We start from the raw sequence: 144,179 nt of genomic DNA on the forward strand, positions 1-144,179 counted from the left end.
AGGAATTGAACCCAACTCTGCACCAAGCAGACCTAATAGACATCTACAGAACTCTCCACCCCAAACCAACAGAATATACATTCTTCTCAGCACCACATCACACTTATTCCAAAATTGACCACATAGTTGGAAGTAAAGCACTCCTCAGGAAATATAAAAGAACAGAAATTATAACAAACTGTCTCTCAGACCACAGTGCAATCAAACAAGAACTCAGGATTAAGAAACTCAATCAAAACTTCTCAACTAAACGGAAACTAAACAACCTGCTCCTGAATGACTACGGGGTACATAACGAAATGAAGGCAGAAATAAAGATGTTCTTTGAAACCAATGAGAACAAAGATACGTCATACCAGAATCTCTGGACACATTTAAAGCAGTGTGTAGAGGGAAATTTATAGCAATAAATGCCCACAAGAGAAAGCAGGAAAGATCTAAAATTGACATCCTAATATCACAACTAAAAGAACTAGAGAAGCAAGAGCAAACACATTCAAAAGCTAGCAGGAGACAAGAAATAACTAAGATCAGAGCGGAACTCAAGGAGACAGAGACACAAAAAACCCTCCAAAAAATCAATGAATCCAGAAGCTGGTTTTTTGAAAAGATTAACAAAATTGATAGACAGCTAGCAAGACTAATAAAGAAGAAAAAAGAGAAGAATCCAATAGATGCAATAAAAAATGATAAAGGGGATATCACCACTGACCCCACAGAAATACAAACTACCATCAGAGAATACTAAAAACACCTCTACATAAATAAGCTAGAAAACCTAGAATAAATGGATAAATTGCTGGACACATACATTCTCCCAAGACTAAACCAGGAAGAAGTTGAATCCCTGAATAGACCAATAACAGGCTCTGAAATGGAGGCAATAATTAATAGCCTACCAACCAAAAAAGTCCGGGACCAGAAAGATTCATAGCCGAATTCTACCAGAGGTACAAGGAGGAGCTGGTACCATTCCTTCTGAAACTATTCCAATCAATAGAAAAAGAGGGACTCCTCCTTAACTCATTTTATAAGGCCAACATCATCCTGATACCAAAGCCTGGCAGAGACACAACAAAAAAAAAGAATTTTAGACCAATATCCCTGATGAACATCCATGCAAAAATCCTCAATAAAATACTGGTAAACCAAATCCACAGCACTTCAAAAAGCTTATCCACCATGATCAAGTGGGCTTCATCCCTGGGATGCAAGACTGGTTCAACATACACAAATCAATAAACGTAATCCAGCATATAAACAGAACCAAAGACAAAAACCACATGATTATCTCAATAGATGCAGAAAAGGCCTTTGACAAAATTCAACAGCTCTTCATGCTAAAAACTTAATAAATTCCGAATTGATGGAACATATCTCCAAATAATAAGAGCTATTTATGACAAACCCACAGCCAATATCATATTGAATAGGCAAAAACTGGAAGCATTCCCCTTGAAAGCTAGCACAAGACAGGGATGCCCTCTTTCACCACTCCTATTCAACATAGTGTTGAACTTCTGGCCAGGGCAACCAGGCAAGAGAAAGAAATAAAGGGTATTCAATTAGGAAAAGAGGAAGTCAAATTGTCCCTGTTTGCAGATGACATGATTGTATATTTAGAAAACCTCATCATCTCAGCCCCAAATCTCCTTAAGCTGATAAGCAACTTCAGCAAAGTCTCAGGATACAAAATCAATTTGCAAAAATCACAAGCATTCTTATACACCAATGACAGACAAACAGAGAACCAAATCATAAGTGAACTCCCATTCACAATTGCTTCAAAGAGAATAAAATATCTAGGAATCCAACTTACAAGGGATGTGAAGGACCTCTTCAAGGAGAACTACAAACCACTGCTCAATGAAATAAAAGAGGACAGAAACAAATGGGAGACCATTCCATACATTCCATGCTCATGGATAGGAAGAATCAATATAGTGAAAATGGCCATACTGTGCAAGGTAATTTATAGATTCAATGCCATCCCCATTAAGCTACCAGTGACTTTCTTCACAGAATTGGAAAAAACTACTTTAAAGTTCATATGGAACCAAAAAAGAGCCCGCATTGCCAAGACAATCCTAAGTCAAAAGAACAAAGCTGGAGTCATCACGCTACCTGACTTCAAATTATACTACAAGGCTACAGTAACCAAAACAGCATGGTACTGGTACCAAAACAGAGCTATAGACCAATGGAACAGAACAGAGCCCTCAGAAATAATACCACACTTCTACAACTATCTGATCTTTGACAAACCTGACAAAAACAAGAAATGGAGAATGGATTCCCTATTTAATAAATGCTGCTGGGAAAAGTGGCTAGCCATAAGTAGAAAGCTGAAACTGTATCCTTTCCTTATATCTTATACAAAAATTAATTCAAGATGGATTAGAGACTTAAATGTTAGACCTAAAACCATAAAAACCCTAGAAGAAAACCTAGGCGATACCATTCAGGACACAAGCTTGGGCAAGGACTTCATGTCTGAAACAACAAAAGCAATGGCAACAAAAGCCAAAATTGACAAATCGGATCTAATTAGACTAAAGAGCTTCTGCACAGCAGAAGAAACTACCATCAGAATAAACAGGCAACCTACAGAAAGGGAGAAAATTTTTGCAATCTACTCATCTGACAAAGGGCTAATATCCAGAACCTACAAAGAACTCAAAGAAATTTACAAGAAAAAAAAAAAAAACAATGCCATCAAAAAGTGGGCAAAGGATATGAACAGACACTTCTGAAAAGAAGACATTTATGCAGTCAACAGACACATGAAAAAATGCTCACCATCACTAGCCATCAAAGAAATGCAAATCAAGATCACAATGAGATACTGTCTCACACCAGTTAGAAAGGTGATCATTAAAACGTCAGGAAACAACAGGTGCTGGAGAGGATGTGGAGAAATAGGAACACTTTTACACTGTTGGTGGGACTGTAAACTAGTTCAACCATAGTGGAAAACAGCATGGTGATTCCTTAAGGATCTAGAACTAGAAATACCATTAGAACCAGACATCCCATTACTGGCTATATCCCCAAAGGATTATAAATCATGCTGCTATAAAGACACATGCACACATATGTTTATTGCATCACTATTCACAACAGTACAGACTTGGAGCCAACCCAAATGTTCATCAACGATAGACTGGATTAAGAAAATGTGGCACATATACACCATGGAATACTATGCAGCCATAAAAGAGGATGAGTTCATGTCCTTTGTAGGGACATGGATGCAGCTGGAAACCATCATTCTCAGCAAACTACTGCAAGAACAGAAAACCAAACACCACATGTTCTCACTCATGGATGGGAACTGAACAATGAGAACACCTGGACACAGGAACGGGAATATCACACACCAGGGCCTGTTGTGGGGTTGGGGGAGGAGGGAAGGATAGCATTAGGAGATACACCTAATGTATATGACGAGTTAATGGGTGCAGCACACCAACATGGCACATGTATACATATGTAACAAACCTGCACTTTGTGCATGTATTCCCTAGAATATAAAGTATAATAAAATAAAATAATAAAATAAAAAATGTACGATGAAAATAAATGAAACGTAACACACAGCATGTGAGATAATGTTTTAATACATATCTAAAAATGCCTTAAAATTCAATAGAAATTAAAAAAAATCTTCTAAAACTTGACAAAAGGAAACAACAAAAATTATAGACTGGAAAAGCCTGGCTGACTGGAGTGATGTCCTGTCTCAAGAAAGAACAAACAAACACACAAACAAACAAAGGATTCTGAAAGCAGAGAATCAAACAGATATTTGTACACCATTCTTCCTTCTTCCTACTAGCACTCTTCATAGTAGGAAAAGGCAAAAACAACCCAAATGTGTCACGAATTGCTTCATCAGTTTTTTAGGATCTGAAATACTGCCTCAATTTTCAGTTACTCATTGTGGGGCGGACCTGCAGTTACCACATTTGGTCCAAAATTTTATGCTGATGAAGGTAGACCTGTCCTGCATTTTCAGAGGGACAGAATTCTGGTGTTTCTCCAGGTTCCTTGGCTTACCAGGAATGAAGATCCGGGAAGAATGTATGTGTGTATGTATGTATGTATGTACATAATTATTTCCTGTTTTTAAATTTAAAAAACATGGGATACATGTGCAGAACGTACAGGTTTGTTATATAGGTATCCTTTGCCATGGTGGTTTGTTGCACCTATTGACTCATCCTCTAAGTTCTCTTCCCTCACCCCCAGACCCCAGCGGGCCGTGTTGTGTGTTGTTCCCCTCACTGTGTCCTTGTTTTCTCAATGTTCCACTTTCACTTATTAGTGAAAACATGCGGTGTTTGATTTTTTTGTTACTGTGTTAGTTTGCTCAGTATGATGGCTTCATCCATGTGTCTGCAAAAGACATGATCTCATTCCTTTTTATGACTGCATAGTATTTTATGGTGTAAATGTACCACATATTCTTTATCCAGTCTAGCACTGAAGGGCATCTGGGTTGGTTTAATGTCTTTGCTATTGTATATAGTGCTGCAATAAACATACATGTGCATGTGTCTTTATAGTGGAATGATTTATATTCCTTTGGGTATATAGCCAGTAATGGGATTACTGGGTCAAATGGTGTTTCTGGTTCTAGATCCTTGAGGAATCACCATACTGTCTTCCACAATGGTTGAACTAATTTACAGTTTCCCCAACAGTGTAAAAGCGTTCCTCTTTCTTCTCAGCCTCACCAGCATCTATTGTTTCTTAACTTTTTAATAATCACCATTCTGATGGGTGTGAGATGGTATCTCATGGTAGTTTTGATTTTCACTTCTCGGATGATCAGTATTGTTGAGCTTATAAAAAATACATTTGTTGGTTAGGTAAATGTCTTCTTTTGATAAGTTTCTGTTCATATCCTTTGCTCACTTTTGATGGGGTTGTTTGTTTTTTTGCTTGTAAATATGTTTAAGTTCCTTGTCAATTTTTGTTATTAGACCTTTGTCAGATGGGTAGGTTGCAATAATTTTCTCCCATCCTGTAGGTTGATTGCTCATGCTGATGATAGTTTCTTTGCTGTGCAGAAGGTCTTTAGTTCAATTAGATCCGATTTGTCAATTTTGGCTTTGGTTGCAATTGCTTTTGACATTTTTGTCATGAAGTCTTTGTCCTTGCCTGTGTCCTGAATGGTATTGCTTAGGTTTTCTTCTAGGGTTTTTATGGTTTTGGATTTTACATTTAAGTCTTTAATCCATCTTGAGTTAATTATTGTATAAGGTGTAAGGAAGGGGTCAAGTTTTGGTTTTCTGTATATGGCAAGCCAGTTTTCCCAGCATCATTTACTGAATAGGAGATCCTTTCTCCCTTGCTTGTTTTTGTCAGGTTTGTCAAAGATCAGGTGGACATAGATGTGTGGTGTTATTTCTGAAGTCTTTGTTCTACTCCATTGGTCTATATGTCTGTTTTGGCAGCAGTAGCCTGCTGTTTTGGTACCGTAGCCTTCTAGTACAGTTTGAAGTTAGTGTAATGCCTCCAGCTTTGTTATTTTTGTTTATGATTGTCTTGGCTATATGGGGTATTCTTTGATTCCATATGACATTTAAAATAGTTCTTTCTAATTCTGTGAAAAATGTCAACGGTATTTTGATGGGTATAGCATTGAATCTATAATGTTTGGGCAGTATGGCCATTTTCACAATATTGATTCTTCCTATTCATGAGGATGGAATGTTTTTCCATTCACCTGTGTCCTCTCTTATTACCTTGAGCAGTGGTTTGCAGTTGTCCTTGAAGAGGTCCTTCACATCCGTTGTACTCCTAGTTGTATTCCTAGGTATTTTACTCTATTTGTAGCAATTGTGAATGGGAGTTCATTCTTGATTTGGCTCTCTGCTTGAGTATTGTTGGTGTAATGGAATGCTTGTGATTTTTGCACAATGATTTTGTATCTTGAGACCTTGGTGAAGTTGCTTATCAGTTCAAGAAGTTTTTCAGTTGAGATGATGGGGTTTTCTAAATATGAAGTCATGTCATCTGCAAACAGAGACAAGTTGACTTTCTCTCTTCCTATTTGAATACCCTTTATTTCTTTCTATTGCCTGATTGCCCTGGCGAGAATTTCCAATACTATGTTGAATAGAAGTGGTTACAGAGGGCTTCCTTGTCTTGTACCAGTTTTCAAATGGAATGCTTCCAGCTTTTGCCTATTCTTTATGATATTGGCTGTATGAAATAGCTCTTATTATTTTAAGGTATGTTCCATCAAACCTAGTTTATTGAGAGTTTTTAACAGGAAGGGATGTTGAATTTTATCAGAGGCATTTTTGCGTGTATCAAAATAATTGTCTGGTGTTTGCCTTTGGTTCTGTTTATGTGATCAATTACATTTATTGATTTGTGTATGTTGAATCAGCCTTTCATCCCAAAGATGCAGCCCACTTGATCGTGGTGGATAAGCTTTTTGATGTGCTGCTGGATTCGGTTTGCCAGTATTTTATTGAGAATTTTTGCATCGATGTTCATCAGGGATAATGGCCTGAATTGAGCAGGGGTGTGTTTGTGTGTGTGTGTGTGTGTGTGTGTGTGTTTACCTCGGTTTGCCAGTAGGTTGATGTGTGTGTGTGTGTGTGTGAATGTGTGATAGAGGGCCAAAGTAGGGCAGAGGAGGCTCCCCGGCCTGCCATGACATTGAATGTTCTGAATTCAAGATGCTCTAATGGACTGTGTCAGTTGGCCTTCAGCCAGGAGGTGATGCTTGAAAAAGACTGGCAGCTGCGGTGGTAGTGGTGAGATTTGGACTTGCCTTATGTTACCCATGGTAGATACTCTGGTGTCTCAGGGAATGGGTAGAGCCAAAGGGCTTCTAAAAGTTTCTTCTGTTATTTGTGTTAATCTACCAGGGTAGGTGGTTGAGCAAAACCAGGTGGGAACTAGGTCAGGTAAAGTGATGCTCTGGCTCTCTACATGTGGGACAAGCAGTGGCTCCAGTGGGAATTGGAAGGCAGTTCTTGGGCCACTGGGGTAATTTTCCAGAGAGAAGTGAAGCTGCCTCTGCCTCTGTACAAGGAGAGTCCATATGAAGAATGGGGAGTAGCAGCTTGGCAGTAAGCCCCATCCAGCTCCCACACCCTTGGCAAGGCAGGTCTCACACCCACAGTGTTCCACTGGGAGTAGCTAGCTAAGTTTCAAGAAGTCTGAACTCAGAGCTCAAAGCTGACCCATACCATAAGCCTCTCGTATTGAGACAGCAACTGCAGCTTTCAGGCCACACCCCTCCTGATCCACCTGCTGAGCAGGGGCATCCAGCTCCTGTGCTTGTTGCTGCACACACGTCCCACTCACATCTCAGTTCTGGCCTGGGGAGTTTGTCCCCTCACAAGATTATATCAAACATTTCAGTTGGAAGGTTCTCTCAACCTGTGACCACCATTTGAGTTAGCTGGCAGACTTCTGGGAGGTCCTCCCTGAGGTAGAATCAGAAATGGCTTCCCTCCATCCTGCCAGAAACTGGGAACGTGCTGGAGACTCAAAGCACATCCCAATACCACTCCTCATATACTCGTCACTCTTCACTAAATCAACTCCAGCCCTGAGTAGGATTAAGGCCTTCCCCTATGGCCTAGATTGATAGGTTTCCCAATGGAAGTGTATATCTTACAGTCAGTTTATCCCCCTCTCACACCCTCGAAACCCAAAATTTTCTGCCTAGCTTATAGTGTAACCTGCATCCTGCTGCTTCTTTCAAATGGTCTGTGGCTTATTTCAGTTTTCCTGTTAAGTTCCTCTGTTGCTTCTTGAAAGAAAGTTCAGTGTGAATCTCTACACACCACTTTGTCTTTCCAAGTGCATGAGGCAGGCTAACAATGCCTTCAATCCACCATCTTGGAAAACAAAAATAACAGTTTTCTCATTTTTAAAGGTTTTGTTAAGATCTGTTAATGACTCACAAAGAAAACATATTGGGTATATTTGAAATTAGTATTTATTCATTCATGTTGATAAGTGAAAATACAAGATGGTTATCAAGATGGAAGTACTTAATATGTATATTTCAATATTCTTAGATGCAAAGAACTTCACTTTTGATGTATTTTTATTTTACGTCAGTTTCATTTCAACTTAGGTTTAAGGGGTTCTTGATAATCTGACATGATAAGTGGTGTTGGAATTGGCATTAAAATCCACCATGCTCTACAGCACTTCATCCTTCTTCGGCAGGCACCAATTTGATCTTCTACTACTTTGCAGACATCTCTTCTGCAAACACCAGACAAATTGAGACAATGACCTTCAGCAGCACCCAAACCACCTCTCACTGCAGGAAAGAAGATCCAGTGAGATCTACATAGTCCACAAATGGAATGTAAATCCATAAACACTCTTAAGTAAGAGAATAAATTTAGTATGAGCATTTTTACGTGGGAGCTTTTGAAATGGTTGCTGCTCACATGTCAGAGACACATGCAGATTAAGAAAGGTAGTAGTTCCGATCCTGGTTTGGCACAACAGTCACGGTCTTTTTGGTGGGGGAAAAGGGATGTGGGAGGGGATGGTACATCTTCATCTTTTCCTCTAAGTTTTCTCTCAGAAATGGCTGTTGCTTACCGCAGGGCAAAAATGCCAGTGTCTTCTGCCAGAGTGGGTTACTGAGGGCCATGGTGGTTCCACCTTGTGGCTGATACTGATAGTCCCTTTCTGCTTTTTTTCGTTCCTAGCCAAAAAAGATGTTTCTGCAGTCTCAGGTATGCTGATTTCAGCAGTTGTTTTTTCTATATGGCTATTCAGTTTTTTTTTTTTTTTCTTTCACTGTCTCTCTCTCTTTTTCTTTTCTTTTTTCTTTTTTTTTTTTTTTTGGCTTCACTGTGTTGCCATAGTTTCTTAAGTGGTCCCTTGAACCCTCCCAGTGCTATTTTGGTTTGCACATAGCTATCTATATATTTTTTCTTGGGGGAAGTATAGAGTTAAAGGCTGGTGTATCCTGCTCTTGCTCCCCCAAGTGATTTCATTCCCCCAAGCTAATATTTCAGGCATTCAATTTATCCGTGCTTTCATCTGTCCAAACGTAAGTGGAAATTACTTTTTCTCTCCACATTTAGATTTGCTCTGTCTACTTTAATTGCTAATAGTGTCTTAGTCATAGGATAGATTAGTTAGAAAAAAAGTATATTTTTGACATTATAAATGATCCTTTCAATTTGTGTCTAAAAGTGGAAAATATTAGAAAGCTTAACATTTATTATTGTGTCCAGACCAGTATTTCCTCCAGATGACCTTTATTACAACAAAGATAATTTAATGAAGATCTCTCTAATGGTAAAGCTGATGGCTTTGTGCTATTATAATATCCTTAAAATAAAGTGACAGTCTAGTGGAAAGACCAACTAAAGCAAGGGTTAGGAAAAAATCAGTTATTACCTTCATTTTGGTCTCACTCTGCATTAAGAGTTTTCATTGTGTCAAAGATTTATTATTCATTAAGTAACCAAATGTTCATTTAATAGTAAATGGATCCTATTAAAGATGATTTTTAAAATTATAATCACATTACTTTTATTCACATCTGTCTACTGATGCCATTCACAGATGAGAATGGTATAACGTTATTTTATTTTTTTCATTTTGCCACATCTTTATTTACTTAGGTTTATGCTGTATCAAACAATGTATGTGTGGGAGTAATGGGTGATTCAGGAATGCATGAGGGGGAGGTTTAAGCTCTTTAACTTCGAACAATTAAAATTAGCAACATAATATTGAAATACATGCATAACACTCAAGTGGTACTTTCAAAATAGTGTATATTTCCTCTGTTTATTTGTAGCTTTTAAACCCAGCTAGAAGTATTCTATTTCTTTTAGGCACCATAAGTCTGAAAGTCTGTAGTGAAAGCTACAAGTAGTAAATGATGCTAATTCATGTGCTCCCACCTGTGGAAGAATTGAATGTCTTAGATAAAAAAAGATGGTGCAATTGGTGTACCAAGTATCTTAGAATATAATTTGGTGGTGGCTTTTCTGTTTCTGTAGCAGAGTAACATATATAATATATCCAAGTCATCAAGTTATTTAAATATGCCTTTAAACAGGGAGAACTGAAAATAATACTGTGAATCCTGGTAAGCATTTAAAAATAATGAGGAGAATATTGCCTTTACAAAGTCAAAATTTGTCTGAATACAACCCATATAGCAATTTCATAGCAAAACATTTCCTTCAATCCTATTAAAGTCAGAAGGAAAAGAAGAATGTCCACTGTCAATGCTGTATTAATATTGTTCTAAAAGTTTTGAACAATGAAACATATTGTAAGAAGAGAAGTCAGAGGAGACTTGAGCCCATTGTTTTTCCTCTCCTTCTATACCTCCCAAAATACCATTGGAATGTTGTAACATTTTGAAGAATCTGTAGTAGTGTCCCAAATCATAGAATACTATGAATGCATCTGAATCTGAGATATCCCCAAAAGGTACAAACTAGGTGTGACTAGAATGAAAGAAAGATTTAGGCTTTTGGCCATGACTGCAAGTGAGCTGCTCTCAAGTGACTGCTGCTATAGAACAAATATATAGTAGAGGATCTCTTTGAAACACTTCTATCCCTGAAAAGGGTTAGGCAAGTTCTTAAAATATCTCCTCTTGCAAACACAAAAATAGTCTGTGAACTGGAGCTTGAGCAGTGGGCACTTTGTACTGGATAGCTGATGGAGGGGGGTGAGGGTTTCCCAGATCTTCTGGGAAGATCTGCTATGATCAGTAATGCTAATGATGGTACTACTGACTCTTGGGCCATCAGAAATTCCAGTTTGTTAATGCTGAAACTTCTATATTGAGTTAAAGCATTGTGTCAGCTTCACAGAGGAAGTCTGGATAATAGCATTCTCATTTCAGACCATAAAATGATGTCAGGTTAAGGATGAACAATGAGTTCAGTATTAAAAATGATCAGGTAAGCAAGAAACCATGAATAAAAGTTAATGAAATGAATAGCATATCTAGACCCTTTAAAACTAAATATATTGAAATCATCAATGTGGAGAAATAATTAAGCAGGTGTGTATCAATTGTTTAAAGAAACAATCTACTATTACAAAGATTTAAAAACAATAGTAAAACAATATAGATGATAGAAAAAATGGGCAGGTCTGGCTGGGCATGGTGGCTCATGCCTGTAATCCCAGCACTTTGGGAGGCCAAGATGGGTGGATCACGAGGTCAGGAGTTCAAGACCAGCATGCCCAAGATGGTGAAACCTTGTCTCTACTAAAAAATATATATATATAAATTAGCCGAGCATGGTGGCGGGTGCCTGTAGTCCCAGCTACTCAGGAGGCTGAGATAGAAGAATCGCTTGAACCCAGGAGGTGGAGGTTGCAGTGAGCCAAGATCGCACCACTGCACTCCAGCCTGGGCAACAGAGTGAGACTCCATCTCCAAAAAAAAAAAAAAAAAAAGGCAGGTCTGAAACAAAAAATAATTTAAAAATAATGCAGGTTATTAATGATATATTAGACACAGGTAAGAGGATAACCAGTGAAGAAAAAACTGTTTAAATGATATACCCAGAATGTAACATGGAAACACAAGGTCTAACATTTATTTAATTCAAATATGGGGGGAGAGAAGTGTAAAAGGATTCACCATTTCAAGAGATTCTCAGAAAGAAATTAAGAAAAGGTATAAATCCATTGATTCAAAGAATATATTTCTAACAGATGATATAAAAATCAACTCACTTTAGTTAAATTATAAAACATTAAAACCAAACACCAGACCATACAAACATTGAAAAAAGGATAATTTATAATGAAATAATATTTATCTGATTATTAAAGAAAGAAAGAAAGAGAAAGAAAGAAAGAAAAAAAGAAAGAAAGAAAGAAAGAAAGCAAGAAAGAAAGAAAGAAAGAAAGAAAGAAAGAAAGAAAGAAAGAAAGAAAGAAAGAAAAAAGCATTAGTGAGGGAGAGTGAGTGAGAGTGAGTGTGTTTGGGCCCCTACTGATGATGCTAAACTATCACAAGCCCACACTCAGCCTTTCAACATTTGCTGGAGATTCACTTGTTCACTCATTCACTAAAAATGAGTAAACTAGTATCAACAAATGTCGAGAGAAAATAACTGTTAATACAGAATTGGGTACTCAGTAATGCTGTCTTTCAAGATCAAAAATAACAATATGAAATTGACAGATAAAAATTAAAATTGTTCACTACCAAGAGATCTGCAGCAAATAAAATTTCAAAGGCTACATATCAGAAAGAAAGAATTTAACCCAAAAGCTGATACTAGAGTCAACTTGGAATTCCATAAATATCACTAAACTGATGATAATAGTAACACTTTCTGACACGTGGGGATTCTGAAAAGAAGTGAACTTTTACTTTTGTTTAGAATTTAGAAAGTTGTAGAAAAATGCTCTTGCCCTGACAAAGAGAATAAGCTGGATAATCTATAGATCATAGATTTCATTTTGAAACATAGAACTGAGGTCTCAAACAAAGCTAATTAACTTAAATTCAGAGTGATGAAGCCCTGCTGAAAAAAGAACGGATCCACAGATGCTTTGTGCCTAGCTGAGTTGCAGCAGCAGAAGCAGGAGGAAGCTGCCCTTGATGGAGATAACAAGGAAACAAGTGAATCTCCAGCAAATGTTGAAAGGCTGAGTGTGGGCTTGTGATAGTTTAGCATCATCAGTAGGGGCCCAAACACACGCACTCTCACTCACTCTCCCTCACTAATACTTTCTTTCTTTCTTTCTTTCTTTCTTTCTTTCTTTCTTTCTTTCTTTCTTTCTTTCTTTCTTTCTTTCTTTCTTTCTTTCTTTTTCTTTTTCTTTCTTTCTTTCTTTCTTTCTTTCTTTCTTTCTTTCTTTCCTTCCTTCTTTCTTTCCTTCTTTCTTTCTTTCTTTCCTTCCTTCCTTCCTTCCTTCCTTCCTTCCTTCCTTCCTTCCTTCCTTCCTTCCTTCCTTCCTTCCTTCCTTCCTTCCTTCCTTCTTTCTTTCTTTCTTTCTTTCTTTCTTTCTTTCTTTCTTTCTTTCTTTCTTTCTTTCTTTCTTTCTCTCTCCTTCTCCTTCCTTCCTTCCTTCCTTCCTCCCTCCTTCCCTCCCTCCCTCCCTCTCTTCCTTTCTCTCTCTCTCTCTCTCTCTCTCTCTCTCTCTCTCTCTCTCTCTCTTTCTTTCTTTGGAGTCTCACTCTGTCGCCCAGGCTGGAGTGCAATGGCGCGGTCTTGTCTCACTGCATTCTCCGCCTCCAGGGTTCAAGCGATTCTCCTGACTCAGCCTCCCAAGTAGCTGGGACTACAGGCGCATGCCACCATGCCCGGCTAATTTTTTGTATTTAGTAGAGACGGGGTTTGACCGTGTTAGCCACTGACCTCGTGATCTGCCCACCTCGGCCTCCCAAAGTGCTGGGATTACAAGCGTGAGCCACAGCGCCCGGCCCCACTAATGGTTTTTTCATGACCTATCTTGTGTGCTCCTGGGTAAGATCGGATGGAGAGCAGAACTACCAGATGCACTTTTGAGGGACAGCCATGTAGGAACTGCTGCAATTTGAGGTGAGAGCAAGGTAAAGGTCTTACTGTGAGAATCAGGTAAAATCCTCTGTTACTGGGGAGTGTGTGAAGGAGCTGAGACAATCCCCCTTCACTCTCTTTTCTCACAGGTGCATAAGCAGAGGGGCCTGATGAGGTCTGAAGGCAGGGCAGGGCAGGTAGATGAGAGAAGCAGATTCTCTGGTCTTTCTTTGAGTGTGAGGCAGCTACTGCCCAAGGCTGGGCAAGGGATGGGAGCCCTGAGAGATTCTTGAGGTGCAGAGATAGAGGCTTGCTGAGGATGAAAGTGTACAGGAGAGCTAAGAGAGGCTCCAGTGCTGACCATGGCATTCTGCAAGAAGAGAAAATCTGTATGTAGTGGTTTATGAGGGAAAATCATGAGTTCAATTTTGGATATCTATGACTTTTGAAATTCAGTGTCCAAGTAGATATACCAGTTATGCAGTTGGATAATTTATTATAAGCCTGCAGTTCAAAAGGAGGTCCAAAAGGAGAATTGAAAAGGATGAGACTTGCTGAGCCCCTCCAGAGTGTGTGGTGAGGGAGAAGAGAAGAGGATCAGGAACTGAGCTCCGAGCTCTCCAATAGGAAGTATGATGGGAAAAGATGAGGAAGAAACAAAGGAAGCCGAAGTGGTAGCTCCAGTGAGATAGGCTGAGAATCAAGTGAATGTGCTGTCCTGGAAACCAAGTGAAGAAAGTATACTATGAAGAAGGAAGTGATTATTTGTGTCAAATGCTGCTAATAGGCCAATTAAAGTTGTAGTGAAAAATGATCATTGGACCTAGCAATATGGAGATTATTGGTCACTTTGACAAAAGTGGTGTCAATAACATGATTGAAAAAAGGGGAGAGAGCCCGACTGGGATATATTTAAGAGACAATGAGAGGAGAGGAATTGAAGACAGAGAGTATGGACAACTCTTTTAAGATTTTTACTGAAAACTAGAGCAAAAAAATAGGATGACAGCTGGCATCAGAAGAAAAGCAAGGACATACTTAACAGCATATTTGTATGCTGATGGTAATAATTTACTAGCATAAAAAATGATGACACAGTCACAACTGATGACACATGATATAGTGAACTGCAACAGGAAAATCCCCAAGGTACACAGCAAAGAGGGAATATAACACACAAATACATTTTTTTAAAAATGATGTGAATCTCTGAAACATCTGTTTTGACATTAACTTTTCATTCCTGCAATAGTTATTTTAAGCATGTTCTCATTTGTCCAGTGTTGCCAGGTTATTATAAAGTATATTAGACTTTATGAAAAACATTTTTTAAATTACTAGTTTTTTCTCATTCGTTTCATTAATTTATATTTTGTATTTATAACTTTCCCTTTATCTTGTTTAGGTTTATTATGCTTTTTTTTTCCAAAAGCCCTCAAAATGCATGCTTAGACCATTAAATTTTAGCCGGTTTAGTATTGAAAGTGATGTTACCCATTTCTGTGTGGTTACCTGTAATATACCACGAGCGGCACTTCTTGGTGTCTTTACTTATTATTAATTCACTTGTCTGAAGTTCCTTTAACTCTCCTTTCTAGTCCTAAGTTTCACTTTGCAAATCATTTTTTATTCATAGCCACGTAAAATAGAATTTATTTTGAAAAGTCTCTCATATAATTTTCACTTATTCTAGGATTATAAGTTTTCTGTTTGTCTCTTTGAATAAAACTTTCAGATTTGTCAACACTTATTTAGCAGTAGCTCCTATTGATAGAATTCCATCCATCTCTTTTGACCTAGTGAGCAAATATAATAATAAATGCTGCTGAAATTAAATCCTGTCAGATCTAACTGCCTGCATATAAATTTCCAGGTCCCACAAAGGCATCTCATTGAGGTCACGTTCTGTTGTATCCTTACTTTGTATCTTGAGATGCCTTAGTGGGGCATGGAAATTGATATGTAGGCAGTTTGATCTGACAGGATTGAATTTCAGCAGCATCTATTATTATATCCACTCACTAGATCAAAAAACATGGATTGAATTATCAACAGGAGCTACTGCTAAATGAGTCTCTTTTCTATTTTTCCCTATTATAATCCTAGTGAAGCTGTAAATATTAGGTTCTTGAACCCACAGGACTGATTCTAGGATCTTGTCTAGCCAGGGATATAGCCTTCTAATCTGCAGAACCTTATAGTAATCAGCTACCAACTTACCTGGGGATAAAAGAATTGAAAAAAGAAGGAGAATAAGAAGAAGTAAATGGTGTCTCATGGCTGAAGGGCCAGCATCAATGTGGGTTGAGCCTGGAGTCTCTGGACATCGTGGGTCTGGGCCTTTTTGTGATGCTGTCTGAGTCTGTGATTTGTTCTTGGTTAGTAGAGACTAACGAAAAAAGAATAACTAAATCTCCCACAAGAAACTTCCAGGGACACACAAGTATATAAATGTGGTGATATCTCAATGGATGAGAAAGCAGGTGAATGCTATTTATTCCCAAAAGACTCAGGATGTCTTATTGTCACCTGCTTTCTTTATTATTTTCAACATGCACATGCAATAATCATTGCTCTTACTTTAAGTATAAAGTATTGTTTGCCAGGCAATATAGTAGGAACTGAAGTAAAATTGTTATACAAAAACTGTACGTAATTAATGGATATAGTTTGGCAAATTTGCACATATATATTACTCTTGTTACCACAACCAATATCCAGGTAATAATATACCCATCACCTCCAAATGTTTCCTACGTCCCTTTATTGTTGTTGTTGTTGTTGTCAGAACCCCTAAGATCGACCCTCTTAACAAATTGTTAAATACAAAATACCTCAGTAATAACTATAGGTACTATGTTTTAGAGCCTATCTCTGTAATTGACTCATTTTGCATAGCTTCAACCCTTGAACAATAACTCCCCGTATTGCTCTTTCCCACTCAATAAAATACCAAACTCTTTCAAAGCACATTATATATAATCCACTTTATGAAGCTTTTCCTAACTTTCTTTTGTCTGCCCCCCTTCAGTAAAGGGAACTACTAACATAACAATTACCTATTTTGGATTTTTGTGTCTCTTACATATATTCCTGCATGAACCCATTTAACACTTTATCTCCCATTATCTTAATATGAAGTAAAATAAAACTTGAAATGATTTTAAAAATGAAATCACAGAAGGGCTTTGTAAAAGTATGATGTACCATTGCTTATTTGTAAGAATTCAAGTGACATTAGGGGTTTTAAAACATCTTTTGTTTTGATTGGTTCTTTGCTTGTAATCCTTGTGTCTTGCATATTGTGGGCACAGGGTCTTTCCCAGCTATTTGCTTGGGGAAGATTAGTTAGAGTTACAATGAACACCAAAGGCTATCTTGTCTAGTAACTTACCTTCCAGATGAGGAAATGAGCTGAGGGAAAGGAAGAAACTTGCCCAAGATCACCCAGTGATCAAGTGAGGAAGGTGATAGGGACAGCACTAACGCTTGGTATTCTGGGCCTCATTCTATTTTCCACTCTTGCCCCTTCTCTGTTTCCTCCTCTCTTCCCCAGCCTTCTAAAGAAAACTTTGCAGTTCTGCTGCAATGTCTACCTAAGGACATCCTGAGGAGAACCCACTTTTCCTTAGACTGCTTTTTTAAGCACTGTCCTGCATTTTCTTCTTCAGTCTTGTTGCATCCCATTTTTGGCTATAAGTAATGCTTCTGCTGGGCTGTTCTATCCAATTAGTTTTTTTCTATTTTCATTGAGTGAAAATTAAAACAACAAAAAACATGAGTTTATCTAAATTTGGAAGTTTTAAAACTTGATTAAAATTTCCTGGGGATATGGATGTAAGACATAGATTTTAAAATATTTTTCATTTTCAAAATTAAAAATCAAACCCATATGTTTAGCCAGGGTGAATACTCGATAACTACTAATCAGATGGGTCTTCAGTAATGCCACAAGGTTATTACTCTTATAAATCAATTCCCTGGTGTTTCGTGCTACTGAGTTAATACAATTTGATACGGTATCACCCTTAACCAGGCTTTGAGGAGTCACACAAAGGAACAGCACAACAGAACCATAGGGGGGGATGTGTGGGGAAACCGAGATGTAAAACACAGCCTCGACTCTGACATTTACTCCACTGTTGGGAAAAGTACTTCAATTCCCAGGGCCTTAATATTTTCCTGTATAAAACAGGAAAAATAGAGCCATCTTTAAGGTTTTGTCAAATCTTGTTGCTGAGTGATTTTAGTGTCTGCAGCTATCCTCTCTGCTAATCACAACAAGGTTAACTAACTGTTCTTTTGTTTAAAGATATTTTTGCATTTGTTTACAAATACTTATTCTTCCTTTCACAAAAAAGGAAACATTTTAAAGATAATATACAAGATGTTCAGAGTCCCTTACATATCAACTCTTCACAATGTGGTAGAGTAGCTTAACCCCATTCCTAAGAGTATAGATTCAGATCAGCCTGTATGTAATTAACCCCCAAACCTATGTGGAGTGTGGGATAGATAATATATTTCAAACACATGAAAAGGCACACGCACATACACACACACAGACACGCACACACACACAGTATTACCAAGGCAGAGGTGCACATGAAAATATTGGATAGACAGCTCAAAACTCTTAGTATTAAAATAATCCTAATAATAACTTTCCTTCCAAAGTCACCACCGACAATCAGATCTCTTAAAGGTTGGTGCCTTAGGTTTGTGAACTTTGTGTAACTTTTGACTTTCTTATTTGGTTGTATGCTATTTATCTCATAGAAAGAAACTTCTTCTTCATCCTATGCCAGTGCTGTATTGTAGGGGCTTGTGGACGTTTTTCTGGTCTATAGCAATCCAGGTTACTGGCCTCTGGCTTCTTAGGAGCAAGCCCATCACATGCTTTTGTTCTTTGCTTGCTTCCTTGTAAGGGCCCGACATACAGTGGGTGCTAAACAAATGTTTGGTCAACTGAACTCATTTTCCACCTCCGTTCTCTTCCACTTCAATCTCTCCCTTTTACTTCTTCCAGATTAGTTTTCCTACAGCAAAATGGGAATTGTCCAAAAACTGTCCTTCATCTTTACAACTTGAAGGATTCATTACCCTAAGCAGTCCTTCGATATTGACTATCACAGACTAGATAAAAAGTCTGGGTTCACCAAGAATAGGCATGTGTGCCATTATATTTTCTGTTGAAAGCTTTGGAAAGTGTCTTTTAGCAAACAACATAAAGCATAGAGTTTGACCGTTCCTGACAATGTAAAAGGATCATCCACATTCTCACATGTCCATGGCTACTTTCCCACTCCTTCCCCAACCTTGAAATCCTGAATTCAAAAGAAAACATAAGAAGATATTATGTCTCATGTAAGGCAACAGGTTGCTTAATCTTTCTTGCCTATACACATTCAAGAGCTCCAGAAAAATTTCTGAGCTACTTAGGATGCCTGATCCTCTTCTTGGGTAAAAGGAATAAGTCCTACATGTAGTCACCAAAACCATGTCTGTTCAAGGGGCCTTATACCTGTGATTCATGATTGCATGCTAAATGTAGAAGGATATGCTGTGTTGCAGGGCCATGTCTGGTCATTGTTTAAGTTCTACTTTGGAGGACTAGTTATTGAGAAGGAAGAGGGAATGATAATGTTAGAAATTGGAATAAAACTTAAGGGGAAAAATCAAGTACAAGGGACCAACAGTACTGAGGGGCAATAGGTTGAAGATTTCTTCGATTATTGTAATATTTTCAAGGAGACCTCCATGAATCCTTCCTGGCTGACCCCAACATAGCTTTGGCATAGCCCTTATGCCAAATGTCTTAGGCTAACTAACTTTTCCTAAAGAAAATAGAGGAGTTATGGAGACCAATATTTAGTAGAATAATGCTTGATTATCTTGCTTTTGAGGTCTAGTAACTGCTAGTAAACTTGCCTAATTAATTCACATTAATTAATTAATTTATTTATTTATTTATTTATTTTTTGAGACGGAGTCTCACTCTGTCGCCCAGGCTGGAGTGCAGTGGACGGATCTCAGCTCACTGCAAGCTCCGCCTCCCCGGTTTACGCCATTCTCCTCCTCAGCCTCCCGAGTAGCTGGGACTACAGGTGCCTGCCACCTCGGCCGGCTAGTTTTTTGTATTTTTTAGTAGAGACGAGGTTTCACCGTGTTAGCCAGGATAGTCTCGATCTCCTGACCTCGTGATCCACCCGTCTCGGCCTACCAAAGTGCTGGGATTACAGGCTTGGGCCACCGCGCCCGGCCAATTCACATTTAGAGGAAGAGTAACGAGGGTTTCAAGCACTTGAAACACCACTGACTTCATTTCACGTGAGAGTTCTTATGGAGAGCTAATGAACTAGGAGGCTGCAGGTCTCTTGGCCAATAAGTTTTCTAGATTTCCTGGGACTCCCTTTTCTGGTCATAGGTGATTTTGCTTTTGCTTTGAGTATTATAGCACCATAAGGTGTCAGACACTCTCCTCTTACCAAGGCTTACCGAAAGTTTATCTTGTTATTTGGTAGAGTTTGGCCCGTTAAAAAGAGAGAGAAAGAGAGAACGATAAAGAGGAGGACAGCAATCCTCACTGCTGAAGGAAGAAGAAAGCTTGGCTTTATTTCCAGTAGGCAGAAAAAACTTCCCTCTGTAGCTCTCTAGCACCAGTGGAATGTCTTTGTTTGGATAATAAGTGTCCTTTCATACCTCATTAGGCATATTCACAGACAGAGATGTACTATGCACGCAAAATCACCTTCATGGGATGACTGAGAAAGTCCATGTTTTATTGGACACTAAGTTCGTTAGAACGATTTGGGTGCAGTTTTGATCAGAAAACCTTGTTAAATGGGAAAATAAGTTACAAATATTTTGGCAAAAGATTAAGGTTTATGAACAACCAACCATTTATATTAAGTTACAATTAATTAGGCCATGTTGAGAAACCATTTGGTTTAGTTAACGATTAAACATTTTGTTAGTGAACACTTCCCAGACTTTACTAGCCCTGCTAATCCCTGCTTTGCTCCTGGTCTGAACCCCCACAGTGCCTTGTTTATGGTACAGTGCCTACTGCTTGTATGCTAGATTAGTGAATGTATATTTGCCTCCTCTACTACTGTGTGAGCTTCTTGTTTGCCAGGACAGGGCTATATTCCTCAGAGCTGAGGAGAGAGTTGAATCATGTGGTCCTTTATTCTCAAATCCTCTTCAACAAGTGAAGCGAAACAGGACAGTGAAAGGCCACTGCACATGGAAGCAGGAGGTCTGGATTTGGGTTCTGAATCTCTAGATCTATTACTAACTGGAGGTATGGATAGAGTCAGGAAAATTTTCTTCCTTAAGTCTTGATAGCACCTATGTAGGTCCAGATCTGTTGGGATTCTCAATAATTACTGTGCATGGAATCAACTGAAAGTTATTTTGCAGTGCAGAATCTTAGCCCCATTCTATGAAATGTTTACTGTTTTATAAATTGATAAATAATTTTTATTAGACAATGTAAATTTCCTTACTTGCACCAACATACAAAAATATTGAATAATATTAGCAGCAGAATCTTTTAACAAAATAACTATGTATAGCTATTAAACCACTTTGTTTCACTGCTTTTTATTTTCTTTTATTTATCACCATTGTTTTATTTATAAACATTGTTTCTGCTCATAAGGAGTGTGTATTCTCTACATGTTTATAAAATTAATGCCTGAATGAAGTTGCTTAAACAAGGCAGAAGTTGATTTCTTTGTCACTTAAAATTAACCTGTAGTTACGCCATTCAGGGCTAGTACAGATACTTTCTAATGTCATTAGGGATGCAGGTCCCTTCCAGGTATCTGCTCTGCTATACTTTAGAAAATACCCTAGTTTGGCTGCTAAATTCCCACCTATTATTTCTGAATTCTAGACAGCAGAGAGAAAAAAAGGCGTGGGAGAAGGGCAAAGGAACATCTACCCTTCCTTTTTAAATTATTTAACCAACCCCCCTTAAAAACACCTTGTTGAGATACGAGTACATTAAAAAAGCTGTACCAATTTAATATGTACATCTCAGTGAGTTTGAGGATAAGGATACATTCTGAAAGCATCACTACTATCAAGATTGTAAACATAATCATCACCTCCTGAAGTTCTCCCTCCCATCCGAATTATTATTTCTATTAGTAAGAACAATTAACATAAAATTCACACTCCTATTATATTTTAAGTATGCAATACAGCATTCATAGCTATAAGCACTATGCTGTAGATTAAACCTCCTGAACTTATTTATGTTTGTATATCTAAAACTTTGTACTATAATCACACCTACTCATTTACCTGCACCACAGCTCCTGGCAACCTCCAGTCTACTCTCTGCTTCTGAGTTTATTTGAGATTTCAAATACAAGTGTAATCTACAATATTTGTCATTCAGTGTTTGGTTTATTTCACATGACTTCATGCCCTTCAGATTCATGGATGCTGTCACAAATGACAGGGTTTCATTATTATATAATACTGAATAATATTCCATTGTGCATACATATATATAAAACGTTAATTCATCCATCCGTGAATGAATAACATGTGTGTCTTCTTCATATATCTTGACTATTGTGAACAGTGCTAAAAAGAACATATGAGTACAGATATCCCTTTTACATACTGATTTCAATGACTTCATATATATATATATATATATATATATATATATATATATATAAAATAAGTGGGATTGCTGGAACAAAATGATATTTTTATTGTTAATTTTTTGAGAAACCTCCATACTATTTTCCAAGCTGGCCATACTAATTTACATTCCCACCACCAGTATACAAAGGTTCCCTTTTCTCCACATCCTTACCAACACTTGTTATCATCCATCTTTTTGATAATAGCTATTCTAACAGGTGTGAGGTGATATTTCATGGTAGTTTTCATTTGCATTCCTGTGATGACTAGAGAGGGTAAGAATTGTTTATATATATGTCGTCCATTTGTATCTCCTCTTTTGAGAAATTCCTACTCATATCTGTTTGTTCATTTTAGTTTTTTAATTCTAATTTTATACACAGAGGATACATGTGCAGGTTTGTTCCATGGATGTATTGTGTGACGCTGAGGTTTAGAGTATGAATGATCTCATCACACACATAGTGAACATAATACCCAATAGACAGCTTTTAAGGCCTTGTACTCAACCCTCCCTCCTCCCTCTAAGAATCTCCAGTGTCTATTGTTTCCATATAAGTGAGAGCTAAACAATGTATAACCCAATGTTTAGCTCTCACTTATAATGGAGAATATGTAGTATTTGGTTTTCTGTTCCTGCGCACAATACCACACTGGGCTAATTTTTGTATTTTTGGTAAAGACGGAGTAGCTTCAGCATGTTGGCCAGGCTGGTCTCAAAATCCTGAGCTCATGCGATCCACCCACCTCACAAAGTGCTGGCATAACAGGCATGAGCCACTGAACCTGGCTTTTCTAATTTTTTTTTAGCTTATATTAGGCTTGTCTGTTCTAGAATTTTGTACACATTTGTTTATATTATAGGACACTTTTTAGCTTAGCTTTCTCCACTCAGGGTGAGAAAGATTATATTGATCCAAGATGTTGATTAATAGAGTGGATTATCCCCCGTTATTGCCCAATATTGCTCTATAATATGCATATAATTTGTTTATCAATTTCCTCTCGATAGACATTAGAGTTGTTCCCAGGTTTTAGCTATTGTTAATAGAACTCAAGGACATATTCTTAAAATAAAAAATTTCAATCCAAAATGTCCTTTCCTTTTGACTCTCCAATATTGTGTCAGGGTTACATTTTTGTTGTCATGAAAATCCAATTACATTGAACAAGATGTGTTTCCAGAATCAAGGTTCAGTATATGTGTGGTCTAGCTGTGTCCCTAGAATGTAGCCCTTATTAGTTTTATTAAGCATTTTCCTATATAAATTGAAATCAAGTAGAAGATGCATTTTTCCACAGTAGGAGAAATAGAACAGTTTAAGACTTTGGAGAGATAGCAACTTGCTCCTTGCCTGTGCAACCCACCTCAAAAGATACAACTCTTCCAACTTTTGGTTTCTGGTGACTTGTCCAAACAATTAGATGTGAATTGACCTTATTCCCCCATAATACTACAAGTCGATCTTCTGCACCTGGCCAAATACAGTATAAAATTGATGGGCATACATTTCTTTTGTTTTCATGCTTTCTATTTAAACCTATTCTCTTTGGCTGGGCACTATGGCTCATGCTTATAATCCCAGCACTTTGAAAGGTCGAGGTGCATGGATCACTTGAGGCCAGGGGTTTGAGACCAGCCTGGCCAACATAATGAAAGCCGTCTTTCTGAAAAATACAAAAATTTTCTGGGCATGTTGGCACATGCTTGTAATCCCAGCTACTCAGGAGGCTGAGGCAGGAGAATCGCTTGAACCCAGGAGGCAGAGGTTGCAGTGAGCTGAGATCGCGCCTCTGCGTTCCATCCTGGGTGACAGAATTAACCTTCATCTCAGAAAAATAAAAAGCTAATCTATACTTTTCTTTTGTTCCATTATTAGAATGTAGGAGATAATAAGGCAAAACTATTGTGGGTGTGTGAATGTGTATCTGTAGCACCTAGAATAGTGCCTAGCCCATCACTTGTGTTGAAAATTGAGAGAACCTTCTTAATATAACTTTTCCACACTCTAGTTCTGAATTTAAAGACAGAAAAAGATAGGTTAGCAAATATAGGTATCAGTTATTTCTATTGACAGATCATTTGGAGAACATGTTTTTGGATGTGGGAGAATAAAGGTCCCTAGCTCTCCACCCCAGAAATAATTTTGCTGATACAAAAATCAGTCAGACATGGTGGCACATGCTTATAATCCCAGCTACTTAGGAGGGTGAGGTGGGAAAATCACTTGAACCCAGGAGGCAGAGATTGCAGTGAGCCAAGAGTGCCCCACTGCACTCCAGCCTAGGCAACAGAGAAAGACTCTGTCCAAAAAAAAAAAAAAGGTTGTTACTATATAGCAGATAATTTTATTGTCATCTCATTTAAAATTGAATAATACATTTGAGTCGAATTCTTATGCCTGCAGAGACATTTGCTCTGGCTTAAAATCACTGGCTCCAGGAGGAAACTCCACCAGAGGGCGTCGAAAGGATTTCATAGTCTCTAAGTTATCTTGGTAATTCTTCAAATAATTCCTGGCAATTCTGTTAGGTCTTGAACTTCACTTACTTCTTACATGTTTAATAAAAAGAAGTTCAAAACATTGCCATGGCTGTTGAATTCCCACAGGCTTGTCTTCCTTTTAAAATTCATTACATGGTTTGTACTCTTTTGCAAATATAATACATAAGTTTGGAGGTGGATGCTTGCAGCCATTAAGTTCAAAAGTACTGCTACATGGGCCGGGCATAGTGGCTCATACCTCTAATCCCAACCCTTTGGGAGGGCAAGTTGGACAGATCACAAGATCAGGAGATCGAGACCATCCTAGCCAACATGGTGAAACCCCATGTCTACTAAAAATACAAAAATTAGCTGAGTGTGGCGGTGCGCACCTGTAGTCCCAGCTACTTGGGAGGCTGAGGCAGGAGGATTTCTTGAACCAAGGAGGTGGAGGTTGCAGTGAGCTGAGATCACACTATTGCACCCCAGCCTGGTTACAGATCAAGATTCTGTCTCAAAAAAAAAAAAAAAAAAAAAAAAAAAAGTATTGCTACATGGACATCCATCACTCTGGCATCTCTGCCATAACAACTGAGTATCGAGAATGTCTGTTAGTTTCTTTAACTCCAGATTTGTGTTGTGTCCCTTGGTCTCCTGTCATACCATAAAGTGTATTATTTACAAAAAAGATAATTTATCTATAGTTATTTCCTCTCAGTATGCTACATCCTTTTAGAATTTAAACATAGTGTCTCCCAACCTGAAATTTGATTTTTGAAAAACCAGAAAAATGTTTTTGGACACCTTTTATTTCCAGCTGTTTTCATCTTCATCTCCTCTCCTGAACTCAAGTTGAGGGTGAAGTTCATTCGTCAAAATTTCTCCTCAACTCACAACAACCTCATCCCACTCCAATATGATTTTTGTCCCCATGAATTGTTGCACATAATTCTTGCTGGCAGTGGTAATGTCCTAATAAAAAAAATCATGAGATGGCATCAGACTTTACCTTATTTTCTAGCTCAGCAGAATTTGATTCCTGTCTGATAAGGAAACCATATTTTCCCTAGAAACTTTTCACTTTTGTCACAGGTTTGATTCCCAGGGAGCTGGATATAGATGAAGTTTAGTGTGCAGGATGTTTATTAGGAAGTAATGTCAGGATCCACATCTGTGGAAAGGATTGGAGGGAAGCCTTATGTGCAAAGGGACAAGTCTAATGACAATGCAGCCTGACTTTGTCAACTTCTTCTGTTCAGCTAAGAAGACCTCCCCTATTTGTCCCATTTGAATCAAATGGCAAAGCCTATGCATCCCTTGCCTCCATTAATAATTGTGTACTTGCCACTTGTGGAGGGTGAGACTTTGAAGCAGGTGGCTTTCTGTGGCTGAAGTAAACCTTAAATGTGCTGGCAACGTTTTCCAAAGAGACAGAGAATGGCATCTGCCATGTATGTTGCCCCTTTCCAAAGAGGAAGCAACAAGGGTAACGTCCTCCAATGGCTCTGTATGCAGATGGGTGGACAGTAATGTCTGTCCCTCCTGTGACCTAAGAAGAACAGAGGACAGACATGCAGCCAGGCAGTTAGAGGTGACACAGTGTTAGGAGAGAAACATCTGTCATAAGCAGTGCTTCTTTGAATCAGGTGTGACACAAGTCTTGCATCCCTTTCATGGACTCCATCCCCATTATCCTGCTATCCTACCTCATGAAGGTGAGTGGGGGCTGGATGGTGGGCAGTCCCAGGACGAGATACACTTTGCCTGCAGTGTTCCCACATGAGTTCCAAGGTAGCCCAGGTGGTCATCCATGAACTTTGTATTTTCCTTATGCTTCTTGTCTTTGCCTTTGAGGAACACGTTTCATTGGACTCTGAGTCCAAACAACTCATGTATCCCTATATCTTCCCATTGTCCTTCACTTAAGGGAATCTCTAATCTCTAATGCCTTTGTTTTATTTTTACTATCAATATTATAATAATTAACATTGTCGTTATTATCTTCGTTGTTGATTTTCAGTTATTTTTATTAATGGAGTTAATATGAATTATTCTTTTGTGGCTACTTACACCAAGATGAAGATAATTTATTAGTTCAGGAAGAATCTGCATTCTGAAGGTGAATAGAAGTTCACACTACAGATGGGCAGACACATGTCCTCCCAATTCCTGATGGACCTCCTAGTGCCTCCTAGACCTAAGGGGTCTCCTGCAATGCTCCAAGGTGCCACCAAGGCAGGAATCCCCTTGTGCATGCCTGAGAGCATCCAGGATGAAGTGAAGCTCTGGAAAAATGCACGAGTTTCCACATAATCCCCAAAAACCTTACAGGTGAACTGGATGCCACAGAAACAGGAGTGGTCATTGACACAACAAAGTCACCAAAATTGTTTTGAAGTCAATTAGGAAACCCAGGAATCACTCTTACTGCCATTAAGTGGAAGAACAGGAGCGTGTGAATGGCATCCCTGTCCTGCCTGAGACTCCACAGATATTTCTATGTGGCTTCAGGTACCAGGAATCTCCGTGATTTTCAGAAAGGCAGGGACAGCTTATGCCAGCCCATCCCTCTGCAGAATGTGCCCCAGCAGATCAGAGGCATGGAACCATCATGGACTGCACGAAGTCTCAAGGGCAGCTTTCCAGACTTGCCTGTGACTCTAGGTAAGTTCTGAGTCCACGTGGGTGCCGAGGAAATGTTAATGATGACCTGGAAAGATGGGACAAGCAGACACCACCCCTAAACAATCTGCAGGATTCCAACTTCAACAGGAAGCCAAAGACCAGCTCATGCCACACTAGTGCACCTTGAGAACCCCTGGATGCAATGCCGCTCTACAGAGAGTTCAACAAAGAAGTGGCTGGGAATTTTGCATTCTAGGCTGCATTTTACAGTGCTTCTGGACACGTGATCAGAAATTTAACACTGGCATATCTAACTCTGATATTTTTCACAAAATGGTTTTCTAAAATGAGGTAATATAGACAAAATATAATATAACCATATGTATTATATGCCAAAATATGCTTCACTGGCATCAAGTAGATTCACCTTGAAATACAATCTAGGACAACCTCCATCTTCAGAATATTTGCTTTTCCAGAGTGAAACTCTCCCACCTAAAAGCAACAACATCACAGGTTTTTGCCGCCAACAAACCGACAGAAAGCCAATACATTTATTCTACCACTGTGAAATGGACTGCGGTGCAACACATACGTGTGAAGCCCCACACGAGGCATCGCGGTGAACCAGATGGGGACTCGTGGTGCAAGCAACGCTCCCCATGTGTTAATGTGTGTGAGATTCACTTGGAGGAATTTGACTAGGTGCGTGTTGGTAGAGTGGGGTTGAGGTTCTCTTGCCCCTGTGGATGTTTAAGAAGTCACAGGTCCTGCGAAGACCTGCGGTGCCCTCAATCAACTCTGTTTCAGAGACATAATGACTTGGATTGCTGACAAGTCAAGAGATTTTCAAGCCCTTGGAAAATCAGTTACACACAAATACGGAATGAAAGTCAAAAGAGAGTACGTCATCTTTTTGAGAATTTTATTCACTTCAAAACAAATTAAACACACCTATTTCCAATGGCATTCCAGAGCCCAATTTTCCAGGCTGAGGAAACACCTGAAGAACGCTTTGCGCAGAACGCTTCACAGCGTCCAAAACACTGCTGTCAGGGCGGGGCACAGCTGAAGGCCTGCATCTCTCAGCGTTCTCTAACTGTTCCCTGAATCAGTCATCTGGAGAGCAAACACACAGTCATTCCCCAGTTTCCTACTGACATCACAGCTGAAGTCTGACTCCCGCGCGTCGCCGTCACCCAGTTTCTGAGGCAACGAATCATTGGCACAGAAGCTTCTGGTGGCGGGTTTCCGGAGAGCCCTGCAAACTACGATGTCCCTCACCAGAATTTGATGAAGCAGAGTCTCTGCATCTGGTCCCTGCCTGGCCTGGGCTACAACATCCACAGAAGCACCACAGCTGGGGAGCTTGGGAGTCACCACACACAGTCTGCTCTCTGCTCTGTGCTCCTCAGTCCCACAGACCCCTCCAAGTCAAGGGAGCTGGATGCAATGGAGCCCCGGCCACCTGTAGCCTCACTCCAGGTCAGAATCGCTGTCCTCTGAGGAGGAGGAAACCTGAAGGTCCTCATAGAGGACACTCAGCGGGACAGGAACACAGGGAGCCTCAGACTTCTCTGAGACATGAGGGCTGTGAGCGAGGAAGGCTCCCGGCTTCTCAGGAGAGGGAAACGAGGGAGCTGTCAGGAGGCTGGATCTCCACCATCCGTTTTCCAGTCTCCGGAAGAGCACTCTGAGAGGCTGGGCCACATCGTGGCTGGCCGCTGGGTGATGGGACATGGTGCAGGCCTGGGCAGTAGGCAGGCAAGTTCTGCTGTGCGGAGGCTGCCGGTCGCTGCTGGGCACCTGGGCGGTTGTCCCCCTGCTCATCTGGGGCGACGGACTTGGTCTGAGTTCGGTTGCAGCTGGCGGAGGTTGGAGAGTCTCCGGGGCCCCCAGCTCACCTCCCTGGATGGCATTTTCGGGCACCTGGAAGGGACCCATTCTCGGTTTCTTGGGGAAGTTCAGGCAAGCCTGAGTCGGAGCCTGGGCAGGTCTCTTGGCTCCTGGCCTGAAACTGAGATTGGAGCCGAGGCCCAGGCTGTGTGTGTCGGCTGGTGGACAGGGCTGTGAGGTCACCGCAGGACGTTTGTCTTGTGCCTGGGGGCTGATGACCCGGATCAGGCCGTGGGGCTTGGAGGCAGCCTGGGGAACCTCTCGGCGGCCACCCTGAGGTCTGCTGTGTGTCGGCTTCACCACGACGAGAGGCTCCGGGCACTGCTGCCTGACTCCAGGCTGAGGGATGTCGGCCATGGCCCCTGTCTGTCGTGCCTTTGGTCGGAGACTTGACGAGGAGCTCAGACTGGCTTTTCTGAGGGGAGACAGTGAAGCCAAGACGCATACCGTGTCAGACATTTTAGTAGCTGAGCCATCAGTGAGGGCAGGGGCCACGCGTGGCCTCTTATTGGTTGTGTGGAATGGCATTGGCCTGCTTGCAACCTGAAAGAAAGGAGACCACCCATGTTAGAAGTTCCTCGGCATGGAGCCAACATGGAAATCAACCACATCCAAAGACAAGGTGCACACAGCAGGAAATTCTTAATACGGTATGGACAGGTGGTCCTTGGAAGTAGGGACAGATCCTCAACGTGAGTGCTGATCGGGACAAGACCCATGAAAAATGCACTCTCCAGCTGTGATCTAAGAATACCATTTTTCTAAAGACTGTGTCTTGGGCATTCACTGGATCAAAGCGCCTCCACTCAGCCTTCCATGAAGTGGGACGGACTAATGCCCTTCTGAAGGCAGGTTGGTGGCTCAAGGGTTCCCAGGACGTCTTTTCTGAAAACATGCATGTTCCTGGGGTGAGCCTCCTCCGTGTTTGGGGCCCCTGAGGGACTAATTTCCTCAGGCCGCTAGGAAGATGTTGTTGGCAGGCTTGCCGTCATTGCACAGAAAGAAAGCAACAGCAAATACGGCACCTTCAGATGCCTTCACCTGGAATCAAATGGACCTGGAAGGATCGTGGAGTCCCTGACCCCAAGAAGGCAGGGAAGAGGGGTTCCCCGATCCCCTCACACACACGGGAACCTGAAAGTAAATCAACCAGGGTGACCTAGAGGAGAAAAAGACCAGGGACCCAGGGTGACACTCACCCTCAGATAATCACAAGATTCCATGGATTCTTTTCGATTTGGCGGCTGCTTCTCCGGAGATGTCCCGGAAAAGATCTGGAGGAGAGCCTTCCTCTGCGGGTCTTGTTGCCTGCAGAAGAGAAAAAGTTCAGGCCCTGCTCCCCGCTTCTCCCCATGAGACAGGGAGAACCCTGTCTGGGGCCCAGTCCCGTTCTGTGTTTTGTGATACATAAATGGAACTTTTGTGCCCTTTCCGCCTCTGCACCTTCCCTCATGTGCCAACCTTCCCATCCTGCCGGTGGCCCTCTAGGCTTCCCAAGTAAGGATTGTCGTTTGGATTCCGTTGCTTTTCCCCCTGTCATGGGGAACCTGCACAAAGCGCCCCCACCTGGCCCCCGTCCCTGAATCTCCCAGAGCCAAAGGAGCTCCTGGGTGGGGAACCCGGGAGGACACGGAGCTCTGGTCTCTTTCTCTGCAGCGTTCCTTCCCTGTCCTGGAGACGGAAAGGCACACGGTGTGCAGGTGCAGAGACACCGTGTCCTTAGGTGGCAGTACCCTAAGGATGGTGAAAACCCCTCCCACTGCTCACCTCGGTCTCTCTTCCTTCTCTCCCTTTTCCTTGTTCCAGGGCTCAGGGTTCCCTCGAACCTGAGGCTTCCATGGTTTCCGGTTTTCCTTCCCTTCCTTTCTCCCAAAGGTCTGGGGAACCAGGGCTCCGTTCCAGCACTTCATGGGGCACCTGGTACTTCTGGCCGTGTGCCCAAAGGCCCCGCAGTTTTTGCACTTGACCTGTGGGTGGAAAGGAAGTGATGTCAGTGAATGAGCTGAAGCCACAGGCAGTGATCCAATGTCAACATTGAGACGGACTGTGAATTCAGAACTGAGTGAGGATTCCAAAGAGGGGACACTGGCATGGGGGCCCTTAAGTGGAGGGAGGGTTTGGTTATGATGTTCCCTCCCAAAGCCCATGTGACGGAGGAACTCTCAAAGGAAGGACTCAGGATTCTAGCAGGGACGATTGTGAACTCGATGTCCGCAACACAGCCCAACCTGGCTACACAGGATTCTGAGTGGATAGGGAGGTTGTTCCCAAGAGTGTCTCAAGGGACCTGTCGGACCGGGGAGGAGGTCCCAAGCCAGGTCCACCTTGGATGGGAAAAGCAACCCGGGTGGTGCTGGCAGAATTCTTTGGAATCCAACCCAGTCTCTGAGGACCGTGTGACACTCGCCCCCTTCTCCCCCCTCAATACCCAAAAGATTCCAGGGCTAGACGTACCCTGGGATCTTCTTCATCGGGTGGGGGAGCCCTTGGCCCAACTGGGGCCCTCTGCTGCTTCTGGAGGGTCTGGGCTCTCACGAGTCTGTTTACCCCACTTTTGGGGTCACGACGTGCCATCATCTGCATCTCCTGGATGTTTTATGGCCGCCTTTTTCAGGGATTGATGGTTGGGTCACCTGAATCACACACAAACACACGCAAAGCGATGGTTAGGCACATTGGATATTCACACACCCACAAGAAACCCCCAGCTAATTCCATGACGGTGTGGTCATGAGGACACCTCACCACCCGTCGGTCAAATCTGTGGATCACAATGTGGTGTGTGCATCCTCAGATATTGTGTGTTCCTCTGCCGTGACCACCTGGTCCAAGAGTAAACCTGGCCTGCCACACGGCCCACGGCCTAGGTATGTGGAGTTGGAGTTGAGATTTCAATCCCAACCAAACAACTGATTCTGGAGACTGGACTTAGGTCTCTCACCATTCACTCCAGTAGAAGACACAGTGATTCTCTCTCCCCTGAGGGACAAAAGAATCGAAGCTACAGGGCATGGCCGATGTCACCCCTTGGCAAGTCTGCTTGAAGTCAGGGATAAGGGATGCTTCCTATCATAACTCGAATCGCTACCCTTGTCGTTTCATTTGGCAACTTCCAAACACAAATTCATCGAGAGAAGTTAACTCCCTCTCTACCACACTAGCACGTGATGGTCTTTCCCGCTCTGTCTTTTTGGCTTTAGCTCCAGCCCCTCTTTATTTATTTTTCTGGTATTTTACACACGCCATACGAATTCATCTAAACAAATGCTGAACAAGTGGCATATGAATTTCTTACAAGGCTAAAGGGCAAACCAACCCTTTCCCAAAGTTCTTTTTCCATTTACCCGCCAATTCAGCGTGCTGGAGTAAATTTCTTTTTGCATTTCCATCTGGCTCTTATCCCAGGCACGAAGATGGAAATGTTTTCTCGCTTTCTGTTCCAAGAATTACGGATAAGGAGAACACATCCTACCCCACCAGCGAGCCCCAGTGTGATCTGTTTCTTTCACTCTCCTTTGTCTCTTTTCCCCCAACCCCTCAGGGCTTACGTGAAACAAACAGTCGTTCAGGGAAACTAACCTGAAATTACAGGTCTACTTTCTTTCCTCGGCTGGTGCTCAGATGGACAGGTGCGCTGGCACTCAGATGGGCAGGTGCTGGAGCAGCCCTGCTGGAAGCGGTGCAGCCTTCAGGAAGCCGGAGGAAGGGGCGGAGAGGGACCTTTGCTTTCCAGGCTGCCTTTTATACTGCCTCTGGACCCCTGACGCGAAACGGACCCTAACCTAATCAACTTAATCCAATTACATGACCTGGAAAGGTCTATTTGCCCAGCCCATTCTAAGACGATGTTCACTAGGGACAGACATTCTAAAACCTACCTGTACAGCCGCAAGCTTTGAAGAATAGATGTTTCGCGTCAGGTATGTAGCACTGGTGCATGTACCCCTGTCTTGTTTTACATCTTTTTTTTTTTTTAAACAAGGTGCTAAAATAGGCACAGTGTAATTGGACCATTTTTACTCTATTTCAACGTAGGCCTCAGTGTCATCAAGGAGGTGCACCTTGACATGCAATCTCGGCCGTTATCCATCTTCAGAGCTTCTCCTTCTTCCCCACAGTAAGTGTGTCAGCAGAAAACCCTGACCACACCCTCACGTGCTTTCTCCTCCAGGAGGCCCTTGGAAACCACCGTGAATTGGACTGCACTGGGAAACCCACATGAAGAACGTCAACACCGCTTTGTCCTTCGCTGCCTGGCTCCTTTTTCAGCTCGTCCTGCGGCTCCAGGCATTATGCCTGAAGAGTCTCCAGGACACTGGTGGGGCTCTATTTCCTTGGGTCCCGTTGCCATTTCTCTGGATTTGCGAAGATCCAGCGGACTTTCTGCGGAACTCTCTTGTCGGGGAACTTGGGTGCCTCGTCCCCTCATTCTGCCCTTCGTCATCTGCACCTGCACAAGTTAGGGTCCAAGTTCCCTGGGCGGGAAGAGACAGGCAGGAGTCAGAATGCTGAACCAGCATACTGGGGGCATTTTCTCACGTGGTCCAAGTGACCCCATGGGCTTCTAGAGCTTTGGAACCAGTCGCGTCCCACTTGATACTACACCCGACTCTCAGTTGCTGAATCTTGTTGGCCCTCCGGCGATCTCCCGTTGGATGAGTTGCACCTGCTGAAACTCGATTCCCCCTGGATTTGCGCTTCATTAATTATTCATGATCAGGTGGGAACGCCTGCTTACATCCCCCTGTGTCTGTTCTCTGAGCTTTCCGGTCATATCGTTTGCTGCCACGCTCTTTGGTTCCTTTTGGTCATGCTCCTTCTGCTGTCAGAGGAGCAGAGAGTTGATCTTGTTGATTCTGGATACTGATACTTTCTAGGTGATCTGGATAATCAAGGTAACGACCCTCAACGGCGCCGGAAAGGGAGCAGCCATTTGCTGTCGCTCAGAAAATCCCACTCAGTTCCGAGGCCTCCTAGATGTGGAATCCTGGTCAGAGTTGTTCCCAGGTCAGAGAACGGAGATAGCCTGTGCATGGTGGGATATCTTTACCTAGAGCTTTCAGTGAATCTCGACCTCAGCTACACTTAGGATCGGGGGAGAAGCATGGAAAGGCCCGGTGCTCAGGCATCCGGAAAGAAGACGGGATGAATATTCTACCTCTGAAGTACATCCCAAATCTGGGAGTTTACTTCAGCTTTACTGGGTTCTACTTGGCGAATGAAAGTGTGCCTCGTTCATACGCACATCCGGAAACCACTTAATGGGGGCCGTAACAGTTTGAACCCCACACGTGGCATCGCGGTGAGCCAAATGGGGACTCGTGGTGCAAGCAACGCTCCCCACGTGTTAGCGTGCGTGAGATTCACTTGGCGGAATTTGTCTAGGTGCGTGTTGGTAGAGTGGGGCTGAGGTTCTCTTGCCCCTGTGGATGTTTAAGAAGTCACAGGTCCTGCGAAGACCTGCGGTCCCCTCAATCAACTCTGTTTCAGAGACATAATGACTTGGATTACTGACAAGTCAAGACATTTTCAAGCCCTTGGAAAATCAGTTACACACAAACACGGAATGAAAGTCAAAAGGGAATACGTCATCTTTTTGAGAATTTTATTCACTTCAAAACAAATTAAACACACCTATTTCCAACGGCATTCCAGAGCCCAATTTTCCAGGCTGAGGAAACACCTGAAGAACGCTTTGCGCAGAACGCTTCACAGCGTCCAAAACACTGCTGTCGGGGCGGGGCACAGCTGAAGGCCTGCATCTCTCAGGGTTCCCTAACTGTTCCCTGATTCAGTCATCTGGAGAGCAAACACACAGTCATTCCCCAGTTTCCTACTGACATCACAGCTGAAGTCTGACTCCCGCGCGTCGCCGTCACCCAGTTTCTGAGGCAACGAATCATTGGCACAGAAGCTTCTGGTGGCGGGTTTCCGGAGAGCCCTGCAAACTACGATGTCCCTCACCAGAATTCGATGAGGCAGAGTCTCTGCATCTGGTCCCTGCCTGGCCTGGGCTACAACATCCACAGAAGCACCACAGCTGGGGAGCTTGGGAGTCACCACACACAGTCTGCTCTCTGCTCTGTGCTCCTCAGTCCCGCATACTCCTCCAAGTCACGGGAGCTGGATGCAATGGAGCCCCGGCCTCCTGTAGCCTCACTCCAGGACAGAATCGCTGTCCTCTGAGGAGGAGGAAACCTGAAGGTCCTCATAGAGGACACTCAGTGGGACGGGAACACAGGGAGCCTCAGACTTCTCTGAGACATGAGGGCTGTGAGCGAGGAAGGCTCCCGGCTTCTCAGAAGAGGGAAACGAGGGAGCTGTCAGGCGGCTGGAGCTCCACCATCCGTTTTCTAGTCTCCGGAAGAGCATTCTGAGAGGCTGGGCCCCATCGTGGCTGGCCGCTGGGTGATGGGACATGGTGCAGGCCTGGGCAGTAGGCAGGCAAGTTCTGCTGTGCGGAGGCTGCCGGTCGCTGCTGGGCACCTGGGCGGTTGTCCCCCTGCTCATCTGGGGCGACGGACTTGGTCTGAGTTCGGTTGCAGCTGGCGGAGGTTGGAGAGTCTCCGGGGCCCCCAGCTCACCTCCCTGGATGGCATTTTCGGGCACCTGGAAGGGACCCATTCTCGGTTTCTTGGGGAAGTTCAGGCAAGCCTGAGTCGGAGCCTGGGCAGGTCTCTTGGCTCCTGGCCTGAAACTGAGATTGGAGCCGAGGCCCAGGCTGTGTGTGTCGGCTGGTGGACAGGGCTGTGAGGTCACCGCAGGACGTTTGTCTTGTGCCTGGGGGCTGATGACCCGGATCAGGCCGTGGGGCTTGGAGGCAGCCTGCGGAACTTCTCGACAGCCACCCTGAGGCCTGCTGTGTGTCGGCTTCACCATGACGAGAGGCTCTGGGCCCTGCTGCCTGACTCCAGGCTGAGGGATGTCGGCCACAGCCCCTGTCTGTCGTGCCTTTGGTTGGAGACTTGACGAGGAGCTCAGACTGGCTTTTCTGAGAGGAGATAGTGAAGCCAAGACGGATACGGTGTCAGACATTTTGGTAGTTGAGCCATCAGTGAGGGCAGGGTCCACGTGTGGCCTCTTATTGGCTGTGTTGACCGGCATTGGCCTGCTTACAACCTGAAAGAAAGGAGATCACACACGTTAGAAGTTCCTCGGCATGGAGCCAACATGGAAATCAACCACATCCAAAGACAAGGTGCACACAGCAGGAAATTCTTAATACGGTATGGACAGGCGGTCCTTGGAAATAGGGACAGATCCTCAACGTGAGTGCTGATCGGGAAAAGACCCATGAAAAATGCACTCTCCAGCTATGATCTAAGAACACCATTTTTCTAAAGACTGTATCTTTGGCATTCACTGGATCAAAGCGCCTCCACTCAGCCTTCCATGAAGTGGGACGGACTAATGCCCTTCTGAAGGCAGGTTGGTGGCTCAAGGGTTCCCAGGACTTCTTTTCTGAAAACATGCATGTTCCTGGGGTGAGCCTCCTCCATGTTTGGGGCCTCTGAGGGACTAATTTCCTCAGGCCGCTAGGAAGATGTTGTTGGCAGGCTTGCCATCATTGCACAGAAAGAAAGCAACAGGAAATGCGGCATCTTCAGATGCCTTCACCTGGAATGAAATGGACCTGGAAGGATCGTGGAGTCCCTGACCCCAAGAAGGCAGGGAAGAGGGGTTCCCCGATCCCCTCACACACACGGGAACCTGAAAGTAAATCAACCAGAGTGACCTAGTGGAGCAAAGAACAGGGACCCAGGGTGACACTCACCCTCAGATAAATCCAAGATTCCGTGGATGCTTTTCGATTTGGCAGCGCCTTCTCCGAAGGTTTCCAAGAAAAGGTCTTGGGAGCCTTCCTCTGCGGGTCTTGTTGCCTGCAGAAGAGAAAAAGTTCAGGCCATGCACCCGGTTTTCCCCAGGAGACAGACAGAATTCAGTCTCTGGCCCAGTCCTGTTCTGTGTTTTGTGATAAATAAATGGAACTCTTGTGCCCTTTCCACCTCTGCACCTTCTCTCATGTGCCAACCTTCTCATCCTCCCAGTGACCTTCTTGGCTTCCCAAGTAAGGACCAGTATTTGGATTCCGTTGTTTTTCCCCCTGTCATGGGGAACCTGCACGAAGCTTCCCCACCTGACATCGTCCTCCCCCAGCTCGATATCAGGAACAAGTCTGTTAATTATTATTATTATGAAATACAATAGAAATTAATAGTAATCATTGATAATAATAATCACAATAAAGATAGTAAAAATTAAAACTGGTTAAAAATGTTAATATTAGTAATAATTAATACAATATCACTATTAGTAATTAAATAATGATATCAGCAATTAATGTTACTTAAGTCAATACTAAGTGATGTTGGTTATAAAATAATGATTATTTTATGAACTACTAGCATTGCTAAATGACATTAATAGTAATAATTAATTTTAAACATGCATAATCATAGATTTAAAATAATTATCCATAATTAATAATGGTATCCTATTATTACTATCATTGATAATTGTTAAAATCAGTCATTGATGTTTAATAATTAATCATATTATTTCTCCTAATACTGCAGTGTGTATACAGCTACCTGTGATCGCAATAAGTGTACACTCACCCTGTGACACAGATCCTAATATCCAGTGTAGTAGAGTATGACATGACTCCCAACATAGCAATGAATAGATAGCCACCCGGTGAAATAGCTCCTAATGTTCATGGAAGATGCGTATGATATTACTCCCAATATCGCAGGGAGGGTACAGCTCTTCTGTGTTATGATTCCTAATATCCGGAGGGGGAGAGGATGACAATAATTCCAGTGTCACAGGCTGTGTTCACCGGCCCTGTGACATTGTTATTAATATCTTGTAAGGGAGAGGATATTACTCCCAATGTGGCAGGGGGTGTACATCCACCCTGTGATATTCTTCTTTATATTTCAAGGCCGAGAGGTTGATATTACTCCTAGTATTACAGACACTGTGCATCACCATGTTTTTAATCCCTGCGATATTGGGAGTAGTATCATCCTCTCCCCAGTGGAAGTTAGGAACAGTATCACTGGGGGTGTGTACACCCCCTGCGATATTGAAAGTAATATCATGCCCTCCCCTCCTGGATCATGGGAACAACATCACTGGGGGGTGTACACTTTCTGTGATATTGGGAGTAACATCATCTTCTGTGCCTTGGATTATTAAGGACAATATCATGGGGAGACATGTGTACATCTTCTGCAATATTGGGAATAATATTATCCTCTCTCCCCCTGCATATTAGGAAAGATATCACAGAGTGGGTGTTCACCTCCTGCGATATGGGGATTAAAACCATCTTCTCCCGTTCTGGATATCAGGAAGAGTATCACACGGGGGTGTACAGTGTCTGCGATACTGGGAGTAATATCAAACTCTCGGCCTTGGAATATTAAGAAGAATATCACAGGGTGGATGTACACCCCCTGCCATATTGGGAGTAATATCAGCCTCTCCTCTCCGTGGATATTAGGAACAATATCCCAGGCTGGGTGTACGCCTCCTGCTCTACGGGGAATAATATCATCCTCTCCCTTCCAGGATATAAATAACAATATCACAGGGCAGGTGAACACAGCCTGTGATACTGGAATTATTTTCATCCTCTCCCCTTCTGAATACTAGGAACCATATCACAGAAGAGCTGTACCCTCCCTGCGATATTGGGAGTAATATCATACCCTTCTTCCATGAATATTAAGAGCAATATCACTGGGTGGCTTTCCATTCATTGCTATGTTGGGAGTCATGTCATACTCTACCCCTTAGATATTAACATCAGTGGCACAGGGTGATTGCACACCTACTATGATATTAAAACTAAAATCATGCTCTCCATCCTTGGATATTAGGAACAACATCACAGGTAGGTGTATACCCCCTGCGGTATCAGGAGTAATAATATGATTAATTATTAAACATCTATGTTGATTTTAATAATTATCAATGACACAATTAATAGGATACCATTATTAATTATGGATAATTATTTTAAATATAAGATTATGCATGCTTGAAAATAATTAGTAATATTAATGTCATTTAACAATATTAGTACTTCTTAATATTAATTATTATTTTATTGCCAACATCACTTAGTATTGATTTAAGTAACATTAATTGCTGATATCATTATTTTATTGTTAATAGTGATATTGTGATTAATTATTATACTAATCGTTAACATTTTTTACCAGTATTAATTTATACTATCTTTATTGTGATTATTAGTATTGATGATTGCTGTTAATTTTTACTATATTTATTAATATTAATAATTAAGAGACTTGTTCCTGATATCCAGCTGGGAGAGGATGATATTACTCCCAATATCGAAGAAAGTGTACACCCCTCTATGATGTTATTCCTAATAGCCAGGGAATAGAGGATGACATTATTGAAACTATCGCAGTGGGTGTCCATCCCTTCGGTCATCTTTTTCCTTATATCCTGAGTGGGAAAGGATGATATGACTCCCAATATCGCAAGAAGTGTACAACCGCCTGTAATATAGTTCCTAACATCTAGGTGGGGAGAGGATAATAATACTGACCATATCGCACGAGTTGTAAAACCCCTTCAATATTTTGCCTACAATCCTGAGGGGAGAGGATGATATTACTCCCAATATCAAAGAAGGCGTACACCCCCCTGTGACACTATGCTCAATATCCACTTTGGGAGATGATGACATTACGCCCAATATCCCAGGGGATGTACACCTACGTTGGGATACTGTTCCTTATATCAAGAGGGGGAGAACATGCTATTGCTCCCAATAACGCAGGGGCTGGGGCTGTACACACCTCCTGTGTTATTGTTCTTAATATCCTAGGGAAGAGAGGATGATACTACATCCAATATTGCAAGGGGTGTACACCCACCCAATGATGTTGTTCTTAATGTACTCCACCTCCCACCACCAGGGATATCGTTCCTAATATCCAGGGGATGAGAGGATAACATTATGCCCAATATCGCAGGGGAGTGTACACACCCTCTGTGATGTTGTTTCTAGTATCCAAAGGTAGATACGATGATGTTACTAGCCATATTGCAGGGGGTGTACACCCTTTTGTGATATTGTTTTTGCCATTCAGTGTGGGAGAGGATAACATTAATCCCAATATCACAGAAGGCATACAGACCCCTGTTATGTCGTTCCTAATGTACAGGGGAAAGAGAATATTGCTCTCAACATTGCAGGACGTGTAACCACCCTGCCCCCCGTATATTATTCCTAATATGCAGCGAGGTGGAGGCTGAGAGTACTACCAATATCCCAGAAGGTGCACACACACCTGTAATATAGTTCCTAATATCTAGCGGGAAAGAGGCTGTTTTTACTTTCAATGTCGCAGTGGGTGTACACCGCCCCCAGTCCCGGGGTATCATTCCTAATATCCAGGCGGGAAGAAGATGATATGGCTGACAATATCGAAGGGGGTGGACACCTCTTCTCTGATATGGTTCCTGATATCCAGGGGGTGAGTGGATGACATTACTCCCAATAAAGTAGGAACCGTACAGCCACCCTGGGATTTTGTCCTTAATAACCACAGGGGAGAGGTGACATTACTACCAACATTGCAAGGGGTGTACACCCTCCTGTGATATTGTTTCTCATATCCAGGAAAGGAGAAGATGGTATTAGTACCAATATTGAAGGGATGGATACCCCCCATGGGATATTGTTCTAAAGTTACAGGTTGAAAGAGGATGAGATTCCATCCAATATAACAAGGGGTGTACACCCCGCCTGTGATATGAGTCGTAAAACCTAGAAGAAGAGAGAATGACATTGCTTCCAAAAACACACGGATTGTACACCCACCCTGTGATATTGTTCCTGTTATCTAAAGGAAGAGATGATGATACTACTCCCACTACCGGAGAAGATACACACCCCGCTGTGATATTGTTCCTCATGACTTGTGGGGGAGAGCATGATATTACTTCCAGTATGACAGTGGCTTGACACCCAGTCTCTGATACTGCTCCTAATTTCCAGTAGGTAAAGTATGATGTTCCTGCCAAGAGAGTAGTGGGTGTATAGCCACCCTGTGATATTTCTCTGAATATTCAGGGAAACACAGGACGACATTATCCCAAACCTCCCAAAAAGTGTACACCCATTGTGTGATATGGTTCCTAATATCCGGAGGTGCAGAGGATGGTATTCGTTCTCGTATCGCAGACTGTTTACACACAACCTGTGAAATTATTCGTAATATCCTGAACAAAAGAGACTGCTAATAATGGACACACATTGCAGAAGGGAGTAATTGGCTATTACGATCCACATCTCAGGGGGTGAGGCACTCCCCACGATATGGGGAGTAATAGCAACCCCCTCTCCCCGCTGGCTATTACGATCCACATCGCAGGGCAGTTCAGGACACCAGCCCGGCCCCAACCTTGACCGAGACAGTGGGTGTCATGGGACCACCTCAGGGTGGGTGGCAGCTCAGCACTAAGCTATCCTTGCTGCCAAAGACCAACTGCTCCTGCTAGTTTGAATCTGGCCACAGGGTCTCTGTTGGTGAGACAGGTGATCATGAGGCAGACACCCTGAAATCTAGACCAACAGAGCTCAACGCCCCATGAGAGGCACCATAGCACGCAGACTTTGCAGACATACTAGCGAAGGCCACAGCAGGCCCTGAGTGAGGAACAAGCTGACCAAAATCCTGGGGTTCTGCCACACAGCCCTTATACCAGGGACTGGAAACTGTTTCCCTAAAGGGCCAGGAGTCAGTATTTTCCGCTTTGCCAACTGATCTTTGCCTCAAGGATGCAACTCTGCCATGGCTGCACAACAGCAGCCTTCTGCAGGTGGCCTGTGAAGAGATGGGCATGACCGCACCCCCATCAAACTTTACTTATGGACATGGAAACTCCTCAGTGTCATGAATTGTTAGTATTTTATTTGTTCAACCATTTGGAACTGTAAAATCCATTCCTTATTCACGGGCGACAAGAGCAGGCGGGGACAGGCCGCCCCTTGCCAACCTCTGGAATGAGCTTAGAGAAGGAAATGACAGGCTGGGCCAGCACAGCCTCCTCACAGCAGATCCACTGCAGGAGGGTCCTTCGTAGCAACCACTTCTCATCCTTCATCTTGGCTTCAAGTGCAGTTCAGGTGGAGAAAGAGAGAACAGAACTGGCCTCAGCAACAAGAAGGAAGGAGATGCAGTGTCAAGCAGCCGTGTGGATCGATCACACTTAACATTCACACCAAGCGGAGCATAGGCAGGACCAGCCCAGCGGGGGGAGAAGTGGAGGCTCTCTGGGGTGGAGGCCCTCTGGGTGGGCAAGATTCTCTACCTAAAACTCAAATAGAAGATCTACACAGCAGTAGTTACAGAAAACACACACTAAGAAAAAGGCCAACATAAAAATAGGACACCAAGTTTGGCCAACCGTGTCTCACAAGCCAGTAGGTAAGAAAGCCCAGGAGGGCCCACCAGAGGAACTGGGGGTGGGTTCCTGCCTGCAGGGGTCCTGGGACACCCCATTCCAACAGATGAAGACCCAAGCTTTGGGGAGGAAGCTGTCAGAGTCACCCAGTGAGCTGTTCAGGGCTGGAGCCACAGAGCAGGTGAGGAGCCCTGTCCATGTCCCCATGTGCACTGAGAAGCTGGGGTGGGGCACACCCCCAGGGGTCGATGGAAACAGTGGACCACGGGCCCTCCTCCTGCCCAGAGGATATTCAGCTCCCAAGGGACCACCAAGGCTTGGAACCCAGGGACACACCACCAGACCCTCATACCCAGGCCTCCTGGACCAGGCAATATCCAGTACAGGCAGGCCGTATGGACTTGGGGCCAGGACAGGGGTGGATGGTCCTGCTAGGCAGGCCTCCTTCTCCCTCCCAGCTGGGCTGATTGCACTGTAGTTTTGTTCTGGTAACATATTGTTGCCCACTTTGGCCACACCAGTCCCCGGCTCCCTGGCTAGACTCAGTGCTGTCCAACCTACCTACACAGGCCCCACACACCCAGTGCCCACCAGGCTCTGTCAGCCAGGAGGACCCATGCTCATCCCCTGAAGTTTCCGTGGGAGCCTGCATCCCACAGGGACCCACAGCTCAGGGCCAACCTCCATAGGGGCCTCTTGGTTGTGGTGGCAGGGGTGAGGGGTAGTTGACCTCCAGCCCTCCCATCCTGGCCACTGTATGTTGTGGGAATCATTCAGTCCTGGGAGCTTCCTGGGGACCCCAGAAGGAAGAGAACAGGGTGGTCATGGCAGCCTCAGCCCCAGACTCTGGGCGAGAAGTTGATAACGACCAATTGAGAGCAACCACTGAATTCAATCCTCTTACAGATACACGAGAAGTTGGCGAAGAAATGAATGTCGACCATTCTATGGTCATCCAGCATTTGAAGCCAATTGGAAAGCTGAAAAATCTTGATAAGTGAGTGCCTCATGAGCTGAACAAATACTTTTAAAATCATCCTTTTGAAGTGTCATCTTCTCTTGTTCTATGAAACAACATTGAACCATTTCTTGTTCAGATTGTGACATGCCATGAAAAGTGGATTTCATACAACAGCCAGCTCACTGGTTGGACTGAGAAGAAGCTCCAAACCACTTCCCAAAGTCAAACTTGTACCAATAAAAGGTCATGGTCACTGTATGGTGGTCAGCTGCCGGTCTTCTGATCCACTACACTTTTTGAATCTGGTGAAATCATTACATCTGAGAAGTATGCCAAGTTAATCGATGAGATGCATGGAAAACTGCAGCACCTGGAGCTGGCACTGGTCAACATGAAGGGCCCAGTTCTCCACAACGCATGACCACATGTCATACAACCAGGGCTTCAAAAGTTGAATAAACTGGGCTATGAAGTTTTATCTCATCTGCCATATTCATCTGACCTCTCGCCAACCAACTACCACTTCTTCAAGCATCTTGACAACTTGTTGCGGGGAAAACACTTACACAACCAACAGGATGCAGAAAATGCTTTCCAAGAGTTTATCGAACCCTGAAAGCATGAAATAAATAAATTTATTTCTCATTGACAAAAATGTGTTCAATGTAATGGTTTCTCTCTCTTTTTTTTTTTTTTTTTAAAGACCGAGTCTCACTCTGTCGCCCAGGCCAGAGTGCAAAGGTGCAATCTCGGCTCACTGCCACCTCTGCCACCTGGGATCAAGAGATTCTCCTGCCTCAGCCTCTTGAGTAGCTGGGATTACAGGCACATGCTACTACACCTGGCTACTTTTTGTGTTTTTAGTAGAGACGGGATTTCACCACGTTGGTCAGGCTGGTCTCAAACTCCTGACCTCCTGATTCACCTGCCTCAGCCTCCCAAAGTGCTGGGATTACAGGCGTGAGCCACTGTGCCCAGTCCATTGTAATGGGTTCTATTTTGATTAATAAAGATGTGTTGCAGCCTAATTATAAAAATTTAAAATTCACGGTCCAAAACCACAATTACTTTGGCACCAACCTAATAATAGAAGAATTAAAAGAGGCCTTTATATTAGAGAGCCCATGGATGATAAAATCATAAAGAACATTACAATCTCCATAACTCACAAACTTGGTAACTTAGACCAACTGGATGAATTAAAAGACATAATCTATTAATATTAAAACATAGGAGAAATAGGTAATCTAAATATATTGATAACTATTTTAAAAATGGAATCGATACCTAATAACCTTACAGAAAACCTATAGATTCCAAAAATCTGACATTCTGTCATGTTATTCTAACTGGTGGGATTCGGGGATTTCCATTTTGATAACAACATAGGTGAGTCGCACACACTGACTTTTAGTGCTCATTGGTCAGGAAACCTATGTCCACCATAGGATACTGCAGAGTGATGCATTTTGGAGAATTTAGGCAAGATAATATGATTTTCAGATTTAAGGGAAGACAACCTATTTTATGTACAGTAAATCCTCATAATATCACAGGGGATACCATATTTAAACTTTGGAGTATTCCCAGGTATAATTCTTATTTGAGCCACATGTGAACTTCAGACACGGAGGCTGCCCAACTGTGTTGGCTTTTAACAGATGTGGAAGTTAATTCACAACCTATTTTGTGGAGGCATAAAATTCAATGAGCACTCATTTAGCATTTTATTTGAAATATTATTTTTGTAAACTTTGCATTTCCAATTAGGTAAAATTTTAAACCTGTTTCAGTTCTTATCCACTTTTTTTTCTTTCTTTTTTTTTTCTCCCTGAGATGGAGTCTTGCCCTGTCACCCAGGCTAGAGTGCAGTGGCATGGTCTTGACTCACTTGAACCTTTGCCTCCCAGGTTCAAGCAATTCTCCTGCCTCAGCCTCCCAAGTAGCTGGGATTACAGGTGCCCACCACCATGCTCAGCTAATTTTTGTATTTTAGTAGAGATGTGGCTTTCCCATGTTGGTCAGGCTGGTCTTGAACCCCTGATCTTGTGATCTGCCCAACTTGGCCTCCCAGAGTACCCGGAATACAGTCCTGAGCCACCGTGCCTGGCCTCTCCACTCTTTTTAGGCAGAGGGGAGCAAGGGTTGCTTTAAGTTAGGAGGGACTCCCGTATACCCAACCTATTTGTGTAAATTTCTTACTTCAGTGTTCTTCAAATCAGCATCACGACTGTTAAAGGCCTCCCGCATGGTAATAATTGTGCTACAGGGTTTTACAAATATGAAGCTTATGTTTGGCTGAATTAACCTCCTTGTTGTGGCACAAGGGTGGCATAGGTGTTTTCACCAATTATGAAGCGGGTTCGCTGTGCAATGGCTACCAACTTTTCTGAGTACAATGAGACCAAAGACATTCATACATAAATTCCATGAAGTGAATTTATTACTTACAAATAGCAGACAAAGGACAACAGAAGTCTAGGATTCAATAAGAACCACTACCACAAGATCAGGAAGGCTACCCAGAGCAGATGGATGGAATTTTGACATAAACACTTCACTTGCACTACAACTGAGGAACCCCAGAAAGCAGCCCACCTTGGGTTTTCTCCCACGATGTAGTTTGCTGGACACAAGTGTTAAAGGCCATTCTGTTTCAAGCCGTGACTCTAACAGAGCCTGGGCTGTTCTGACCAATGTCACCTGATTATCAGGATATTGCATTCCCAGCATATCATAGAGTTATCTTGAGAACTACCAGTAAGAAAGGGAGGAAAATGGCCCTGCACCCTTAAAACTGAAGGATCAGGATATTTGTTGTGACAGAAGCACAGACAGTAGCAACAGAGTGTTCTTGTGAGCCATCTACTAGTTCTCTTGAACGGAGTATAACAACTAACTGAGGCACCTAAGTGAGCCGAGACTGCACCATTGCACTACAGCCTGGGCAACAGAGTGAGACTCCATCTAAAAAAAAAGATAATAATGAAATAAAAAAAGTTAAACATACCTTCATATTAGAAAAACATTAAAATTCAACCATGAATCCAGCACATTATCAAATGAATAGACAAAAATTCTACCAACAAACTTAATATCATTATCTATGAAACTCAAGTACTACTGCTTAAAGAGCATTTACAGAACTCTCACCTCAAGCTTTCCCTGCAAAACAAGGTGAAATGCATACTCAAGACTCTTTAAGAATGAGCCACTGATAAAAACAAAATACTTGTAACTTGTGTAACATTTCCTACATTTTTTTCAAGCACTGCACCATAATTAATTTACATCAGGCTTTCCAAACTAGAAAAGCTTCACTTATAGAACTTCTTTCCCATGGGAGTTTTCACGTGACTTTTCAAGTAAATGTGAAAACTGAAAATATTGTTGCAGTTTCTAAACTATTAGAGTTTTAATCCTGTGTACGTTCTTGTATTTACAAGGTCCAGCCAGCTACAGTGTGCATTTTCATGTCCTTGAGTGGGTATGAGAGAAATGAAACATTCCCACATTCTGGACATTCATAGGGTTTTTCTCAGGAATCAGCTGATGTCTTCAAATGGAACTAACACAACTGAAGGCGTTACCACAAATTTAGATTCAAAAGGCTTTTCTCCACTCTGAGTCCTCCCAAATCTTCAAAAACAGGAAAATCTGAAGGCTTGACCACATTTCCTACATTCTTAAGGTTTCTGTGCAGTGTGAGCCTTTTCATGTTTATGAGGGAATGAGAAAGAGTAAATGTTTTACCACATTTCTAACATTCAAGGGGCTTTATTTATTTATTTATTTTCTTTAATTTTGAGATGAAGTATCACTCTGTCATCAGGCTGCAGCGCAGTGGCGCAATCTCGGCTCCCTGCAATCTCCGCCTCCTGGGTTCAAGCGATTGTCCTGCCTCAGCCTCCTGAGTAGCTGGGATTACAACCATATGCTACCACACCCAGCTAATCTTTGTATTTTTAATAGAGACGGGGTTTCACCATGTTGGCCAGGATGGTCTCGATCTCTTGACCTCGTGATCTGCATGCACAGGGCTTTCCCCCAACCCCCCCTGGCTCTTTATGTCCTTGAAAAAGAACTAAGACAACTGAAATGTGCCACCATGCCCAGTTTTATTTGTTTTTTTTTGTTTTGTTGTTGTTGTTGTTGTTGTTGTTTTGAGACGGAGTCTCGCTCTGTCGCCCAGGCTGGTGTGCAGTGGTGCGATCTCGGCTCACTGCAAGCTCCGCCTCCCAGATCCACACCCTTCTCCTGCCTCAGCCTCCCGTGTAGCTGGCATGAGCCAACGTGCCTGGCATTATTTTATTTTTTCTAGAGACAGGGTTTCACCATGTTGCCCAGGTTGTTTCACATTGTTTTAATCCGGGCTGGTTATGAACTCCTGGGCTCAAGCAATACACACACCTTGGCCTCCCAAAGTGCTGGAATTATATGCTGAGTCACTACACCCAGACTCTATATCATGACTTCTTTCATGGCGAGTAATGTGACTGGAACGAATGTAGCCTTTACCTCATCTCTTACATTCACAGGGTTTTTCTCCAGTATGAATTCTTTCGTGGAGGTGAAGGGAACTGAGATGACTGAAGGCTTGGTCACATTGTTTACATTCATAGGCTTTCTCTCCAGTATGAGTACTTCTATGGTTACAAAGGGAACTCAAACCACTAAAGGCTTTGCCACATTGTTTACATTCATAGGGTCTCTCTCCAGTATGAATGCTTCCATGGTCACGAAGGGAAGTGGAACAGCTGAAGGCTTTATCACATTTGGTACATGTATAGGGTCTTTCTCCAGTGGGAGTCCTTTCACGCATCTTAAAATAACAACAAGAAAATCTAAATGTTTTCCCACATTCCTTACATTCCTAGGGTTTCTCTCCAGTGTGAGTTCGTTCATGTATTACACAACAACCGGAAACAGTGAACGCTTTACCACACTGTTTACATTTATAGGGTTTTTCTCCTCTGTGAGTTCTCTGATGTCTTTCAAATAAATTGAGAAAATAAACCCTTTCCCACATATCGTACATTTATAACTGGATTTCCACTGTGCATTATCATGTGTCTTCTAACACCTGGAACAGAAACAAAGAGTTTCCCACATTGTTCACATTTATATTGCTTCTCTCCATATGGTTTGTATCCTGAGTGAGCCAGGATGTGCCTATTAAGGAGGGAATGATGTACAAAGACTTTTCCACAAACACTGCTTTCACATTGTTTTAATCCAGTAGAAATGTTCTCATTCAGATCAAGATTTGGAATTTGGCTGACAACTTGTCCATACTGTCTACCTTCTTTGCTTTCACACACATGTGGTACAGAACCACATGTTTGCTGTAAAAAAATGACAAGCACATATTAATTGGTTAGTTTAATAACTTTCTACTTATCAATAGATCTTGGCCTTACACTGTTACCAATACCAAGGAAAATGCATTATTATCATTAATTTTTTTTTGTGTGTGTGCCATGATTGAATTATTTGAAAGTAAATGGGTTACTACTGAAAACACAGCTACCACCTGCATGGCTATGACCAAATTAGTAACATTCATATACACAATTTTGTAGTGCTATTTTCAAGTAAGTTGTTTTCCAAACACTGACTGCTACACTGAAGTACATTACATTTTGGGTGAAATTTTTCTTAAAAAAAAAAATTTCGAGTGACTCTCATTTGTTTTGATTGCTTGTTTTTAAGTTCATGACAAGCTAAGATTCCTTCAGAGGACTTTATTTCCTCTTCTCAGTGCAAATTATCTTATATCTTTCCCAGGTTTTTCGAAGTGATCTTCAATATTCTGGTCTTTCCATTTGTTGCCTAAAATGCAGACCCACAAAATTATCATGAATTATTACAAACTACAGAAACATTACTAGATTTCATGTTCATTGTACACAGCGCCCATGCCTGATTTCTTCACCAAATCATTCCCTTGCCACATTCCAAATCACAAATAGCACTGATGATAGGGAAATACTTCTGTAATTAAGTGAAATGTGTTGTCATTCTCACCTACAGAAGCCAGGTTCCTGCAGGTTTCCTGCATCACTTCTCTGTAGAGATTCTTCTGAGAAGAATCTAGCAAAATCCATTCCTGCTGGGTAAAGTTCACAGCCACATCCTCAAAAGCCACGGAGTCCTAGAACATTCCACACATGTGGATAGAAGGATGGGTGAGACTGAGAGTACTGGGAATCTATACTCAATCCATAAGCTGTTTACATGATTCTAAAATTTCCAAGCATTTATTCTATGACTTAATTGTCGCCACTCTTACTCTGTTCACACATACTCCCTCCCACACAGCAGTTCTAATGCTAGAATTGAACTATTCAAAAAGGCAACAGCAAAGTAGAAACACCCATCTCATTAGAGAATCCAGGGAGTAAGATGTGCTGCTAGGAGTTACCTTTTAACTTCACTTTGTACATTTCTAATATCTGCCATAATAAAGTCCTACCTGATGTGCATAAGGGAGTTAATATTATCAGTCCTGAGACTACTTATTCTTAAAAACGCCTGCTCTCAAATTTCCATCTTTGTTTGTATTAGTAACTTACATTTTGAAAAGGATTCCACCAACCTAAGTAATAAGAATGACCCACTGCATCTAAATGGCTTATGCAATATATTTGCCAAAACTTTTTCTGCTAAAAGTCTATTATTTTGTGTCACTGCAGTGGTGCTTAGGGAACCAGACACCAAAACACAGTCTGAACACTAAGTGTTCAATGAGTTTCCCTGTAGACAATATTTTACACGTGCTGTCACTTGTTAACTGGGGAGCTGAGCCCACTCCATGTGACTACACCAAGACAGAGTAGGCTTACTAAATTCAATTGAGTAGTAAATAAAACCAATAATTGACATTTAACAATACTAATACAATAATTTTAAAAATTTCTATTGCACAATGTCAAGGCAACAAGGAATAAGAGGAAATATGACACATTTTTTTTAAATGATATTAATGTCACCACTTCTAGATGTTATTCCTATGAAATCACATAAATTCCCAAATCAGGTTTTTTTTTAGGCAAGAAAAACTACTTTTTCATACGTAGTAAAAATGGCAAATGTCTAATGATTTTTAGTCAGCTAAAAAAAGAGTGATGGCTTGTCTAACATACTTCTAAGATTTTCAAATGAAAATACTCAGAACAGCACAGTATTAGCAGAGAGATGAGCAAACAGACCAAGGGAAAAAAAAAGTCTTAATGACCCAGCATTTATATGGAAAGTTGATGAATGATAGAGTAGGCACTGTAGAATAGAAAAAGAAATCACATGCACTTTAAAATATGAGGCAAACCAGGCTGGCATCTACTTGGGAAAATACATTGCATTCTTCTCTATTCCATGATCCATAATCAACTTATATATTCAAATATGAAAGATAAAACCAGAACATTTTCAGAAGTCACAGGAAGATTTTTTTATGGAGGATTAGGCAGAATTTCTTTTATGTAAGAAAACAGTGATAAAGGAACAGACAAACTCAAACATATTAAAATTTAGGGAATAAAAAGAAAATAGAGTGGGCCGGGTGTACTGGCTCAGGCCTGTAATCCCACCACCTTGGGAGGCTGAGACGGGTGATCACCTGAGGTCAGGAGGTTGAGACCAGCCTGGCCAACATGGCAAAACTCCGCCTTTTTGCTGTTGTTTGTTTGTTTTTTGAGACGGAGTCTTGCATTGTCGCTTGGGCTGGGGTGCAATGGCAAGATCTTGGCTCACTGCAAACTTCATCTCCTGGGTTCAAGCAATTCTCTTGCCTCAGTCTCCCAAGTATCTGGGATGACAGGTGCCTGCCACCAGGCTCGGCTAATTTTTTTGTATTTGTGGTAAAGACAGTTTTTCACCATGTTGACCAGGCTGCTCTGGAACTCCTGACCTCGTGATCCGCCCACCTTGGCCTCCCAAAGGGCTGGGATTACAGGCATGAGCCAGTGTGCCAGGCCTAAAACACCATGTTTACTAAAAATACAAAAATTAGCTGGGTGTGGTGGTGGGTGCCTATAATCCCAGTAACTCGGGAGGCTGACACAGGAGAATCACTTGAACCCGGGAGGCAGAGGTGGCAGTAAGCAGAGATGGCGCCACTGCACTCCAGCCAGGCTACAGAGCAAGACAGTGTCTCCAAAAGGACAAAAAAAAAAAAAAAAAAAAAAAAAAGAAAACCAAAAAAAAAGCCCTCTGATATCCAGATAAGAGGATACAGATGTGTCCACTGTCATAAATTCTTCACCATGCTACAAGAGGGGAACTGACATTTTGGTGAATCTTTGTAAATCATCAATTTATCTAACACACTTTTATTTCACCAGTAACATTGACAAAGCTAAGTCTTAAAATTCCATTTGAAATTACCCTTGAAAAGAACAGACCTTTGAAACTTACTACACTCACTCTGGGGAAGAAAGAAATACAAATTTTTAGCATATAAAATGCATCATTTTATCTTGCTTCTTTGGAAATAGTATTTTTATCTTTCAAGCTGTACTGACAACATGTATCTTACAGTCAATGAAAAACTGAAACTCAAATAAGCGGACAAGCCTTTTCAAGGTAACAAACTCAGGGAGAGGCAGCGCTGACTCCAACACAGACCTTTCTAAGTGTCACGGCAGGCCATTCTATCCCTCGGGACACCCATCCTGTTCAGTAAAGTCCTCAGTGACCACCTAGGAGGCACTGGCACTGCTCTTTGTCCTCCTGTGCGCCTTCAGTGCATTTTCATATTCAGGTTCTTGCATATCCTCTCTGGGGTGGGTTTTCCTTGTCCTTTGGGACAGTTTTTCTCTCTTCACAAGTCTGAGACAATCTAGAGAGCAGAAATCATTTCTGCCTTTTCCTCTCAATATCAGCATCCCAGGCCGGGCGCGGTGGCTCAAGCCTGTAATCCCAGCACTTTGGGAGGCCGAGACGGGCGGATCACGAGGTCAGGAGATCGAGACCATCCTGGCTAACACGGTGAAACCCCGTCTCTACTAAAAAATACAAAAAACTAGCTGGGCGAGGTGGCGGGCGCCTGTAGTCCCAGCTACTCGGGAGGCTGAGGCAGGAGAATGGCATAAACCCGGGAGGCGGAGCTTGCAGTGAGCTGAGATCCGGCCACTGCATTCCAGCCTGGGCGACAGAGAGAGACTCCGTCTCCAAAAAAAAAAAAAAAAAAAATCAGCATCCCATTGGCAGACCATCAATGTGTCTCCGAGGAATAAAAACTCCTCGGCTGGAGGAACAGTTTTAATGACCCAGCTTTAATGGCATTATGTTGTATTGTCCATTCATTTTAATGTCCTAAAAGTTTAATAACCCTAAGGGGTCACCATTTTAGATGAAACTATACCAGGAGATTCCTCTAAGGCCAAGAGCATCCAACTGCTCCCCTGAGAGACTCTACCCCCTACCTCAGGCTGTCCTTGGCGATGAGATGACCCCGGGGCTGATACTCACTAGACCCTCCAATAGACATGGCCACAGTGGGTATCCTGGGTCATCCCCAGATCGTTCTAAAATGCCAGGACTAGGAAAAGACAGGAGGGTGGCTGAGGACACAACATTCTGTAATGTTTTCACAAGGGGACCTCAACTTAAAGATATTTTGGTAATATGTACACTTAGGAAAGATGGAAAGAAGAGAGGCACAAAGTTTTTTTTACAGTAGAATGACAGATGATTTATTCTCCGCTTTCCTCTCATGTAAAATGTTTGGAAACAGAAAAATATTTTGGCCAAGGTGGCTCACGCCTGTATTCCCAGCGCTTTAGGAGGCCGAGGTGGGCGATCAGTTAAGGTCAGGAGTTCGAAACCAACCTAACCAACATGCCAAAACCCTGTCTCTACGAAAAATACAAAAATTAGCTGGTCGTGGTGGTGGGCGCTTATTAGCCCAGCTACTTGGGAGGCTGAGGCAGGAGAATCGCTTGAACCCGGGAGTCAGAGGTTGCAGTGAGCAGAGACTATGCCATTGCACTCCAGCCTGGCGACAGGGCGAGACTCCGTCTCAACAACAACAACAAAAAAATATATATATAATATACATTTAAAATTATTATATGTAGATAGTATTTGAAGTCATGGGACTGACTGTAGGTAGAAACAAGGGAAGGCAAGGAAAATTTTTATATTTATATTTATATATGATTATATAAAATTAATATACATAATTATAATATATAAACATATCATATAGGCTGGGCACAGTGGCTTAGACCTGTAATCCCAGCAATTTGGGAGGCCACGGTGGGCAGATCACCTGAGGTCAGGAGTTCGAGACTAGCCTGACAAACATGGAGAAATCCCATCTCTACTAAAGATACAAAAATTAGCCAGGCGTGGTGGTGCGTGTCTGTCATTCCAGCTACTCAGGAGACTGAAGCAGGAAAATCACTTGAATCCGGGAGGTGGAGGTTTCGGTGAGCCCAGATTGTATCATTCCACTCCAGCCTGGGTGACAAGGGTTAAAATCCATCTCAAAATAAATAAATACATAAATAAAACAAGAAATATATATTTATGTCTAAGTATATAATTATAATAAATAAATGTGTATATGTATACATTTATTATAAATTTATTAATATATGAAATATGTTTATTTCTGAGCCAGGGTCTGGCTCTGTCACCCAGGCTGGAGTGCAGTGGCACTATCATAGCTCATTGGGGCCTTGAACAGGTGGCTCAAGCGATCCTCCTACCTCAGCCTCCTGAGTGGCTAGGATTGCATGCACACACCACCATGTGTAGCTAATTTTCAAATTTTTTGTAGAAACAGGGTCTTCCTTTTTTGCCTAAGCTGGTCTTGAACTCCTGGGCTCAAGTGATCTTCCTGTCTCAGGCTTCCAATGTGTTAGATGTGGGCCACTGCATCTGGTCTAATGCATTTTTTAATTTGCGAGTTTATATTATTTAACATTTTGAAGTACTGAATGTGTTGAACAACCAACTTGCAGAATTCCCGAACAATGGACGGTCAGCTGTCATGTCCTGGTTCAAATCGTCCCAGCACACCACGGCTAGAAACCTTTCAGCCAACTTCCACTTATGTCTCCCGGGGCAGGACAATGTCACTTGGCCAATCCCCACTAAGAGGGACTCTGGAAAGGCAAGAAACTATTCTGTTCTCTATAATGGAATGTGACCAGGAAGAAGGCAGTTGGGAGGGCCAGTTGGGCCCTCTAACCAGCAGCCTCCACCATCGACTACCTTCCCTAGACTATACCACGCTGGGCATTTGGGACAGTTATGAGCAAGAGTTCCCATTTTTCTTCTCATGGGACTTTCATGCTAGTGGCAAGAGACAATTTTTTTTTTTTTTTTTGAGACAGAGTTTTGTTCTTGTCACTCAGGCTGGAGTGCAATGGTGTCATCTCGGCTCACTGCAACCTCTGCCTCCTGGATTCAAGCAATTCTCCTGCCTCAGCCTTCAGAGTAGCTAAAATTACAGGATTGCACCACCACGTCTAGCTAATTTTTGTATTTTTAGTTGAGATGGGGTTTCACCATGTTGGCCAGGCTGGTCTGGAATTCCTGAGCCACTGCACCCAGTCAAGAGGGAGATTTTAAATCAATAAGTAGAATTGTGATGAATGCCAGAAGGAAGAATGTGTGTGATGGGGAGGACACCTAAGTTATTGTCTCATATTTTAACACTTTCACAGGCAATAACTGGAAACTTAGAAGCTTAAAACAACACACACCTTTAAGCTAATTTTGGCAAGCTAGGAGTTGAGCACATTTTAGCGAGTCCTGTGCTTGGGATCTCACTCTAAGCAGCTGGGCTGCATCCTCATCTGAGGCTCCACCAGGTCAGAATCCATTTCCAGGTCCGCCGAGGTTATTGGCAGAATTCATTTGCTCGGACCCGCTTGGCAAGGGCCTAGCTTTTTGCTTCCTTGCCTACGGGGCCCCTCTAAAGGTCCTTTCTCAGCAGAGCATCTCCCTCCTGGAGCGCCTGCAGGTGGAACCTTTCTCTCTAGTGTGCGAAGGTGATGCACTGTGACAGTGACATCCCATTGCTTTTGCCAGGCTCTATGGGTTAGAAGCCAGTCACCGGTTTTGCTCATACCCAAGGTCAGGAAGACTATGCAAGGGCATAGGTCATTGGGGGGTCAGTCACTTAAGGGTGTGGCTGCCACCACTGAACTTGGTGAGACTTTAAGGGCTGGTAGGAGCTGGCCAGGTACAGGGGTGAGGGTGTGTCAGGCAGGGGTGAGGGCATGGAAGGGGATGCAGAGGCCTGCACCCTGGAATGTCCTTTCACTCCCTGAGGTTTTGTTCTCCTTATCCCTGAGTACATCCCAGAACACGGTGGGGCCCTAGCAGGGGAGAGGTAGGGAAGCCTGTGTTGTTCATCTGGGGATATTTTTAGGCAAATCAGATTAGGGGCCAGGCTTTCTGTGACGGGTGCGAGCATCGGAGTGATGAGTGTGCAGGTGTGTGTGGGAAGAGCGATGGGGATGGGGTCAGCCCCAGCCACCATGAAGACCTTAACTGTGCATCCGCCCATCCCAGCAGCCTCCCTGAGTGAGTGCATTCAGGGTGCAGGTCCTGTTTTACACATGGAAGTGAATCAGAGTGGGACACTGCCTTGCCTTAGAGAGGTCACACTTCTCCTACTTCTTCTTCTTCTTCATTTTTTTTTTTCTTTAAATTTGCAACAGAGTCTCACTCTGTTGCCCAGCCTGGAATGCAGTGCTGTGATGGTGGCTCACTGCCACCTCTGCCTCCCAGGTTCAAGCAATTTTTCTGCCTCAGCCTCCTGGGTAGGGGAGCTGGGACCATGCCTGGCTAATCGTTGTATTTTAGTTTCACCATATTGACCAGGCTGGTCCCAGTCTCCTGGCCTCAAGCGATCTGCCCACCTCAGCCTCCCAAAGTGCTGTGACCACAGGCGTAAGCCACCACAGTGGGAGAGAGGTCACACTTCATGCCAAGTGGGTGGCAGTGACTGAGACAGCACCCCAGCTGGTGCTGGAAGTGAGGGGTGCTCAGTGTCCTAGGAAGGCAGAGGGCTGCATGAGAGGTTTGGGGAGGAAGGACTGGAGGAGGATTTGAGATTTTCACCTGAGCAGCTGGGTGGATAGAGGGGCTGTTTACAGACAATCACAAGAATGTAGATGAGCAGGTTAGGGCACTAATAAAGCACTCTGTTTTGGCCCACGGAAAATTTGAGATGCTTCCCTGTGTCCAGCTGGGGCTTTGGGAAAGGTCAGGGCTGGGCATCTGACTGGGATGGATGTCTCTAGCAGGCAGCAGAGCATGTGGATGGTTTGTGAAGCCCGGAAAGGCATCAGATTTCCTGTGGCAGTGCCCACTGCAAATGGAAGGGTATTTGGCCTGAGCCCAGATAAACACAAGTTTGGCAGAGCAGCTATGGAGGTACAGGAAAACCAAGGGTGTGGGGGCACATGAAGCAGGAAGCTCAAATAAGATGAGGAAAGAGGTTTTAAAGATAATCAGGGCTGGGGACAGTGGTTCATGCCTGTAATCCCAACACTTTGGGAGGCTGAGATGAGAGGATAGCTTGAGGCCAGGAGTTTGAGACCAGCCTGGACAACATAGGGAGACCCCATTTCTATAAATAAATAAATACCATTGGTACTTGGCATTTCAGGTGGGGAACAGCAAACACATGAAAGCTCTGAGGCAGGAAAGGGAAGTGATTAGTGCTCGCTCCTGGTTCCTTTATCAGACCTTAAAGAGATGCAGAGACATTTCAGGTACTCCTTGGCCGAGCTCCTTCAGGGAAGGTCTAAGTTCGCTTCTATTTCCCATCTATTAATTTTTTTTTTTTTTTTTTGGAGACAGAGTCTCACTCTGTCGCCCAGGCTGGAGCGCATGCAGTGGCACCATCTCAGCTCACTGCAACCTCCACCTCCCGGGTTCAAACGATTCTCCTGCCTCAGCCTTCCCAGTCGCTGGGATCACAGGTACGCGCCACCACGATCGGCTAAGTTTTTGTATTTTTAGCAGAGATGGGGTTTCATCTTGTTGGCCAGGCTGATTTCGAACTCCTGGCCTCAAGTGATCCACCTGCCTCGGCCCCACAAAGTGCTGGGATTACAGGCGGGAGCCACCGCGCCCGGCCCTACTTCACTCCTAACGCCCACCATACGTGCTTCCAAATGTTTGCTGAATGACAAGGTGAACGAGTGAATGGGACTACGTGACTTCGGGCAGCAGGCAATCCTATTCCTTGGACCTCAGTTTCACTTTTTGTAAAGCAAGCCTGTCTCTCGCTCTCTGCCCTAAAAGCCTGAGTTCTGGGCTTGAGATGAGCGCGTCCTGTAGACCAGACTGCAGTGGACGTTGAGCTGGGTGTTCTAGGAGGCCAGAATCCGGCCAGCTCTTGGGTTCGGTCCTCCCGCGGGATCCGGTACGCCCAGTCCCAGCGCCGCCCCGCCCAACCTCCATTTGCTCCCCCAATCCCCGCCCTCTCAGCGCGGCTCGCTCTCCATTGGCCGGGGGTCGGGCCCTGGGCGCCCAGCTCCGCTGGGGGCGGGGCGGCGGGCGGCGGGCGGGGCCGTGTGCATCTGCAGGGTGTGTGTCCCGGTCGCAGCCCCGCGCCAGCTGCAGCTCCTTGATCCGAGCCGGATCCTGAGCGGGAAACACGGGCTGAAGCGGCGGCGGCGGCCCCGCCCCGGGACTCCATTGTTGAGGCTGCCTCGGCTCTGTTGGCTGCTCAGCTGCGCTCCAATCACCCCAAGCGCCGCGGCGAGGAGCGAGTGCTGCGAGCCGGTGGCCTGAGGTGAGACCGGGCGACGGGGTCTCCGGAACGGGCGGGGGTCTCTGCCCCGGGTGTGGCGCCTCTGAGCTGGGTTCCGCAGGGTTCGAGGTCGGGATCTGAGGTTCCTGCGCCTGGGCTTTGTCTCGGCCTCGGGTGGCACCGGGGGCTTCGCGCCTGCTGCGATACCGCTTGGGCCCGCGCGGGGGTCCCGGTCGCCCTGCGGGTGGGGGCCGGTCCCCACTGCTCCCCGGCTCCCCGCGTCTGCCGCGGAGGGGACTGCATGGACCCGGGCGCTGGCTTCTGAGCCGAGATGGCGTCACTGCACTGTAGCGTGGGCGACCGAGTGAAACTCCGTCTCAAAAAAAAAAAAAAAAAAAAAAACCAAAAAAACCCTGGTACAGTATTTTACCCAGACTAGGTACGTGTAGTAGAGCCGAATGAAAGCTTAGAAAAAGATGACTTGAGAACTAGCCCAGCAGAGGAATCAGGTGGGATGTGTTGCTACTGAGTAAGTGAAATTTGCACCTGCTTTCTCCCAGGCCTCGTTGAGTTGTGTACAACAGAGAGCTCAGGTGTTGGGGGCAGTTGACCGGTTGAAGAATGCATTGCTATTATGTGAGGAACATTGGGCTTTGAAAAAGCAGAACTGGATCCACGTTCTTGCCTGGTAACTCTTAACTATCATCTAGTTTGTAAAGGGGAATGCAGTTCACTGAAAAATTCTTATGACAGTGGGGAAAGGATTGGGGCGTCTGCATTGGTTTGTGTAATATAGGTCATATGAAAGAGCATTTAGGCTGGAGGGAGGCTTTTCATCTCTATAACTTTACTTTCACAGGACAATTCCATCATGATTTGAAGATTTTGGAGTCAAAACTACATTATTCTGCTATGTGTTTTGGGGCAAATTTATACATACAATTTGCTTAAATATTTCAGATGATACAAGAATGTATGTGTGGGGTAAAAAGCTGAAATTTGCATTCCCCCTTCTCTAGAAGTAGCCATTGTGAATAGTTAAGTCTGTATTCCAGCTATTTTGTATACTATAAATACACTGTGAACATTTGAGTGTATATAGACATGTATGTTACACACAGTTTTAGAGATGGAATATTGCTCTGTTGCCCATGCTAGTCTCAAACTCCTGGGCTCAAGTCACCCTCTCGCCTCAGCCTCCCAGAGTTTTGGAATTACAGGCATGAGCCACCGCGCCTGACCTGCATGAGTATATTTACTAATTGCTAAGTTACTCTGTTCAATATGTGTTTATTGAACTCCCCCATGTGCCAAGCATTGTTCTGAATATCTTATATGCACTAATTCGCTTAATTTTTAGAGCAGCTCTATTATTGTGGCCCTTTTACAGTGAGGAACCTGAACCACAGAGAGGCTGGGGACGTTGTCTAACATCACACAGCCAGTGCTGTTGGAATTCAGGTTTGAACCCAGACAGCTGGCTTCAGATCTCTTAGCTGGTATCATAGATGGCACACCCAAACCTTAGGGCCGCCTCCCAAGCCTTGCCTCTGATATGAGCTTGCCTGAGCTCTGCGAGAGCCGTGTATGTGAGGTTTCTTTCCTCTTTAAGAACACAAGTCTTGAAATTGTCCCAGACCCTGGTAGGACCTCTTGAGGACCAAAAACAGGGATTCTTCAAGCCTGCCCCAAGGGCCAGATCTCTGATTTAGCTACTTGGAAGGTAGACGTGGAAGAGAGTAATTTTGCCAGAACAAAGTCAGGATGGCTGGGCTGACTCGGCCAGATGCAGTGGCTCATGCCTGTAATCCCAGCACTTTGAGAGGCCGAGGCAGGTGGATCACCTGAGGTCGGGAGGTCGAGAGCAGCCTGACCAACAAGTTGAAACTCCGTCTCTACTAAAAATATGAAAATTAGCTGGGCGTGGTGGTGCGTGCCTGTAATCCCAGGTACTTGGGAGGCTGAGGCAGGAGAATTGCTTGAACCCGGTTGGTAGAGGTGGCAGAGAGCTAATATTACGCCACTGCACTCCAGCTTGTGTGACAGAGTGAGACTCCATCTCAAAAAAAAAAAAAAAAAGAAGAATGGGGAAGGGGAATGGCTGGGCTGACTCATAGGGAAGAGGCCCTACAGCAGCCGTAGGACCTTGGCCACTTGGGTGGAAAAGAAGGAAGGAAGAGCTTCACCCATGGCGGTGACCTAGACTGCAGAAACCACACTAAACATCCACATCCTGGAGCCTGGCCACCCCATTTGCTTCTCTTCTCCTTGGGTAGAGGGTGTGGGGAGCTTTCTACCCTGGAGGCTGAGCAGCGCGGCTTCTAACCAGGGTAGGCGTTGGTCTGTCCCTGGGAATACAGACAGCATTCTCATAAGCAGCCCAAATACTCCTGAACAGCTTTTTGTAGGGTGAGGCTGGGCGGGGCAGAGGGTGATTTTGACTCATAGGTACCTTTTCCACTTTCACTGCTGATAACTGTGTTACAGATTAAAGTTTTGTTTTTGATACTGAAGAGGGCTTAAGAGAGTGAGCTATTATGGCACATCTAAGTCTGCTAAAATAGAACCACGGGGTAGTGTAGGAAAATCTCTTCTAAATTATGGATGATATATGGTGAACGTTAGAAGCCATGTGTACCTAAGTTGAAAAATCAAAACATGTCTTGTATTTGGGTGACCCCGGTAAGTCTGGATGCCACTGCGCCTTGTGTGAACACAGGATGCTGAGGTGTAGGGATCAACAGGCTTTTTCTGGACGTCTTGCGCTTCTCCCTTGGGGTAAAGTGGGGTGGCAGTAGGAGCGCACAGCTGTTGGGCCCCTGATATTTGTCAGCTGGTTTACATGTGTGATTCCGTTTAATGCAATCTTGGAGGGAAAACTATTTTATTGAAGAAGAAGATAGAGGCTTAGAGAAGTTAAGAAAATTGTTCAAGGTCACGTCATTTGTGTTGTTTTGAGACAGAGTTTTGCTCTTATTGCGCAGGCTGGAGTGCAATGGCGTGATCTCGGCTCACCACAACCTCTGCTTCCCAGGTTCAAGTGATTCTCCTGCCTCAGCCTCCAGAGTATCTGGGATGTCAGGCATGTGCCACCACGCCAGGCTGATTTTGTATTTTTTTTTTTTTTTTTTTGAGACGGAGTCTTGCTCTGTGGCCCAGGCTGGAGTGCAGTGGCCAGATCTCAGCTCACTGCAAGCTCTGCCTCCCGGGTTCACGCCATTCTCCTGCCTCAGCCTCCCGAGTAGCTGGGACTACAGGCGCCCGCCACCTCGCCCGGCTAGTTTTTTGTATTTTTTAGTAGAGACGGGGTTTCACCGTGTTAGCCAGGATGGTCTCGATCTCCTGACCTCGTGATCCACCTGTTTCGGCCTCCCAAAGTGCTGGGATTACAGGCTTGAGCCACCGCGCCCTGCCTGATTTTGTATTTTTAGTAGGGATGGGGTTTTTCCATGTTGGTTAGGCTGGCCTTGAACTCCCATCCTTGGGTGATCCATCCAACTTGGCCTCCTCAAGTGTTGGGATTACAGGTGTGAGCCACCACACCTGGCCAAGGCCATGTAATTTCTTAAGTGGAAAGATGAAGTATTTGATGAACTCAGAAGTTTGACTTCAAGGCCCTTGATCTTTCCATAACACGTGGTTCCTTCCCTGGTTTGTGGGGAGTGACTGAAGAACTCAAGGAAGCTGTGTTTTGTGGAAAGAGGACCTGAGGGGTGTATGGTCTTTCCAGGCTTGGAATCTGCCATGCTGGGCTTCTGAATTGTATAGCTTGGCCATATAGAGAGAAGCCCCTCATTTAAGACTTATTCTTTGGGGGAAATAAAGGAAGGCCACCCGCATGAGACAGGCAGAGGCGACTTTCTCAGAGCTGCTGTGGCAAGGGAGTGGGCACCGTCACTTGCGTGTGGCAGAGACTGACATGCAAGTGAGTGGCGGATGAGGAGTGGGGAAACTTCAGGATGGAAAAGAACGGCTCCCATTGGAGGCTGTTGTGGGGGCTGGAGGCAGCTGTGCAGAAGTGGGGTGTCCTATATGATTGGTTAGGGGCATATTTGGCTTTCTCTGGATTATCCTAACTGGAAACAGGGGCCAAAATTAGGGTGGCTGTCAGTTTTGAGTCAAGTCCTGGCCACGTGGGACAGAGTTGTGGTTTAGTTTCTGGGTTGTGGAGAGAGAGCAGTCTGGCTTCCTGTCTGATGTGCTAGCCTGGCTGGCCTCCTGGCTGTTGACTGTAGATAGGAGATTGGTTTCCTGGGTGGGCAGCTACAGGTTGTGGTCTGAGTTCTGTCTTTATACATATGATCAGGCATGGTCTGTTTGTATATTCAGTCCCGCATTCTTCTTGTCAGTAAAAATATCAAATGACAAATTGGATACATTGGGAAGTTTTTAGATGTCTGTGTCCCCTGGAGGAAGTTTTCACGTTCACATTTAATCAGAATGAATATAAACAATTGGGCCATTGATCTTGAAGATTTTAAATAGGAAATCCTCAACAATACTACCTCGGCGCCATTGCCTCTCTGTCCATTGTTAGGGAATGTGTGTTTTCATCCACCGCCGGCTCATCGTCCACCAGTTTTGTGGTTGATCCAGTTCTCTATACGTCTTGTCTTGTGTGCATCTCATTGTTTGCTAGTGTTAGCTTTCCCCTTCGTCAGTGTAGTTTATTTGTGTAGCATCTGTTGGTAGGAAGTTATTTGTGGAATTTGTGAATGGAAGGGACCTTGGAGGTCTGCTAGGTCAGCCCAGTGATTTTCAAGATAAACGGAAATACAGGGAAATGTTCCATCTTTTTTGGTGGCAAAACCAGGAATAGAAAGCAGTGTCCTTTGTGCCACAATGTCATTGGAAGACAGCTCAATGCGGGCCTAAAATGCAGAGTAACTAACTTTCATTTATCTCTGCTTCTGACTCTTGTTATCAGATATTTTGAATTGACCTTAATGTGTTAGCAGAAATATGAAAAGTCCTGACTTGCTTACGTATAAGGTACTTTGTCGCCTACTCATTTGGTTGTTTTTTTCAACAGGATTGAAAAGACATTGTTCTAAACTGAATGTTTATGTCTCCCCCAGATTCTTGTACTGGAGCCCTAACTGCCAGTGTGATGGTATTAGGGGTTAGGACCTTTGGGGAGTCATTAGGGTTAGATGAGATCATGAGCGTGGGCCCTGGTCTGACAGGATTAGTGCCCTTAGAAGAAGAGAAACCAGGCCGGGTGTGGTGGCTCACACCTGTAATCCCAGCACTTTGGGAGGCCAAGGTTGGCAGATCACGAGGTCAGGAGATTGAGACCATCCTGAAACCCTGTTTCTACTAAAAATACAAAAATTAGTTGGGTGTGGTGGCACGTGCCTGTAATCCCAGCTACTCGGGCGGCTGAGGCAGGAGAGTTGCTTGAACCAGAGAGTCAGGTTGCAGTGAGCTGAGATTGTGCCACTGCACTCCAGCCTGGTGACAGAGCGAGACTCTGTCTCAAAAAAAAAAAAAAAAAAAAAAAAAAAAGAGAAAGCAGAGAGCGCCCACTGCCCTGGTGTGAGGAAACAAGAAGAAAGGTGGCTGTCTGCAAGCCAGGAAGAGGTTTCTGTCCCGGAACTGAGTTGGCCAACACTTTGATCTTGGACTTCCAGCCTCCAGAGCTGTGAGAAATAAACTAATGTTTAAACCACACAGCCTATGGTGTTTTTTCTGGTATTTGCCTACGGTATTATGGCCATCTGATTTGACTGATACAGAGATGGTTCCAGAATACTGTAGCCTGTATCTAAGTTGGTGATGCCATGAAAATAAATGTGGTAGTTCATTCCTTTATATAAAGATAGCGCTGTGATCCCAGGGCCTTTGCTCATGTCTTAGTTGAGCCTTGTTTTCTTATAATAGCTTCCTAATTTCTCTTTTCCCCCTCTAATTTATATTATATATCTTGATTAAATCATATATGGTATGAGTTTATACTTTATGTCTATACAAACTTTTAGTGATTTTATTTCATTTGATTTGATTTTTGAGACATGCCCTTGCTCTGTTGCTCAGGCTGGAATGTAGGCATGCCATGACAGCTCACTGTAACCCTAAATTCCTGGGCTCAAGTGATCCTCCCGCCTCAGCCTCCTGAGTAGCTGGGACTACAGGTGTGCTATCCTGCCTAGCTAATTTTTAAAGTTTTTGTAAGAACAGAGTCTTGCTGTGTTGTCCAGAGTGGTTTCAGACTCCTGGCCTCAAGCAGTCCTCTCGCCTCAGCCTCTGAAAGGACTGGATTACAGGCATGAGCCGCCACACCCGGCCCAGTGATTTTTCATTGTTAAGATCAAGGACGGGTTCCCTGGCTTGGCATTCAAGGCTCATGATCAGGGCGTGATATGCAAGTTTGGGTTTCAGTGTTTCCATTCCCGCCATCAGCCTTGCACTCCAGCTTGTTGCCTTAGCCCTGTTCTGAGGCCCAGCCTGAGAGCTGCACTTAGAATTTATACCTTCTCATCTCTTCATCGTCTTCGCCTATGTTCTTATCTCCATCTGGGACATCATCTCCACACTTCTGCCTCTTTAAATCTTCTCCATCCTTCAAGACTTGAAATACTCACTTCCTTTACATGATCCCCACTCTGACATCCAAGCTAGAATTAATCTTTCTTCCTTTGAACTCTGATAGTGCTTAATGTTTTTCATCCTTTAATTATACAGCAGTCCTATGTGTTAGATATTATTATTCTCCCAGTTTTTCATAGTTACTTTGAAAATATTTGCTGTAGTCATATATTTTGAATATGTAATATGACTGACATTCAAAAGGTCCTGGAGAGTGAAAGGCAGTCCTACTCCCATCACTGCCCTGTGACCACTGTTGCCAGTTTTTGTTTGTTTGTTTGTTTTTCCAAGGCAGTCTTGCTCTGTCACCAGGGTGGCGTGATGTCAGCTCACTGCAACCTTCGCCTCCCGGGTTCAAGCGGTTCTCCTGCCTCAACCTCCTGAGTAGCTGGGACTACAGGTGTGCGCCACCACGCCCAGATAAGTTTTGTATTTTTAGTAGAGACGGGGTTTCACCATGTTGGCCAGGATGGTCTGGATATCTTGGCCTCGTGATCCACCTGTCTCAGCTTCTCAAAGTGCTAGGATTACACACGTGAGCCACTGCGTCCAGCCTATGTGTCTTGTTTTTAAAAACACAGATGTTGGCATAAGATAAACACGGTTGTCCACCGGTAAGTATTTAGGTTGTTCCCAACCGTTTCTATTAATCAATGCTGAGTTGTGCATAATTCTTGCATATTTGCGTAAATATGTTCATAGGATGCATTACTAGAAATGCAATTGTGGGATCCAGGGTTCTGCACATTTTAAATATTGATGGGTGTTGCCGGATTCCATTCCGTTAGGTCCATACCGTTATCTCACTGTCAATGTGTAAGGGTGCCTATTTCTATTTCCTTGCCAACAGTTTCTTCTCAGCTGTTTTCTTTGACATCACACACACACAAATAGCCTCCTTGTTCCAAAAACATGGACATTTTACGTTTCTACTTAAAGTGTGCGCACACTGACTGAAGCTCTGTGTTGCAGTGATGTGTGCTGCTAGGACTGTGGCTCTGTTTCGAATAAGCTACGCAGGCTATGGCTTTCCAGTCAGGTGTTTTTTGTTTTGTTCATGCTGTTGCTGCTGTTGGGCTGTGTGAATTTCCCTCCACTGACCAGCCAGATTTCCTTTCCGGTGGATGGGCTTAGTGTCTCATCTGACGGACCTGTTTCCTGGTGATCTGGGCCGAGTGTCTCCATGAGAAGTTGCACCCATCTTCTCCAGTAGTGCATCTTTTCACAGCAAGCAAAACATTTTCACCACGTTTCCAGTGGGACAGGCACTAGCTCTTTTCTGCGCATCAGGAGACCTGGCTTTGTTCTGGTTCAAACAACAGCTGGTGAGTTACCAAAGACAAGTCGCATCTGGCCCCTGGTCCTTTGCTTTATAAGTAGAATCACAGTCCGAGTGGGCATCACTGCCCTGGTCTCTATGCGGTGCTGAGTGTTGTGGGGATGATGGCTAAGTGTCAGGGTGCATTTCCACCACTAGGGGATTACAGGCCAGCCAAAGACACAGGAGGAAAGCTAACAGCCCCGGGCAAGTACACACAACCAGGTACATTTTACCTTCTGTTTCTACCTTTTTCATGCTCCTACTTGTTTCTCCAGAAAAAAATGCAATAAATTCCTTTCAAAAACTTTACAAAAGCCATAGATGCTTATTGAAAATAGTTCAAATGATATGGAAGGCAGAAAGATACTGAGTGATTTTCTGTTGTGTGTTTGGATGAATGTGTCTTTGGGGTAGTCACTATTAACACTGGGTGTATTTCCTTCTAGATCTTTTCCAGTGTACCTACAAATATATATGTACACATTGTAAAAAACAAAATAGTACCTGATCAACATTGAGTCCCCCTACTCCCACTGCGCAGTCTACATGGACATCCTTTCATGGTGATACGGTGAGGCCTGATCGACTCCTTTTGTTCGCTGGAGTGGCAGGTTATAATAGCTAGAGGTAACTCACCTTCAGTGGGCATTTACCACGTGACAGAGTCTGTGCTCCAGACAGGCTACATGAAGTGGGTCTTAAGGCTTTTTATAAGAATGCTATGGGTGAACACAATATTTGTTAATATTTTGCAAATGATAGAATTGCAGTAGAGAGAAGCAAAGCTGCTTGCTCAAACTCATGGCACGATTCCTGAGAGAGAGAGAGAGAACACTTTTAAAACAGTTGTTGTTATAATCAGGTGATTTACGATCATTCCAAGAAATAGTGCATTCAGTGAATACATTTCAGGGTCTGGTACAGTCTGGGAGTTGTTCCTGAAAATGCTCTGCGCTAGAGGTAAGGGAGTGGTCCATTGTCCCTGGGCTCCTAGTGCAAGGAGGGAGGTCGCGGGGAGAGGGGGCATGGAGAGGAGGTCTCTGAACAAACCTTGCAACATCCATTTCTGCTGAGTCTGGTCCGAGGTCTGGTTCTTGACATGTACACTTTTCAGAGATACTTGGTTTTGGTTTTTATCATGGCTCAGCTGAGCAACCATGGTTTCAAACTGCCTGGAGATGTGGTCTGACAGGCCAGTGCTATGCCCATCCCTCCCGCTCCTGCAGGAGGGGAGTCATCCTGGGACTAGAGGGCTTCGCCTGTAATCAGCTCTCTCATAATAAGTGGATTTGATGCTGGTTTCGCTAGGTCAGGAAATTTCCCACTTGGAAGGAAAACTGATACTCGCTTTTGGGTTTCGCTGAGCAGCCACAGGGTTTAGAGCAGGGACTGGAAGTTTGTTGAGACACACGTGAGTGCACTCAAATATCTTCCATGAAACGTGGAAATAAAGACAGTGTTCCAGAGAGGTCCCTGGCTTTGGGATATAAATATTTCTGTAACAGAATGGCACTGGCTGTCTGCTGTATTTTTTTCTCTGCTACTTTGGCAAGTTTTATTTGGGTGTGTGTCTCCTGTACAGAAGGTATGACATCAGTTTTTGCCACCAAGTATTTACAGCCGTTGGTGCCTCCATGTGGGTCACTTTTGTGCTGTGATTTCCTTCGGGAAAATTGTAGGTCTCCTACCCAAAGCACATTGCCCATTTCAAGGTGCTCCTGGTTTCTGAAGACCTGTGGCAGTGCCTTCCATGTGGGTGAAGCCAGCCGAGAAAGTACCCCTCCCCAGGAGGTGGGGACTGGTGATTTCCTGAGTGAGGAGGCCAGGGATGAGCCCTGGACTAGAACTTGTGATCGACTGCTTTTCCTTCCTCTCCTCTCCCTCCTATTTTGCCACCACCCCCACTTTTTAAAAATTTCTTATTAAAAATTAAGCAAGTATTTTGGTTTCCTTTATTCACTATTCTTTGCTAATCGTATGCAGAGTGAGCCTGGGACAGTGAAAAGGAAAGTTGTACTTAGCTTCAGATGATCCTACCAGCCCCGCATTGAGGGGCTCCTGCCAGGTGGCATTGTCAAGTGGCGTTGTGGAGGTTCTCATTTCAGTCCTCAGCGTTAACCAGCAGAGGCAGGTGGTACTTATTCCTGGTTAATGTTGAGGAGGTTGAGCTCAAAGTGGCTAAGGGAACTTCCCAAAGTCACATAGGAAGTAGCAGAGTAGAACCAAACACAGATTGTCTCTGAATCAGGCAGGTCGTCAGATTCCAAAATGGGCTCTTAATTTTTGGAGGTCAAAAAGCTGAACAGACACAGGTATTTCTTTCTTCTTCTTCTTCTTCTTCTTCTTCTTCTTCTTCTTCTTCTTCTTCTTCTTCTTCTTTCTTCTTTCTTCTTTCTTCTTTCTTCTTTCTTCTTTCTCCTTTCTCCTTTCTCCTTTCTCCTTTCTCCTTTCTCCTTTCTCCTTTCTCCTTTCTCCTTTCTTCTTCTTCTTTCTTCTTCTTTCTTCTTCTTCTTTTTTTGAGCTAGGGTTTCACTATGCTGCCTAGGCTGGTCTGGGCTCAAGCTGTCCTCCTGCCTTAGCGTTCTGAGTGCTGGGCTTACAGGTTTGTGTCACCACACCCAACCGAACAGACATTTCTTTAAAGAAGATGTACAAATGGCCAAAAAATATGTGAAAAAAAAAATGCTCAGTATCACTTATAATCAGAGAAATGCAAATCAAAACCACAGTGAGGTATCATCTCACCTGTTAGGACGGGTATTATCAAAAAGACAAAAAATAACAAGTGCTGGTGAGGCTATGGAGACAAGGGAGCTCTTACACACTGTAGTGGGATGTACACTAGAGCAGCTGGCTGGGCGCGGGGCGCACGCTGACATCGCAGCACTTTGGGAGGCCGAGGCGGGCAGATCACCTGAGGTCAGGAGTTTGAAACCAGCCTGGCCAACATGGTGAAACCCCGTCTCTACTAAAAACACAAAAATTGGCTGGGAGCGGTGGATCACACCTGTAATCCCAGCACTGTTGGGCGGCTGAGGTGGGCGGGTCACTTGAGCCCAGGAGTTCAAGACCAGCCTGGCCAACGTGGTGAAACCCCATCTCTACTAAAAAATACAAAAATTTGCCGGGTGCTGTGGTGAGTGCCCGTAATCCCAGCTACTCTGGAAGCCGAGGCATGAGAACCCTGGAACCCGGGAGGCGGATGCTACAGTGAGCAAGCCGAGATTACACCACAGTACTCCAGCCTGGGCAACAGTGAGACTCTGTCTAAAAGAGAAAAAAGAAAAAGAGTAAGAGTAAGCTAGGGCACCCACTATGGCAAACAGTATGGAGGGTCCCCAGAAAACTGCAAATGAAATTACAGACTGATCCAGCAGTCCCACTACAGTGTAGATACCCAAAGAAAAGGAAATCAGTGTCGGAGGGGCATCCGCACCTCTATGTTTCCTACAGCACTGTTCACCATAGCCAAGATATGGAATCAACCTCGGTGTCCAACAGCAGATGATGAATAGAGAAAATGTGGTCTTTATACACAGTGGAGTACTATTCAGCCATAACACAGGATGAAGTCCTGTTATTCTCAGCAACGTGGATGGAACTGGAAGATATTATGTGAAATAAGCCAGGGACAGAAAGTTACACACCACATGTTCTCTTATGTGGAAGGTAAAAAGGAGTGGATCTCATGGAAGTTGAAAGTAGACAGAGGATCCTAGAGCGTGAGAAGGGTGGGGGAAGAGGGAGATAGGGAGAAATTTGTTAAAGGATACAAAATTATACTTGGATAAGAATAAATTCTAGTGTTCTATAACATAGGATGACTATAGTTAACAAGAATATATAGTTTCAGGCTGGGAGCGGTGGCTCATGCCTGTAATCCTAGCACTTTGGGAGGCTGAGGTGGGTGGATCACCTGAGGTCAGGAGTTTGAGACCAGCCTGGCCAACGTGGTGAAACCCCGTCTCTACTAAAAATACAAAAATTAGCCAGGCGTGGTGCTGGGTGCCTGTAACCCTAGCTATAAGGGAGGTCGAGGCAGGAGAATAGCTTCAACCTGGGAAGCAGATGTTGCAGTGAGCCGAGATGGCACCACTGCACTCCAGCCTGGGCAACAGAACATGACTTTGTCTCAAAAATATATATATTTATAGAATATATAGTTCCAGATAATTAGAGGAAGGATATTGAACGTTACCAACACAAAGAAATGATAAATGTTTGAGATGGTGGATATGCTAATTATGCTGATCACATACATTACATGTATTATAACATCACTATGTGTACTCCATACATATGTACAATACACAATTATGTATCAATTAAAAAAGAAAAAGCTGAACTTAGATTGGAATGGTTATGAAGTAGCTAGCTTTTTCATATTTTTGATATAGATCCTAGGCATTTATTTTAAGTAAACTACCCTTGGCTTCAGGAAATGTGTAGTATTTGAATTTTAGCCTTGCATTTTATAATACAGAGAAGTAAAACAGTAGGCTTGCTTTAGATACAGTCACAGGGGTTTGCAGTGATGACTTTTTTATGTAATAAGGGGGAAATATCCTTTTGTAGGCATACATGCTCATTTTTTTCCCTCTTACACATTTTTAGTTGTTGTCCAGGTATTATGATACTTATGTAAACAGTATGTGATATCTTAGGTAGGAATCAGAATTTTAAGGTAAGAGTACTTAGAGTTATGTATTTTTCAATCTTTCAAACTGGATATTTTACATGTCCATTATATAACTGAAATTAAATTTTCAAAAAGACAATGCCTGTCTTTAATATGGGTGATGCTTTAGCATTTTTTTTTTTTTTTTGCTTTTTTTTTTTTTTTTTTTGGAACAGCATCTCACTTTCTCCCAGGCTGGAGTGTGGTGGTGTGATCATGGCTCACTGCAGCCTCAGCCCCATAGGCTTGAGAGATCCTCCCACCTCAGCCTCCCAAGTAGCTGGGACCACAGGTGTGCAACACCATGCCCAGCTAATGTTTAAAATTTTTTGCAGTGATAGGGCCTCCCTCTGTTGCTCAGGCTGGTCTGGAATTCCTGGGTTCAAGTGTATCTCCTGTTTCATCCTCCCAAAGTGCTGTGATTACAGGCATGTGCCACTGCCTGGTCCCATATAAGTGGGATGATGACTTGAGCCTAGGAGTTCCACACCAGCCTGGGTAACATGGCACAAGACCCTGTCTCTACAAAAACTAACAAAATTAACTGGGCATGGTGGCACCTGCCTGTGGTCCCAGCTACTCTAGGAGGCAGAGGCAGGAGGATAACTTGAGCCCAGGAGTCGAGGCTGCAGTGAGCTCTGATCTTGTCATTGCATTCCAGCCTGGGTGACAGAGTGAGACCTTGTCTCTTAAAAAAAGTTACTGGCCACCTGATTATTCCTAGGAAAAAAACCTGAACTCTGATCTAAACCTCATACCTCATACAAAAATTAACTCAAAATGGATCATGGACTAAAATGTAAAATGCAAAATGAAGATGAAAAGAGGAGCTAGAGACTGGGAGAAACTATTTGCAAACCACATGTCTGATAAAGGACTCATGTCTATAATATATAAAGAACTATCCAAATTCAGCTGTGAAACCAAATCATCTACTTTGAAAATGAATAAAACACCTGAAGAGACATTTCAGATAACATATAAGCACATGAAAAGATGTTCAACATCATGAGCCATCAGAAAAATGCACACTAAAGCCACGTCACTACACACCTATCAGAATGCCTAAAATAAAAAGTAGTAACAAGAGCAATGCTGGTGAGGATGCGGGGAAACGGAATCACTCACACTTGGCTGGTGGGAATGGAAGATGGTACAGCCATTCTGGAAAACAGCTTGACAGTTTCTTAAAAAACTCAATGTGCAATTGCTGTAGGAGGCAGCACTCACATTCATGGGCAGTTATCCCAGAGAAATGAAGACTTATGTTCACACAAAAGCCTATATGTATCTGTTTATAGCAGCATTATTTATAGAGGCTAGAAACTGGAAACAGCCCAGAGACTGCTCAGCAGGTGAATGGTTAAACAAACTGGTGAACCTAGGCCCCAGATACCACTCTGCAGTAGTTAATGACATCCTTGTTCATCAGCCTTTCAAACTAGAAACCACCATCATGCTTAATCCCCTTTTATCCATCCTGGGTCTGAGTGGGTTTCATTTTGCATTTCTTTCCAGTGCATTTTGCCTCTGTCCTTTCTGGTTGCGCCTCAAGCCTCATTTGAACTGTTGTAAGAGCCACCGAATTGTTTCTCTGCCTCATCATGGAATCCTTTCTTCACTTCATGCCCCGCATTGCCATTGGAACAATCTTTCCAAAACATGAACAAACTAACTTAAAAGAAATATCCCAGGTAGCCTTCCAAATAAGTATAAGCTTTCTGTTAGAAGTTTGACTTCTTGTCTATAGGGAACCTCAGGACTGTAGAGAGATGGATTTGCTGTCTGCATTTTAAGATCAGGCAGAAATCCCTGGAGGGGCCCATGTGGAATAGTGGCACAAATACTGGTTCTAGAATCAGAAGCCCTCATCTCCTGGTTCTAACACTAGCTGGATGTTCTTGGGAAAGTTTTGGTTTCAAACCTCAGTATGAGGAAGCATCCTCAAGGGATCACACAAGGCTGCTGGGAGGAGCGGATGAGGGGCCATGGTGAACATGCTGTGTAATCCGTTGAAGCACGTCGTATGTGTGAGAAGTGGAGCTGTGTGGATAGCTGTTCTGGAATCAGTGTATGAAAACGATGGAAAGCACATTCGTAGTTCTGCCTGATGATACCACTGGGCACCTGGGTTGTACACGCCTGCAACATGGGTGAGGCCCGGGTCAGTACAGCTCACAGTTTGGTTTTCATTCAGTTTGAAAGACCCGAGAGGACCCTTCCCCCTCCAGCTGTAGGAAGGAGGCGGCTGTCTCCTGCTTATATTTGTTGGGATTGTCTGTGGCTCCTTAGGGACAGGAATGCAGGAGTGGGGGAAGAAAGCCGGCCTGACTGCTCGCTAGTCAGCCTTCCCCCAGGGAAGAGTGGAGGGGTCATTTCGTGGTAACTTGCCAAGTCTTTCTTAACCCATCTGCTCTTAGAAATGACCAGCATGACAAGTAAAAGACCCGTTAGAGACAGATGGGCTGTGTGTCCCGTGCGTTTATGGCTTTGTGGCCTCAGAGCTGCCCGAACTCGATAGCTTTCTGGGGAATGCTGAGTCAGCCAAGGGGCTGAAAATAGTGAGAGGAAGAAAATTCCCCCTCGCTGCTCTGGTCTGGGAGTGATGACTGAGGAGAGCGGCATGGAGGGCCCAGCCGTGGGGTCCCTCTCAAGCACGCCCTCGCCACAGTGGGAATGCGGGTCTCAACCTCCCTAGGCCTCCGTGATTTTCGTCTGTCACATACTCACCTCCAGCAGGGATGTCTATGGTGATGAGATGAGGGAGCATCATAGCACATGTGGCACTTTGTAGGCTTGTGGTGAGTGGACGCTGGCGTCAGTGGAACAGGAGACTGGGCACTGCGTGTGGATGCACTCACGTGCTCATGGCATGGGTGGACAGAGGAGAGAGGGACGCTCTGCAGTTCTTCTTTTGGTCTGTCACCCCGCTGTTGTGAGCAGAATCCGTGAGTGTATTCTGTTGCCCCAGTCAACTTGGTAGGCCGATTGCTCAATTTTCTGCTTCCACTTTTGATTTCTTAGGAATGGGAAAACGAATACTTCAGTACTGTTCTGGTTGATGCCATACATTCCTTGATATCACCTTAATGCTTTTTAATTTCTATGTATTTTGGATGTTGGAGTTTGCCTGACATCTGTGTTTTTATGCCTCATCCTCTCGCATAACTGTTGGCCACACCAGAACCAGAGAGAAGTGACCAGACTGATTGGTAGCAGGGCTAGGACTGGAATTCCCCAGGCTTTTGACGCCCAGCAGGCTCTGTTTTCTGTATTGCACTGCTCTTCTCTATTTCGACCCCTGTTAAGACAGTGGGTGTGAAATGTAGCTGGGCGCTTTTGGGGGTGTGTTAGTGAAAGGACACAAAGATAGATGTGTACCCGCCCCCCACCCGCTACACCCTTGTTCTGCTCTCTAATCTTTGCACATACCAGAGATTTCGTAAGTTCTGTGAGTACCTGGTTTTCTGCACGTACCAGAGATTTTGTTTTGCACATACCAGAGATTTTGTAAGTTCTGAGGCAAGGTCACAAGACGTGTTTAAGATAAACTCTTGCTGCCATAAACCTGCTCTCCCGCCTCAAAGTTTGAACCAAAATATCAGAAATGGCAGGAACCAATCATAGTTAGCCAAACCGCCTTGTTCAAACACTAGCCAATCATATATCTGATTTGTATAATAACTCTATGCCCACTTTTCTTAGACTATCTAACATTGTTCGGAGCTGAGTGGGGGAGCTCTCCTGCCCGTCTCGTTTCACGAGCGAGGGAGAGTTCCAGGTTCGAACCTGTAATAAAGATCCTTGCTGCTTAGCTTTGACTCTGGACTCTGGTGGTCTTCTTCGGGGAATAAACGGTCTGGGCATAACAAATGGGGGCTCGTCCGGGATTTCCCCCAAGCCCACCAGACCTCCAAGTCAACGGATCTTAATCTGTAGGTAAGCTGGCTTTGTCACTGTCCCTGTCTTTGTCTCTGTCTGTCTCCCTGAAATTTTGCGAAATCCGTAATCTGTAATCTGTATTGGTCTGTTCTGTAAGTGGCACAGTCTTGGCGGACGCGCTAGAAGACAGCCACTCGGGACTGGTGGGAGACGTTCCCCAGTGCCCATCTGGGGGCCTCCATCCTTGGTTGCCCCGTCTGACTCAGGTCGGAAGTCCGACACGCGCTCGCGAATGCTCATCGTTATTACTGTCTGTCCGTTATTGTTAAGTGTTAAGTGTAAGCCCAAAACGAAACATAAAACCTTTTCTTCCCCTTCCAGGACCGGACCTGTCGGATACTCCCCTCTGCTTCACACTCATTTTCGTCCCCCCTTCTCTTTGTAGGAGCAGTCCAAAGATGGGCAACAACCAGAGCACGCCGCTCTCACTCCTTGTTACCAATTTTAAGGATGTGAAGGCTCGGGGGCGTAACTTAAGCGTAGAACTAAAGAAGGGAAAGCTAGTTACTTTCTGCCATTCGGAGTGGCCCTCTTTCGGCGTAGGGTGGCCCTCCGAAGGAACTTTCTGTCTCTCTATTATTACTAAGGTAAAAACTAAGATTTTCCTGCCAGGGCAGTCAGGACATCCTGATGAAATTCCTTATATTCTAGTGTGGCAGGATCTTGTGGAAAACCCACCACCCTGGATAACTCCATTCATCCCTGAGCCCTGCAAAGTCCTAGTAACGCGACCTACAAGACAAAAGACTCCCTCTGCTCCCTCGGCCCCTGTGCTGCTGGACAGCCAGGACCCCCTAACGTTAGAACCCACATTTCCCCCACCATATCCGCACCTTATCCCGCAGGACCCAGTCCCCCAGGGTGGTGCTTCCGTAGAGGGAAACCGAGAAGCGGAAGCAGCTGAGAGCGAAAGTAACCTGGGGGGACCAGCTGGCCGAACACGAGGCCGCGTACAGCGGGACCAAGCTTCCCAACTCCCTGACTCCACTGTAGCCCTGCCTCTCAGAGAAATAGGATCACTCGATGATACCGGGCTCTCCCGTCTCATGTATTGGCCTTTTTCCACCAGTGATTTATACAATTGGAAGTCCCAAAATGCTCGGTTCTCAGATAATCCCAAAGATCTAACCTCGTTGTTAGACAGTGTCATGTTTACTCACCAGCCGACCTGGGATGACTGTCAACAGCTCCTCCGAATCCTGTTCACAACGGAGGAGTGGGAAAGAATCCAAGTTGAGGCCAGAAAACTGGTTCCAGGAGATGACGGCCAGCCAACTGCAAATCCTGACCTCATTAATGCGGCTTTCCCTTTGACCCGGCCCAGATGGGACTACAACACGGCAGAAGGTAGGGGACGACTGCTCATTTATCGCCAGACTCTAATGGCGGGTCTCCGGGCTGCAGCTCGCAAGCCCACCAATTTGGCTAAAGTATATTCTGTGTTACAAGGTAAGACAGAAAGCCCCGCTGTGTATTTAGAGAGATTAATGGAAGCCTTCAGACAGTTTACCCCTATGGACCCGGAAGCACCGGAAAATCAGGCAGCGGTAGTAATGTCCTTTGTAAACCAGGCAACACCAGATATTAAAAGAAAACTCCAGAAATTAGAAGGTTTAGAGGGAAAGCAGATTCAGGACCTCCTTCAGATGGCCCAGCGAGTTTATAATAATAGGGATACTCCAGAAGAAAAACAGTTCAAGGCAACCAAAGAAATGACCAAAGTCTTAGTAGCAGCTTTCCCCCAGGCAGGAAATGGCCAAAACAGAAAGCAGAAAAAGCAAGACCCTAGGCAAGGATTAGAAAAAGATCAGTGTGCTTATTGCAAGGAACATGGCCACTGGATTAAGGACTGCCCAAAGAAACGGAGACCAGCTAACCCTACCTCCGTACTCGTTACCCAGGACTCTGACTAGGGAGGACGGGGTTCAGACCCCCTCCCCGAACCCAGGGTAACTTTGCAAGTGGAGGGGTCCCCAGTTCGCTTCTTGGTCGATACTGGGGCGGAACGCTCAGTCCTAACCAAACCAATTGGAAAAATGTCTAAGAAAACATCCTGGGTGCACGGGGCCACAGGCATCAAAAAATACCCCTGGACAACCCAGAGGACTGTAGAATTAGGAACGGGAAAAGTCTCCCATTCCTTCCTAGTCATCCCAGAGAGCCCCTGCCCTCTACTAGGGAGGGACTTGCTGACAAAGATGGGGGCCCAAATCCACTTTGAGCCAGAAGGGCCCAAGATAACTGATTCCCAAAACAGGCCAATATCTATCCTGACTGTCACCTTAGAAGATGAGTACCGACTCCATCAAGAGCAAAAGCCCCCTGATCAGGGAATTGACTCTTGGCTCCAGCGTTTCCCTGAAGCGTGGGCAGAAACTGGGGGCTTGGGTCTAGCTAAACATCGACCTGCCATATTTGTGGAAGTTAAGCCAGGGACGGACCCGGTTCGGGTTCGGCAATATCCTATGCCCCTGGAGGCAAGAGAAGGAATTACGCCCCATATCCGCCGACTCCTAGACCAGGGAGTCCTACGGGCTTGCCACTCATCCTGGAATACTCCACTGTTACCTGTTCGTAAACCCAACAGTATGGACTACAGGCCAGTACAGGATTTAAGAGAAGTTAATAGAAGGGTCATGGACATACATCCCACTGTGCCCAATCCATACACCCTTCTGAGTGCCTTACATCCCAAAAAACAGTGGTATACCGTTCTTGATCTAAAAGACGCTTTCTTCAGCCTTCCTCTGGCTCCCAAAAGTCAAGAACTCTTTGCATTTCAATGGACAGATCCTGAGAGGGGCATCAACGGTCAGCTAACATGGACCAGACTGCCACAAGGGTTCAAGAACTCGCCAACCCTGTTCGATGAAGCCCTTCATGAAGATCTGGGTGAGTACCGGCGGCAACACCCTGAAATAACTCTTTTGCAATATGTTGATGATCTCTTAATAGCGGCCAGGTCCCCGGAAACTTGTGTTCAAGGGACTGAGGACCTCCTGAAGACTCTGGGGGAGCTAGGCTACCGAGCCTCAGCAACAAAGGCTCAGATCTGCAAGTCGGAGGTAACTTATCTGGGGTACCTATTAAAAGGGGGGCAACGCTGGCTAACCAAAACCCGAAAGGAAACAGTCCTACGCATCCCTAGACCCCAGTCAACACGGCAAGTGAGAGAATTCCTGGGGTCGGCAGGGTTCTGTAGGTTATGGATACCCGGATTTGCTGAGTTAGCCAAGCCCCTATACCAGGCAACAAAGGAACGGCAGCCCTTCAATTGGACGGAAGAGGCTGAGCTGGCCTTTCAGCAAATCAAAACTGCCTTGTTATCAGCCCCCGCGCTGGGGCTCCCTGATGTCTCCAAGCCCTTCCACTTATACGTGGATGAAAGTAAGGGTGTTGCAAAAGCCGTGTTAACACAGTACCTAGGCCCTTGGCAGAGGCCAGTTGCCTATTTGTCAAAAAAATTAGATTCAGTGGCTGCTGGCTGGCCACCCTGCCTCCGGATAATCGCGGCGACCGCCCTAATGGTCCGAGACGCTGATAAACTTATCATGGGGCAAGAGTTGCGCGTTATAACCCCGCATGCCATTGAAGGCGTCCTCCGGCAGCCGCCGGACCGATGGATGAGTAACGCCCGGCTCACCCACTATCAAGGACTGCTGTTAAACCCCCTCAGAATAACTTTTCTGCCCCCAACCTCTTTAAACCCTGCTTCACTGCTGCCAAATCCAGACTTGGACGCCCCGTCCCATGAGTGCACTGAGATACTGGCTCAGGTGCATGGGGTGCGGGAGGACCTGCAAGATCGTCCGCTCCCCGACACAGAACTCACCTGGTTCACTGATGGCAGCAGCTACGTCCACCAAGGCCAGCGGTATGCAGGAGCGGCTGTAACGTCAGAGACTGAGGTAATCTGGGCGGAACCCTTGCCTCCAGGGACATCGGCCCAAAGAGCCGAACTGATAGCCCTTACACAGGCCGTCAACCTAGGGGCAGAGAAAAAACTAACAGTATACACGGATAGCCGCTATGCTTTCGCTACTGCGCACATACATGGGGCCATCTACAGAGAAAGGGGACTATTAACAGCCGAAGGCAAAGAAATAAAAAACAAGCAAGAGATCCTAGCTCTATTAACTGCTTTGTGGAAACCAAAGAAATTGGCTATCGTACATTGCCCTGGGCATCAGAAACCAACTACGCCAATTGCTCGAGGCAACTTCTTAGCCGACCAAACCGCAAGAAGCATAGCAAAAGCTCCCAGTCAGCTCCTCGCGCTCCAGCTCCCCGATCCTGGCCCGCGAAATTTGCCATGTTTTCCCGACTATACCGAACAGGATCGCGAATGGATGAACACGCTTCCCCTAAAACAGGTTAAAAATGGGTGGTGGACTGATATAAATGACCAAACCATCCTACCAGAAAAATTAGGATGGCAGGTGTTGGAACACATCCACCGGACAACCCACCTGGGTGCCCGGCGAATGATGGACTTAATCAGGCACGCCAAGTTTAGAATCAGGCGCATAGCTGAACTGGCCAGCGATGTCACAACAAATTGCAAAGCCTGCCAACTAAACAACGTTTGCCCCCAAACCCAGACCACCGCAGGAATTAGGTGTAGAGGAACTAGGCCTGGTATCTATTGGGAAATAGACTTTACTGAGATAAAGCCTGGAAAATATGGGTATCAGTACTTACTTGTCTTTGTAGATACTTTTTCAGGATGGACAGAAGCGTTCCCAACTAAGAGAGAAACTGCTCAGGTTGTAGCAAAGAAAATTTTGGAAGAAATCCTCCCCAGGTATGGCTTTCCCGTCCAAATAGGGTCAGACAATGGACCAGCCTTCGTTGCTAAGGTAAGTCAGGATTTGGCTTCCATTCTGGGGGCAAATTGGAAATTACATTGTGCTTATAGGCCCCAAAGCTCAGGACAGGTAGAAAGGATGAATCGGACTCTGAAGGAGACCTTAACTAAATTGACCATGGAGACTGGCGCTAATTGGGTAGTACTTCTCCCCTACGCTCTGTTCCGGGCCCGAAATACCCCTTACAGACTAGGCCTCACACCATATGAAATCATGTATGGCAGACCCCCACCCCTGGTCCCCAGTCTAAAAGATGACTTACTCAAACCTGAAACTGAAAATGTCTCTGAGCTCCTGTTCTCCTTACAAGCCTTACAGAAAATTCACCAGGAAATTTGGCCCAGACTACGAGAACTGTACGAGGCAGGACCTCCGCCGACGCCTCATCCGTTCCAGCCGGGAGACTGGGTCCTAGTCAAGCGCCACCGGCAAGAAACTCTTCAACCCAGGTGGAAAGGACCACTGCAAGTACTCCTGACTACTCCCACCGCTCTCAAAGTAGAAGGCATCGCTTCGTGGATCCACTACACACACGTCAAACCAGTGGACCCAACATCCGACCTTCTCGAGCCGTCTGGAGCACCGGTTACATGGACTATAGACAAAGCTAAGAACAATCCCTTAAAGCTAACCCTGCGCCGTCATCCCCATAGCCGTAACCATGTCTAGCTTACCTATGCTTTTATGCCTTATGCATCTGACTCTCCTCACTGCTGCGCCGTCTAATCCCTATGTCTGGAGGTTCTGGCTCTATGAGAACAAAACTCACCCCGGGGAAACCCCCCAAGCGGATAAACTGCTAGCTAGCGCAGACTGCCCCCCCTCAGGGTGTAATACTATAGTTTACCTCAATTTCACTAGGTTCCAGATTGCCCAACCAGCAATACCCATGATCTGTTTTGAATATGATCAAACTGAATATAATTGTAAAAATTATTGGTGGCACCAGAGTGCAGGTTGCCCATATAGCTACTGTAAGACGCACTCTGTCCGATACTGGAGAAAACGACAAGGGTGGTATTTTTACAAAACTGAGTCTCCCGTCACTTACACTTGGATAATTAGAGACCCATGGGACTCTCGGTGGACAACCCCACAACATGGGGGAGTATATTACTCATCAACTAGTACCTGGCCCAGTAGCCATTTATATCTGTGGAGAAGTCTAGTCCAGATTCAACCCTTAATCCACACACAAATCCACAGGCAGGAAACCAAGCTATCACAAGACTTGCAGCCCTTCTCCTGGCTAACTCTATTACGGGAAGGGCTAGCATTCGCCAACCTCACTGGTTTAGGCGACCTGTCCTCTTGCTTTATGTGTGCAACCCTAGGAAGACCACCATTAACGGCTGTTCCTCTATCCTCCCCTCCCACAAACTATACAGGTTTTAACTCATCGATAGTCACGATACCCGATGTGGCCCTGTACCGTGACCCATACCAAGAGAAATACCCCTATTGTTATTCGGCATTTAGCAACAGCCTCTGTAACCAATCGGCTACATACCCTAATAGTCCCATATATGCTCCCCCTGGTGTGTTCTTCTGGTGTAATATGACTCTGTTAAAAACTCTGTCCAAAAGCATCTCTGACGGACAGTTGTGTATCCCTGTTACCCTAGTTCCCCGACTGACACTGCTAACCCTGGCAGAGTTCATAGGCTGGGCAGGGACCGCCCCAACTAAAACTGCGCGACATAGACGAGCAGTTTTTCTACCACTAATTGCCGGAATATCCTTAACCACCTCTGTCGTCGCAGCGGGGTTAGCAGGAGGGGCCCTACAACACTCCATGATAGAAAACGACAAGCTGTTACAACAATTCTCTGTTGCTATGGAAGACTCCGCCTATTCCCTAGCCTCCCTTCAGCGGCAGCTCACCTCCCTAGCACAGGTCACCCTTCAAAACCGCAGAGCCTTAGACTTACTCACGGCTGAGAAAGGAGGTACCTGTATGTTCCTCAAAGAAGAATGCTGTTTCTATATAAATGAGTCAGGGTTAGTTGAGGAAAGAGTCCAACGCCTACACGAACTAAGCTTAGAAATGAAAAAGCAACAATTCACTACAGCCGCTAACAATTGGTGGAGCTCTTCAATGTTTTCCCTTCTGGCACCCCCTTTTAGGCCCCCTAATGTCTTTACTACTTCTATTCACTATAGGCCCCTGTGTGGTAAATAAAATTTTACAATTTGTCAGAGAAAGGTTTGATACCATCCAACTAATGGTCCTCCGTAGCCATCACCAGCCTCTCCTGCACCCAGAAAGTGAGGCTATATCATAAGACTCTGGAAATCCAAGATTGGACATCCAGTTGCTTATGAGAAGGGGGAAATGAAAGGACACAAAGATAGATGTGTACCTGCCCCCCACCCGCTACACCCTTGTTCTGCTCTCTAATCTTTGCACATACCAGAGATTTCGTAAGTTCTGTGAGTACCTGGTTTTCTGCACGTACCAGAGATTTTGTTTTGCACATACCAGAGATTTTGTAAGTTCTGAGGCAAGGTCACAAGACGTGTTTAAGTAAGATAAACTCTTGCTGCCATAAACCTGCTCTCCTGCCTCAAAGTTTGAACCAAAATATCAGAAATGGCAGGAACCAATCATAGTTAGCCAAATCGCCTTGTTCAAACACTAGCCAATCATATATCTGATTTGTATAATAACTCTATGCCCACTTTTCTTAGACTATCTAACATTGTTCGGAGCTGAGTGGGAGAGCTCTCCTGCCCGTCTCGTTTCACGAGCGAGGGAGAGTTCCAGGTTCGAACCTGTAATAAAGATCCTTGCTGCTTAGCTTTGACTCTGGACTCTGGTGGTCTTCTTCGGGGAATAAACGGTCTGGGCATAACATTAGGAGTGTGGCAGATGCCTCAGACTGGCATTTTCCCCTGATTCTGAATTCTCATGGCTCAGAGTCAGTCTCTAGGCTACTGACCGGGAAGATACAGGAAGCTGTTCTGTATGGCAAACTATGCCAGGGCATTTTTTTCACCTGGCAATTTATTTGGTTTGGACTGGAATAAATCTCTGATATTGGTTTCTTTGCCAACAGTATTAGGGAGTGAAGCCTGACTTGTTAACTTAGCCCGATTCATAATGCTTAGAATCTCAGTGAGTGTGTGTTGAACTGAGCGGAAGTGTGAGAGCATCTTGGACAGTGGTTTGGAAACCTAGCTGCATCTGGGGGGCTGTGAAAAAAGCATGCGTGCTTACTCCCGACCAGTTGAAATAGAATCCGCAGGAATGGAGCCTACGCAGCTATAGTGCTGTTAAAAACCCCCAGGTGGTTCTGATATACCATAAAGGTTGAGATGCTCTGATCCACAGTGAATTGGAGTCCTGGCTCGTAGACATGCCTTATGCTTTCACCAGCTTAGAATGGCTCTTGTGCTTTAGAACTGTGAAAAAAAAAAAGTGTTATGCAAACAAATGTGGAAATAGCCTAAATGCCACATCCTGTTACTACCTGTCATCAAGTATATTTCCCAGTTATTCACTCTATTCTGATCTCTACCCATTCCACCTTTTCTTCATGGAACAATAATTTGACAGTTGGTTATGCAGAACCAGAGTAAGTCTAGTTTGATTGGCGGGAAACGATTTTGGGTATGAAGTACTCTTTAGGCATTTATTGAACTCTTGTTTGTACCACCGCTGTGCTGAACAGTTTATAAATATTACTTCTTTAAGCAAGGCCTATGGAGTCAGGCTGCCTGGGTTTTGCTAACTAGCTGTGTCATTTGGGGCAAATTTTTAAGCTTATAAAAACCTGACTTTCATCTATGAAATGGGATGACAAGGGGTCATTATCATCCCACAGGATCATGCAAATGTGTGTGTAAAGTGCTTAGTTTTGTGCCTAACACATAGTAACTACTTAATAAAGTTATTATTACACCATCATCATATTTAAATGTAAATATTAGGAGCCAATAAATTTGTAAAAGGTACTATACCTTTACCCCTTGAACCAAAGACTACTTTAGTTTTAAGTGGTTGGGTTAATTTATCACTTAAATATTGGCCTCTTGAATACCTTGAATTTCAATTGAATGTAGCCAGAGAATTTCATAATTGGGCCATTTCCTCTGGAATTTGGAGCTTTGTTTGTTTGTTTGGTTTCATTTCCTACACTAAGCATGGGGCTGTGCACACCTTTGTGGTGACTTCTGCTACTGGGGAATCAAAGCTTCGTTAGCTTCTTTGGAGGAGATGATCTTGCGCTATATGAAGCACTCAGACTTCGTTAACTATGTACCATCCAGACAAGACCAGGTGCTTCCCATGGCAGCCTGTCCTTTTCTTAGCTCTCTCATCAATCTAGCCTGTTCCTTCTATTCCTCTTTATACTAGAAATTCTCTTTGAACAAGGAATGTTGTTTTGTCACTGCTAGGTCCCCAGCAATTAGTAATGCCTAGCACATACTAGGTGCCTCCTGAATGTTAATAGGTGATAATCTAGCAGAACACAAGATAAACCCGCTGGTTGAGATTTAAGCTGTGTGGTATGAACGCTGCATTGGCAAACTTATTAAATCAATTTTGTTAATCCAAGTTTAACATATCTTAGTAACTAACTTAGTTCAGGAATCATTTACTGAGTGTCTTCTAGGCCAGACATTGGGGACAGAAAGGTAATAATATATGATCCCTGCCTCATGCGCAGGAAGTCTAGTGCGATGGAGACACACGTACCAATGGCAGCCATGGAATCTGGTGAGTATTAAGATAAAGGGGCACCCTGTGTGCCCTTGGAGCACAGAGCAGGGCTTGTGTTCTGAGAACATGGGCTCCATTTGAAAACACAGTTTAAATTAGTTATTATTATTATTATTTTTTTGGAGACAGAGTCTTGCTTTGTCATCTGGGCTGGAGTACAGTGGTGTGATCTCGGCTCACTGCAACTTGCTCCCCGCAAGGTTCAAGCAATTCTCATGCCTCAGCCTCCCAAGTAGCTGGGATTACAGGTGTGCACCACCACGCCTGGCTAATTTTGCATTTTTAGTAGAGATGGAGTTTCACCATGCTGGCTGGGCTAGTCTTGGACTCCTGACATCAGGTGATCCTCCCGCCTCAGCCTGCCAAAGATCTGGGATTATAGGCATGTATGTATTCATCCTTTTAAATATCTGCGGGTAGCACTTAACTTTAAATGGGTACTAATTAAACTATTGAATGGCTTTAGTATGGATTGAATGGCTTTGCTGAGGCCTCATTTTTAATTTCCTTCATTAGAGGAAAAAAAAAAATGCAGGTTGAATGTCCCTCATCCAAATTGCTTGGAACCAGAAGTGTCTCAGATTTTTTTACATTTTTGGATTTTTGTATATTTGTATTGTACATGCTGTTTGAGCATCATGAATTCAAAAATCCAGAGTCTGAGCTGTTCCAATGAACATTTCATTGAGCATCACATCGACACTCAAAAAGTTGTGGATTTCAGAGTTTCTGGTTAGGGAGACTCATCCTGTATGGGTGCTGGATTATCGCAGGAGTTCTGGACCAGAGGTTAGGTGACTAGACTTTGGTTTTCACTTTGTTACTAAACAGGCTGTTTTCTTCCATAATCTCAGCTTTAGATCCCCCGGTTGTCAAAGAAGGGGATGGGCCATCTGATGTTTAAGGCCTCTGTTAGTTCTGACTTGGAGACACCTGGCTTCAGTTCATCTTCCTTAGGAGTGGACAAAGAACATGGGAATTTTGAAATTGTTAGTCAACATTTACGGGGTCTTTGCAGCCTGGTTTTGGGTAAAGGTCATCTTTAGTGAGCCCAGGGAGAAGCACTGGTTTAGCTGTCAGCTGAGAGGGGTAAGTGGTCCTATTAATTTTCCTCTCTGTTAGTGGAAGCATTGTTAAGGGTCAGAACGTTAGTGGAGCTGGCTGGAAAGAGGAGAGGAACTCACTGTTACAGGTTATATTGAAAGTCTTTACAGTCAGTAAATGATTTTTATGATATGTTTTTCAGGATTTCAGTGTTGTATGATTTCTCTGTGTTAAGCACAGGATCATGAACATCAGCAAAAACGAATGCTTTTTTTTTTTTTTTTTTTTTGAGATGGAGTTTCGTTCTTGTCGCCCAGGCTGAAGTGCAGTGGCAAGATCTCAGTTCACTGCAACCTCGGCCTCCTGAGTTCAAGCGATTCTCCTTCCTCAGCGTCCCGAGTAGCTGGGATTACAGGTGCCCGCCAGCTTGCCCAGATAATTTTTGTGTTTTTTTTTTTTTTTTTTTTTTTTTTTTTTGAGACGGAGTCTCGCTCTGTCTCCCAGGCTGGAGTGCAGTGGGTGGATCTCAGCTCACTGCAAGCTCCGCCTTCCGGGTTTATGCCATTCTCCTGCCTCAGCCTCCCAAGTAGCTGGGATTAAAGGCACCGCCACCTCGCCTGGCTAGTTTTTTGTACTTTTTAGTAGAGACGGGGTTTCGCCCTGTTGGCCAGGATGGTCTCAATCTCGTGACCTCGTTATTCACCCGTCTCGACCTTCCAAAGTGCTGGGATTACAGGCTTGAGCCACCGCGCTCTGCTTAATTTTTGCATTTTTACTAGGGACGGGGCTTCGCCATATTGGCCAGGCTGTTCTTGAACTTCTGACCTCAGGTGATCCTCCTGCCTTGGCTTCCCAAAGTGCTGGGATTACAGGCGTGAGCCGCCACGCCTGGCCTTGAATGTTCTTTCTATGGGAATGTGAAAAAGCCAGCTTTTGAGTCTAGTGGCAGAAAACCTCTTCATTGTTTAGCTGTGCTGTGAGCGTGGAGGGCTTCAAGCCCAGCTGAAAAAGCTGTAGTATTTTAGGTCAGTTGGCTGTCTTGGAGAACTTAATGAGCACTGGACTGGAGTGATACTGTCAGAGTTCATGAGCGGTTTGAGGCTCTCAAAGCCTAGATACTGGGGTTGCCCAAATACATCGGCTGGACTCACTATTTCTCTCGGGAGTCGGGAGGTGGAAAATGCTGTGATCTTACCTCTGCTCTTAATTTTACAGTGCTGTTACTAATGGTAAGAATGATTTCATATGTTTGTATTTTACTTCGTAACTCACAGAGAATTTTAAAATCCATGATCTGATTTTATTCCCTCAGCAGTTCTGTGAAAAAGGCAGAGCAGTTTTCCTATCTTCTGTTTTCCCGTGATTCTCTTGTGGCTCACAGAAGCTAAGAGCCTTCACCAAGGTCATAGGGTGAATGAGTCGCAGAGCTGGGAGTAGAGGCTCAGGCTTCTAAGGACCCTGTTTCTTCCTTGATACCTCGCTCTGGTGGCGCTATGCTCAGGTAACTGCACATGCTGGGTTTGGTCTTTTGTAAATCCCTGCCCCATTTCGGGGGAGGTTCTTCGGAGGCTTCTATTCCTTTTGGAGCATTTAAGTATCTTGTCCTCTCTCCCGCCTCCTAGATGCATGGGCATTTCTGCAGGCCCCCAGGCTGGCCCTTGTGCGTGGGGGCGTCTCCTGCCTCCACGTTGTTTGCACGCCCCCTTCTGAAGGTGCTCTTCCTCGCATGGAGCCCCCTCGTGCCTGCCTCCACACTGCAGGCTGTTCGGTAAATGTTACTGACTCAGCATCGTTGTTTTCTAGAAATGGGACAGGGTATGGATGCCACATTCTTTTCTGTGTGAAGTCTGCGATTGTATCCTCTTGCCTTCCCCGTGTGTGCTCCTTCCCCGTTGTCGCTGTGCTGAGGTCATCTGTGTTCCCTAGGGCGCCTCCCTTGCAGTCCGGGCCGTAGCAGACATGCAGCCAGTGCTCATGGCCTAAATGAGAGGAAGACCAACAGAGCCATTAAATCTGGAAAATGACAAGCGAGGGAAAGGAATTTTTATTTAAGGCATGTGAAAAAGAAATCTTTTTAGAAAAATTGACCTGCTTCTCAACTGGAGTTGAATTTCAGCTCAGAAAAGCAGCTGTGTGCCCAGAGGGCTTTGGGATTTCAGTTTGTGACAGATGAATTTGTTGTTGTATGAATGTATTATCCTTTTGTGGTTTTATTAGGCCTTTCTCCCAAATGGAATCGATTTTTCTATAAAAGTCACACTTTCTTTTTGAGAAGTGTAACACTAATTGTATGGGATGGTTTCCCAAAAGATTACCTGCCAGGAACCAAACACACTGCCTCTGACTCACGGCCCCTGGTTTCTTTTTTTGTTTGTTTGTTTGTCTCTTTTTCTTTTTTTTTTTTAATTTATTTATTATTATTATACTTTAAGTTGTAGGGTACATGTGCATAACGTGCAGGTTTGTTACATATGTATACTTGTGCCATGTTGGTGTGCTGCACCCATCAACTCGTCATTTACATCAGGTATAACTCCCAATGCAATCCCTCCCCCCTCCCCCCTCCCCATGATAGGCCCCGGTGTGTGATGTTCCCCTTCCTGAGTCCAAGTGATCTCATTGTTCAGTTCCCACCTGGTTTCTGCTTGTGCAGCTGCAGGGCAGAGAGATACGCTCGAGGTGAAATCAAGACGCGTGTCTGCATCTTCTCTTTCTTGACTGCTGTTTCGTCTCTGAGCTGGCCTGCCTTCAACATCTAGGAGCTTGATGGGTGTAGACACATTACGATATGGAGGAGGGATATGGTGTTGCCACAGCCAGGAGACTCGCTGAAGTCTCTGTTCTCTTCCTGCTCACTGCTCTGACTTTGTATGAGTCACATTTGTAGGGCTGTGCACAGCGGCTTACACCTGTAATCCCAGCACTTTGGGAGGCTGACCTGGGAGGATCTCTTGAGCCCAGAGTTTGGAACCAGTCTGGGCAACATGGTGAAACCCCATCCCTAGAAAAAATAAAAAATTAGCCAGGTGTGGTGGCTCATGCCTGTAATCCCAGCTACTGGAGAGGCTGAGGTGTGAGAATCACTTGAGCCTGGGAAGTCGAGGCTGCAGTGAACCATCATCACGCCACTGCACTCCAGCCTGGTCAGAGCAAGACCTTGTCTCAAAACAAAAACAAAAACAAAAACAAACAAACAAAAACCCATTTGTAATAGTGGCAGTGGTTAACTTTTGAAAGTTTGGAGAAAAGTTCCTAAATAACCTGTGACCATGGACAACTTACTTAGCCTTTCTATGCCTCAGTTTCCTCATCTATGAAAAATGAGAGAATATGGTACTGATCTTACAGGATTTCAACAAGAACCAAACGAGATCAAACTCAGAGCCTGAGTTTGTGAGTGCACACTCAATGTTATTATTTCAACATTTTAGAGGAAAAAGAATGCTAACGGGTCATTATGACTAAACATAGTCTATCACTGGCGTTACTCATAGTATTGGAAGGAACTTGAATTCCATATAGATAGTGTGATGGAGAAAGTATTTTGGGCATTGGCAGTATTTATTCAAAGAACAAAGGACGTGTCTGTCCTGTGTGGAGAGCCGTTTCCGCTTGTTTCTTTAAATGCTATGGGAAAAGCAGTCGACCTTGTGCTCTCTGCCAGACAGCTTCAGTCTCTGGGTATTGATTTGGCCAATTGTCACTTGCTGTCATCATGGCAACAGCAGTGGAAGGGACAGCTTGTCTTGCTTTGCATTTTCGTGTGTTTGTGCTATTTATAGACAATTAAGACATGGAAGCCTGTTTATGGCAAGCTGGCAAATTCAGCAAAACATGGAAAAACCTGTTAGCACAGTTTGCACGTGTGCGGGCACAGAGCAGCCAAATAAACACATACATTTTCCTGTATTTTAAAAACTCTCTGGGGAAAAAAAAAAGAAAAAGACATTAAACCATTGCCCAGATGGCTTATAGAGCTAGAGCTTTTTCCTTGAAGTACATGAGTATGGCTGTCAGACATCTGAAACCCCAAGCCATCTTAAAACATCATTTTGATGCTACCCCCTACCCACTCTTTTTTTCCATTTGTAAGGGACAAGGATCCAGGAAGGAAAGTATCAGCTTACAAAGGCTTTTGTTACAATTAATCGTTCATGTTCTTTCATTTGGTATCATATTCTCTGTTTACATTTTATTTTTATTTTTATTTATTTTTTTTTTTTGAGACAGAGTCTTGCTCTGTCACCCAGGCTGGAGTGCAGTTACATGATCTCGGCTGACTCCAACCTCTGCCTCCCAGGTTCAAGTGATTCTTGTGCCTCAGCTTCCTGAGTAACTGGGATTACAGGTGTGTGCCACCACGTCCAGCTAATTTTTATGTTTTTAGTAGAGACAGAGTTTTGCCATATTGGTCAGGCTGATCTTGAACTCCTGAACTCTGGTGATCTGCCTGCCTCAGTCTCCCAAAGAGCTGAGAATACAGGTGTGAGCCACCGCAACCTGCCGCTGTTTCCATTTTGTAAACACTAGCGTCACCCCAGTGTAGGGTGGCTAGGGGTATTCTTCTTTCCTGTTTCCTGGTGTATTTTCCTCTATAGCATGGATCACTCTTTAACATACTTTTTGGTTGTCTGTCTCTACCTACAAAAATATATGTTCCCTGTTATATCACCAGTGCCTGGCACGTAGATAGTCAGTCAATATTTGTTGAATGAATGAATGAATGAATGGGCTGAAAGAACCTTATTCTTCTTTCTTCTGTCACTTCACACCATATGCTTTTGGAAAATGCTATGTGAACAGGGATCGTAAGCAGCAGAGGTTACACACATGGCTGTGGGATAGCCCATCATCCTCAGATACTTGTCTGGAAGGAGGTGGAGTACATGAGTAGAAATGATACAAGATAACTTCTTCAGGAAATCAGCCAAGTGTCACAGCTTTTCACATAGGCATGTGATGTTTGTGTGTGTGTGTATGAAGAGCTGTCATGGCCTAGAATCACGGGCCTTTAGATCCCTTGTACAGATAGAAAAGTAAAGGCCGAGGCCCAGGAATGCTGCAGGCCACCGAGGTAGAGTCCCTGTCTGCCCTTCTCAATGTCCGGTCACTTCTCAGTGCACTCCCCTCTTTACTGCTAAAGCCACTTTCCCTGACTCTGAATGTGTAACCACGAGGGGCAAAATGTCCTCCAGGCTCACAGTTTGTGGAGAAAAAGCCCAGCAGCTGAAAATAATGTTCACAGAGTTTGTACCTAGAAAAAGTGGCCATTTCTATCATGTCTTTAAATTTCCCTGTTTCTCATACATTTTATAAACAAGACAGTAGAAGGAGATTCGGGAAGAGCAACTTTAGAACAAGGGGGAGAAAATCAAATCTAGAACATTCCAGTTTCTGTTTTCTTCTCAGTTTAGGGCTGATGCACTTTAGCTTCCTATCTAAGGGACTACTCAAATCTGATTAGAAGCTATTGTGGGCTGGTAATTATCCATAATTTTAGGAAGACAGATGCAGTACCAACTCTGTTCTCTAATAGCAGGCTTATTAATTTTAAATTTACATGGCAGGAGAAGCAGATGTCGAGGTGGGATAAGAGTTCAGATGCTTGGTCATTGATAGCTTTTTACTTCCACGTATCACATGGGGATTTGGGACCCAGGAAGCCCGCTGAGAACTGATGACTATCTGTCCCCTGAACAGCTGGGTTCTTTTTCATCCTGAGCTCAGAAAGATTGCTCCTACTGCAGCCAGGGAAGACAGGTTGTTGACTGGTTAGAAATCATGGCAGGTTATTTTCTCGACCCGCAGTTCACAGTTGGAAAGCAGAGCTATCAAAAAGTTGTCTTCTCTGTTGTATTTCAAATCTGGGTGTTTAAAAAATTATGTTAGCAAATTAAGCATTTCTTGAATGGTAGTTGTGTGTGTTCTTGATGCGAATGAGAGGTGCATTCCCTTGTAAAATCCCTGGGACTTAATAGGAAGATGTGAGCCTTAGAACAGAAGTTGGTTTTCTAGATGATCATGTAGACATGATGCTGAGCACCAAAGATGTTGATTGAAACGATTGAAAAAGAAATTTGTCTGAGTTCAGATTTTACACCAATATTTAGAAAATCAGCAAAAGAACTTGGAGGCATGTTCTCAGGCATCCTGTTCAGCCCCATGCCCACATTGTCATAAAATCCGAGTGTGCGTACAGGGAGGCGCATTCCTTTCTGTTCTCATCACAGGTCCTTCCCTGGCTCTGCACCTGCCTGTCATGCGCCTCCATGTGAAGAGACCACCAAACAGGCTTTGTGTGAGCAATAAAGCTTTTTAATCACCTGGGTGCAGGCGGGCTGAGTCCCAAAAGAGAGTCAGGGAAGGGAGATAAGGGTGGGGCCATTTTATAGGGTTTGGGTAGGTAAAGGAAAATTACAGTCAAAGGGGGGTTGTTCTCTGGCTCTGGCGGGCAGGAGTGGGGGTCACAAAGTGCTCAGTGGGGGAGCTTTTTGAGCCAGGATGAGCCAGGAAAAGGAATTTCACAAGATAATACCATCCCTTAAGGCAAGGACCGGCCATTTTCACTTCTTTTGTGGTAGAATGTCATCAGTTAAGGTGGGACAGGGCATTTGCACTTCTTTTGTGATTCTTCAGTTACTTCAGGCCATCTGGGTGTATACGTGCAAGTCACAGGGGATGCGGTGGCTTGGATTGGGCTCAGAGGCCTGACATTGCCCTCTTCCCGACCTCCCCTACCTTTTCCCTCCTGTGTGGTTCTCTCACAAAGTGAATGGCCTCAGCCACAGCTTCTCTGCAGCTGCATCAGACTGTGGCGACAGGAGTGGCTGTCCCCACGGAGCCCAGTCTTGCTTGCAGCTGCAGCCTGGTGATCATTTTGTACCTCAAGTACGTAATTCTACAGAACGAGAGCCAACATGCTGGGGATGGAGGCGTCTTTATCACGGTGCTCTGCATATTTTAATCTTGGGTAGAAAGTATGGAAAAGTATGGGATACATGTGGTTTGATGTCAGAAGGACATTGTGAACTTGACGTGGACTGAGGATGTTCAGGTGCAACAGGCACCGCGGCTTCATTAAGTGAGACTTCTCCATCTCCCTGCCAGGCACGCACAGGTGTATGGCCACATCTTATGTGTTATTCTTATCTAGAGTGCGCCTTGTCATCATGCTTAAAGTTCCATGGTGATATTCTGCCTCATAGAGTAGTGTTATGCCCAGACCGTTTGTTCCCCAAAGAAGACCACCAGAGTCCAGAGTCAAAGCGAAGCGGCAAGGATCTTTACTACAAGTTCGAACTTGGTCCCTCCATTCCACAGCATACAAGAGGGCCTCGAACAATGCGAGTGCTTGCTTTTTATAGCCCGATGTAAACAGGATATGTAAAGTTACAGGGAACAAGGTAATTCTCTTGGTTACAGCATTACAATTGGTTAACATTATACATTTAGCATTCCTTATCGGAGATCTCCCAGGTGATGTTTTTCTGAAGTTTGAAAGAAATATGGAGGAATGTGTGCTGGGCTCAGGAAGTTGGGAGATATATGGGGGATGTGCCTCATTCCTTTCAGTAGGTCCCAAACCGCATTCAACGCAGAAATGTACTCTTGCTATTATACTAGAAAGTGCTTTCATATACCAAGTGGGAGAGCAGTCCTAAAATCTGGGCTGGAATCACAGAAGGAAGGCTTTGGGAAGCAACAGATTCCCTAGTCCAAAGCTGGTTTTTGATGAACCTAGAAACAGGACCAAGAGAAGTGAATTTGCCTAAGGCCCTGACAGTGTCTCACGGTAGCATTTGAACCTAGCAGTTTCTTTACCTATTTCTTTAAATGTTTAGTAATGCTTCCTCTGATTCCTATATAAAAGTATTCCTCATTCATTCTTTTGTTTCAGTGAATTATTGCGGTGCCACCCCGTAACAGTATTTGAGTCAAAATGTGGCAGTGTTTATCCCTTTCCAAGGTTTTTAGTTGCACAGGTTTTCAAAGTTGTGCTAACAGTTTCTTGTTGGTTGCAAGGTGTCCTTTCAGAAGCCAATTGTGTGGTGTATTGATGTTGATTGTTGGAGGTAGTTTGGTTAGAACGTACTTCGAGTGGCTGGTGTGGGCCTGGGGGACAGTGACAGCTGCCTGCCTCATGGGCAGAGATGAAGTAATTGCTTCCTGGGAAGTACCATCCTCCTGGCCACACTCTCCAGCCCATTTCAGTTGTGTTGGTTTCCTCGCATCTGCACGTTTCTGGCTTCATGTGAGTCTCATTTATTGTAGCATATGACTTCAGGCTGTGGGGAAGAATGGCCATTTTAGCACAGAGATGCACACAAAGGAACAACTGGCTAAATGTGAGAGAAGACATTCTTAGGGGGGGTTTCATTTCTTTTATTCTGTAACAGGCAGTCTGGGAAGCATTCTGGACATGTGGCCTGCGCTGTCACAGTTCCTCCTTGCAGGATCGCAGATGTTTGGAGATTGTAGTGATAACTGTTATCATTGAGAAGGTCATTCTCGCAGGCTCTAATAAGTCAGGATTTATTCAGTGTTAATTTGTTAAAGACAACTGTATTTCTAGCCAAATCCATGGGAGACGTTTCTCCTGGCAGTGTTGCTGGGGGTATTCCGTGGCTTAGTCTTAGGGAAGCACACGCCTTTGAATACTGCTGAAAAGAACCCAAAGTGCACCAGAGCACTTTTGCCTTACGGGGTGTTAGTCACTGATAACGCATCTCAGTCAGACCTGATGGATTCTTGACCCCTTCCTTTCTTAATTTTTTAGTTTTACGTTTAATTTTTGTTTTTTAAGAGCACAACCCCTCAGGTGGCCACCATGAATCTCTGGTGTCTTCAGCTGGTTGAAGCCTATTTGCCGTCTCTGGTTCAAACATATTCGAAGCCTGATGATGCTTCCCTCGGTTGTTCTGCTGTGTGACCTCCGCGCCTGCAGGGTTCAAGAGTGTCAGAGCTGGGAGCCGCCTTCACAACTACCAGGGTTTCCGGAACCTCCTTTATCTAGCCCTGGGGATGGAAGAGATGTCATCAGAGGTGAAGGCTTATTGGTTTACACGCCATTGATAATGAACGAGGAGGTTTTCTTTTATATAAGGGGAGCTTCTTATAATGTGCTTTAGTAGGGTAAAGAAGCTTTTGAGGTTTGCTTTCTCTGGAAAGATAATTTGTGATCCTGCCCTTGCTTTCAACAAAAATATAATTTGCATACCAGTGCATGTTGTGTTACTGAGCGCTGGCTGACAAATGGTTCTTAACTCGTCATTCACTCCGCCACTATTTCTTGAATGGCATATGTGTTCCAGCTGTAGTAGGAACTTGCTAGGCTCTAGGACTAACCCTTATGAATCGGGGGCCCTGGGGGAAGCAAATGCATATAACTATAAACATTTGTGGGGATATCAGAGGGGGTGACTACAGGTGCAAAACTTCGTTCATTCATTGCCCCATCTAGGAGGTTTTGTGTCTTAGCAGCGTGTTCCATAGCAACACATCCCTGTATCAAAACATTCATCATATTATTTTGAAATTCTCTGCTTAGGTATGTATTTTTCCCACTAAGTTTAGAACTGGTTAAGGACAGGCTATGGGGTATGTAATATATGTACACACACACACACAGATATACATATTACCATAGTAAATATACAATATAGATTTATATATATACACACGTATATATTTCTCCCTCTCTATATATACACAACACACACACATACATATATACACACACACATATATATGAAATACACACACACACACACACACACTTCTGCCAAGCACAGAAAGTCAAAACTAGGCAAGGGTTCTTTTAGTGTTTATGAAAAAACAGATGTGTTAGTTGAGAGCGTCCTTAAGTTGCCAGGGGAAAGACAGGATGGATTCACAAAGGGAGATAGTGTTGTTTTTTTTTTCTTTGTTTAACTCTTGAATTCTAAATAATCCAGACTTATAGAACAGTTGCAAAAATAGTACAGAGAATTCCCGTATGGTCTTCCCTCAGATTCCCCAAACATTTCACCCCATTTTTACTTTCTTTTTCTCTCTCTGTGGATATAATTTTTTTTTTCTGAAATGTTTGAGTGGAAGGTAGAATGCTCTGAGGGATCACTGAGCTGACATAGTCTCCTAAATCCATGCTGTCAGGTGGGTGACAAAGCAGGACAGGAGGGTGATTTTGTAGGAGAGTCGGGCCACGGGCCCGAGTGTTCTCTCTGTCCCCATAGTGCCGGAGTTTCTACGTGCTCCAGGCCCGGGTTTGCATTGCACATAATTCTCAAGGGCTCATGGCAAGCTGCGCCAGAGACACAGAGGGTGGGGATGTGGGGACCCTGCCCCCAGTGGACAAAGGACTCACTGCTGGACTCTAATTTGTCTAGGTGTTTTTGTGACTTGCAGAAATACCTCCACCTTGCCTGGGTCTGGAGCCACAGGACACCTTGCCGAAGGTGAAGAATGTTCTGGAACAATGCAAGACCTGGCCAGGCTGTCCCCAGGAGCCAGCGTCCTGGGATCTCTGTGCAGCATCCAGCAACGTGAGCTTGCAGGACCCCGAGGAGCCCTCCTTCTTCTTGGAATCTGAGGATGACTGGGAGGACTCAGAGGCCCTGAGCTCACTGCTGCTGTTCCTGAACGCCCTCAGGTACAAGGCCAGCTTCCGTGGCCTGTACAACTTGGCACTGCTATGGCTGAGCAGCATGTTCTGCAGCTTTAGCGACAAGGAGGAGCTGACTGGGTGCCTGGCACAGGCCCGAGGGGCAGCCAAGAAAGCTGGCCTCTTGATGGCCCTGGCCAGACTCTGCTTCCTCCTGGGGCGGCTGTGCAGCAGGAGGCTCAAGCTGTCCCAGGCCCGGGTGTACTTGGAGGAAGCACTGGGGGCCCTGGAGGGCAGCTTTGGGGACCTGCTCCTGGTGGTGGCTGTGTACGCCAACCTGGCCAGCATTTAACGGAAGCAGAACGGAGAAGTGTACACAGGTGGTTCCCAAAGCCATGACTCTGCTTCTGGGGACGCCCGGCCACATCTGCAGCACCGAGGTGGAGGGAGAGCTCCTGCAGCTGGTGCCGCAGCAGGCGGTGGGTGGCCAGAGCCTGCAGGCCAAGGCCCGGGCCTGCTTCCAGTTGGCCAGGCAGCATGTGCACCTCAAGCAGCCCGAGGAGGCCCTGCCCTTCCTGGAGCGGCTGCTGCTTTTGCACAGGGACTCGGGAGCCCCAGAGGCTGCGTGGCTCTCAGACTGCTCCCTACTGCTGGCTGACATCTACTCCTGGCTCCTACTCCTGGCCGCAAGTGCCTGCCCCACCTGGTGCTGAGCTGTGTCAAGGTGGCCTCATTGAGGACACAGGACTCACTGGCCGGCTCGCTGAGAAGCGTGAACCTGGTGCTCCAGAACGCCCTCCAGCCCCACAGCCTCCCCACCCAGACTTCCCACTACCTCAGGCGAGCGCTGGCCTCCCTAACCCCGGACACAGGCCAGGCGCTGCGCGGCCTTCTTCACGCCAGCCTGGCCCAGCCGTACAGCCACCGTGGCTACCACGGCCCAGCCGTCACCTTCATGACGCAGGCTGTGGAAGCCAGTGCTGTTGCCGGAGTCTGTGCCATCATGGACTGCCTGGTGGCCCTGGCCTGGCTGCACGTGCTTCATGGACAGAGCCCGGTGGCCCTGAACTTCCTGCAGTCTGTCCAGGATGCAGTGGTGGCCAGCGAGGACCAGGAGGGTGTGATTGCCAACATGGTGGCCGTGGCTCTGAAGAGGACGGGCCTGACGAGGCAGGCAGCCGAGGGCTACTACTGCGCCCTACGGGCGGCTTGGTACCTGGGCCAGCGGAGGAACCAGGCAGTGGTGCTGGCCAACTTCGGGACCCTGTGCCTGCATGTGAGTGCCAGCAGCCTGGCCCAGCACTACCTCCTGGGGGCTGTGCGGCTGTTCTCGAGGCTTCCCTGCAGGGAGTGTGGCCGGGACTTCACCCACGTACACCTGTAGCTGGGCCACCTCTGCACCCGCCAGGGCCCAGCCCAGCAGGGCAAGTGCTACTACGAGTGGGCTCTTCTGGTCACCGTGGAGATGGACCACGTGGAGAGTGAGTGCCCCAGTTCCTCTTGTGAGCCTTCTGGGGCCACATGGGTCAGGGCACACCTGGGGTTTGTGATTCGGAAACAAGTGGTGGTTTTTCCACCATCGAAAGTGCTGAGTCATGGCCAGTAGGAGATGTTGGCAAGCGCCCTGGAGACAGGCGGTTCCCATGCAGGGCCAGGCCCTCTGTGCCCTACTGAGGCAGCCAGCTCTTCCTGGTTTGCCCAGGGACCATCCTGCCTTGAGCATTGAAAGTCCTGCGTGCTGGGAATCCCTAGACATAACCCTGGGATCAAGGCAGGCTCTGCTACGCTGGGACTTGGGGCCCCTCCATGAGCCAGGCCCTGAACGCCAGTTCTTGTGCCTGTGTTATCTGCTTGGTATCTCGGCAGCCTGCGCACCTGTCATCCCACTTCACAGAGGACACGGGGCGGGTGATTGCCCAAAGCCACAGAGCATTTCATGCAAAAGCAGCTTGTTGTGCAGAGTGTGCCAGGCCCCACCCACAAATGGGGCTTGTGGGGTCCTCAGGTGGCAGAGACTGAGCGTGGGAATGTGAGCTTCAGGCCACAGAAGCGACAAAAGGGTGAGTGACGTGATGGCGGGGCAGCACTTGGCCCCGGGTTAGGGAAGCCTCTTTAGTCTGGGACCAGAGGGTTGAGAGGATTTAGTCAAGTAATAGGTGGTGGATGAGGGGCTGGTGGTGGTGGAGGGGCTGGAGGTGTAGCCTGTGTGAAGGCCCAGGGGTGAGCGAGTGGGGGTGAGTGAGCGGGGATGAGTGGGGTGTGAGTGGTGGTGAGTGAGTGGAGGTGTGATGGGCGTGAGTGAGTGGGAGTGTGAGCGGGGATGAGTGGGGATGAGTGGGGTGTGAGCGAGGGTGAGTGAGCGGGAGTGTGAGCGGGGATGAGTGGGGTGTGAGCGGGGTGTGATGGGGGTGAGTGAACGGGAGTGTGAGCGGGGATGAGTAGGGGTGAGTGAGCGGGGGTGAGTGAGCGGGAGTGTGAGCGGGGATGACTGGGGTGTGAGCAGGAGTGAGTGAGGGGGTGAGTGAGCGGGAGTGTGAGCAGGGATGAGTGGGGTGTGAGCAGGGGTGAGTGAGCAGGGCTTATGCAGGGAGGTGCAGAGTTGGGAGTGGGTGGGTTAGGTGCTGGATGGTGAGAAGCTCTTCTGGAGAGCTAAGCAGGGCCTGGGGCCTCAGGCTGTGGCTTGGCCTTTTCCCCAAGAGCACTGGGGAGCCATGGGGTGCTATCGAACAGTCACTGCAGACTGAGCAGTGAACGGACAGCAGGTGGGCAGGGCTGTCCGAAATCTAGGCTGCAGAGGATAGATGAGGAAGTTGAGTCCAGGGAAATGGCTGAGACAAGGGATACTGTTGAGTCCCCTCTGCCTTGCAGCGCTTTGTCATGGCATAGTGAGACCACTCAGAGGTGCCTCCTGTGGCCTGGACCAGAGCCCCAGGGGCTGTGACCAAACCTGCCCATTTCCCAGCAGAGGCCTGGCACCCACTCCTGGCCCTAGGAGGGATGAGATTTTGGAAAGGACCGTGTGAAGGGGCCCCGGTCCCACACATCTGCCTAAGGAGGGTTGGGGGTTTCAGACCCAGGCTTCTTCCCCAGGGGCATTCTCTGACTGGAAGGAGACCCTCCAGGAACCCAGCGCCCCAGCCCCCACTGCAGCCTCCTGTTGCTCCTGGCACAACAGCCTGTGGCACCTCCTCCTACGAGGCCCTCCCCGGCGTGCTGGGGGATTCAGACTTGGAAATGCAGGCCAGGGAACGGGAATCATGCTTCCCTGTCTCCCCACCCTGAGCTGAACGGTCGAGGAGACCGAGGGTGGGGTTGATACCCCACATGCTTACTTGGAGTCATTTTTGAGTCATTTTCGGTAGTTTGTGTCCTTCTAGGAGTTTGGCTGTTGTGTCTAGATGGTCTGATTTCTTGGTGTACAATTGTTTGTAGTGTTTTCATGGAATCTTTTTATTTCTGTCAGGTTGGCAATAATGTTTCCTCTTTCATTTCTGATTTTAGAAACTTGGGTTTTTAATTTTTTATTTATTCATTTTTATTAGAGATGGGGTCTCATCATGTTTCCCCAGGCTGGTTTTGAATGCTGACCTCAGCGAACCTTCCAACTCGGCCTCACAAAGTGCTGGGATGACAGGCCTGAGCCATGGTGCTCAGTCTCTGATTTTAGTCATTTGTGTCCCATCTTTCTTTTCTTGGTCAGTCTGGTGAAAGATTTGTCAGTTTTGTTATTATTTTCAAAAAATCCACTTTTGGTTCTGTTGATTATCTCTTTTGTTTTTCCATTCTCTGTATTTTTACTTCCCATTTCCACTCTCACGTTTATTATTTTCTTCCTTTTATTCACTTTGTGTTTAGTTCTTTTTCTAGTTTCTCAAGGTGGAAGGTTAGGTTTTTGATTTGAGATTTTTCTTCTTTCTTTGAATGTAGACATTTACAGTTATAAATTTCCCTTTCAGCGCTGCCTTAGCTGCATCTTGGAATTTTTGATACACTGCTATATATATATTTTTTAAGGCAGAGTTTTGCTCTATTGACCAGGCTGGGGTGCAGTGGTGCAATCTTGGCCCACTGCAACTTCTACCCAGGTTCAAGCCATTCTCCTGCCTCAGCCTCCCGAGTAGCTGGAATTACAGATGTGCACCAACCCACCTGGCTAATTTTTGAATTTTTTTTTTTTTTTTTTTTTTTTATAGAGACAGGATTTCACCATGTTTCGCAGGCTGATCTCAAACTCCTGGACTCAAGCGATCCTCCCACCTCGGCCTCCCACAGTGCTGGGATGAGAGGCGTGAGCCACCGCGCTGGCCCGGGCTGTGCATTTGTTTACATTCTTCTCAAATTAGTTTTCGGTTTCCCGGATGGTCTCTTTGACTCACTGGTTGTTTAGGAGTGTGTAATTTTCACATATTTTTGAATTTCCCACATTTCCTTCACTGTCGATTTCGAGTGTTCATGCCAGTACAGCTGAAGAACACCTCTGCTTTGGTCTCAGTCCTTCTCCATTCACTGAGGCTCATTTTGTGACCTGGCACATGGTCTGTCATGGGGAATGTCCCATGGGTGCTCGAGAGGACTGTGTATTCAGCTGTTGTTGGGGGGTGTGTGTGACAGATGTCCATTCGGCGTACCTGGTTTCCGGTGTTAATCTCCGGAATGTTTCTGACGCTAGAGAATCAGAAGCTTTCCACCGTTCCCAGTGCCCTGGCTTTGGGAGGAGCCTGGTTGCATGAGAGAAGCATGTGTGGGAAGACCAGGGGCCGACTTTGAACCCCATTCCCCCAACATGATGCCATGTGTGGCAGACATGACGCTTGGCTTTGCTCTCAGGGTTCCATCTGCGACAGGGGCTACTTGTGCCCCTGGCCTCATCAGCTCAGGCTGAAGGCGGCCCTGGTCCTGGCCAGAGGGGCTTTGTGAAGCAGAAATAGATGGCCTGGTGCAGGGACCGAGCCTGGCCAGGACCTCGGCCCTGGGAATTGTAAAGAAGGCCGGCCTGTACCATGAGCATCTGCACCAAGGTGTGCCCATGTCACGGTGTGCTCGGCATCTGCCCTGGCACGGGTGCATGGCCTGTCTGCGCTCAGGCTCCCCGCCTATGGGGCCCAGGCTCACAGAGGTGTGAAAGAGGCAAGCAGGGGCCTCCGAGCACAGCCAGCCTCGCTTCGATGCTGGGAGACTAACGTCTTCCATTTTGTCTTCTGCCCAGGCCAGCTGCCGGCCATCCAGTGGCTGTGCTACTTATACAGCGCCGTCATGCCCAGCGAGGCCCAGTGTGTCATCTACCACGAGCTCCAGCTCTCCCTGGCCCGCAAGGTGTCTGACAAGGTGCTGGAGGGGCAGCTCCTGGAGACCATCAGTCAGCTCTACCTGTCCCTGGGCACGGAGTGGTAAGGGCTGGCTTTGCAGTGGTAGAGGTGGGGGCGGGCAGGGCAGGGAGAGGGGCACAGGGAAGCTGGCCCAGGGCGCCAGCAGCCCCTCTCCTTTTGATCATTTGGTTCCTTGGCATCAGATGCTCTGAGCTGGTGGGCCTGGGGTCGTCCCAGGGCTGCTGCTGGCCCGTGAGTCCCAGCTTGAGCCTCCCTTGTTGGGTCAAAGGTCATCTCAACCCCAGCAGAGGCAGTAGGTGCACTCTGGGCTGTTCTTCCTACTATAGTGACTTTTGTCATCTGACCTCTGCCTGCCCCGAATCTTCATTCCTGGTCTTCATCTGTCCCCTTAAGTGTGACCACAGCAGCCACCTGTGGCTTCTCTTCCACAGAAGACAGAGCCAGTTGTGTCACCTGCTTCCCTGGGGCAGGGTTTCAAGGTCTCACGTCCCATATATGGCCTACTCAGCTTCCCTCAAGCATCCTGACCTGGTGGGGTAACCATGGCCCTGGCCACCCCACCCACAGGGCCCAGTGACATTGCTGCAGTCACACCCCCTCGAGTGTTGGACTTACTGAGAGAGCAGGGAAGGATCAAGATTCCATGGGGACCCGGGAGACTGGCTCCAGTCTTGGCCTCAGGTTCACAGAAGGAAAATGGGCCAGTGGGCTAGAGCCATGCTTCTCAAAGTGTAGTCCCTCGACCAGTAGAGCAGCATCCATGTCACCTAGGAGCTTGTGGCAAGTGGGAGTTCTAGGGCCTGCCCCAGGCCTGTGGAGCCGGGAGCTCTGGGGGCAGGGCCAGCAAGCTCTACAGTCAGGCCTCCGAGTGACTGTGATGCCTGCACACCTTGAGAACCATCGGCCTAGATAGCCTCTGAACACTAACGGCTCCTGGTGCATCTGGAGAAGACACAGGCCATGTCTGGGAGGCAGGGGAGATGGACTAGCAAACTCCTCCTGCCACAGGGCAGCATGATGCTTGATTCCCTCAGACGATGTCCTTCATTTTTCCATGCCGTGTGAGTTCACCCTGGCCCTCCCAGCAGCCTGGGAAGAGCAGAACACTGCACACACGAGAGGGCCTTTCCCAGTCCCCACATGCCAGATTCATCTGTCACCAGACCCACGGGAGGAGGCAGACTGGTTCCAGGAGGATGAGAGCCCTTGTTCTGACACCTGCGTCTGATTCCAGGGCCTACAAATCCGCTCTGGACTACAGCAAACGAAGTCTGGGGATTTTCATTGACCTCCAGAGGAAAGAGAAGGAGGCACATGCCTGGCTACAAGCAGGGAAGATCTATTACATCCTGCGGCAGAGCGAGCTGGTGGACCTGTACATCCAGGTGAGTGACAAGGGATGCAGGAGGACCCCTGTGCTGTTCACTCTCTGTCCATCCACCCATCCATTCATCCTTCCATCATCTGTTTACCTGTTCATCCTTCCATCCATCCATCCATCCATCATCCATCCATCCATCATCCATCCATCCATCCATCCATCCATCATTCATCCATCCTTTAATCATCCATCTATTCACCCGTCTATCCATCCATTCACCTGTCCATCCACCCATCCATTCATCCTTCCATCATCTATCTGTTTACCTGCTCATCCTTCTATCCATCAATCCATCATCCATCCATCCATCCATTCTTCCATCATCTTCCCATACACCTGTGTGTCCTTCCATCCATCCATCCATCCATCATCCATCCATCCATCCTTTCATCCTCCCATCATCCATCCATTCACCTGTTCATCTTTCCACGCATCCATCCATCCATCTATCATCCATCCATCCTTTTGTCATCCATTCATTCGCCTGTCCATCCATCCATTCACCTGTTCGTCTATCCATTCACCTGTTCGTCCGTCCATCCATCCTTCCGTCTAACTTTCCATCTTCCATCCAACTGTTCATCCTTCTGTCCATCCATCCATCCATCATTCTTCTGTTCACCTCTTCGTCCATCCATTCACCTCCTTGTCCGTCCATCCATCCATCCTTCCATCCATCTTTACATTATCCATCCAACCATCTTCCATCCATCCATGATCCATCCATTCACCTGTTCATCCATCCATCCATTCATTCATCATCCATCCTTTTATCATCCATCCATCCATTCACCTGTTCATCCATCCCTCCATCCATTCTTCCATCCTTCCATCATCCATTCACCTGTTCATTCTTCCATCCATCCATCATCCATCCATCCATCATCCATCCATCCTTCCATCCATCCTTCCATCTATCTTTCCATAATCCATCCAACTATCTTCCATCCATCCATGATCCATCCATTCACCTGTTCATCCATCCATCCATTCATTCATCATCCATCCTTTTATCATCCATCCGTCCATTCACCTGTTCATCCATCCCTCCATCCATTCTTCCACCCTGCCATCATCCATTCACCTGTTCATTCTTCCATCCATCCATCATCCATCCATCCATCATCCATCCATCCTTCCATCCATCCTTCCATCTATCTTTCCATAATCCATCCAACCATCTTCCATCCATCCATGATCCATCCATTCACCTGTCCATCCATCCATCCATTCATTCATCATCCATCCTTTTATCATCCATCCATCCATTCACCTGTTCATCCATCCCTCCATCCATTCTTCCATCCTTCCATCATCCATTCACCTGTTCATTCTTCCATCCATCCATCATCCATCCATCCATCATCCATCCATCCTTCCATCCATCCTTCCATCCATCTTTCCATAATCCATCCAACCATCTTCCATCCATCCATGATCCATCCATTCACCTGTTCATCCATCCATCCATTCTTCTATCCTTCCATCATCCATTCACCTGTTCATTCTTCCATCCATCCATCATCCATCCATCCATCATCCATCCATCCTTCCATCATTCATCCACTCGCCTGCTCATCCTTCCATCCATCCATCCATCCATCCATCCATCCTTCTATCATGCATCCATTCACCTGTTCATCCTTCCATTCACCTGTCCATCCATCCATCCATCCATCCATTCGTCCATTCATCATTCATTCATTCCTTTATCATCCATTCATTCAGCCACCATCCATCCACCTGTTCGTCCATTCATCCATCCATCCTTCCATCATCCATCCATCTTTCCATCATCCATCCTTCCATCATCCATCCATTCATCCGTTCTTCCTTCCATCCATCCATCATCCATCCAGCCATCATCCATCCATTTGTCCATTCATCCATCCATCCTTTTATCATCCATCCTTCATCCATTTATCATCCATCCATTCACCTGTTCATCCATCCATCCGTCCATTCATCCTTCCATCAACCATCCATTCACCTGTTCATCCTTCCATCCATCCACGATTCATCCATCCACCATTCATCCATCCATCATTCATCCATCCATCATTCATCCATCCATCCATTTATCCATTCATCCACTTATCCATTCGTCCATATATCCATCCATCATCCATCCATCCTTCCATCAACCATCTACTCACCTCCTGTTCATCCTTCCATGCATCCATCATTCATCCATCTATCTATTTATCCATTCATCCATCCATCCTTCCATCCTTCCATCATCCATCCATTCATCTGTTCATCCTTCCATCCATCCATAATCCATCCATCCATAATCCATCCATCCATCCATCCATCCATCATCCATCCATCCATCTATCATCCATCCATCTGTCCATTCATCCATCCGTCCATTCATCCATCCATCATTCATCCATCCTTTTATCCATCCATTCACCCGTCTATCCATCCATTCACCTGTTGTTTCATCCGTCTGTCCATTCATCCTTCCAACATCCATCCATTCACCTGTTCATCCTTCCATGCATCCATCATACATCCACATATCTATTTATCCATTCATCCATCCATCCATCCATCATCTCTCCATGCTTCCATCATCCATCCATGCTTCCATCATCCATCCATCCACCTGTTCATCCTTCCATCCATCCATCATCCATCCACCCATCCATTCATTCATCCTTCCATCATCCATCCATCCTTCCATCATCCATCCTTTCTCCCATCCATCCATTCACCGTTCGTCCATCCATCCATCATTCATCCATCCACCCATCAATCTATTAATCCATCCCTCCATTCATCTATCTCTCCATTTGTTTACCCATACATTCGTCTATCCACCATCTATCCATCCACATGTACATACATCATCTACCCTCCACCCATCCATACATTATCTACCCACCCATACATACGTACAGACATACACACATCATTCCATCCATCCATCCATCCATCCATCCATCCATCCATCCATCCAAGCATTAATCTAGCCACACGCCCATCCATCCATCCATGTGTCTACATCTCCTCATCCATTCATCCATCCATCCATCCATCCACTCATTCCTAAGCCACTGCTGAGCACCTGTCGTGTGCCTTTTCCCTCCCTCCAACTGGTTCCCTCACATCCTCCCCCAGTGGCCAGCATCTTCTCCCTGAGGGCAGAGGCGCGGCCCCTCACAGTGCCCAGCACCTGCTGGTATACAGCACATGCTCAAATAATGTGAACACTCAGTTAACACACAGAAGAGCTTGCTCCAAGCGACACGTGGCAAATCTCCTTACAAAATGAATCTATCATAGTGGCTGTTTTCAGAGGCTTTCCCAAACACAGTGTGATCTGGAACAAATTGTGAAGCCCACGAGCCTGGTGAAGCTTTCATTATTGAGTACCTGCTGTATACCTCCTTGAGCTGAGGAGAGGGATCAAGAGCTCATGGCCAAGAGGGGACAAGGCCCACCCACAAACACTGCTGATGTGGCAGGGATGTGGCAACGCAGAAAGGTGCCAGGGGCTGGGCTCCCAGCAATCTGGGGGCCACGGAGACTGTTTTGAGTGCAGGGGGAGTGGGCTAGGGCTAGCCCTGGTGGTAGGATTCACAGGTGTCGGGCTCCTGGGCTGCAGCTGCTCAGTCACCTCCTGGCACTCAGGTGCATCAGTTCATTGTCCTCATGCCAGTGGTAGGGGCACCCTCATGCGCAGGGTCTGAAAAATACTCAAGTGTACCTGTAGTGTGTGAGAGGAAGGAGGCTGGAAAAGGTGCGCGTAGCCACCTCGCTAGGTGTGGGTCTTGAGGGAACTTCTGTCTCCTTTCAGGTGGCACAGAATGTGGACCTGTACACAGGCGACCCCAACCTGGGGCTGGAGCTGTTTGAGGCAGCTGGAGACATCTTCTTCAATGGGGCCTGGGAGCGGGAGGAAGGCATGTCCTTCTACCGGGTGAGCTGGCCTGTGGGCTGATGTGGGTGGGCCTCAGTGGGGCACCTGGAGGCTGAGGTACAGGTGTGGCAGGGTAGAGGCCTCCCACCTGGAGGCAGGGCCACCCATATACATGATTAGTTTCCAAGTGGTCTCACCAGGAATATTGACCATGCCCCTGCCCGGGACAAACGCTCGGGGCCTGGACGTGACAATGGCTCTACCCATCTACCTGATGACCTCAAGCAACCATGAGTGGGAAGTCCTGTCCCCATCTTCCAGATGAGGAAACTGAGGCTCAGAGAGGCACAGGGACATGTCAAAGGACACACAGCATCAGTGGGAGGCCCAGGTCTGCATGCACCCCGAAGTGGGACGGCTTCTCCCTTCCTCTGAGCTCACGGTGTGGCTCAGCCCTGGGCACAGATAAATGTGGTGTTTTTAGAGCAGAGAGGAGTGCTGGCTCCCCCCAGTCAGACTCCCGGTGCCCAGGTGGGAGAGGCTGGTCTGAGGCTGTCGAGTGTAGCTGGATGGGCCTCAGGTGACTCTTCAGCCCCCAACTTGGGTGTCTGAACTGTGTGTTATCCCAGAGCACAGAGCTGTGTTGAGGTGCAGGGGTAGCTGGGGCGTGGGAAGCTCCAAGTACATGTTTGAGCTCTGAGGAGGGCTGTGGGCAAGGTGGGTGCTGCGGGAAGCCTGACCCCACCTGCCTGTGTGGTAGGACCAGGCCCTGCCCCTGGCAGTGACTACGGACAACCACAAGGCGGAGCTGCAGCTACAGCTGTGCAACAAGCTGGTGGCACTCCTGGCCACGCTGGAGGAGTCCCAGGAGGGCTTGGAGTTTACCTACATGGCCCTAGCCCTCAGCATCACTCTGGGTAAGTCCTCTGAGCCCCACCCTGCCAGGACCCACACTTTGCCAGAGCCCAGCCTCCAGGTCTGCAGGCCAGGAGCTGAAACAGCTGCTGGATTTTCCTGGTCTCCTGTCCAGGCAGGCAGATCTGCCCAGCTGGCTTCCCCGTCCGGCTGTGGGGCACAGCCCGAGGTCTCTCACGCAGTGCAGAGCTCCCTGCCTGACTGAGCTCTGCTTCCTCTGCCTGTTCCCGCTGCTGACCACAAGGGCCGCCCAGTGTGCCCTCTGCCTTCCAGACATGCCAGGCATCTCGTTGGTCCCTGTATGTGCCAGGCTGAGTGACACATTCCCTTTCTCTTGTGCCCTTCCCACCCTCATCAACCACACGGCTCTCTGGCTGATAAAATCCCAGTTCCCCTTCCAGCAGTCTGCCCCTTAAGGCCAGGCATCCCCTGGTGCTGTGCCAGGGTCGTCTGTCCCCCTCCAGAGACAGGGAACCCTAGGCAGGCCACATGCCCCAGTGCCTTGTGCCCCGTAGCCCAGTACACAGTAGGTGTGCAGCTGACTCCCCAAGGTAGGGGGCTGTGATCGTGCCACACCCAGGAGGAGTCGGATGTCACATCTGTGGGTTGCCTGGAGCCGGGGTGTCCGGGAGCACCTGGACAGCATGGCTTTTGGGCTCCCCTGGTTAAACCCAGTGAGCAAAGGCAGGTGGCTATGTGTAGGTACAGAGCTGGGCCATCCAAGTCCGACTTTGCCATAAGCCTCACAGTAGACAGGGGCAGGCCTTATTAGTTCTGCTTTGCAGATGGGAAAGTGAGTCTGGGAACCTGGAAGGGACTGGCCAGAGCTGCCCAGGTGACCACAGGTGCCTGGAGGCAAGCCAGGTGTGCTGCCTGGGATCTACATACCTGCTCCTGAGGGGCATGTGTCCTCCCTGCCCCAGGGAGCCACATCCTCACACCTGCCCCTTTGGCCTGCACCCAGGGGACCGGCTGAACGAGCACATGGCCTACCACCGGCTAGCTGCCCTGCACCACCGGCTGGGCCATGGCAAGCTGGCAGAGCACTTCTACCTCAAGGCCCTGTAGCTCTGCCACTCGCCGCTGGAGTTCAACGAGGAGACCCTCTACTACGTGAAGGTGTACCTGGTGCTCGGTGACATCATCTTCTACGACCTGAAGGTGGGTGGGAGGGGCAGGGCTCGGGGTGTTCCCGGCCCCCTTGGAGTTGGATTTCCACCCACACCCCAGAGGCCTGGGTTCCAGCCTTCCTTAGGAATGACCCAGTGGCCTCCCTGGAGCCCTGCACCCAGCTGGAGGAGCTGGCAAGGTTAGCAGATACAACCTAGCTCCCAAGCTGGCCAGGCCTCACCCTCAACAACTCAGTCTCAGCCAGGGAGGCTGACACATGAGTGGGCAACGGTGGCCTCTGGGTAAAGAAGGGGGATTGTAGTCAGGGGGGCCCTCCTGGAGGAGGTGACAGCAAAACTGAGACTTGACAGTCAAGTGTCAAGTTGCATTTAACAAAGAAAACAGGTCGGGAGAAGGACATTTCGGAGGACGGCATCATCCTCACATTGAATCCACGTTGCAAGATCCAACCCAAATCCTGGCACCTCCTCTAGGAAGCCTGCCCAGGGTGCCAGCCTGCACTGAGCAACTCCTTCCTGGAGTCCCGAGACACCTTGAATCTTCACACCACCCAGGAAGGGTGGGGTGGGACCAGTGTCTTACCATTGGGTTCACAGACAGGGAAACCCCAGCTCAGGGCAGGGGCAGTGGGGTGGGGCTCCTGCCAGCCAGGCTGAGGCCTTGCTGGGTCGGGTGTGTCTCGAGGGGAGGTGCTGTGCTCCCTCTGCCCCCAGCCCTGCAGGGGTGGAGAGCTGGGACTGGCAGACTCAGACCTGGGGTGTCTCCACCCCTCTGCCCAGCAGGCGCGACCCCTCCTCAGCATCGCACCGGCGTCGCGTCAGTGCTCCTTATGGGCTGAGGGGCCAGGGCGCTCCAGTCCAGGGGCCAAGATCTTGTGGGCCTTAGAACAACATGAGGAGGTGGGGCAGCCCTAAGACCCTGCCCCGTATTCCCCACCGCAGGCCTGGGGCTGCCCGGGAGGCCTCAGCCCAGTGCTGGTGACACCTGGTGGTGAGAAGTGGTCCCCGTGGCCTCCCAAGTCCCAGCCAGACAGGGAGGTGCCAAGTGTCAGGCCCAGAGGGACGCTGCTCACTGCCCAGGGGCTTGCCTGGGACCCAGGGGGACGGGCCTCCCAGAAGAGGCCTTTATCTCTCTTGGTCAAGCCTGCCACCCACTCCGCCTGTCCAGGAGAAAGGAAAGGGCCAAGTAGTACCTGAGAGGCCAAAGTCCACGGTTGGGGTCGAGGGGCAGAGGCCTCCTTCACCTCCTTCCCATGCACAGCCCTCTGGGCCTCATCGTGACTATGCTGTCAGCGCGGGCCAGCTTCCCACAGGGAGGCCCCCTTGGAATTCCCCAAGGGCGGCTGTCTCTCCAAGGCTACACCCTCCTCCTTGTATAGGAGACTCTGGACCCAGGGCCCAGAGGAGTGGGAGAAAAAGCCGGGCTGGATGGAGCCTGGAAGGCTGAGAAGGCAGAGAAGCAGGGGTAAATGGGCATCTTTGCCAATTGCCTCTAAAATGGGGTCCCCTTTAGTCTACACGTGAGAGTGAGCCCTGGAATAGGGTGGATTAGATGTTTACTGGCTCAGCCTGCCACTCACTAGCTGCTGCACACACTATATGCACATGGAAATGCACAGGGAAATTCACACAAGCACAGGCACACGCACACACAGGCACAGGCATGCACACAGGGAAATGCACACACAGACACAGGCACACGCACACACACAGGGACATGCACACACAGGCACACAAACACGCACAGGCACATGCACAGGCACACGCAGAGACATATGCTTTGGCTGGCTCCTTCCTGTTTAGTTGGGAAGCCCCCACCCCTTCAGGAAGCCCTTGCTGCCCACCCCGGCTGAGTCTGGGGTCTCCTGGGCTTCCCTCTGCCACAGCCCGGGCCACCCTGTGTGGTCAGTGTTCGCTCCCAGGTCCCTCAGACTGGGAGCGAGGACATTAGGCTCCGCCATGCACCCAGCACAGAGTCCAGTGTTCGGCTGGGCTGGGGGGCATTGGATGAGCAGTGGCGGTGACTCGGGGCCTTCTCACGCCCCTGTTCCGTGTGTGGGGTGGGGCAGTGAGGGAATGGACTGCTGCATCTTGGACTTTCTCATTGGCCCTGGGAGCCATCTTGAGATGGTAAAGAGGAACAGGCCAGGCATGGGTCTTAGAGAGGTCCCTTGGGTGACCCCCATGTGGAGGAGGTGCCTGGGGAGAAGCCGGGTGGGGGATGGGAGGGTCAAGGAGGAGGTCTGGGAGACGGCATCCCAACCCAGGGATGGTGAGTTTGAGCCAAAGATGCATTGAAAACAGGAGTGGATGTCTGGGGAGTCACACTCCGTCAGTATTTCAGGGAACATTGCCAGAGAGGACACCTGTGAGATGGTTTTGTACCTGGCCTGGCCCGTGGAGGGCCTGGAAATGGTCAGCATGGACAGGGGCCAGAGGGGAGCCTGGGTCACTCAACGCTGTGCCCCTGCTGTGGCTTGGAGCCACGGGTCCTGCATGGAACTCTCAGAGCAGGCAGGATCTGCCCTGACCTCAGCCCATGGGGAAAGCAGCCACTGCCTGCAGAGAGGGTGGCACTGGGGCAGGAGGCTTGGGGTGAGTGGGGCATAGGGACACTCAGGAAGGCTTCCAGGGGTGTCAGGGTCATCCCCACCTCCTGCAGCTGAGACCACAGCAGTGTCACAGGCTTCGGGGCTCATGGGGTGAGCCAGCATTGGCTGGACATGTGGAATGACCTGGAGACAGGAACGGCCTCTGGGAAGACGGGCTCCGAGTCCCCCTTTTGCTGACCATGACCTGTCCCCTTCAGGACCCGTTTGATGCAGCCAGGTACTACCAGCTGGCACTGGCAGCTGCCGTGGACCTGGGCAACAAGAAGGCACAGCTGAAGATCTACACGCGGCCGGCCACCATCTCCCACAACTTCCTCCTGGACCGCAAGAAGTCGCTCTTCTTCTACCAGAATGCCAGGACCTTCGCCACAGAACTCAACGTCCGCAGGGTCAACCCACCTCCTCTGCCACTCTGCCGGTGGGCCCCCTGGTTGGCCCCCAGCCACCCTCGCTGAGGACAGCATCCAAGGGAGCGGGTTTTGTGTAAGGAGGATGATCTCCTGCCTCTCCTGGTGTCTCCCGTGGCTCATTTTCTGGGAAATGGAGGCATGAAAGCAGGGTTCAAATAGCAATAAATTTTTTTTTGCAATAACATACCGAAGTCCCCAGGGCATCCTTCTCTGTGTGCTTCCTGGGCTGTGTCTAGGGGCCAGCTCCTTCCCTGGTGGCAGCCCTCTGATCTTGGGGATGAGAAGGACCCTGAGTCTAACAGACCTGGGCCAGGTCACCATGAGCCTCGGTTTCCTCGGCGGCCAGACGGGAGATGGTGGTGGAACTCCCTGGGCAGCTCCCTGCTCTCCCTGCTCAGAGCTTTTGCTCTAGGTCTCGTGCCGCTGTTGCCTTTAACCTTCAGGCCACTGTGATCAGGTGTGGGGCTGCTAGTGTCCCTGTTCGCCATTGAAGAAATAGAGGCACAGAGAGGTTAGGTGTCTGGCCCACCGTCACACAGCAGGTAGGGGCGGAGACACAGAGCCCAGTACACTGACCACCACACCACCCTGCCAGCCTGCAGCCAGGAAGGTGTCCCCCATTAGGACCCCAGGTCAGCTCCTGGACCTCTCTTGTGGTGTCAGGAGAGCCACAGGCCAGTGAGGGTGGCCCCTGGGATCCCTCACTCAGTGTCCTCTGCTCCCAGACTTGGTTGGGCCGAGCCTGGCCAGTCCCACCTCTGGCCACTGGTCAGCCCTGCGGGAAGTGAGACGCTGGGATCTCTGCCTGTGTAGACGCTGCTACCCTGTATTGAAAGCCTTATCTGGGCTGCCCCCCAGCCCTCCCTACATGCCCCTCCCCTTCCGGCCCCCGGCCCTCATCCCAGTCCCAGGAATCCCAGGTTTTCCTTCTTGGAATCTCATGGCCCCAGGGAACACAGCTCACACGGACTCTTTGCCAGTTTACGGCAAGGAAACCGAGGTTCAGAGACTGTGGGTGTCCCACGTGATTCTCACGTACACTGCACTCTCCCAGGCCCCTCTTTTAAACACTTTAAATGAGGTGACTTTCACATCGCATGCAATTAACTATTTCAAAGCGATTAATGTGGTGGCATTTGTGCATTCAGATTCCTGTGCAACCACTCACACCATCTAGTTTCAAAATGTGTTCATCTCCCCAGAAGAAACCTCCCATCCTCACTAAGCAGTTACCCCTCCTTGGTATCCCCCAAGCCCCTCGTTTAATGGAAGGGGAAACTGAGGTCCGGAGAGAGACTTGCCAGTGGGCGGAGCTCTGATAATAAGGAATCAGGCACCCATCTGCTGGTTCAATCCTGGGTTGGTTTTCCACCCAGCAGAGGTGACAGAGCCAGGAGGTTCTGGGACCCCATGCTTGCAGCCAGAGCCCTGCCCCGAGCCTCCCCACCAGGGGGTATCAGCTTTACAGAACCAGCCGCGGGGCTGGCGGGAAGCAGCGGGTCAGAGCTGCTGACAAACCTCATGTAGACCCCAGATCGCTGTCTGTGGGTTGGGCTTGGGAATTGGAGAGGAGGCCGCATGATTGGAAACGTGAAGACAGCACGGCCTGGATGGAGGAGTGGGAAGCGCTGTCACGTTGACTGAGGACACAGACCTCCTGCCCGCTGGGCCAGGTCTGCAGCCATTCTTCTCGGGGTGGGGTCCGCGGGTCCGGCTTGCTCTCGGCCCCCGACCTGCCTCAGAGTCCGGGGGGCTTTGGAACTGTGCCTCCCCATCTCCACCCACCCTGGCTGGTGCCATGAGGGGCCGGGATCCTGGGATCCTGTTCCTCTTGGGCAGCAGAGACTGGGGGACCAGAGGAGATGATGGGTCTTCAAGCCCCACATTCAAACCCCAGCCCACCACTGACAGTCTGGGGGTTCGGGATGAGGGAGTTGATGTCTCTGAGCCCCAGTTTTGCCACCACTAAAATGAGGCCGACATACTGGGGCAGAGTGTCAGCCCCCGGGCTAACAGAGACCTGTTTCCTACTGACAATCCATCTTACTGCTAGGAACAGCTCCAACAACCACACACTAGAGAACACTCTACCCAGGCCAACTTGTCAGAGGCACGAGAACCAGAGCGACTCCATCTTGAATGGGGGCTGGGTAAAGGGAGGCTGGGCCGCATTCCCAGGAGGCTAGGCATTCTTAGTCACAGGATGAGATAGGAGGTCAGCACAAGATACAGGTCATAAAGACCTTGCTGATAAAGCAAGTAGCAGTAAAGAAGCCGGGCAAAGCCTACCAAACAGAAGATGGCCACTAGAGTGACCTCTGATTGTCCCCATGGCTCATTATGTGATAATTATAATGCATTTGCTGCTACAAGACACTCCCACCAGCGCCATGACAGTTTACAGATGCCATGGCAACATCTGGAGGTTACCCTACATGGTCTCAGAAGGGAGGGCAGAAACTCTCAGTTCTGGGAATGGCCCACCCCTTTCCTGGAACACTCATGAAGAGTCCAACCCTTGTTTAGCGTATGATCAAGAAATAATCATGAAAATGGGCGACCAGCAGCCTTTGGGGCCACTCTGCCTATGGAGCAGCCATTCTTTCTTTTCTTTTCTTTTTTTTTTTTTTTTTTTTTTTTTTTTTGAGATGGAGTCTCGCTCTGTTGGCCGAACTAGAATGCAGTGGCGTGATCTTGGCTCACTACATCCTCTAACTCCTGGGTTCAAGCGATTCTCCTGCCTCAGCCTTCCTAGTAGGTGCGATTACAGGCACCTGCCACCACGCCCAGTTAATGTTTTGTATTTTAGTGGCGACAGGGTTTTGCCATGTTGGACCAGGCTGGTCTCGAACTTCTCACCTCAGGTGATCCACCTTCCTCGGCATCCCAAAGTTATAGGATTACAGAAGTGAGCCACTGCGCCTGGCCAGAGTAGCCATTCTTTTATTCCTTTTCTTTCCTAATAAACTTGCTTTCACTTTATGGACTCGTCCCGAATTCTTTCTTCTGTGAGATCCAAGAAACCGCTCTTGGGGTCTGGATCGGAACCGCTTTCCAGTAACAAACTTGCTTAAGCTCTCAGACCCTTCGTCTCTTCATCTGTAACCAAAGACAAAGCCTCCTCCGAGGTTCCAAAAGTGTGGAGAGAACGCCTGGGAAACGAGGGGCACAGAGTTGGTGTGTAGAACCAATATCACAGACTGGGTGTCAAGCCACTGTCATACTGGAAGTAATATCATGCTCTCCCTCACAAGTTATGAGGAACAATATCACAGGGGGGTGTGTACCTTCTCTGGTAGTGGGAGTAGTATCATCATCTCTTCCTTTAGATAACAGGAACGATGTCACAGGGTGGGTGTACACCCCGTGTGTTTTTGGAAGCAACGTCATTCTCTCTTCTTCTAGGATTTACGATTCACATCACAGGCGGTGTGTACACCCCTTGTTATACTGGATGGAGTCTCATCCTCTTTCAACTTGTAACTTTAGAACAATATCCCATGGGGGTTGTATATCTCTTCAATATTGGTACTAATACCATCTTCTCCTTTCCTGGATATGAGAAGCAATATCACAGGAGGTGTGTACACCCCTTGCGATGTTGGTAGTAATATCACCTCTCCCCTGTGGTTATTAAGGACAAAATCCCGGGGCGGCTGTACGGTTCCTACTTTATTGGGAGTAATATCATCCATTCACCCCCTGGATATCAGGAACCATATCACAGAAGAGTTGTCCACCCCCTTCGATATAGTCAGCCATGTCATCTTCTTCCCGCCTGGATATTAGGAACGATACCCGAGGTTTGGGGGCGGTGTACACCCACTGCGATATCGAAAGTAAAATCAGCCTCTTTCCCGCTGGATATTAGGAACGATATCACAGGTGTGTGTGCAACTTCTGGGATATTGGGAGTACTATCAGCCTCCACCCCGCTGCATATCAGAAACAACATAAAGGGGGCAGGTTGGTTACATCCCCTGTGATATTGAGAGCAATTCTCTTTCCCCTGTACATTAGGAACTACATCACAGGGGTCTGTACACTTTCAGCGATATTGGGATTCATGTTATCCTCTCCCCCATTGAATGTCAAAAAGGATATCACAGAAGGGTGTACACCCCCTGCAATATGGCCAGTAACATCATCGTGTCTACCTTTGGATACTAGGAACAATATCACAGAGGGTGTGTACACTCCCCTGCAATATTGGGCATAATGTTATCCTCCCTTCCCCTGGATATTAGAAACGATATCCCTGGTGGAGGGAGGTGGAGTACATTAAGAACAACATCACTGGGTGGGTGTAGTCCCCCTGTGATACTGTGTGTAGTATCTTCCTCTCTTGCCTAGGATATTAAGAACAATATCACAGGAGGGGTGTACAGCCACAGTCCCTGCGTTATTGGGAGTAATAGCGTCTTCTCCCACTCTAGATATAAGGAACAATATCCCTGGGTTTGTGTACATCCCTTGCGATATTGGGCATATAGTCATTGTCACCCAACGTGGATATTGGGTGAAGTGTCTCAGCGGGGTGTACACCTTCTTCGATATTCGGAGTAATATCATCCTCTCCCCTCAGAATCGTAGGCTAAATGTCGAAGGGGTTTTACAACTCGTGCGATATGGGCAGTAATATCATCCTATCCCCACCTGGATGTCAGGAACTATATCACAGGGGGCTGTACACTTCTTGGCATATTGGGAGTCTTATCATCCTCTCCCATCTTGGATATTATGAAAAATATTAGAAACGAGGTATACACCCGCTGAGCTATCGAGAGTAATATTATGCTCTCCTCTTCGGGATATTAGGAACAATATCGCAGGAGGTGTGTACAACCCCTGTGATATTGGGAGTAATATCATTCTCTCCCCTTGAATATAAGAAACCATATCACAGGAGGATGTACCCACCCCCGGTGATACTGGGAGTCATATGATGTTATTCGGAACAATAGCACAGTGGGTGTGTACAATCCCTGCGATATTGCCACTAGTATTATCTTCTCCATCCCAGGGTATAAGGAAAAATATCACAAGGGGATGTACACCCCTGTGATATTGGGGATAATATCTTCCTCTCCCCGGCTGGATGTGAGGGAAAATATCACAGTGGAGGTCGACGCCGTTTGTGATATTGGGAGTAATATTAACCTCTCGCACCTTGGATAGAGGGAACAAGATGACCGAAAGGATGAATACACGCTGCGGTAGTTTCATTAATGTCAGCCACTACCCCCTGCTTATTAGGAATAACATCATAGAGGAGTGAACACTTTCTTTGATATTGGGAGGAATATCATCTTCTCAAGGCCGGATATCAGGAACAAGCCTATTAATTGTTAATATTAATAAATACAATAAAAATTGATACTAATCATCAACATTAATAATGACAATAAAGATACTAAATATTAATATTGATTCAAAATGTTAACGATTAGTATTAATAATTAATCATAAAACTATTAATAATAATATAATGATATCAATAACTAATGATATTTAAATGAATACAAAGTGATACTGGCAAAACACAATAATTAATATTAAGAATTAATATTAATAAATGACATAATTATTAAAAATTAATTTTTGGCATCCATCATCATCTATTTAAAATAATTATCAATATTAATGAGAAAATATTAATTGATAATATTATTGATAATTATTATAATTGATTCTTAATATTTAATAAATAATTCTATCATTGTTCCCTGAGCAATATTCTGAAGATACACACCCGTCTGTGAAAGAGTTAATCATTTCCAGAGAGAGAAACGATACTACTCACAATATCGAAAACAGGATGTGAGTCCACAATGGCTCCCAATAGCCAAGGGGGGGAGAGGGGGTGGCTATTGGTCCCCACCTCGCGGGGGGTGGCTCACCCCCCTGCGAGGTGGCTCCCAATAGCCAAGGGGGGGAGAGGGGGTGGCTATTGGTCCCCACCTCGCGGGGGGTGGCTCACCCCCCTGCGAGGTGGCTCCCAATAGCCAAGGGGGGGAGAGGGGGTGGCTATTGGTCCCCACCTCGCGGGGGGTGGCTCACCCCCCTGCGAGGTGGCTCCCAATAGCCAAGGGGGGGAGAGGGGGTGGCTATTGGTCCCCACCTCGCGGGGGGTGGCTCACCCCCCTGCGAGGTGGCTCCCAATAGCCAAGGGGGGGAGAGGGGGTGGCTATTGGTCCCCACCTCGCGGGGGGTGGCTCACCCCCCTGCGAGGTGGCTCCCAATAGCCAAGGGGGGGAGAGGGGGTGGCTATTGGTCCCCACCTCGCGGGGGGTGGCTCACCCCCCTGCGAGGTGGCTCCCAATAGCCAAGGGGGGGAGAGGGGGTGGCTATTGGTCCCCACCTCGCGGGGGGTGGCTCACCCCCCTGCGAGGTGGCTCCCAATAGCCAAGGGGGGGAGAGGGGGTGGCTATTGGTCCCCACCTCGCGGGGGGTGGCTCACCCCCCTGCGAGGTGGCTCCCAATAGCCAAGGGGGGGAGAGGGGGTGGCTATTGGTCCCCACCTCGCGGGGGGTGGCTCACCCCCCTGCGAGGTGGCTCCCAATAGCCAAGGGGGGGAGAGGGGGTGGCTATTGGTCCCCACCTCGCGGGGGGTGGCTCACCCCCCTGCGAGGTGGCTCCCAATAGCCAAGGGGGGGAGAGGGGGTGGCTATTGGTCCCCACCTCGCGGGGGGTGGCTCACCCCCCTGCGAGGTGGCTCCCAATAGCCAAGGGGGGGAGAGGGGGTGGCTATTGGTCCCCACCTCGCGGGGGGTGGCTCACCCCCCTGCGAGGTGGCTCCCAATAGCCAAGGGGGGGAGAGGGGGTGGCTATTGGTCCCCACCTCGCGGGGGGTGGCTCACCCCCCTGCGAGGTGGCTCCCAATAGCCAAGGGGGGGAGAGGGGGTGGCTATTGGTCCCCACCTCGCGGGGGGTGGCTCACCCCCCTGCGAGGTGGCTCCCAATAGCCAAGGGGGGGAGAGGGGGTGGCTATTGGTCCCCACCTCGCGGGGGGTGGCTCACCCCCCTGCGAGGTGGCTCCCAATAGCCAAGGGGGGGAGAGGGGGTGGCTATTGGTCCCCACCTCGCGGGGGGTGGCTCACCCCCCTGCGAGGTGGCTCCCAATAGCCAAGGGGGGGAGAGGGGGTGGCTATTGGTCCCCACCTCGCGGGGGGTGGCTCACCCCCCTGCGAGGTGGCTCCCAATAGCCAAGGGGGGGAGAGGGGGTGGCTATTGGTCCCCACCTCGCGGGGGGTGGCTCACCCCCCTGCGAGGTGGCTCCCAATAGCCAAGGGGGGGAGAGGGGGTGGCTATTGGTCCCCACCTCGCGGGGGGTGGCTCACCCCCCTGCGAGGTGGCTCCCAATAGCCAAGGGGGGGAGAGGGGGTGGCTATTGGTCCCCACCTCGCGGGGGGTGGCTCACCCCCCTGCGAGGTGGCTCCCAATAGCCAAGGGGGGGAGAGGGGGTGGCTATTGGTCCCCACCTCGCGGGGGGTGGCTCACCCCCCTGCGAGGTGGCTCCCAATAGCCAAGGGGGGGAGAGGGGGTGGCTATTGGTCCCCACCTCGCGGGGGGTGGCTCACCCCCCTGCGAGGTGGCTCCCAATAGCCAAGGGGGGGAGAGGGGGTGGCTATTGGTCCCCACCTCGCGGGGGGTGGCTCACCCCCCTGCGAGGTGGCTCCCAATAGCCAAGGGGGGGAGAGGGGGTGGCTATTGGTCCCCACCTCGCGGGGGGTGGCTCACCCCCCTGCGAGGTGGCTCCCAATAGCCAAGGGGGGGAGAGGGGGTGGCTATTGGTCCCCACCTCGCGGGGGGTGGCTCACCCCCCTGCGAGGTGGCTCCCAATAGCCAAGGGGGGGAGAGGGGGTGGCTATTGGTCCCCACCTCGCGGGGGGTGGCTCACCCCCCTGCGAGGTGGCTCCCAATAGCCAAGGGGGGGAGAGGGGGTGGCTATTGGTCCCCACCTCGCGGGGGGTGGCTCACCCCCCTGCCATATTGGGAGTAATGTCAGCCTCTCCTCTCCGTGGATATTAGGAACTCTATCCCAGGCTAGGTGTTCGCCTCCTGCTCTGTGAGGAGTCATATCATTCTCTTCCTTCCAGGATATTAATAACAATATCACAGGCCTGGTGAACACAGCTTGCCCTACTGTGATTATTATCATACTCTCCCCCTCTGGATACTGGTAACCATATCACAGAAGACCTGTACTCTCCCTGGGATATTGGGAGTAATATCATAAGCTTCTCCCGTGAATATGAGGAGCAATTTCACCAGGTGGCTGTCCATTCGTTGTTATGTGGGGTGTCATGTCCTAGTCTTTCACCGTACATATTAGGATTAATGTCACCAAGTGAGTGTACACCTACTGCGTTATTAAAACTAATATCATGATCTCCGTCCCTGGATATTAGGAAAGACATCACAGGTAGGTGTACACTCCTTGTGGTATTAGGAGTAATAATATGATTAATTATTAAACATAAATGATTGATTTTAATAATTATCAATGACACTATTAATTAGTAAGATACCTTTATTAATTTTGGATAGCTCTTTTACATATGTGATTATGCACCCTTAAAATTAATTATAATATTAATGTCATTTAACAATATTATTAGTTCTTAATATGAATCATTATTTTATTACCAACATCTCTTAGTAATGATTAAAGCAACATTAATTTTTTAAATCATTATTTCATTATTAATAACGATATTACTATTATTAATATTAATCGTTAACATTTTTAACCAGTATTTTTACTATCTTTATTATGATTATTAATATCGATGATTATTATTAATTTTTATATTTATTAATATTAATAATTAATAGACTTGTTCCTGATATCCGGCGGGGAGAAGATGATATTACTCCCAACATCGAGGAAAGTGTACACCCCTCTATGATGTTATTCCTAATAGCCAGGGGGTATAAGATAACATTATTGAAACTATCGTAGTGGGTTTCTGTCCCCTAGGTGGTCTTGTTTCTTATTTCCTGGGTGGGAGAGGATGATATGACTCCCTATATGGCAATGGGTGTAGACCTCCCCTGTTATATTGTCCCTAACATCCAAAGGTAGAGAGGATGATACTTCTTCCGATTTCACAGTGGGTGTACACCACCCCTGTGGTATGATTCCTAATATCCAGTGGGCGAGAGGAATAGTCTCAATATTGCAGGAGGTGTACACTGCCGAGTGATATTGTTCCTAATATTCAGGGATGGAGATGATATCACCCCCTATAGAGCAGGGGGTGTTCACTCCTTCTGTGACATTGTTCCTAATAGCCAGCTGGGGAGAGGAAGACATTACTCCCAATATTTTAGGGGGTATACACTGCCTTGTGATGTTGTTTCCTATATCCTGGGAGGGAGACGATGATGCCAGTGGCAATATCACAGGGGGTGTACACACCCACTGTGATATTGTTCTGAATATCCAGAGGGAAAGAAAATGATATGACTCCCCATATCACAGGGGGTGTACATCCTCCTGTGATATTGTTTCTTATATTCAGGGGGAGAGGATGATATGACTCTCAATATCGCAGGGGTTGTACACACCTCCTGTGATATTGTTCCTAATGTCCCAAAGGGGAGAGCATAATATTTCTCTCAATATCGTAGGGGGTGTACACCTACTTTGTAATATTGTTCTTAATATCCACGATGGGAGAGGATGATATGACTCCCAATATCACAAGAAGTGTACAGCCACCTGTGATATAGTTCCTAACATCTGGGTGGGGAGAGGATGATATTACTGCCCATACCGCTCGAGTTGTAAAACCACTTCGATATTTTGCCTATAATCCTGAGGGGAGAGGATAATATTGCTCCCAATATCGAAGAAGGCATACACCCCCCCTGTGACACTATGCCTAATATCCACTTTGGGAGACGATGATACTATGCCAAATATCGCAGGGGATGTACACCCACAGTGGGATATTGTTCCTTATATAGAGAATGGGAGAAAATGCTATTGCTCCCAATAGCGCAGGGACTGTGGCTGTACACCCCTCCTGTGATACTGTTCTTAATATGCTAGGGAAGAGAGGATGATACTACACCCAATATTGCAGGGGAAGTACACCCACCCAGTGATATTGTTCTTAATGTACTCCACCTCCCACCACCAGGGATATCGTTCCTAATATCCAGGGGAAGAGAGGATAACATTATGCCCAATATCGTGGGGCAGTGTCACACCCTCTGTGATGTTGTTCCTAGTATCCAAAGGTAGAGATGATGATATTACTGGCCATGTTGCAGGGGGTGTACACCTTTCTGTGATATCGTTTTGGACATTCAGTGGGGGAGAGGATAACATGAATCCCAATATCGCTGAAGGTGTACAGACCCCTGTGATGTAGTCCCTAATATACAGGGGAAAGAGAGGAATATTGCTCTCAATATCGCAGGGGGTGTAACCACCCTGCCCCCTGTATATTGTTCCTGATATGCAGCGGAGTGGAGGCTGACAGTACTCTCAATATCCCAGAAGGTGCACACGCACCTGTGATATAGTTCCTAATATCCAGCGGGAAAGAGGCTGATTTTACTTTCGATATCGCAGTGGGTGTACACCGCCCCCAACCCCGGGGTATCGTTCCTAATATCCAGGCGGGAAGAAGATGACATGGCTGATAATATCGAAGGGGGTGGACACCTCTTCCGTGATATGGTTCCTCTTATCCAGGGGGTGAATGGATGATATTACTCCCAATAAAGTGGGAACCGTACAGCCACCCTGGGATTTTGTCTTTAATAACCACAGGGGAGAGGTGATATTACTACCAACATTGCAAGGGGTGTACACACCTCCTGTGATATTCTTTCTTACATCCAGGAAAGGAGAAGATGGTATTACTACCAATATTGAAGGGATGGACAGCCCCCAAGGGATATTGTTCTAAAGATACAAGTTGAAGGACGATGAGATTCCATCCAATATAACAAGGGGTGTACACCCCGCCTGTGATATGAATTGTAAAACCTAGAAGAAGAGAGAATGACATTGCTTCCAAAAACACACAGGGTTAACACCCACCCTGTGATATTGTTCCTGTCATCCAAAGGAAGAGATGATGATACTACTCCCACTACCGGAAAGGTACACACCCCCTTGTGATATTGTTCCTCATAACTTGTGGGGGAGAGCATGATATTACTTCCAGTATGACAGTGGCTTGACACCCAGTCTGTGATATTGCTCCTAATTTCCAGTAGGTAAAGTACGATGTTCCTGCCAAGAGAGTAGTGGATGTACAGCTGCCCTGTGATATGTCTCTGAATATTCAGGGAAACAAAGGAGGACATTACCCCAAATCTCCCAAAAAGTGTGCACCCGTTGTGTGGTATGGTTGCTAATATCCAGATATGCAGAGGATGGTATTTGTTCTCCTGTCGCAGGCTGTGTACACGCAACCTGTGAAATTGTTCCTAATATCCTGAACAAAAGAGATGCTAATAATGGACACACATTGCAGGGGGGAGTAATTGGCTATTACGATCCACATCGCAGGGGGTGAGGCACTCCCCACGATATGGGGAGTAATAACAACCCCCTCTCCCCACTGGCTATTACGATCCACGTCGCAGGGCACTTCAGGACACCTGCCCTGCCCCAACCTTAACCGAGACAGTGGGTGTCATGGGACCACCTCAGGGTGGGTGGCAGCTCAGCTCAAAGGTATCCCTGCTGCCAAAGACCAACTGCTCCTGCTAGTTTGAATCTGGCCACAGGGTCTCTGTTGGTGAGACAGGTGACCATGAGGCAGACACCCTGAAATCTAGCATGACAGAGCTCAACGCCCCCATAAGAGGCACCATAGCACGAAGACTTTGCAGATATACTAGCGAAGGCCACAGCAGGCCCTGAGTGAGGAACAAGCTGACCAAGATCCTGGGGTTCCGCCACACAGCCCTTAAACCAGGGACTGGAAACTGTTTCCCTAAAGAGCCAGGAGTCAGTATTTTCAGCTTTGCCAACTGATCTTTGCCTCAAGGATGCAACTCTGCCATGGCTGAATGACAGCAGCCTTCTGCAGGTGGCCTGTGAAGAGATGGGCATGACTGCACCCCCATCAAACTTTACTTATGGACATGGACACTTCTCAGTGTCATGAATTGTTATTTTTTTATTTGTTCAACCATTTGGAAATGTAAAATCCATTCTTGATTCACGGGCCACAAGAGCAGGCAGGTACGGGCTGCCGCTTGCCGTCCTCTGGAATGAGCTTAGAAAAGGAAATGACACGTTGGGCCAGCGCAGCCTCCTCACAGCAGATTCGCTGCAAGAGGGTCCTTCGTAGCAACCACTTCCCATCCTTCGTCTTGGCTTCAAGTGCAGCTCAGGTGGAGAAAGAGAGACAGAACCAGCCTCAGCAAGAAGAAGGAAGGAGATGCAGGGTGAAGCAGCCGTGTGGATCGATCACACTCAACATTCACACCAAGCGGAGCACAGGCAGGACCAGCCCGGGGGGCCTAAGTGGAGGCTCTCTGGGGTAGGGGACCTCTGGGTGGGCAAGATTCTCTACCTAAAACTCAAATAGAAGATCTACACAGCAGTAGTTACAGAAAACACACACTAAGAAAAAGGCCAATATAAAAATAGGACACCAAGTTTGGCCAACGGGGTCTCATAAGCCAGTGGGTAAGAAAGCCAAGGAGGGCCCACCAGAGGAGCTGGGGTTGGGTTCCTGCCTGCAGGGTGCCTGGGATACCCCATTCCCATAGACGAGGACCCAAGCTTTGGGGAGGAAGCTGTCAGAGTCACCCAGTGAGCTGCTCAGAGCTGGAGCCACAGAGCAGGTGAGGAGCCTTGGCCACGTCCCCGTATGGGCTGAGAAGCTGGGGTGGGGCACACCCCCAGGGACCGATGGAAACAGTGGACAGTGGGCTCTCCTTCTGCCCAGTGGGACCACCAAAGTCTGGAACCCAGGGGCACACCACCTGACCCTCATGCCCAGGCCTCCTGGACCAGGCAATGTCCAGTACAGGCAGGCAGTCTGGGCTTGGGGCCAGGACAGGGATGGATGGTCTTGCTAGGCAGGCCTCCTTCTCCCTACCAGCTGGGCTGGTTGCACTGTAGTTTTGGTTCTGGCAACATATTGCTGCCCACTTTGGCCACACCAGTCCCTGGCTCCCTGGTTAGACCCAGTGCTGTCCAACCCACCTACACAGGCCCCACACACCCAGTGCCCACCAGGCTCCTGTCAGCCAGGAGGACCCGCGCTCATCCCCTGAAGTATCCGTGGGAGCCTGCATCCCACAGGGACCCTCATCTCGGGGCCAACCTCCATGGGGTCCTCTTGGTTGTGGTGGCAGGGGTGGGGGGCAGTTGACCTCCAGCCCTTCCATCCTGGTCACTGTGTTTTGTGGGGATCATTCAGTCCTGGGAGCTTCCTGGCGACCTCAGAAGGAAGAGAACAGGGTAGCCGTGGCAGCCTCAGCCCCTGGCTCTGGGCCCAAGTGCAACAATCTTTCGGTTCTGGTTTGATCTGCTTGGTAACAACATGTCTTGTCATTCACACAAGCATTGGCTTCAATATAATGCATCAAGGGACTGTGGAGGACACAGATCAGCCTCCAGGCCAGTTACACCTGGTGACTTAGCCAGTGCAGGCTGGGGAGTGGAAAAGCTGACCCCTGACCTCCCCACCTACCCTGCCCACCAGATGCCAGTAGGGGCCAGGGATCCCTGACTTCAGGCAGAGGCAGACAGCTCAGTTGCTGCCTCCTTTGATCCCATCCCAGGGCCCACAGGGCCTGGAGAAACCTGGCAGGGGCTGAGTTGGGAGAATCAGGCAGGGAGATGCCAAGTGAAGAATGTGAGGGACTGGGTATGAGGGGCACTAGGGTACAGGGTCTGCTTCCCCTGGGGAGGTGGCAGTGAGACATATAGTAGCCAAGCCTCCACAGGCACCACCCTGCTGCCAGGCACACGTGGTGCCCATACCCACCCCAACGGCTGCAGGAAGGTTCTTCATCAACAAAAGGGGAGGACGCACCCACAGCCACATAGGCATTGGTGCCCACACACACCAGAGAAGATAATTGCTGCTGTGCCCAAGGTGTGGGGAAAAGGGCAATGTCCCCTTCCTTCCCATGGTGGGTCCAAAATTACCCGCTCCTGCCAGCACCCCCTCCCCCAACTCCACAAGCTGCTGACCTCCACCACAGTGCCATGCCACGTGCCAAGAACAGCTCAGCGGTACATCCCAAAGGGTGCTATCCTGGAGTGTCTGTGCTGGGCAAGGGACACGTTTCCTAGTCACAGAGGTTTTCTTTCTTTACCGCTCACCGGCCCTGTGCCTCGGTTTCCCCCACTGTGGCACAGTGTAAAAATCCCATCTTGAAGGTTAGGAACCCAGAAAGGTCACCACACCTGGTGAAATGGGGGGTGAAACTCCCTGCCTTGGACCTCTTGCTCCAGGACTGATGTCCACTGGGACATGGCCAGGCCAGCATCCTGGGGAGGGCTGCATTCCCTGCCTGGGGAACCTTGCTCCCAGTTAGGGGTCACTGGAGTTGAGGCCCCTAATGGATTGGGGAGGCACAGGGGTAGAATGGAGGTAGCCCCATCATACAGGCCTGTGTAGACCCCAGAAAACAAGCATTGAGTTCAGACTCTTGTGTGAAGTTGGCCACCTGAAAGTATTTGGGCTTTGGGGTATGATGAGGGCCTGGGGTCAGGGAACAAAGTGTTCTGGTTTGGACACGCAGGAGGTTCTCTGCAGCTCTCTAAGGTACAGGGTATGTTGCTAAGTATATGCTTTTAAAAACCCAGGAGGAGGGGGCACCCAGAAGGGGCCCTGAAGTCAAGGGCAAGGTCCAGCCTTTCCACCTCCCCAGCTGAAGACAGGCTGGAGGACAGTTCTCCAGAGTTTCATAACAAAGAAGAGAAAAAAGAAATCAAAAAGACCTGGAGGATAGACAAGCTAATGAGGGCTGACTAGGATTACACTGCCTAATCTTCAAAACAAGCCTTCCCTATCTGTCCTCTGGGCGAGGTGAGGAAACAGGTCACAGTAGGACATTCAGACCCTGGGCAGGCAGCTGGCAGCCTGGAGCCCAGTAGGTGTAAACACATTTTGACTAAGGCACGTCCTGCACAGCCCTAAATCCATTCAACCTTGAGTCAATACAGCACCTGCTTCTGTGATCACAGGGTTGGGTGTAGGGTGACAGATTAACAGCATCTCAAGGCAGAATACTTTTTCCTAGTACAGATCAAAATGGACTTTCTTGTGTCTTCGTCTTTCTCCATAGACACAGTAACAGTCTGATCTCTCTTTCTTTCCCCCACACAGAGAGTGTCACCACTGTATGTCAGCTACTGGGGGACAGGCTTCAGCTTACACCCACCTTCCAAATTCCATCCTCTCACCTTGGCAGAAGGTGGCCAGGAATTGGGGCCAATGGATGGGTGGGGTCTGCACATGACACCGTGTTCAGGTCCCCATGATGGCTTCACACATGGGTGGTGGCCCTGCTGTTCCAGGTGCCACACACATGTCAGCCCCTGCTCAGGCCCTGATCTTTGAGGAGAGGGAGAAGCAGAACCCGGGCACTGACCCCACAGTGCCACTCACACCCACAGACGATTCTCCAGACAGGCATCAGGTCTCGGTCCTGGCCACCTCCCCCTGCAGGGCCTCAGCTCTTTCCTGGGACTCACATGGTCCTTCCTCACATGCAGTTCTGGTAGGATGCATTGATCTGTACCCACGGGCTCTGAAGTGACAATGGTCACGCTCGTGCAGAGTGCAAGGGCACAGGCTGGGTGCCCATTGTGGGGACCCTGACTGCAGCACTCCCAGACTATCATCAGACATGCTGGCCCCCAGGCTTAGCTAGGGCACCAGCGGTAGGAGTGCACTGCTCTGGACTCTGCAGGAGGAGGACAACTGTCAGCGCATCTTTATGTTCTCCTGCTGGTGTCACTCTGTGCTTCTCATCTCCTGGTTGCACGATTCAGGGCAGAACCTCTGAACACCTTGTGGGAAACAGCACAGTCCAGCAGAGAAGAGGAGAAAAGCCCAGCTGCAAAGATGAAAAAATGGCAGGTGTGACATGGACCCCCATTCAGATTCTGTATTTAAATGAGGTCTTCCGGAACACTTGCTCTCATTGGATAATACTTCAAATATATATATATATATATATATATATATAAATACATATATATATTTTTTTTTCATTTATTTAATTTTTTTATTGAGACAGAGTCTCACTCTGTAGCCCAAGCTGGAGTGCAGTGGTATGATCTCGGCTCACTGCAACCTCCACCTGCCGGGTCCTGGTTCAAGCAATTCTCCTGCCTCAGCCTCCGGAATACCGGAGATTACAGGCATGCACCCCCATGCGGGGCTAACTTTTTGTACTTTTAGTAGAGACGGAGTTTCACCATGTTTTCAAGGTTGGTCTTGAACCCCTGGCCTCGGGTGATTCACCCACCTTGCCCTCCTAAAGTGCTAAGATTACAGGCATGAGCCACTGTACCCGGCCCATTGTAGCAGCTTAATCACAGAGGAAAAGAAGGCCTGGACCCAGCAGGAAGATGATGAAAACGGGTAAGAGCAGCTCTCTCACCTATGGTGTTGCCAGGCACTTCCAACTTTCAACATAAGGGATACTAAATAGCTTCCCCAGCAAAAACTGAGATGTTGGGTAAAACCTACAAAAATGCATCTTTGTAAGTGCATTACTGAGCTGGCATTGAAGGATGGAATCCACAGCAGTCAATAAAGAATTGGCAGGAACCAAAGTGGAATTTTTTTTTTTCTGTTTAGACAGTTGCACAGAGGATGGGGCATCAGAAACAAAACTGGATGTCTCTCCAAAATGAGGTCAGAAATCTGACATCTTAGGCTTAAAATAAAAGCCCACCTCAGAGCAGGAGGAGCAAGGAGAGCAGCTGTCCTTGCATTGGTGCTGGGTGGAGGGAAAACCACTGACCCTGAGAACCGATGAGAAACAGTCCTCCAGGAGTTCATGCTGGAAGACCTGGAGAGCATGGGTCAAATCGACGTGGCACCAGGCGGCTGCTCACTTCACCTCTACCCCATGAGAGTGAACATCTTTGCTGAAACAATACAACCCTGTCCTCAAAATTGCTCCCCACATAAAATTCCAAGGAAGATAAGTCCGCGTGCAAAAAGTTACAAAACAAGTCAACAACGTACTGTGGATACATCCAATAATTCAAGAAACACATTCAGCAAAGCCATAAAAATCCAAAAGGTGGAAAAGATCAACTGCTGGCAAAGTATACACTGCTGTTGCTCCTGTTAAGAGATTGTATTTCATAAAAAGCTAGACACGCCCCTCTGTGGCCTCACACTTGCCTTCTCAGGCATGTCTGCCCCAGAAATGCCCTTGGACTGTCTTCTCCAAGAGAAACGTACGGGACAAGAATATTTAGGTAGTGATTGCAGAAATAGAAAACACCTGAAAGCCATCCAAACAGACCTCTATCAAGGAAAAAAGCTGGCATAGTCACATTGTGGAATATGATACAGCTGTGAAAATGAACTGCAGTTAGAAGCATCAACAATGAAAAATTACAGTGAACAAAGGAAATTACTGAAAAATACACTGCTATTCCATATACAGTTCACAAACCATAACATATGGCATTGCTTAATAATATACACAGAAATGATAAACCTTATGAAAAGCAAGACAAACATTAACACATTAGTCCTATGTCTGGGTGAAGAAGGAAGAGCCAGGTGATCAAGGAAGAGCATATTGTAGCCTTTCAAGACAGTTGATGCTAATGGATGATGACATCAGTGCAATTATTAATCTATCGGATTATGCATTCAGTTTTGTTTGTTTGTTGGTTTTTGAGGCAGAGTTTTGCTTATGTAGCCCAGGCTAGAGTGTAATGGCATGATCTCAGCTCACTGCAACTTCTCTCTCCTGGGTTCAAACAACTCTCCCACCTCAGCCTCCCGAGTAGCTGGGATCACAGGTACCTGCCATGATGCTCAGCCAATGTTTTGTATTTTTTTAGTGGAGACGGGTTTCACCATGTTGGCCAGGCTGGTCTTGAACACCTGACCTCAAATGATCCACCCGCCTCAGTCTCCGAAAGTGCTGGGATTACAGGCATGAGGCACCATGCCCACCCAAATTTTATAGACTCTTATATGTCACATATTTCATAATTAAACATAAAAAATAAAATATTTACTGTAGTTTGTAAATGAAAGAGGAATAAAAAGTGTTGCAAACTTTTAAACATCAAACCTGTTGTATAGCTCATAGTGACCCTCGTATTAAGCTGTGGTAAGTTCCAAGTTGTATTTCATTGTCATTTTCTAAAACTAGGTGAACAGATGAAAAACAGAATTCAGTTTTAAAACATGATATTAAGATAATGTTACTGGTTAAAGGTGTCCCGGTTCTTGGTGCCTTGAACCAAGAATTGGACACAACGCAAAAATGGAGCAAGGAAAGAATGAAGCAGCAAAGCAGAGATTGACGGAAAATGAAAGCACACTCCACAGGGTGGGAGCGCCTGAGCACAGGGAGCCCGTTACTGAAGCTTCTGGGCTTCAAATCCCCTCTAGAGGTTTCCATTGGTTACTTGGTGTGCACCCTATGTAAATGAAGAGGAGGAAGTACAATTACAAAGTCATATACTCGGTGTATGCCCTGTGTAAATGGAGAGGATATTTCCTGTCATAGCCCAAGAGTTTCCATTTGATTTCGTTCTCCGAAGTCAGGGTGAATCGGCCTTATGTTCCTGCCTCCAGACCCCTTTCTCCTGCCTCCGTGGAACGGATGGCAGGACATGGAAAAGTGTTCTGTCCAAATGACATGCCCCAGGGCACTGGCAGCTGAGGACAAGAGGGAACCAGTTGGTGCTACTGAGGAACGCTCACCCGTGTCTCCACACCGCACAGAACAAAGTGAGTGTCCTTGTTCTGAACCCTCTGAAGTGAGTATCTTGCCTCAGGGCTTTCATGAAACCCTTTTTTGGAGAGGCTCCTTCTCTCCTTCTGCAGCCACAAGGCAGCTGAAATTCTTCTAAAAAACACAAAGAGAATAAAATAATAGAATTAATGTAATGAATAATAAAATAATGAAAATGAAATTTTTTTTACAGAAGCAGCTCTGGAATTTCATGTATTGGTGGCATTAAAAGCAGAAAATGGGCCTATAGGCCTAGTGGAGTGGCTCACGCCTGTAATCCCAGCACTTTGGGAGGCCGAGGCGGGAGGATCACGGGGTCAGGAGATCGAGACCATCCTGGCTAACACGGTGAAACCCCGTCTCTACTAAAAATACAAAAAATTAGCTAGGCATGGTGGCGGACGCCTGTAGTTCCAGCTACTCAGGAGGCTGAGGCAGAGAATGACGTGAACCCAGGAGACGGAGCTTGCAGTGAGTTGAGATCGCCTCACTGCACTCCAGCCTGGGCAACAGAGCAAGACTGTGTCTAAAAAAAAAAAAAAAAAAAAAAGAAAGAAAAGAAAAGAAAAGAAAAGAAAAGAAAAGAAAACGGGCCTATTATAGAGCTCAATTTAATGGCAAAATTTAAGGAAAGAATAAAAAGACTCTGCTAATAATGATGACATGAGGTGCTCATATTGTCATTTTCTCTGGGACCTAATATTGGGGAGGAGGTGGGACCATCTGCCACCAGGCTCCAGGTGATTTTCAGGCCGTTCCTCCAAATCGCTGCAACCTCTTCCCTGCTGGTCCCTTGATGCTGCTGCCGTGTCGGGCGTCCTGTGTAGCAGGAGGCACCTCGACAGCTTCCAGTGGGATAGGCCTGCAGCATTCTGAGCCTGAATGCCATCATCACTAGGAAGTAAGGAGACACAAGCAGGAAGGGTTCAGGGATGGAGCGGCCGCTTCTCAGGGATCAGTCTCAGGCTCCAGCTGAGAAGAATCCTCTTTCAAGACAATGGCTCCAGGCTGAGGTCAAGGCTGTTTCTGTGCATTATGATGACTGACCTGCATCCACAGGGAAGCGTATCCGGGCTCCTTTTTTCCAGGTGATGTTGGGAACACCTTGAAATGGGCACTGGTGGATTTCAATTCCAGCCTTCCAGAAGCCGCTCCAAATGGAAATTGAGCTAAGGGATGTAGCTGGAGTAAGTAAACAGCTTTAGGTCCTGAACAACAATTTTCACATACAATATAGTATGCAGGGAGAAATAAAGCCTCAGGACCCCAATTCACAACAAAAAAAGAAAAAAAAAACATTAAGCTGGAAGCTGAATCATGCAAGAAAGTGCCTTTCCTTTTGTTCCTAAGCAGATAGCTACAGATAAAGGGTTACATATCTCCACAGGAAGCTGGTCTATGTTCATCTTATCTTATGTAAAGGACTGATTTACCACATGTGAGATGAAGACATAACTAATCATTCCCCATCTGCTCTCTTTCTCTTGCAACCTGAGGAAGACCACAGGCTCCCTCTCTCCCCTCCAGCTCACCCTTTTCCTCCAGCCCACCTTTCCCCTCCAGCCCACCTTTCCCTTCCAGCCCACCCTTCCCTCCAGCACACCCTTCCTCTTTGGCCCACCCTTCCCCTTTAACTACTGAAGACCTCAAAATCATCTTGGGAGGAAGGCACAGACCACAGACTATTTCTGTGATTCAGTTTTTTTTTCTTCCAAGCATGGCCTTAACCTTGGCAGAATTAACTTTTAAATGGATTGAGATCAGTCTCAGGTACCTTTTGGTTTACAATCGGATGCCTCAGCCATCGCACAGCTCTCTGGCCTTTGTACTCTTGTACCAAAGGAGGAGGGTGGATTCCATGATCCTAAAATCCCTTCAGCTCTCCATAGGTTTCTGAGAGGACATAATTACCTAAGAGATTAGAGAGAGCATCATAAACTATACGTAGATGGTGTGTGGCAGTTACGGTTAAGTTTGGCTGCATAAAACAGAAGACTCAAGCTAACAGAGGCTCACACATATAAAGGTCTGTCTTTTCACATGAAAGGAATCTGAAGGCAGGCAATCCTCCCCTGTTCACTGGATCTGTGATCTTATCAGAGAGCCCAGCTTCTCCTATCATTCCCTCAGACACTTTGCCTGAAGGTGGTTGTATCTTCTAGATCACCTCATGCCCCAAGATAGCAGCTTTGTTCCTACAATCAGAGCTGCATTCAAAGCAGCAGGAAAAAGAAAAAAAAAACAAAAAAATACGACACTCAGTAGTTTGGCTCCTTTTAAGAAGTCCTTTTGGATGTGCTACTCAACAATTCTACTTAAATCACATGGGCCAGAATGGACCCACATGGCCACATGGGTGCACAGAGACAGCTGGGGAATGAAGCATTTAGTGCAGAGCCTTGGTCAGAAGAGGAAGAAGAAATGGATGTTGAACCAACTGTTTCTGTCACACGGCGTTTTAGTTGAGCTTGGAAGGATGAGTGGGTTATTCACAGACAGGCTTGGAGAGAGACACAAGCAAGGATCGTGTGTGGAAGAAGCACGTCAGGAATTCGCAGGATAAAAAGAGTCTCCCCCTCACTGCAGAGTCTTCTCGCTAAAAACTCAAGGACTTCTGAATTATTTCCATACTTTTTCTTTCTGAATTTAGAAGATTTACAATTCAATTATATATAATGATAAGACACCATCTTCCTGGGGATTGTTTAAAAACACTGTTTGGGTTTGGAAAGAGGAACCTAAGACCCATGTGGAGGGGGTGGGAGTTTCAAGGTTCCTGGAACACAATGCTGGAAGGAATTCAGGCAAAATATTCCATGGCCTTCTGACTGCTCTCTGGTGCCTGTTGTGAAGTCTAAAAGCTGTGATGCTCCCCAGGAATGGCTATGTTCTGAAAGCTTTTCTAGAAAAGTGTCTTGAGCTGGGCTACATTGTTAGCTCTCTGCTTCACAGAAAGATCCTTCTCGAAGTCCAGAGGGCACTTAGATAAGACAGACTACATGGTACTTGAGGTTTCCTCCGTGGTTTTCTTCCAGACATCTCTGAGGCATCAGAAGCAAAGGTCAATGTCAGGCCTCCGAGCCCAAGCCATGCCATCGCACCCCCTGTGACTTGCACGTATATGCCCAGATGGCCTGAAGTAACTGAAGAATCACAAAAGAAGTGCAAATACCCTGCCTCGCCTTAACTGATGACATTCCACTACAAAAGAAGTGAAAATGGCTGGTCCTTACCTTAAGCAATGATATTATTTGGTGAAATTCCTTTTCCTGGCTCATCCTGGCTCAAAAAGCTTCCCTACTGAGCACCTTGTGACCCCTACTCCTGCCCACAAGAGAACAACACCCCTTTGACTATAATTTTCCTTTACCTACCCAAATCCTATAAAATGGCCCCACTCTTATCTCCCATCGCTGACTCTCTTTTTAGACTCAGTCCGCCTGCACCCAGGTGATTAAAAAGCTTTATTGCTCACATAAAGCCTGTTTGGTGGTCTCTTCACATGGACGTACATGACAGTCAACAACTCAGTGTAATAGAAATTTTAAAATGAATCAAATATTTGGATGGAAGGAGAAACCTTCAAAATTATGTCTACTATTTAGCATTTTATCTTCCACAACGCAAAACAAAGCTATAAACTTCTCACTGCAACTGTGAGGGAAGAGGATCCTAAAACATTTTTTCTTAGCCTGTTTTCTGCTTCTCTTAACAGAGTGCCTGAGACTGGGTAATTTACAAAAACAGAGATTCACTTCTCACAGTCCTGGAAGTGGGAAGTGCAAGGTTAAGGGGTGGTGGGCATCTGTCAATGACCTTTGTGCTGTGTCATCCCACAGGAAGGTGGAGGAGCAAAAGAGCATGGAGGAGTAAGAGGGGTCAAACTCACTTTTGTAACAGACCAACTCTTGTGATAAGGAACCCACTCCCTCAATAACAGCATTAGTCCACTCACGAGGGTGAAACCCTCATGACCTGATTGTAAAGGTAAACTGAGGCTGGAGCTGAACCGGGAATGAAGACATAAGGCAAATGACAGTGAGAATAGCTTTTATTAGGGCTTGCGGGCGAGGTTCCTTGGTCCAAAGGTGTGGGTCCAGAAAGTCACGCTGAGGGAGGAGGATAGGGGCTTCTTATAGCCTGAGAGGTAGGGAAGCTGGTTGTGCAAACAGGGCCTGGGGGGTCTTGAAACTACTAGAACAGGAGTTGAGTAAGGGTCATGAGGAAGGGGTCTTTGGAAACTGTTAACCAAAACTGCTGTTTACGAACGTGTGGAATGCAGGTGAGCTGCAGGTCATGGGTAAGTGTGGCTGCCCAGCTGGAACCTCTGATGTACCTAAGTCTGAGGGTGTGTTCAAAGAGGGAGGGAAGTCTCGAAACAAAGGGCCTGCTACGCCGAGTGGCGCCGCCATGTCGGGTCCGGGTCCCTGCCTAACACTGATCACCCCTTAAAGATCCCTCCCCTCAACCCTACTGTATGGGGGATTCAGTTTCCAACACTTGAAATTTGGGGGACACTTTGAAACCATAGTAAGAAAGAAATGACAAGAATAAATTACTTATACAGTGTTTATCACTAATAATAAGGTATACACAAAACATCATTTATAGTCTATATTCACTATAATATGTTGTGCTCTATTTTCATGTGAATTCATGCAAAGAAATAAAAAACAAAGAGAAAGATTTTCGAGAGAGGTATTAAGAAACAGCACCATAACCTTTAGTAAAACTGAGAAACTAGTGGAAGTAATTGTTTTAAAAACCTTTTTTATTTGCTGGTTGTTTGGAAGTCAGTGGCGACATTTCAAGGAGGAGTTGTCATTGGGAAGGCAGATTTCAGGAGGCTTTAGTAAGAGTGCCTGAGGAAGATGGGGAAGGAAGGAGGACAGGTGACTTAGAAAGATTCTTGGTGGCAACTGGAAGTGCAGAAATAGAATGGTGACTTCAGGGAGAAGCAATTCAAGGAATGTTGTGCTTTTGCTTCTCTCTTTCCATCCCTCTCCCCATCTCTCTTTCCATCCCTCTCCTCATCTCTCTTTCCATCTCTCTCTGCCTCTCACTTGGTCTGTCTCTGTTTCTCCCTCTCTGTGTCTCTCTCCTGGTTGCTCTGTCTCTCTTTGTCTCTTTTTGAGACTCTGTGTGTGTCTCTGTTTCTCTCTTCCCCTCATCTCTTTCTCCATCTTTCTATGTCTCTCTGTGTCTCTGCTTCTCTGACTTTCTCTCTCTCTCTCTCTCTCTCTCTCTGCGTGTGTGTGTGTGTCTCACTCTCTTAGTTTCTCACTCTCACTCTCCATCTCGCAGCTCTTTGGTTTCACTATGCAAGCTGACTCTTCCCACCTGATGATCCAGTGGGATTAGCAGGAACCGGGTGGACCACCCCCACCACCCGCATCCTGTGCCCATCCATGAACTGGGGCAGAGGAGAGGACTGATCTCGCTACTTGGCCTGACTGGACGTGCTGACTCTCAAGATCACAGGCAGTGGAAGGAGCAGCTCCTGGAAGGTCAGAGTGGGTCCTGTGATGGATGGAAGCGACAAGTATGTTGAGCAACAAAAATGATCAGCACTTGGTCTATGGCAGCAGGAGCTCAGAAGTGAGGAATCCTAGGGCCTTAAATGAGTGGCCCATTGTGGCAAAAACTTTTTTAAACAAAAAAATAGCCCCTAAGGAGTGTTCCAATGACCACCCCTTAAGCAACACAATTGACCCGTGAACAATGCAGAGATTAAGGGCACCAATCCGGCCACACAGTTGAAATTTGGACAATAACTTTTGAGTAGCCAAAAGGAATTTACTTATAACCTATTCTTGCGTGGAAGCCTCAGTGATCACGCAGATAGTCGGTTAACACACATTTTGTGTGTTATATGTATTGTAAAGTGTATTCTTATAGTAAAGTAAGCTAGAGGAAAGCAATCATAAGGAAAATGTGTTTACTATTCATTAAGTGGCTCATCATAGAGGTTCTTCTCCTCATTTTTGCATTGAGTAGGCTGAGGAGGAGGAGGTGGGAGGAGAGGAGGAGGGGTTGGTCTTGCTGTCTAAGGGGTGGCAGAAGTGAAAGAAAATCCATGTGTAAGTAAGTGACCCACACGGTTTAAACCCTGTTTCTCAAGGGTCAACTGTTTCAACAGGGAAGTTTTGAAGTGAACTCTTTTTTTTTTTTTTTTTCTTTAGACAGAGTCTCACTCTGTTGCCCAGGTTGGAGTGCAGTGGCTCGATCTTGGTTCACTGAAATGGAAGTGACCTCTCTTCAAATAGGGCATGGCAGGGAAACGGGGAAGAAAATGGCAAGAGTCTGCCCCACAAACTCAGGACCAAGATCCCCAATTTCTTCCCCTGGTGAGTGGGGCTCTCATTCCCTAGACCACAAAGTCTATTTGGGTTCAAAGATGACCTAGGCTCTGGGCTTGGTCTTCCAAGAGAAGAGGGTATCTGGTCCCTCCCAAGAATGCAGAGTTGTCCACCCCCTGGATGAGTGACCACAGCTCTGACCCTGTCCCTGGTCTGGGCTTCACTCCTCCTGTAGGTGGGCGCGGCTGCAGGCTCAGGAGTTCTCTAAACCAGGCAACACGTGGTTGTTGGTGGGTGTGCTTGCAGGCAGAGGAAGAGGTCTGTGGCTTACACTAGAATCTCAAAGTTGACATCCATAAAAGGTAAAAGCTCCTGCGGGATGCTGACATATACAACTAACAAGATAACGCCCTGAGACCGGGTGCGGTGGCTCATGCCTGTAATCCCAGCACTTTGGGAGGCCGAGACGTGCGGATCACAAGGTCAGGAGATTGAGACCATCCTGGCTAACACGGTGAAACACCGTCTCTACTAAAAATACAAAAATTAGCCGGGTGCGGTGGCAGGCGTCTGTAGTCCCAGCTACTTGGGAGGCTGAGGCAGGAGAATGGCGTGAACCTGGGAGGCGGAGCTTGCAGTGAGTGGAGATCGCACCATTGCACTGCAGCCTGGACGACAGAGTGAGACTCCGTCTCAAAGAAAAACAAACAAACAAACAACAACAACAAAAAAAACAAGATAACGCTCTGGGTGTACATCCTGGCACACAGGAAGAGCATTCTTGTTCATGGCGGTGGTTTCAAATATTTCAGTGAGTTCTCCCTTGAATGCTTCAGTCGGGAGCCACTTCAGTTCAGCGCGGGCAGCAAGGGAGCTTCAATGACTGGTAGTTACGAATTCAAGCTTGTACACAGCGACAGGTCACAGGTCTGTGGAAGATACTGTCAATCAATATTCAGAGGTAGCATTCCATAACTGAAGCATAGGGCATATCTGACCTCATCTGACATGGCTAAAATCATGATTGTTTTTCTAACTGGGAAATTTATGTAACTTATTTGCCAATAAAGAACCATCTCTCTCTCCCCATTTTCTGACACAACGCTAGTCATTAGGGAAATGTTCCGATGATGTTTGTGAAAGAACAAACCAATGTCTTCCACTGTAATACCACCCATTTCACACATATGACTCTTGCTGCTTCCATGTGACACTAAAAGTATCAGGAGTGCCAGGAAGTCTCTTTAATCATCGTTCTCCAACGTGCTCAGGAGATGAAGTCATTCTGTGAAGTGGACTTCAGTTGACATCAGGGCAACCTGTTTCTGCATCAAAGTCTTGGGAAGCTTCCATCTGTTTTTATTTTATTTTATTTATTTATTTATTTATTTATTTAGAAATAGAGTCTCACTCTGTCACCCAGGCCAAAGTGTAGTGGTATGATCACAGCTCACTGCAGTCTTAACCTCTCAGGGTCAAGCCAATCCTCAGGCCTCCACCACCTGAGTAGCTGGGACTGCAGGTGTGCCACCATGTCCTGCTAATGTTTTATTTTTATTGTTTTATTTTGTGTAGAGTCAGGATCTCATTATGTGGCCAAAGTCGGTCTCAAACTCCTGGTCTCAAGCAATACCTATGTCAGCCTCCTAATGCGCTGAGATTATAGACATGAGCCACGGCACACAGCTGATTTATTATTTTATTTTCTCAGAACTCTATGCAACCTGATTCTTAATACATAAGGAAAGAGAAGCCAGACAAAGGTGGAAGTAGTTACACACGATGTGAGTGTCATTTGGCATTTAGACAAGACAGGCGGATCATAAAAATAAAAGATCCACATGTCGCAATTGGTGGTGGGCTTGGATATGGACTCCAGCACTTTTTATTTTTATTTTTTTCGGAGATAGTGTCTCACTCTCTTGCTCAAGCTGGAGTGCATTGATATAATCGTAGCTCACTGTAATCTCAAACTCTTGAGTTCAAATGATCCTCCGGCCTCAGCCTTCCAAGTAGCTGGGACTACAGATGTACCATCGCTCCAGGCTACTTTTTTTTTTTTTTTTTTTTTTTTGAATTTTGTAGAAACGAGGTCTCCCTGTGTTGCCCAGGCTAGTCTCAAACATGTGACCTCAAGCAATCCTTCCGCCTTGGCCTCCAAAGCGCTGGGATTATAGGTGTGAGCCACTGTACCCAGCGAAGAAATCAACTCCACCTGTTTTCTATATAAAGTTTAGCATCTAGATACAAAGCAAAATAATGTTTAAAGATCAAGGAATCTGAAGGGAAGCTGGTGGGAGGGGAATGGGCTGAAGGCAGTGTTTTCTGGTCTACGGTTTTGCTTATTCTTGGACTTTCCAAAGTCCCGAAAGAAGCAGAAGGAAAGTGAGAAGGGAGGAAGAGGCAGGAGGAAAGGAGGAGGGCTGTGCCTCTGAGGTTGCAGATTAGCCCAAGGCGGCTCAGTGGCTGGGAAGGAAGGAAGGAAACCCCCAAGGCCGAAGGTTGAGTCAGAGTCCTGGGTCCAGCAGAGACTGGAGGGGAGGAGGGTACCGGGAGCCAAAGACCTTCCTGCTAGCATTGCAACCTCTTAAACTGCTTAGGCTTTTATCCAAATTTGGTATGTTCGTATTTTGTAGACCTCCAAACCAAGTCACTCAGGGTAACCCAAGCAGGAAGGGGAGGATGATAGGAGAATGTGCCCCACCTGATGATGCCCTTCTGGCTTTTATCCATTCCTGGGAATGACTCTTTCTTCAACTCGGGGGATGCCCCTATGGGAGAATACAGTGGCGTGGACCAGCAGTGGAGAATTCCAAGTCCAAAAAACGATTAGCGTTTTAAAGGAAAATAAGAAATCATCCTGCACATGTGAAATATTGGGAAAAAAGGTTGTTACTAATAATTCTCAAGAGACCACTCTGGTGAGATTGGGTTTCTTTGGGGATGTGTGGAACAGGGTATATGTACCGAATGGGCACATCCCACCCTTCAGACTCCTCCCTCAGCTCCTGTCTACTGTAGCAGTCAGAGAGCAGCTCCGGTCCTCATCTCGTCTGAGCGACCCACTCACTCATTCACTCACTCATTCACTCACTCATTAATTCATTCACTCACTCACTCATTCACTGCTTCACTCGCTCACTCACTCATTCACTCACTCAGTCGTTTACTCATTCACTCACCCTTTTACTCACTCGCTCATTCATTTACTCATTCAATCACCCATTCACTAACCCATTCACTCACTCACTCACCCATTCACTTGCTCATTCACTAACCCATTCACTCACTCAATCACTCACTCATTCACTAAGCCATTCACTCACCCATTCACTCACTCATTCATTCCCTCATTCACTCACTCTGCCATTCACTCATTCACTCACTGACTCATTTCCTCATTCATTCACTCAATCATTCATTCACTCAATCACCTCTTCACTCATTCACTCACTCACTCACTCATTCACTCACCCTTTACTCAACACTCACTCATTTATTGACTCATTCACTCACTCATTTGTTCATTCACTCACTCACTTCTTCACTCACTCGTTCACTTGTTCACTCACTGACTCATTCACTCACTCTTTCCCTCACCCATTCACTCACTCACCCACTCATTTGTTCACTCGCTCATTCACTCACTCATCCATTTACTCATTCATTAACTCACTCACTCATTCATTCACTCACTCATCACTCATTTATTCCCTTGGTCACTCACTCATTCACTCATTCACTCACTCCCTCACTCATTTATTCACCGACTCATTCACTAAGTCTCTCATTCATTCACTTACTTACTTATTCACTCACCCATTCACTCACTCACTCATTCATTCACTCAGCAATTCACTCACTCACTCACGTTCACTCATTCACTCATTTACCCACTCACTCACTCATTTACTTCTTCCCTCATCCACTCACTCACTCATTCACTGACTGACTCACTCACCCATTCACTCATTTACTCACTCATTTACTCCTTCACTCACTCACTCACTCCTTCATTCATTCATTCAGCAGCACCCATGACAGGTTCACTCTGTCGTGGGCTCTGCTGTTGCCCTAGGCCTGCAGCAGGGAATAGTCAAAGATCTCTGAATCCATGGCATTCAGACTTTAGCAGGGGGACCTCTGGAGAAGCCTAGCAGATAGGTGAAATGCCCCATGTGTGACACTGAGGAGGATGTTTTAAGAGAAGCAGGGAGGGAACAGGAGTGTGCATGGAGCCCAAAATTTCTAAGAGGGTGATCTGGGGAGGCCTCACCATGCAGGAGACCTTGCAGGACAGACCTGAGGAAGGTGGACAGAGTCGGTAGGGAGAGGAGGGCCTGGGCTGGGGAAAGAGCAGGCGGGGCCTGAGGTTGTCGGGTGCCCGCATGGGCCTCTGGGCAGCACCAGGATCTGAAGGGACCAGAGGACAGGCCAGTGTGCCGTGTGTGGGGCCTGTGACTCCAAGTCAGCAGAGAAGATGCCTGAATTACATGCTGATAGGTGCACCCTGACTTTGAAGTTGAGGACACCCGAGGCACGGAGGTGGGGTGAATGTGGGGGCAGAGCATGGGATGGGGAGGGAGCCTGTGCCGGTCCAGGTCAGAGGCAGTGGCTTGGCCCCAGTGGCTCCAGGTGCAATGAAGAGCCAAGAGGGACTTTCCTGAGGGACTTAGATTCCAGGGTGGAGGAGCACTGCAAGGCTTCAGCCTGAGCCTCTGGGAGGATGGAGTCACGAGGAGCTGAGGTGAGGAAGACTGAGCCGTGGGGGGTTGTGCAGAGATGCAGAGGCCTGAGCTGAGTGTGGCCCCTGCAGATTTGAGATGCCCACTCCATGCACAGGCAGACACAGCAGGGGAGGGGAAGAGGCTGCAGCTCAGGTAGCCCTGGAACGTGTAGCCCGACATGCTGGGGCAATGGGTCATGGTGCCCTCATGGCTGGGAGCTGCTTCCCTCCTGGGATGCTACAACTCCTTTAGGGCATATGGGCAACTCCTGCGCTCACCACAGAGGGGAAGCGGGAAGGGCATCTGTCCCTATGCATGTTCTCCTTCACTTGGTCCTAGGCAGGTCCCAGGCAGCACCTCCCCTCCCAAGTGGCTCCCCTTGGCCCCTGCCCCTAGTGTTCACAGCCAGACCCTCGAAGAGGGCTGGACTCAGCGGCTCACTTCTAATGAATAGAAGCAGGCAAAAGAGATGGCGGTCTCTCCTGAGATTGGATTGGGAGGGGCTGCAGGTTCCGTCCATTGGAATTCTCCCCCTGGCTCTTGATAGGTGCTAGTTCTGGCAAAGCCAGTCACTGGCCCAGGGCAGAGGGTGGCCTGAAGCTGATGCCACGGAGAGACTGGGGCCTTCAGTCCAACAGCCTACAAGCAACAGAACCCTGCCAGCAACACAGAAGCGAGCGTGAAATCGGCTCCTCCCCTGATGAGCCTGAGCCTTCAGAGGACAAGGCAGCCCTGGGTAGACACCTGCTGCAGCTGCGGAGAGCCCCTGGGGCAGAGGGCCCAGGGAAGCCTGAACTCCTGGCCCAAGGAGTAATCATTCCTGTGGTATAACTGTGTGCTGGTGTGGGCCACAGTTTGGAGTAACCTGTCAAGGGACAATAAAGAACAAACACACACCTCAGGTCCTACTGGGTGGAAGCTGTAGGGTCAGCATGGCACGTAATATCTGTCAGGCCTGAGCCCAAGCCAAGCCATTGCATCCCCTGTGACTTGCATGTATATGCCCAGATGGCCTGAAGTAACTGAAGAATCACAAAAGAAGTGCAAATGGCCTCCCTCGCCTTAACGGATGACATTCCACCACAAAAGAAGTGAAAATGGCCGGTCCTTGCCTTAAGCGATGATATTATCTTGTGAAATTCCTTTCCCTGGCTCATCCTGGCTCAAAAAGCTCCCCCACTGAGCACCTTGTGACCCCTACTCTTGCCCGCCAGAGAACAACCCTCCTTTGACTGTAATTTTCCTTTACTTTCCCAAATCCTATAAAAGGGTCCCACCCTTATCTCCCTTTGCTGACTCTCTTTTTGGACTCAGCCCACCTGCGCCCAGGTGAAATAAACAGCCATGTTGCTCACACAAAACCTCTTTGGTGGTCTCTTCGCAGGAACGAGCATGGCAACATCTTCCAGTTCAATTAGAAGATTCATTGCTAAGGCCAAAGATTAAAAAAAAAAAAAAAAAAAAACAAACAAACAAACAAAAAAAACCATACCTTTAATTGTAGCACCATTAAAATACATGACTTGCAAAGAAAGAAAAAAAAAAAAAAAGAGCCATAGCCATTCTTTTCCATCTTAGTTACAGGTATATATTAATATATGTTAATTCCCTGACTGACTGAGCAATGGGCCAAACTCATAAGAACAGATGTGTGAGGACCGTCAGTGACCACCCTGACCTCAGCCCTTATATACAGACAAATTTTTGAACATAATCTGTAGCCTTGGGGGTCTTGACACTCTAAATTTTATTGTTTTTAATTAACTATTTCTATTCCCTAAGCAATACCTGTTCATCGGAGAGAAAAAATGGCATTACCTATACTAAGCAAAAGAAAGGAAATAAAATGTTCAGAAACATTTACATATATATGCAGACACACACACACACTCGCACACACGCACGCACAGGCTCGCACTATGTCTAGGCCTGCCTTTTCACTTATTTGTATGTCCTGAACATATTTCCATGTCCGTAGACACTTATCTTCGTAGCGGTAACAGCAATTAAATATTATTGCAGCGTCTATTTTTACCATCATTTATTTAACTCATCATGTTTGAACTGTTAGGTTGTGTCTATCGTTTTCTGTGTTATAGACAATTTGATGACAAATGACCAATCCCCTAACGTTCAATATAAAAATATCAATTGTATAAGGAGATAAGGGGTATTTGGCTAAAATAAAATTCAGTGTGCCCCAACTTCTCCACATGTAATATGCTCTAAAAAGGCATGAATGATTAAATTAGCCCTTCTATTCTCCAGCACAGATCCTGAGCCCAGCGGTGGGTGCAGGTGCTCAGAGCCTCGGTCTGCTCTTCTGCCCGCCAGAAGGCAAAGGCCACTCAACTGCCACCTTAAGACACCCAGGATTCTCCTCTCCTTTTTTATTAATAGAATAATGCTCAGGCTCAGTGCATGAGAGCAGCGCTCTCCGACTTTGCATTCATCAGAGTAACCTAGGTGGTTTGTTTAAAAA

At 46.6% G+C, this 144,179-nt stretch overlaps 2 protein-coding genes across 2 annotated transcripts; one reads left to right on the forward strand and one right to left on the reverse strand.

Moving 5' to 3' along the window:
* Nucleotides 1-8,099: 8,099 nt before the first annotated feature.
* Nucleotides 8,100-15,777, reverse strand: LOC144339691 (beta-defensin 109-like). The gene is made up of 2 exons (XM_077996069.1): nt 15,720-15,777; nt 8,100-8,305 (listed from the first exon to the last, which is right to left on the reverse strand). Exons 1-2 carry the CDS (start codon nt 15,775-15,777, stop codon nt 8,100-8,102), a joined length of 264 nt encoding a protein of 87 aa, XP_077852195.1.
* A 42,326-nt stretch (nt 15,778-58,103) lies between these two features.
* Nucleotides 58,104-111,913, forward strand: LOC106996035 (SH3 domain and tetratricopeptide repeat-containing protein 1-like). Its single transcript, XM_077997965.1, is given in 11 exon segments — nt 58,104-58,361; nt 94,290-94,528; nt 95,891-96,449; nt 96,451-96,754; nt 96,757-97,567; nt 101,293-101,473; nt 102,648-102,798; nt 106,600-106,722; nt 107,423-107,579; nt 108,542-108,738; nt 111,517-111,913. Coding segments are annotated over 9 exon segments (2,535 nt in total). The 5' UTR covers nt 58,104-58,361; nt 94,290-94,383; the 3' UTR covers nt 108,646-108,738; nt 111,517-111,913.
* The last annotated feature ends 32,266 nt before the right edge of the window (nt 111,914-144,179 follow it).

The sequence above is a fragment of the Macaca mulatta genome, chromosome 3, assembly GCF_049350105.2.
Source record: "Macaca mulatta isolate MMU2019108-1 chromosome 3, T2T-MMU8v2.0, whole genome shotgun sequence".
NCBI classification, from domain to species: domain Eukaryota; kingdom Metazoa; phylum Chordata; class Mammalia; order Primates; family Cercopithecidae; genus Macaca; species Macaca mulatta.

Bases quoted from the DNA above. Each gene is read 5' to 3' on its own strand.
- LOC144339691 (XM_077996069.1), bottom strand. From the start codon at position 15,777: ATGAGACACCATTTACTTCTTCTTATTCTCCTTCTTTTTTCAATTCTT. The intron at 8,306-15,719 runs GTAAGTTGGTAG...TCTTTCCTGCAG, and splicing joins TTCAATTCTTTTATCCCCAG to TGAGAGGTGGTTTGGGTGCT.